The following is a 144,179-nucleotide window of genomic DNA, read 5'->3' as shown; positions in this document are numbered from 1 at the left end:
CCAGGCCTGGAAGGTGTCCAGTCTGAGAAAAACTTACTGAAACATCTCTGAGGGTGAGATTATCTGTATTTAGTTTGATTAGGCATAGATTTGCGCATTTTATTTTATTTTGCTTGGTGACTTACTTTGTTCTGTCTGTTACTACTTTGAACCACTTAAATCCTACTGTCTGTATTTAATAAAATCACTTTTTGTTTAGTAATTTACTCAGAGTATGTATTAATACCTGGGGGAGCAAACAACTGTGCATATCTCTCTATCAGTGTTATAGAGGGCGAACAATTTATGAGTTTGCCCTGCATAAACTTTATGCAGGGTAAAACAGATTTATCTGGGTTTAGACCCCATTGGGAGTTGGGCATCTGAGTGCTAAAGACAAGCACACTACTGCGAGCGTTTTCAGGTAAACTTGCAGCTTTGGGACAGGAGATTCAGACCCTGGATCTGTGTGTGGAGCCAAACAGGAGTGTCTGGCTCAGCAAGACAGGGTGCTGGAGTCCTGAGCTGGCAGGGAAAACAGAAGCAGGGGTAGTCTTTGCACATCGGGTGGCAGCTCCCAAGGGGGTTTCTGTGATCCAACCCGTCACACCTGTATCTGTAATTTTCACTCCATGCATCTGAAGAAGTGGTTTTTTTACCCACAAAAGCTTATGCCCAAATAAATCTGTTAGTCTTTAAGTTGCCACCGGACTCCTTGTTGTTTTTCTGAATCAAGAGAGAGCTAGAGGGAAGGGCACGGGATGTTTTGTAGGGAGAAATGCTAATGAGCCTAGTAAAATGGGAGTTTCCAGGCTAACGTTTGTGTGAGTACAATCTCTCCTTATATCGGGGGTAGCCGTGTTCGTCTGTATCCACAAAACAACAAGGAGACCGGGAGCACCTTAAAGACTAACAGATTTATTTGGGCATAAGCTTTCGTGGGTAAAAAACCCACTTCTTCAGCTGCATAGAGTGAAAATTACCAATCTCTCCTTATGGCCTTTTACTGTACTGTGATGTCAAGGTGCTTCATAAGATCACTCTTCTGTCTGTTATAAGCCCTCTTACATTGCTGTGTTTATTCAAAAGGGTTTACCAAAGTATTCTATAGACAAGTCAGGCATTATATATAGCACTGTACCGAGGAAATATTGTGTCTGCCGGTGCTGTTCATCACATGAAGCTATTTGTGTACAACACATCAATAAGTGTGGAATAAGTGGCTCTAGTGACACTTTAATTGCTTGGAATAGGATTATCCTATATGGTATTTGAGAACTGTTTTAATCTCTCTTATTCTGCTTTTGCTTTACAATATATTTTTACATAGGTAATGTAGAGCATAGAACATTTTGAGAGTTATAATAAAATTCAGAAGCAGTAAACAATATTTATGATGGAAGGACAATCTGATATTGATCAAATTAACATAATAGATCAAAATGTTTCCACTAGCACTGCAAGCTGCCATGGTATATGAACTTTATGTCTCCGTATTATGCCAGTTCTAGTTCCGCAAGAAAGGGCAAAATTCATCTGTGTGGGAGGCAGAACTTTCTCAAGGGCTGGTCTGCAATGGTGGAATTAACTACCACAGGAACTAAGGCCTTCACAAACCTCATCACCGTCTGCTTCAAGTGAAAGCTCACTTCTTTGACCTTCCCTTCTCTGATATAAACACATAACAGTACATACAGTTAAAACAGAAACAGCCCCTGTATACCGCAAGCAACATGCAATCAATCAATGGCACCGTCGCTCTTTACAGAGCATATGTATGTGTATGTGCCAAAGAGTTCTTTGGATAGCAGCTGAGTCCGATGCACGAGTGACAGTCCCATCCGAAGGTAGAGCACACCCACACTCTAACAATGCTCTGAATCCCAACAGCATATTCTTTCCTCCTCTGACGTCGGTCATCACAAAGCTTGGTCCTCACAACACCTCGCTCCATCTACAAAGTGACTCCGCCAATTAGAGCGGCATTCTGCACTCCTTTCCCAATCATTCACATTCCAAAGGATACTAAGTCGTCTTTGCAAGCATTCCAAAATTTGCGCAGTGGTCTGCCTCTCTTTCTAGACTTTTTGTCCTCTTTGTTCCTTTTTTAAAAATAGGTACTATGTTTGCACTTCTCCACTGCTCTGGGATGTTACCTGTCCTCCATGAGTACTTGAAAATAATTGCTAATGATTCCGAGACTGCTTCAGCTACTTGCTTAAGTACTCTATGGTGAATTTTGTCAGGCTCACTAACTTGAACACAGCTAACTTATCTAAATATTGCTTAACTTGTAAATCAAGACAAGATCACAAGTTAACGATACTGCTACCTGATTGCTAATCTGATGACTGCTCTCCAGTCTTTATGAATATATTTTAAATAGAAAGCCAGTGTGATAGACAGTGATGCAAAGTGTTGGATTTTGAGTTCTTTTTTTGTTTTTGTTGGTTAATTACAGGAGAACCTAGAGGCTCCAATCACAGATCAAGGGCTCATTGTGCTAGGAACTGTTCCCACATGTAATAGCAAGACAGTCTCTGCCACAAGAGTTTACAGTCTTAGCATATGATGGACAACAGTTGGATACACCAAAGAGGGGGGGAAGGACAAGGTAACAGTGAAATTATCCTGGTGAAGTATAATAAAAGTTAAGTCACAGCACATTAAACACCTGTCCATTGCTGAGTGTTTTGTAAGAGCCATGGCAGAGGTGAGTTTCAAGAAGGGATCTGAAGGACAATGTAGTGGCTTTATGGATTTTTACCGGGAGTTCTTGCCATGAAGAAAGGTAATAGAGAATCATAGCATAGAATGTAGGTACCAGTTTGACACGACGATTCATTGTACAGCTCCCAGTCACGTCTGTAGGAGTTGCACCTTTTTAACTTATAGCAAATTAACTTTATGGGGTCCATTACTTCATGACAGTAATGGAAGTTGCATCAGGCCCATAAAGTATATAGATGAAAAAATGTGAAGTTCTTTAGTTCATTCTATTGTCAATGCAGGATTATATCTCCAAATAAGTATTTTTTTCTAGATCTTTTTTCCGGTCCAATTTTAAAATCCACCAAGTGATGGCACTTCTACCTCTTCCATTGGAAGATAATTCCAAAGTCACTGCTAGGAATATTCTTCAATAAACCATCAAAATTCATCTATGTTAATTGTATTCCCTTACTCTGTGGTAGTTATACCCCCCTGAACAGTTCCTGCCTAAACAATTCCTCTCACTCTTTGCAGACAGTTATCTCCAACTTTCCCCTTAGCCAAGCTAAAAAGCACAATGCAGTATTATGTGTCTCCTACAGGTGTTCCCCTAATGCCCAGACAGTGTCCCTCCTCTGAAATTGACAATCAGATCAGTGAGGTGCTTCATTTGGTCTTTAAATTCATTGATCAGCTGAGTTCCCATCTCTATAATATGAACATAATCCTGGGTCATCTCCCATTGACATCAGTGGAGCTCCATCAGCTGAGGATCTGGCCCAGTGATTTTAAAAATCAATGAGTTTTTCACATTGAAATTTGTCTTTTATTGTGAAACTACTCTTAGTAAAGAGTGAGACTCAAATTTTCACATGGATGTACACACAAGTGTATGCTCAATTTTGGATTAACCAGTTTAGGTGCACACAGCTCCGTTATCTAAGCACATGCTTAATTTTAAGCACCTGCATAGCCTAATGGAAATTAATGGGGTCATTCCTGCTTAAAATTAAAGCTTAAAGTTCTGCAATCAATGCGACTAACTCTGTATTTAAGTGCTTTACTGGATCAGAGGCAAAGTGCTCATCACCCTGCAAGATGGAGCCCAAATCCCTGGATTTATAAGAACAAGCCAAAGTGGCAGGTTCACAAAGAGCTTTGATTCTGTATGGTACTGAGTAATGCCCTCACTGTGACTGTGAAATGAATGCGATTTTAGGGCAGTTAGGTCCTCTCAGGATTGATCGGATAGGTATAAGTGTGCAAAGCCAAGTTGTATGCACACAGGGGATTTGTGCATGCATATGTTGGACAAGACAAATGTGCACATATGCTTTTGCACATACCCTGTTAAATATTAAAAACTCTTTCCAACTGGCAGCACAAACAGTGAAATGGAAAGTTTCACTAGTTTAACTTATCTTGTAACATTTGTCATCTCTCTTCCAGTTTGTTTATTTTTATACTGAATGTTCTTGCATTCACAAACTGTAGTCTTACCTTGTTATCTCGGACTCAGTGCCATTAGCAGCTGGCACCGATTGAAAGGTTCATTTAAAAAAGGTTATTGTCTAAATTAAGAACACAAAGGAAATCCGTAATGTTCAGTAAGCATTAGGACTGGATGTGAAATTAACACCTATATGTATCTGTGTACATATTTTTACTATATGTTAAATGTGTATTAATTCAGATGAAGATGATCTTGAACCTTGTATATGCCAGTTTTAAATAAGAGACTTATTTATTTTAAATGACAATCATATTGCTTATTTTAAAGATTGTGTCATTGAGCTTAGTGAAATGAAGACATTACCATCTCAATACTCCAAAATCATTATAAATTTCAAATGGCAACTAAATCTGAATAAAGTACGTGAATTTAGCTGAAGTGTATGATAGGCACACAAGCAGGGGATAAAATGCAAATTATGTATCCTTCGATAATCAGCATTCCTTTTTGATCTGATAACTTGTTTATAGTTGTAAAGAAAAAAATAATATGTGAACCGTCTTGTCTAACAACAAACATAAAATTCATACTATATTTATACTACTGGGATTGCTATGACATTCTGATTTATCAGTATCCGAAAATGGCTTATTTTTATTGAGATAGTTGTCATTGGCTGATAAAGCAAGGCAAGAATACTGGCCTTATTTAATGTAGCACTGGTGCTTGAGATCAAATGTATTTTGGTAAACTGAAACATTAAATTAGTAATATCATGTTGTATCATCTTCTCTGGCATTCTGGGCTTTTATGTTCAGATATTTGCTGAACATTGTCATTGGAAGACATATCTAATTCACATAGATGGAAGGATTAGCAGCAGTAACTTGATAAGCAGAATGTTTTTCTGAAGTGTAGATTTTTTCCTCTCTTTTTAAAAAAAGGTCATTATCTTTATTTTGGGTTCATCTGTGCCCCACTTTTCCACCTATTATATTGCTATGGAGACATCTCCAGTGGCAATAAGATAACTTCTTCAGAAATGATTCCCACACATTTCATTCTCAGGTTGAACTAAAAGCCCTTTTTGCATTGAAGAGTCGTGAATATTTTTACGTGACTATTTTTGTTGCAGCAATGTAATTTAACACTCAATCTCTATTTTAGAGACTAACAAATTTATTAGATCATAAGCTTTCGTGGACTACAGCCCACTTCTTCGGATGCATATATATATATGCATATATATGATATATATGCATACGAAGAAGTGGGCTGTAGTCCACGAAAGCTTATGCTCTAATAAATTTGTTAGTCTCTAAGGTGCCACAAGTATTCCTGTTCTTCTTTTTGCGGATACAGACTAACACGGCTGCTACTCTGGAATCTCTATTTTGTATATACTGCTTTAGTCAATAGTAATATGAACTGTAGTCTTGTTTCCATCTCCTGACCTTGCTGCTTTATATGACTACCCTCCTGTCCCTTGAACTCTGACCTGAATGACACTTTATGGGGGCCTCAGTTTTGGATTGGCACATATTTTGCAACAGCGAAATAAAGACACTCTTTTATGATGCTTGTTTTAATAGTTCTTTTATTAATGGCTATTGCATTATCTATGAGCAACAGTATTTTATTTTTGACAATAGTTCACAAATAATCTTAAATTCAGTGGTTTCATTTAAAACATTCAGTTCAAATGGGATTTGACTGAAGTTTATTTTTCCATGTTTGTAACAATTTCTTTATTGGTAATATTGAACTATGTTCACAAAAATCTATACAAAATTATTAGACATAGATCTGACAAGTTAATACTTATTTTATTTCCAAGCTTAACGTAAATGGAACTTTATGTAGCATAGGCCAGAAGGTTTTATATACTCTAAGACCACTAAGCTGATTTCACTTATGATCTAACTGTGCAATCCCTAGAGTACTAATGTAAAGTCTTATAAAGGTTCCATCAGGCTTATTCTTGCTACCTTTCTTTGGAGTTACAGTATATATCAGAATAATCAGACTTTCAATCCTCAAGAGATACTATAGCTATAAACTATTAATTTTTTTCCTTCTCTCTGATTTTATCAAAAAACATCAGTTTCTTTACCAGAATGAAGACTTCTAACCAGTAGACTTGTCCATGCTTTCAAAAGGTTTGAAAGCTAGAAGCCTCTGGTAAGTGGCTGAGCCTTAATCAGTGGGCGGGGCATTCATACAGGCCAGGGCTTTATAAAGCAGCACACAAGCGTCCAGGGGCTGCTAACAGGGAGTTTTTCAGGGGAGTTCTCCAGGTGAAGGAGGAGCAATACAGCACTCTTTTGGGGTGAGTGACTGTCTGTAGTGTGTGTTTGTTTGTGTTTGGGGGTTACTTGCTGTGTGCTGAGCTTGGGTTTGTCAGTCTGTCTGTCTGTTTGTTTGGTTGTTTGAAGGACCATGTGCTGTGGCTGGCAGTTGAAAGCTGTGAGCTTCAAAGGAAGGTTTGAAAGCTAGAAGCCTCTGGTAAGTGGCTGAGCCTTAATCAGTGAGCGGGGCATTCATATAGGCCAGGGCTTTATAAAGCAGCGTACAAGTGACCAGGGAGCTTTTGCGAATAAGGGCTGCTAACAGGGAATTTTGCAAGGGAGTTTGGAAGGGGAGCGGGAAGGGGGCGAGGGTTTTTCCCTTTATTCCCCTTAAAACCTATAAACCAACTACATTCAAAACTTCTTGCTTAAACAACCCTTTCAGCAAACAGGGGGATACAGACAGGGGAGTTTGAGAAGGAGTTTGACAGAGGGAGGCTTATGATGGTTAGGAAGACCCGCAACACCTGTGCCAGCACTGCTTCTGTCTCCTCCACCTGCGCCTGTAGCCAGACAGAGCGCCTGAGCATGGATGCTTCTACCCAGATCCTGATGTGGTTTTGCAGAGACTGTAACTTGCAATTTCCACTTATTGATATCCAGGCTGGGGGGACCATCCAATGTGAAAGGTGCCTGCTAGTGGAATCTCTCAGGCAGCAGGTGGGAGAGCTACAGGAGGAGGTGGCTAGGTTAAGGAGCATCCGAATCCATGAGCAATTCCTGGACAGTGTCCATGTGAAGACAGCTGAGGTAGCTGTCCCAGTACACAGGACTGCTGATACACCACTGGTGGAGGAGGAGATGGCTCAGGGTGGACACTGGCAGCTGGTTACTTCTGGCAGCAGGCAGTGCTCCACCCCTGCTCCGAACTCTCCTGCCGTGGTAATAGGTAACCGTTATGCTCTTCTTGATACAGGAGAGAAGGAATCACCCCCTACAGTAAAGGAGGAGAAGCCTCGTACCCCTAAGGCTGGGAGGTCTGCTGCAATCACTGCAAATAAGAAACGTAGGGTAGTGGTGGTCGGAGACTCTCTGCTGAGGGGGACGGAGGCGCCCATCTGTGATCCTGACATTTCATCTCGGGAGGTATGATGCCTGCCGGGAGCCCGTATCCGAAATGTTACGGAAGCATTGTCGAGGATTATCCAGCCCTCTGACTACTACTCCATGCTACTCATCCATGTGGGCACAAATGATACTGCGAGGTGTGACACTGAGCAGATCAAGAGTGACTACAGGGCTCTGGGAGTACGGGTGAAGGAGTTTGGAGCACAGGAGGTATTCTCTTCGATTCTTCCTGTCAAAGGTAGGGGCCCAGGCAGAGACTGATGCATCATGGAGGTGAATGCCTGGCTGCAAAGATGGTGTTGCCAGGAGGGCTTTGGCTTCCTCGACCACAGGATGCTATTCGAGGAAGGACTGCTAGGCAGAGATGGTGTTCACCTTTCGAGGAGGGGAAAGGCCCTTTTTGGACACAGACTGGCTAACCTAGTGAGGAGGGCTTTAAACTAGGTTTGACAGGAACAGGTGAGCAAAGCCCACAGGTAAGTGGGGAACATGGAGACCTGGGAGATGGGTCGGAAACAAGCAGCAGTGTGGGCAGAGAGAGTGTATTGGCAGAGAGAAAGGAGAGTCAGGACAAAACTGAGAGGCAAGATCAAACCAGTATCTTATATGCCTATATACAAATGCGAGAAGTATGGATAATAAGCAGGAAGAACTGGAAGTGCTAATACATAAACACAACTATGACATTGTTGGCATCACTGAAACTTGGTGGGATAATACACATGATTGGAATGTTGGTGTGAAGGGGTACAGCTTGCTCAGGAAGGATAGACAGGGGAACAAGGGAGGAGGTGTTGCCTTAAATATTAAAAATGTACACACTTGGACTGAGGTGGAGATGGACATAGGAGACGGAAGTGTTGAGAGTCTGTGGGTTAGGCTAAAAGGGGTAAAAAACCAAGGGTGATGTCATGCTAGGAGTCTACTACAGGCCACCTAACCAGGTGGAAGAGGTGGATGAGGCTTTTTTAAACAACTAACAAAATCATCCAAAGCCCAAGATTTGGTGGTGATGGGGGACTTCAACTATCCAAATATATGTTGGGAAAATAACACAGCGGGGCACAGACTATCCAACAAATTCTTGGACTGCATGGCAGACAACTTTTTATTTCAGAAGGTTGAAAAAGCTACTGGAGGGAAGCTGTTCTAGACTTGATTTTAACAAATAGGGAGGAACTTGTTGAGAATTTGAAAGTAGAAGGCAGCTTGGGTGAAAGTGATCAGGAAATCATAGAGTTTGCAATTCTAAGGAAGGGTAGAAGGGAGAACAGCAAAATAGAGACAATGGATTTCAGGAAGGTGGATTTGGGTAAGCTCAGAGAGCTAATAGGTAAGGTCCCATGGGAATCAAGACTGAGGGGAAAAACAACTGAGGAGAGTTGGCAGTTTTTCAAAGGGATGCTATTAAGGACCCAAAACCAAGCTATTCCGCTGGTTAGGAAAGATAGAAAATGTGGCAAAAGACCACTTTGGCTTAATCACGAGATCTTGCATGATCTAAAAAATAAAAAGGACTCATATAAAAAATGGAAACTAGGACAGATTACAAAGGATGAATATAGGCAAACAACACAGGAATGCAGGGGCAAAATTAGAAAGGCAAAGGCACAAAATGAGCTCAAACTAGCTACGGGAATAAAGGGAAACAAGAAGACTTTTTATCAATACATTAGAAGCAAGAGGAAGACCAAGCAAGTGGGTGGGCCCACTGCTCAGTGAGGAGGGAGAAACAGTAACAGGAAACGTGGAAATGGCAGAGATGCTTAATGACTTCTTTGTTTTGGTCTTCACGGAGAAGTCTGAAGGAATGCCTAACATAGTGAATGCTAATGGGAAGGGGGTAGGTTTAGCAGATAAAATAAAAAAAGAAGAAGTTAAAAATCACTTAGAAAAGTTAGATGCCTGCAAGTTACCAGGACCTGATGAAATGCATCCTAGAATACTCAAGGAGCTAATAGAGGAGGTATCTGAGCCTCTAGCTATTATCTTTGGAAAGTCATGGGAGACGGGAGAGATTCCAGAAGACTGGAAAAGGGCAAATATAGTGCCAGTCTATAAAAAGGGAAATAAAAACAACACAGGAAACTACAGACCAGTTAGTTTAACTTCTGTGCCAGGGAAGATAATGGAGCAAGTAATTAAGGAAATCATCTGCAAACACTTGGAAGGTGGTAAGGTGATAGGGAATAGCCAGCATGGATTTGTAAAGAACAAATCATGTCAAACCAATCTGATGCTTTCTTCAATAGGATAATGAGTCTTGTGGATAAGGGAGAAGCTGTGGATGTGGTATACCTAGACTTTAGTAAGGCATTTGACATGGTCTCGCATGATCTTATCAATAAACTAGGCAAATACAATTTAGATGGGGCTACTATAAGGTGGGTGCATAACTGGCTGGATAACCGTACTCAGAGAGTTGTTATTAATGGTTCCCAATCCTGCTGGAAAGGCATAACAAGTGGGGTTCTGCAGGGGTCTGTTTTGGGACCATCTCTGTTCAATATCTTCATTAATGAATTAGATATTGGTATAGAAAGTACGCTTATTAAGTTTGCGGATGATACCAAACTGGGAGAGATTGCAACTGCTTGAAGGACAGAGTCATAATTCAAAATGATCTGGACAAATTGGAGAAATGGTCTGAGGTAAACAGGATGAAGTTTAACAAAGACAAATGCAAAGTGCTCCACTTAGGAAGGAAAAATCAGTTTCACACATACAGAATGGGAAGAGACTGTCTAGGAAGGAGTACGACAGAAACGGATCTAGGGGTTATAGTGGACCACAAGCTAAATATGAGTCAACAGTGTGATGCTGTTGCAAAAAAAAGCAAACATGATTCTGGGATGCATTAACAGGTGTGTTGTGAGCAAGACACGAGAAGTCATTCTTCCGCTCTACTCTGCGCTGGTTAGGCCTCAACTGGAGTATTGTGTCCAGTTCTGGGCACCACATTTCAAGAAAGATGTGGAGAAATTGGAGAGGGTCCAGAGAAGAGCAACAAGAATGATTAAAGGTCTTGAGAACATGACCTTCCTTCATAGGTCATGTTCTCAAGACCTTTAATCATTCTTGTTGCTCTTCTCTGGACCCTCTCCAATTTCTCCACATCTTTCTTGAAATGTGGTGAAAGAATTGGGTTTGTTTAGTTTGGAAAAGAGAAGACTGAGAGAGGACATGATAGCATTTTTCAGGTATCTAAAAGGGTGTCATAAGGAGGAGGGAGAAAACTTGTTCACCTTAGCCTCTAAAGATAGAACAAGAAGCAATGGGCTTAAACTGCAGCAAGGGAGGTTTAGGTTGCACATTAGGAAAGAGTTCCTAACTGTCAGGGTGGTTAAACACTGGAATAAATTGCCTAGAGAGGTTGTGGAATCTCCATCTCTGGAGATATTTAAGAGTAGGTTAGATAAATGTCTATCAGGGATGGTCTAGACAGTATTTGGTCCTGCCATGCAGGTAGGGGACTGGACTCAATGACCTCTCGAGGTCCCTTCCAGTCCTAGAATTTATGAATCTATGATAGAAATAGCTATTTAAAATTTTAAACTAGGGCTGTCAAGCGATTTAAAAAAATTAATTGTGAATAATCATGCTGTTAATAATAGAATACCATTTATTTAAATATTTTTGGACGTTTTCTACATTTTCAAATATATTGATTTCACTTACAATACAGAATACAAAGTGTCCGGTGCTCACTTTGTATTTATTTTTTATTACAAATATTTGCACTCTAAAAAAACAAAAGAAATAGTATTTTTCAATTCACCTAATACAAGTACTGTAGTGCAGTCTCTATCATGAAAGTTGAACTTACAAATGTATAATTATGTACAAAAAATAACTGCATTCAAAAATAAAACTATGTAAAACTTAGAGCCTACCAGTCCACTTAGTTCTACTACTTGTTCAGCCAACTGCTCAGACAACCAAGTTTGTTTACATTTGCAGGAGATAATGCTGCCCGCTTCTTGTTTACAATGTCACCTGAAAGTGAGAACAGGAGTTTGCATGGCACTGTTGTAGCCAGCATCGCAAGATATTTTTGTGCCAGATGTAAAGATTCATATATCAGATGTATATGATGTAAAGATTCATATATCCCTTCTTGCTTCAACCACCATTCTAGAAGACGTGTCCATGCTGATGATGAGTTCTGCTCGGTAACAATCCAAAGAAGTACAGATCAACGCATGTTTGTTTTCATCATCTGGGTGAGATGCTACCAGCAGAAGGTTGATTTTCTTTTTTGGTGGTTCGGGTTCTATAGTTTCCGCATCAGAGTGTTTCTCTTTTAAGACTTCTGAAAGTAGGCTCCAAACCTCATCCCTCTCAGATTTTGGAAGGCACTTCAGATTCTTAAACGTTGGGTCGAGTGCTGTAGCAATCTTTAGAAATCTCACATTGGTACCTTCTTTGAATTTTCTCAAATCCTGCTGTGAAAGTGTTCTTAAAACAAACAACATGTGCTGAATCATCATCTGTGACTGCTATAACATGAAATATATGGCAGAATGCAGGTAAAACAGAGCAAGAGACAGACAATTAAACAAATTTAATTAACACAGTTTTTTAACGAGCATCATCAGCATGGAAGCATGTCCTCTGGAATGGTCGCCAAAGCATAAAGGGGCATATAAATGTTTAGCATATCTGTCATGAAAATACCTTTCAATGCTTGTTTTCACTTTCAGGTGACATTGTAAATAAGAAGCCGGCAGCAATATCTCCCATAAATATAAACAAATGTAGCGATTGGCTGAACAAGAAATAGGACTGAGTGGACTTGAAGGCTCTAAAGTTTTACATTATTTTGTTTTTGAGTGCAGTAATGTAAGTGGCATTTTCATGCTAAAGAGATTTTGCTACAGTACTTGTATGAGGTGAACTGAAAAATACTGTTTCTTTTGATTATCATTTTTGTAGTGCAAATATTTGTAATAAAAATAATAAAAAGTGAGCACTATACACTTTGTATTCTGTGTGGTAATTGAAATCAATATATTTAAAAACATAGAAAAACATCCAAAAATATTTAATACATTTCAGTTGGTATTATATTGATTAACCGTGCGATTAAGATTACAATTACTTTTTTTTAGTTAATCGTGCAAATTAACTGATTAATCAATAGCCTTATTTTAAACTAATTATGTTCATATATCCTTTATGCATTTCACATTCCAATATAAATTACTTTTTCTGAGAACTATCCTTTACAAATATCCTTTTGCTCTGCTGCTTGAAGCACTGAGACTTTACTTAATTTTACGTCTGACGAAGTGGGCATTCACCCACGAAAGCTTATGCTCCAATACATCTGTTAGTCTTAAAGGTGCCACAGGACCCTCTGTTGCTTTTTACAGATCTAGACTAACACGGCTACCCCTCTGATACTTAATTTGACTGTAATTTTATAGCACTCTGTTTTATAGTATATAAACTCCTTTGTAAATGTCCCAAGCAGCCCGTGTAAAATTGATTTTGTGATATTCAGATTGTTCTGAATTATATTAATAGCTTTTATTCATTATTGTTTTTATCTTCATGGTACCGTACATCAGTCAGAGTTTCTAATACTGTATAGGACAGTTTAGTAATTACAGCTAGAGGTCCATAAACAGAACTGGTCAGAACATTTTTGACAAAACTCAGAAATTTTTCACAGACATATTCATTCTGTTTTCAGTCCAGTGCCCACTGGTTACTTCTGACAAAAAAGATACTCTTGTGTGCTCTACCCTTATGGTTAGGGCAGGTGCTGGGAAGGTGGAAGATCCATGTTCAAGTCTGCCTGATTCAGAGCAAAATTTTTAATCTCAGACCTTTCTGAGTCCGGCAGAACAAGGACTTGAACCTGGATGTCCCACATCCCAGTCCAGCAGCTTATAGAATGAGTCTCTGGTCACTTCTGATCAGAAGAGAGCCCAGAAAAACTTGGTGGAATGAGGATAATCAATGAGACACAGTAATACCAGGGTACAAATGATATTGGAAGGACAGAACAGGTTGTGCTGATGGGGGAGTGGCATTATATGTGAAAGAAAGTGTAGAATCAAAAGAAGTAAAAATCTTAAATGAACCAAACTGTACCGTAGAATCTCTATGGATAGTAATTCCATGCTCAAATAATAAGAATATAGCAGTAGGGCTATATTACCGACCACCTGACCAGGATGGTGATAGTGACTGTGAAATGCTCAGGGACATTAGAGAGGCTATAAAAATAAAAAAAAAAGCTCAATAATAATGGGAACAACGAGGAGTCCAGTGGCACCTTAAAGACTAACAGATTTATCTGGACATAAGCTTTTGTGGGTAAAAAACCCACTTCTTTAGATGCATGGTGTGAAAATTACAGATAGAGGCATAAATATATATTGGCACATGAAGAGAAGGGAGTTACCTTACCATTGGAGAACCAATGTTGAAGGCCAATTTAGTCAGGGTGGATGTAGTCCACTCCCAATAATTGATGAAGGGGTGACCCAAGAGAGGGAAAAATGCTTTTGTAGTGAGCCAGTCACTCCCAGTCCCTATTCAAGCCCAATTTGATGGTGTTAAGTTTGCAAATGAATTGTTGCTCAGCAGTTTCTCTTTGAAGTCTGTTTTTGAAGTTTTTTTGTTGAAGAATGGCTACTTTTAAATCTGTTATTGAGTGTCCAGGGAGACTGAAGCGTTCTCCTACAGGCTTTTGAGTGTTACCATTCCTGATGTCTGATTTGTGTCCATTTATCTTTTTACGTAGAGACTGTCTGGTTTGGCCAATGTATATGGCAGAGGGGCATTGCTGGCACATAGGGTGACCAGATGTCCCGATTTTATAGGGACAGTCCCGATTTTTGGGTCTTTTTCTTATATAGGATCCTATTACCCCCACCCCCTGTCCCGATTTTTCACACTTGCTGTCTGGTCACCCTACTGGCACATGATGGTATATATCACATTAGTAGATGTGCAAGTGAATAAGTCTCTAATGTTGGGTCCTATGATGGTGTCACTAGAGTAGATATGGGGACAGAGAAGGCAACAGGATTTGTTACAGGGATTGGTTCCTGGGTTATTGTTTCTGTGGTGTGGTGTGTAGTTGCTGGTGAGTATTTGCTTCAGGTTCAGGGACTGTCTGTAAGGGAGGACTGGCCTGCCTCCCAAGGCCTGTGAGAATGGGGGATTGTTTTCCAGGATAGGTTGTAGATTGTTGATGATGCCCTGGAGAGGTTTTAGCTGGTGGCTGTATGTGATGGCCAGTGGTGTTCTGTTATTTTCCTTGCTGGGCCTGTCCTATAGTTGGTGATTTCTGGGTATCCATCTCGCTCTGTCAATCTGTTTCCTCACTTCCCAGGTGCGTATTGCAGTTTTAAGAATGCTTGATAGAGATCTTGTAGGTGTTTGTCTCTGTCTGAGGGATTGGAGCAAATGCGGTTGTATCTTAGGGCTTGGCTGTAGACAATGGATTGTGTGATGTGTCCTGGATGGAAGCTGGAGGCATGTAGGTAAGTATAGAGGTCAGTAGGTTTCTGGTATACGGTGGTGTTTATGTGACCATCACTTATTTGCACTGTAGTGTCCAGGAAGTGGATCTCTTGTGTGGACTGGTCCAGGCTAAGGTTGATGGTGGGGTGGAAATCGTTGAAATCCAGGTGGAATTCTTCAAGGGCCTCCTTCCTGTGGGTCCCTACGATGAAGATGTCATCAACGTAGTGTAAGTAGAGGAGGGGTGTTAGGGGATGAGAACTGAGGAAACGTTGTGCTAAGTCAGCCATAAAAATGTTGACATACTGTGGGGCCATGCGGGTACCCATAGCAGTGCCGCTGACTTGAAGGTATAAGTTGTCCCGAAATCTGAAAATAGTTGTGGGTGAGGACAAAGTCACAAAGCTCAGCCACCAGGTGTGCCGTGGCCTCATCAGGGATACTGTTCATGACAGCTTGTAGTCTATTCTCATGTGGAATATTGGTGTAAAGAGCTTCTACATCCATGGTGGCCAGGATGGTGTTTTCAGGAAGAACACCAATGCATTAAGAACAGGAGCACTTGTGGCGCCTTAGAGACTAACAAATTTATTAGAGCATAAGCTTTCGTGGACTTCTTCGGATGCATAAGTGGGCTGTAGTCCACGAAAGCTTATGCTCTAATAAATTTGTTAGTCTCTAAGGTGCCACAAGTACTCCTGTATGCGGATACGGCTGCTACTCTGAAACCCACCAATGCATTGTAATTTCCTCAGGAAGTCAGTGGTGTCTCAAAGATAGCTAGGAGTGCTGGTAGCGTAGGGTCTGAGGAGAAAGTCCAAATAGCCAGATAATCCTGCTGTAAGAGTGCCAGTGCTTGAGATGATGGGGTGCCCAGGATTTTCAGGTTTATGGATCTTGGGTAGCAGATAGAATACCCCTGGTCGGGGCTCTAAGGGTGTGTCTGTGTAGATTTGTTCCCGTGCTACAGCAGGGAGTTTCTTGAGCAGATGGTATAGTTTCTTTTGGTACTCCTCAGTGGGATTGGAGGATAGTGGCCCTTTGGTTCTTGAATCCAGCAACCCAAAAATCACCGAGAGTCTCCAAAGTCCAACACCCCCAAAGTCTCTTGGGTCCAGCAACCACCCAAAGTCCCAAAAGTCCAACAGACCCCAAAGTCTCTGTCCCTGGTCAGTGCAGCCCGAGAGTAAAAGGGGGAGGCACGCAGGGTGTTAAGGGGCACCTTACGTGATCCAAGGCCGGCCGGCCGTCTCTCCGTGGGGTTCCGCCACAGCCTTCACCACGAGCCAGTCCACTTCCTGCCATCCCACAAACTGCTCCGCTCTACAAGCTGCTCCGCTGCGCTCACCGACCTGTGAGCCGCTCCAGCCGTCCCTGCAAACAGCTCCGCTCGCCTTTCCTTGGGCCGTTCCAACCGGCCCCGCAAGGATCCGCGCCGCTCGCTGCTCCTCCAGTCGTCCCCACAAATTGCTCCGCCAGCTGCTTAGCAATATAGGTTCAGGCTCCCCCACTAGTTAACACAGCACTCAGTGATCTCAGCTCTTAATAACTTCAGCTCTTTTGGGATTTCAGCTCTTAGCAATTTCAGCTCATAGTAGGGGAGCCCAGTGCTAGTGCACCCTTGGCTCAAAGTGAATTCAGCTCAGCTGCCTGTAACTAGACTCCTAATGGAATCAAAGTTAGCTCTGACATTCAACAGTGGAGAGAGAAGGTAGTGCAATTGGTGTTTCAGACCCTCAGAGGGAGGCCCATACCATCAGATACAAATACCTATCCCCATCCTCTCTCAATTCACTGGGTTTTGTAACCCATGCCCCTTGTCAAGCAAGTGCTACTTAGGTAATGGTGAAGGACTCACTCAGTCCTTCTGTCATACAACAGTTCCACTGGCCTTGATTCACAGAATTAGGGTAACAAAACTTTATTCTTCCTGCCCCAATAACAGAGAAAACTGGGGATCCCACACCAGCCAAAGTAACCACTTTGAGTTGCTGTCATTTCATGCCAGGCGAGTGGGTGTGCCTATGCAAACAAGATCAGCCCCTGGAGTTCTTTTCCACACTCACCATAATTCACCACCAGATGTCAGGGTAGAGCTCATCCTGACTCTGCTTACATGTACATTCACCAGACTGATGGGTTTAGGTCCCACATGCTGGACCTGTGAGCTTTTAAGCTTTCCCTTGGTCAGGGTAGGCTCCATTACTTCTCTCTCTTTGGCCTCTCTGCATGCTTCCTGGGCACAGACTCTGCCTGTTATTCCATCACAGAAGTGGAACCTTGTAGTCACGCTGCCCTAGGCCCCCAGGATGAGTGTGGATCCCCCAAGACACACGACTAGCTTAGGTACACCCTTTCCCAGGGCTCCAGCCTTTTGGGCACTCTGGTTTACAATTTACCTCTCCAGGGTCATATGATAGTTGAAGCACATAACACGCAGATGTTGCAATGGTTTCTAACACAATTACTCTTTTTTCTTTCGGTAGCACAAGAGATGTACACATCTAGACCAAAAAAAAAAATCCCAACAAAAAATAACAAAAAACAAAAAAACCCACTTCTACCTCATCCCTTGCTTCAGTTTCCATACTACTGTTGAGCATTCTTTGGGATTTGGCCAGAGTCCTTTAGGGTGTCCAGGAACCTTGTGCTCCTACACATGGCTTTTCCTCCTTATCATAGAGAGTCTCTCTCTCTCTCTCTCTTTCTCTCTCCTCCCCTCCCCCAAAATGGATGGACAGAAACCTTTTTATAACCTCCAGTCCCCTTTGTCACGTGATCACCTCAATCAGCCTCATCAGGTGATCACTCCCCCACCCTGTGATTGGTTGTTACCAGCCCATCTTGTTCTCGTGGGCAATTCTTTGTTCAATGGAGCTTTCATATGAATAGAGGACCATCAATGTTTAACAAGTTTTCATTAATATCCCTGTATCACTACCCCAGGGAATTTCAGTCGAATATGGAGGTAAAAAGACAGCAGAGAAGGTAGATAGTCCCATATTCAAAATTGACTCTGCATTTTGACACAGATACACATACGGTCCCCAGTATTAAACAGAATTCATTAGGTACACATAGACTTCCCAAATTATCACAAATTCTTATATGCTTATCTGTAGGAAGAACAAGTATCATCTACCACAGGGGTGGGCAAACTTTTTGGGCTGAGGGCCACATCTGGGTGGGGAAATAGTATGGAGAGCCGGGCAGGGGGTTGTTGGAGGGGGTGTGGTGTGCAGGAAGGGGCTCAGGGCAAGGGATTGGGGCAGAGGAGGGGTGCAGGGTGTATGAGTGGGCTCAGGGAAGGGGGTTGGGGTGCAGGAGGAGTGCGGACTGCAGGAGGGAGCTCAGGGAGTTGGGGTGCACAGGGGTGCAGGATGTAGCAGGGAGCTCAGGGCAGGGGGTTGGTGCAGCAGGGGTTTGGGGTGCACGAGGGGGCTCAGGGAAGGGAGTTGGGGTGCAGGAGGGGTGCGAGGTGCAGGCAGGGAGTTGAGGGGTGGGGTACAGGAAGGATTCGGGCTACGGCCCCACTTAACTTGCACCTTAGATCTCACACCAAAGATGCTGCTTGTAGCCAATCCTATAATAAAGTATCTAGAGATTTATTAACTAGGAAAGGTATTTATAAGTAAGCTAAGGCATGTAGCATTTCATAAAGTCTAAACATGAAACCCACTTTTATAACTCTAATACCTATTTTAACAATACTAACACACAGGTGAGCCAGATTGGTTCCAGCTATGTATTTGTCAGTATTCAATTGAGACCTAGGGGACTCAGCATGAGCTGGCACCTGGTCTGCCAGCATCACAAGAGGCATTGTGGTCCCGACTAATTGTGGTTACAGAAAATCTCATGACACTAAGGGCTTGTATATGCTTAAAACACTGCAGTGGCTCCACTGTAGCACTTCAGTGAAGACACTACCTATGTTGATATGAGGTCTCCTCCCATTGGTGTAGGTCAGTGGTTCTCAACCAATGCACTAAAGGCTGTTAGGCTTGCAGGGTCGGGAGTGTGGGCTGCCCCACCGCCTGGCATGGCGGGGTCCAGGGCCCTGGCTGCCCTGCCCAGCATGATGCTATCCGGGCTGCTGGGCTGCCCTACCCCACGCTGCGGGGTCTGGGGCATTCCTGTCCCGCATGGCAGGGTCCGGGTTTGGGGTTGTCCTGCCTCATGCGGCAGGATCCAGGCTCGGAGCTGCTCTGCCCTGCCCTGCTGCAAGGCAGGGTCCGGGGTTGGGGCTGCCCTGCCGTATAACGGGGTCCGGGGTTGGGGCTGCCCTGCTGTGTAGCAGGATCTGGGGTCGGGGGCCCTCTCCTGGCCCAACTCTGTGGAGGGGTCTGTGTAGGGGGGGAGGGTTGGGGTCACTGTACTTCTCAACCTGCAGCCCAGGTAATATATTGTGACCCACGGTGATAAATAGGTTGAGAACCACTGGTGTAGGTACTTCATCTCCCCGAGAGGTGGTAGCTAGGTGGATGGGAGAATTCACCCATTGACCCATCGCTGTCTACTCTGTGGTTTAGGTTGGTTTCACTTCATGTCTCAGGGGTGTGGATTTTTCACACCTCTGAGAGACATAATTATACCAACCTAATTTCCTAGTGTAGACCAGGCCTAAGAGTAATGGTAGGCCTGGTGCTCTGGTCAAATTTCCACATGGCTAACTACTTTCTGCCTACCTCAATCTTTCTTCACTTCCAATTGAATTTGATATTTTTCATGTGCTAACCCCAACATTTGGGTTTTATAACTGTGTTTTGTTAATATTGCCTTTATTTGGCACCAAAGGTGACTGCATTTTAATAGCAGATGAAGTGATGCTTGTGTATAGTTCCTATTTCAGTTTCAAGATCTAATGTTGCAGGATCTTATGCATATGCTTAACTTTACTCACTGTGAGTAATTCCAATGAAATCTCCGCAGGATCAGAGCCTTAATTTGTAAAATGGTCTGGGTTCTTTCAAGATGGAAAGCTCTATATAAATATAATATAATTTCATGATTGTCAGCTGGACACTTCAGCAGGCACATGAAGTATCTGACACACAGAGCTGCTGAGTGTGATGAGTAATATAGAAGAACCTAAGACAGAGAGCTTGAAAAGTATTTCCAGTAACCAGGAGTGGCACCAGTTTTTGGCGCTCTAGGCAGGGGTCCTTCCGTGCTCCCGGTCTTCGGGGCACTTCGGCGGTGGGTCCCGGAGCGAGTGAAGGACCCGCTGCAGAATTGCCGCCGAAGACCCGCAGCGCGGAAGGACCCCCTGCTGCCGAATTGCTGCCCCGCCAAATCCTGGCACCCTAGGCAACCGCCTAGGCACCTAAATGGAAGCACCGGCCCTGCCAGTAACATTGGCAGTAATTTGTTTCTAACTCCGAGAGAAGTGAGATGAAGTCCGTGACACCAGATAAAAAAAAATCATCCTCATTTTCACCTTCTCCGTCCCCCCCCCCAAAAACACGCATACATATATGCCCTGCATTACTTGCTGTGAACTTTATGCACAGGGCCCAGTTCAAAATTTCAGAATGTATTGTTTACTTCCTGGACAGGCAAAACCTGAATGTTGTGATCATCAGAGCGCAACTGTTGCTGATTGTACTTCCCACAACTACCCTAGCAGCCCTTGCTGGCTTAAATAGATGAGAAAAAAACTTCAAAGGGAAGTCTAATAGCTACCCTCGGTGTGAGTGACTCTGGAAAGCACAGAGATGGTTCTCCTAGAGAAATGGTGTTTTGTTCGGTCAAGCAGGAACAGTTCTCAATAGGAATAGGGAAGCAGTTTGTTTGTGGGCCATCACATACCATTGCAAAAGTGCAAAGTACAGGATTTTGCCTTCCCTTTCTGTTTAGACTCTCGGTTCACGTTACTGACAAGATATGTCAGTCTCAAGCCTAGAGAGTCAGGTGGACTTGAGAACCCAAGCTGCAGCCCAAGCTGCACTGTTCACACGGCCAGTTTTCGAGTGCTAGCTCAATCCCCGTTAGTGTGAGTTTGTCTACCCAGGCAGGGAGGCTCACTCCCAGCTGCAGTGTAGATGTACCCTGAGGATCTTGATCTTGCGTAAATAAGGTACAATAAGGAGCCATTTAACAGTTGTATGGAAACCTTGTAGAAAAGAGAGCTTATATTGAAAGGGGAATAAAAGAAACAACAGGTTGTTTGCAGGATGTTTTTGATTGTCAAGGCATCTGGTTTCGGCAGGCTTCTCTGGTTGCATTATCAGCAAATAGCACAGGAGTTATTGTGCAGTGCGCAACACCAGGCAGGTATTTTCAAAGAACCATTTGCAGTGTTGATTGCAGGAATTCACTCATCCGTACATATCTTTCACTTAATGTAAAGAGAAATACAGATCCAACTTTTGTTGTTTTAAATCATAGTCCTGATGCTTTGGTCAGTCAGTGATTTCTTTAGTACTGCACAGCATTGTTATAGTCATATCCTTAATTGACTCCCTCCTTATGTTTAGATGTTCCGAGCCTCTCCTGCTGTATCTTCCTCAGGGAGGGCACACCTCAACCACTGGCTCTTATGGGGCCTCTGGTTGTTTACCACGAGCCCAGACTTCAAGGGGCTTTGTGGTATAGTTTACTGCTTATCTTCAGTTCATAGATGGTCTTCTTGGGCAGCCCTAGAACTTATGTTGACTTAAAAATACCCCCCAAAAACTCATACAGAATAATTTGTAGGTAAATGAAGTGAGCCTGATTTTTTGCTTGAACATATTGTTTTTACACTACTGTAGCTACATTGACTCCAGTGGTGTTATTCCAGTTTAACTAATGCAAGGTCAGAATCAGCGCCAATAATTGTAAATAGTAGTAGTAGTAATAGTAATTGTAACTCTAATTCTGTTACAAATCTTTTGGCCTAAATCTGCATATTTTTACTCACATGAATAGTCCGATTAACTTTGCTTATGAATAACAAGGAAACAGTTGCACAAATAAAGTTGTTTTAGTATTGATTACATTGTAACTTTGCCCTTTGTAATGCAGCAGTATACTATAAAAGCATCAGCTACTGCACTACTATAAATAAAACAAAGTATCGTACACTAATGGCATATTATATCTATATGTTAAACATATAGCTGAGGATGGGGAAAGTTTATGCTCTGTGGCTTAAATATAAAAGGTACTATAATAATTTTCACTTTATTTAAGTAGGCCAATACTTGTATTAGGTTCTTTGTGCCAGTAAACATTGCTTGCTCCTAGAAAGTCAAATTAATAGTGTCCTATGGAAACTGATTTGAAGAGCTTAGAGAGGCTCTGTAAACATTAACATGACAGTTTAGAATGCTGCTATTTTACACTTTAATATTAATATATGAATATGTATTTTTAATTGGGCTAAAGTTTGAATTGGTCTTATAGCACCTTAAAATAAGTCACTCAGGGTAAGTCTATGCACGGATAAAAAAATCCACAACTGCCCTGGATCAGCTGATTTAAGGTCAAGGGACTCAGGTAGGGGGGGCTGAAAAATTCCTGTGTAGACATTTGGGCTCGGGCTGGAGCCCGAGCTCCGGGACCTGTAAGAGCCCAAATTTGGAGCCCAAATGTCTACACAGGAATTTTTCAGTCCCCCCTGCCCGCGTCCCTTGACCCCAAATCAGCTGATCTGGGGCAGCCATGGGTGTGATACAGGGCTTTTATCTCTGTGTAAATGTACTCTCAGGGTCAAATTTTGAACTTATTGCTCATATTAGTGAGCACTTAGTCACCAAAATAATCTCATTGACTCTGTGACTATTTGGGTGAGGAATTGCTTATTAAGTGAGTAAGGGGCTCAGTCTGTTCCTTATTATGTTTCAAAGGCATATGCATCCGGTAAAAGAGGAGAGAGCGCAAAGACTCTTACAGTGAGCAATGTTTTAATTGCTTTTCTACCTACTCATGCGAGTCGCTACATAATAAATCATTAAATAATGTTATATTTTAAAAAAATCCAAAAAACATTTAGGAGCTAATGTTAAGAAGAATGTGTAAGTGCCCACTTCACCCAAAGTGCTATGTTCCCCTTTTTTTGCTGAAGTTGGAAAAGTCAATGGTATATATCAATTACAATCATTGCACTGGTGTAAAGCATCACTTTACACCAGCTGTTGATCTGGCCCATAATATTTTACATTTTTGACCATTAGAAATTAAAGTGTTTTGTGCAGAACTCTTCCAATGAGAGAAAGTATTAGTCTATAGGTGGTGCTCTTGTCACTAAAGAGATACTGGATCTGTGACCAGTTGCAGCATTTATGCTCAATTTTTACTTTTAATATTCTTGCACTGATCAGTTTTGTTGGAAATATTAAATCATGCTGCTGCCCCTCCGTTATGTCTTTCCTATAGGAGGGAGTATGAGGCAATATAGACTTTTTTAGGTCTGAACTATGTTGCTTGGCTGAAGCTTGTTTTTCCTTAGCAAGCATGTGTTACTTTGGGGCCAGAATTAAATATTCAAAAACTTCAAAAAAATATGTTATATGAGATCACAGGCAACTTTGTGCAACATGGATTCCCTAACTTCTGACACTCATACAGCTTCAGGATTACCAGGTTAATTTTAAGGCTTCTAGTAATAAGTGAAGAGTAAAGATCACTGCTGTTCTACATACTTGCAGATTAAAAACAAAGTGCTAGAGATCTAAATAGGATACATCCATTTCACAAGTTGATATTTTATTTATTTTATGCTAGTTAGTCTCACATATTGGACCATTGCATAGCCAAATGAAGGATTATATATTTAATGGGTCTATGGAGACTACAAATATGAGGGAGAAATGCGATCTATGCAGGAGACAGTGCATAATGACACAGTAAAGTGTTAACGCATTTTGTTTATTCTTTTCTACCATTTTTTCTTCCCAGGCTTTTGTAGAGCAGATGGGCTGGAAGGATTTAACGGATATTTATACATGGGTGCTCTTTTGTTGTATTGCATATTTTAATTTATAAATTAGGATCCAGAGCATAGAATGGGTGCCTATAAAATGTTTTATATGTTGGACGGAAAATATTGCAAGTATACTAAATCACATTGGGGACTTTCATTTTCAAGAAGAACTCTGAAAAGCCTAATTTTGTAAATGACATTTAAGAAAATAGAGAAACGGGTTTTGTACTTGCTAGCATCAGTCAATATCGTTTTATTTATCATGAGGTATTATCCATTGAGGGGGAAAGGAGTCCAGGAGAGCTGGCTGTATTTTAAAGAATCCTTATTGAGGTTGTAGGAACAAACCATCTCGATGTGTAGAAAGAATAGTAAATATGGCAGGCGACCAGTTGGCTTAACAGTGAAATCCTTGCTGATCTTAACCACAAAAAGAAGCTTACAAGAAGTGGAAGATTGGACAAATGACCAGGGAGGAATATAAAAATATTGCTCAGGCACGCAGGAGTGAAATCAGGAAGGCCAAATCACACTTGGAGTTGCAGCTAGCAAGGGATGTTAAGAGTTTCTACAGGTATGTTAGCAACAAGAAAGTGGTCAGGGAAAGTGTAGGCCCTTTACTGAAAGGGGGCGGCAACCAAGTGACAGAGGATGTGGAAAAAGCTAATGTATTCAATTCTTTTTTTGCCTCGGTCTTCACGAACAAGGTCAGCTCCCAGACTACTGCATTGGGCAGCACAGCCTGGGGAGGAGGTGCCCAGCCCTCTGTGGAGAAAGAAGTGGTTCAGGACTATTTAGAAAAGCTGGATGAGCACAAGCCCATAGGGCCGGATGCGCTGCATCCGAGGGTGCTAAAGGAGTTGGCGGATGTGATTGCAGACCCATTGGCCATTATCTTTGAAAACTCATGGCGATTGTGGGGGGGGGGAGGGGTCCCAGATGACTGGAAAAAGGCTAATGTAGTGCCCATCTTTAAAAAAGGGAAGGAGGATCCGGGAAACTACAGGCCAGTCAGCCTCACCTCAGTCCCTAGAAAAATCATGGAGTTGGTCCTCAAGGAATCAATTTTGCAACGCTTTGAGGAGAGGAGAGTGATCAGGAACAGTCAGAATAGATTCACCAAGGGTAAGTCATGCCTGACTAACCTAAGTGCCTTCTATGATGAGATAACTGGCTCTGTGGATGAGGGGAAAGCAGTGGACGTGTTATTCCTTGACTTTAGCAAAGGTTTTGATACGGTCTCCCACAGTATTCTTGCCAGCAAGTTAAAGAAGTATGGGCTGGACGAACGGACTATAAGGTGGATAGAAAACTGGCTAGATCATCAGGCTCAACTGGTAGTGATCAATGGCTCCATGTCTATTTGGCAGCTGGTATCAAGCAGAGTGTCCCAAGGGTTGGTCCTGAGGCTGGTTTTGTTCAATATCTTCATTAATGATCTGGAGGATGGCGTGGAATGCACCCTCAGCAAGTTTGCAGATGACACTAAAGTGGGGAGAGTGGTAGATATGCTGGAGGGTAGAGATAGGATACAGAGGGACCTAGACAAATTAGGGGATTAGGCCAAAAGAAATTTGATGAGGTTCAACAAGGACAAGTGCAGAGTCCTTCACTTAGGATGGAAGAATCCCATGCACTGCTACAGACAAGTGGGTAGGCAGCAATTCTGCAGAAAAGGACCTAAGGGTTACAGTGGACGAGAAGCTATATATGAGTCAACAGTGTGCTCTTGTTGCCAAGAAGGCTAGCGGCATTTTGGGCTGTATAAGTAGGAGCATTGCCAGCAGATCGAGGAACGTGATCATTCCCCTCTATTCAGCATTGGTGAGGACTCATCTGGAGTACTGTGTCCAGTTTTGGGCCCCACACTACAAGAAGGATGTGGAAAAATTGGAAAGAATCCAGCAGAGGGCAACAAAAATGACTAGGGGGCTGGAGTACATGATTTACGAGGAGAGGCTGAGGGAACTGGGATTATTTAGTCTGCAGAAGAGAAGAATGAGGGAGGATTTGATAGCTGCTTTCAACTACCTGAAAGGGGGTTCCAAAGAGGATGGCTCTAGACTGTTCTCAGTGGTAGCAGATGACAGAACAAGGAGTAATGGTCTCAAGTTGCAGTGGGGGAGGTTTAGGTTGGATATTAAGAAAAACTTTTTCACTAGGAGGGTGGTGAAGCACTGGAACGGGTTATCTAGGGAGGTGGTGGAATCTCCTTCCTTAGAGGTTTTTAAGGTCACGCTTGATAAAGCCCTGGCTGGGATGATTTACATGGGGATTGGTCCTCCTTTGAGCAGGGGGTTGGACTACATGACCTCCTGAGGTCCCTTCCAACCCTGATATTCTATGATTGGATTGCAACAAATGATAGTATGTATATTTATAGAACATCAATAAATAGGAATATATATTATGTGTATATAATGCTTAGACCCACACAACAGTAGTGAGATGGTTAGTCTTCCCACCAAAATATTGAAAGCTTGCAATATTGCACTTTGTTGCTAGGTACTACAGCATCAGTGTTTCGGCTGTGATACCTGTAAAGGCCCAGAAAAGAAGACAAATCTGTTTCAGAAAAAACAACTACTAAATCTTTCTCTCTCATATCCCACACTTCAGTCAAACACTTTCTATAATGATCTATAGAGCTTAGCATTGAAGATTCTATTTATCAAACTCACAGCAGCCTATGACACCACAACATATCATTTTACTCTATGGTGTCTCAAAATTTGAGCTAGATTGAAGAATGGCATATTCAGTTTCCAGATAAGATGGTGATGGTGACTGTAAAATGCTTACTGATAGCTAGTGATTTCATCCACCAGTTGTACAGTTTTACAGAATGTAGAGAACTGATATCTCGGTGTGATATAAATGAACTTATTTATAGAAGATCTTCTGTGACATATGGATCAATGCACATGTATGCTAATATCTGCTGTTTGACTCATGAAAAGGTTTCTGAGGCATGTACATTTTGATTTAACAGGATACTTTAATTACTGAGCCTTTAAAAAAGAAGGTGGAATTTAAAACCAAGCGCAGGAAAGACTTGGTTTGCATTTCATTCTACAAACCTTCAGGCAGGCAGATAAATGGTCTCTAACCATTTTTAGAATCTGTAGAGATATAGGAGTAAAACTGTCCACACCATGTATGTGCAAAGCTTGATCAGCTGTTACCTTATCCATCGCATCTAGAATATTTTTATCAGAAGGTAACCTCTTGAACTGCCTTGTTGGGGGACTACTTATGCATCTGATCTCCTTATTGTACACAAAGCTGAAGCTTACAACTTTTCTGGAAATTTACAAAAAATAGTTTAGCAAAGCAGGAAATGAGCATGTATTGATAGCAAAGGTGCAGCCAGAAAGAAAATTCACCCCTCTCCTAGCTCTTGAAGCATGATGCAAAGATAATGGGGTAAAATTTTCAGGCACTTGGGAGCCAAACTTGCTGTTAAAGAGGGGACTTAGACTCTTAGGTCATCATTGGGATGCTTTTGAAAATTTTACCCATGATCAAGTATAGACACAAAATTATGGATTTAGAAAAGTGGATATTTTGTTAAAGTTTTATCGAAATTATTGAAATACATATTTTAAAAATAGCTGATAGCTGCCTTCCATAACTCTTTCAGCACTGGCTTGTACACATCACTTAGCTTTCTGATAGACTGTTGACACTTTAGAGAATACTTCTACTTCATAGGAGCTTAAACGAACAAGTGATGCAATTTGAAAAGAGTCATTTTTCTGTATAGACCATTATGTCTTAAAATACTAACATCAAAAGGCCTTCACCGCCAGAGAAAAGGTCCTAGGTCCTTTTGCAGATGATCTGGGAAAGGGTAAGCCAGCCATTTGTCCAACCTATAAACAGGGCACTTGTGGCAATGATAGCCCTGTGCTCTGCCAAGTTTGGATAATTCAGAAAAGCAATGCATCCCAAGTATCCATCCAAAAATTCAGCTAAACAGTGACAGGCATAAATGATAAGCAGTGCTGAATTCTGTAAATGACAATAAGTAATATTCCTTTAAGTAATATAAAACTACCTAAATATGTTTAGGATTCTACTGTACCTGCAGATTGAAACAATGAGTAAATTCTCTATTGCTATCTTCCTCCTTTGTTACAAAGCTTGCACGTAATTGTGTTATTACACTGTAAATATTATTGAACGTGAAATGCAGTGAATATAGGTATGTTTTCTGTGACATGAGAATATGGGGATATGTGTGTGTGTGTGTGTGGGGGGGGAAATGGCTGATCAGCTGAGATGTTTTTTTCCAGAAAAACGTACTATTTAAAACAAACCAACCATAGATATATATTTCCCCCCAGATGTTCAGTGTTGCTGCTTATGTTGAAATATGTATAATGTATTGGTGAGCAGAAAAGCCTGCAGAATTATAAAAATCTGTTTATAAAGTATAACTAGAAAATCATAGCAACAAAAGATATAATGCTGCTTCTGTGCTAAGTGGAACACACAATTGCCATATTGGATCAGATCAGTGATCCGTCCAGTCTAGTATCCTGTATCTGACTGTAACTGTCTGTCAGTAGCCAGTACCAAATGCTTCAGAGGAAGTGCAAGAAATCCCTTAGTGGGCAATTATGGAATATCCTATCCACAGGAGAAATTTCGTTTTTGAAACCCCATCAGCTAATTGGTTGGTATAGGCCTTGAAGCTGTGAGGGTTTATATTTGTTCTAATTAACAACTTTACATTTGTTGCCATTCAATTAACCTGAACATCTCCCATGTTCTTGCATTAAAAATTGAATCTGATTTACCTTCTCTATGGGTAGGACCTTACCAAATTCATGTTCCATTTTGGTCTATTTCATGGTCATAGGATTTTAAAAGTCAAAAATTTAATGATTTCAGCTACTTAAATCTGAAATTTCACGGTGTTGTAATCGCAGGGATCCTGACTCAAAAAGGAGTTGTGGGGTGGTGGGTCGCAAGGTTATTGTAGGAGGTGGTGTGGTAGTGCTACCCTTACTTCTGGACTGCTGGTGCTGCCTTCAGAGATGGGCAGCTGGAGAGAGGCAGCTGCTGGCCAGGAGCCCAGCTCTGAAGGCATAGCTGTCTCCAGCAGTAGCGCAGACGTAAAGATGGCATTGCTACCCTTACTTCTGCGCTGCTGCCTGCAGAACTGGGCCCTTAATCAACAGCCAACATGCTCTGGCCCCCTAGCTCTGAAAGCAGCAGCACAGAAGGAAGGGTGGCATCTACAGTATTGCCATGCTTACTTCTATGCTGCTGCTGCTGGCAGGGTGCTGCCTTCAGAGCTAGGAGCCTGGCCAACAGCCACCGCTCTCCGGCCGTCCAGCTCTGAAGGCAGCGCAGAAGTAAGGGTGACAATACCATGACCTCCCTAAAATAACCTTGCCAACCCACTGCAGTTCCCTTTTGAGTCAGGACCCCCAATTTGAGAAACGCTGGTCTCCCCCATGAAGTCTGTATAGTATAGGGTAAAAGCACACAAAAGACCAGATTTTATGGGAGGGAGACCAGATTTCACAGTCTGTGACGTGTTTTTCAATGGCCATGAATTTGGTAGGGCCCTATCTATGGGGTAGCTATAGTTCTTTTTATCATTTAATTGTGTTATCTATTGTCATGGTTTACATATTAATTACATAGGAAATAACATGAGTTATCAGTGATTAATAGATTTAACTGGTAGGATTATAGGAGTATAAGATTGACAAGTATTTAGGAGTGATGAGTGTGCATTGGGTATATAAGTAAAGTAAAGCTGAAATGCAAGGCCTACAGGCTCCTGCCTGTAAGATTTCATCTTAGTCACATAAGGCCTCAGGTTTAAGGAGGCTTAACATAGGTAGATGACCCAGGAATGACACAATGTCAGTAAGATTACAAAATTACTATAAAGGATGTGCCAGTAGGGGATGTTCCCAGAAAATATGTCACAATGTACACATCTAGATTGCAGTGTACCGATACTGACTGGAAGACACCTGATAGTAACAGTAGGAAAAGTTCTGCTCTGACCACAGGTTACATGGGGAACATTTTAATGTAAATGTTAAGATGTTAATGAGAATAGGGGGAACATATGAAAAATAGGACATCCCAACATTTATGGGTGTGGAAATACAGGTAAGAAAAAGGAGATTGGAACCTTCATGCATGTCCATACAGTAGTAGGCATGATCAGAATCACAAGATAAAAGGGTTCCCTGGTAGGGAGAGGGTGGGAAGACCATGACAGATGACCTCATTGGAAACACCTCAGCAGGAACCACCTCACTATCAATGACTGTCCATAGGCTCTCTAATATCTTTGGGTATGTGAGTATGAATATGGAATTGGCCATTGCTTGGGTTCTCCTAGGTTTTATATATTTGTTTGAGATTGTAACCTTAATCATCTACTTAATAAAACTTATAATAGAAGATTTTTTTACGTGTGTGTGTGTGTGGCCACTGTCTTCATTCTTTGTGTGTTCCTAGAGCCTCCAAATGTAAGGATGATTTGCACCCTATTGATCTTAAAACTGTAGCAATACAGGAGCTGGACTCACTGTAATTTACCAAAGAACTGTCAATCAATTCAATTTAAAATAAAGGCTAAAACGGTATTCATTACTTTTATGTTTCTATTATAGTCCCTTTTATCACCTCCTCTCAAAACTGCAGTTTCAGTCTTTCCTCATATGGAAGCTTTTATGCCCCTCTAATCATTTTTGTTGCCCATCTCTGAATATTTTGAGATGATGTGCCCAGAAGTGGACAAATATTGCAGGTGATGATGTCCCATTGATTCATATAATGGGATTATACAATTCTCAGTGTTTTCTATACTATACCTGATGCATTCTGACACCTTGTCTGCTTTTTTGACTACCAGTGAACATTGAGCAGATCTCTTCATTGAACTTTCCACAGTGACAACCAGGTCTTTTTTTCCTTGAGTTGCTAATGTTAAATTTGAAACTAACAACATAGATATTAAATTAGAAACTAGGAGTAGCTTAAATTACTCTTTGCAATATATATTACCTTGCATTTGTCAGCACTGAATTCCATGTGCTATAGTACTGCTTAATTGCTCTGCATTGTTAGGTCCCTTTGAATTTCCACAGTCTTGCATTGCAACCTAAATAACTTAGTGTCTTAATCAATTTTCCTACCTGCCACTAAATCTATTAAACAAAACCAGACCTGATATGGACACCCAAGTGGTAAACATTTGCCATTCCTACCTTGTTTTTGGTCTCGCCATCTTGTGAACAGATTCATAGAATTTTAGTGTCATGATTTTCCTTTATAAGAGTGGTATAGGTTTGTCACTAACATATTCTGTTCATCTAGATGTTTTATAAATTTATCTTTAATTCTTTTTCTCCCTCTTTTTCTAGTAGAAGTAAAACTTGTTATGCACTGAAAAATTACAAAGCCACCACATGAATCTTCATAACAAATACCAAAATTTCACACCCAAATTGGAGTGAGGGAAATCAGAGGAATGAGAGTAATTCCTCCAGTATCCAGAAATTACCTAGGCAGAGGTTCCAGAGTGGAGTAAATCCCTCAGGCCTGGAGCAGGCTTCTACCTAGAGTGAACTTACAAACTGGAATAAATCTTTTGGGTTGGAAAAGGCTTTATAATTCCTTTGCCAAATAGGTTCTGGCCAATCAGCCTCCTCCACCTGAAAATGCAGTCTTGCAGCTTAAAAAAGGCACAGTGGCCTCAGGAGAACTCAGCTCCAGGAGAACTCTCTAGAAATACATCCCTATGAGGTAAGAGACCTATTGGTTCTAGACACAGATAAGTTAGAAGAGGAAAGGAGAAATACCCTGTAAAGCAAGTCCTAAATTGATTTCTACTTTCCTATTTCTCTTTGTGACTTAGAGGACTTTTTGACTGGATGCCTGGCAACCCTAATCAAAGCCCTAGGCCCTGAATTGAAACCCCAGGCCATATGACAGCTTCTCCTCAGCTTTTTCCAAGTGCCTGTGATTTGAGGTGCTTCTGTTAGTGTTTCAGCCACCTGATTACAATGGCTTCTTTACATTTATCTTGAATGTAAGGTGGTGGCCATACCTGTTCTAAAACAAAAAGTTTTAACTCAATCTATAATGATATAGGATCCATTTAACCCTTCCACTGATCAACCCTGTGAGTCTCCAGGCTCCACTGCAAAAACAAACACACACAAAAAACCCCAACTGACTCAAGCTCATGCTCTGGGGCTAAAAATAGCAATGTAGACATTCCTACTTGGGCTGGAACCTGGGCTTTGAAAGTCAGAGCTGAGTCAGGGCTCCAGCCAAAGCAGAGTTTACACAGCTATATTTACCTCCATAGCTTAAGCCTTGCTAAGCCAAGTCGGTTGACCTGAGACTTGCTGCTGTGAGTATTTTTTTTGCAGGGTAGATGTACCCTGACATATATTACTCCACAATGCTCACCAAAAGAGAGAATTTATACAGCAATGTAGTAAGTAATTCAGTTTTTTTTAAATGGTTTCAGACGTTTGTTTGCCTGCTACTGTGTGCTTGAAGCTGTTTGACATTTCAAGCAGGTCAATGGTGCAGCTTACAGCACATTTTCATATTTCTCTTCATCTTTAGTGTTAATGGATTAGATCTCTGTAAATTTAGGAGCTTTTACAAGTAAACCCAGAAGGGCTTGTTCACCAAATCTCTGACCCAAAAAAAAAAATCTTCCTTCATTAGCTCTAATTTTCATGTACTCCTTTCAAAAGTGTAACAGATTGCAGTCTTTAAGTATTGATTTTCCCTCGTAGGTGCTTGCTAGATGCTCTGTGGAAAAAGCTTTCTTAATTTAAAGCTTCAGTACTGATTGATGAATTTAAAAATCCACTGAAGCATGGGTATAGCTGATTATGCTTCTGGCACTTTAGCTACTACTTGACAACAATTTATGTAATTGGAACAATCAGAGTTTACTAAATAATCTTGGCTAGACCTTTGGCATAAATTTCCTTTTTACCTCCAGCAAAATCTGGAAGAAGAATAGTATAATGGATGATTTAAGGGCTCATTTATGTTTTATGCTTTAAACTAATCAATGGTGGATTTGATTAAACTTGTTTCAGAATAACCTTGATGAAGTTTAGACACCTGAATTATATGACCTGTAACTATCCTACATGAGCTATTGAAAATATTTTGAACTTTGTCAGCTGGAAGAGGGTGTCAATTTCAGAAAAGACTTTTTTGTTTTGGTTTTTTGTTCTGTGACCTTTATTGTGTATAACAATGAAGCAATACACATACACACACACAGTTTTATTGTCAAGGTAGAAAAAGACTTGATCCCGAGAATATTTGACCAGGAACAGTGAACCCCAAAAAATACCATTTTACCAACTTGCACTTAATACGATATTTAATTTTGGGAAAGTGTAAAGTTATTAGGGCATAGAGAAGCTCTACAAACTGTGAGATTAATATCAAAAGATTACAGGTAGTAAAATGTCCTCAGAAGCAAAGTATTTTATGTAGGGGTAATAAAATTGTCCTGAACTTTTAAGTATCTATAAAATAATATATTGGGTATGTATAGTATGAGGGTCTCTATCTTTCAAAGACATGACAAGATTTTTTGTTTTATTGGCAGGGATTTTGACTAGGGCATGTAGTAAGGGTTGTAGTAGGTATAAGAACAATTGGGCTGATCCATTGCCTATGGGAGTCAAAGGAAGGACTCCCACTAACTTCAGAGGACATTGGATGAGGCTCACACTGCATATCAATTTGTTGACTAACCCATGATAAAGTACTACTATCATTTCATCACATTAATGAATAACGTGTGTGATGGGTTGCCCCCCTTTAAGATGCCACCTGATGTGTTGAGATACCACTGAACTCACCTGTTCTGCCGGCCTGGGCACCCTTTTTACCCATCTTGCTGAGACAGGCTATTAAGCCTTCTCCAGCAAACACACAGGCAGGGCCACACCCAACTGCAGAACGACACAGACACTCAGATGGCCACCTCCCTTGGAGTGCAGACCCAAAGGTATATTATGAAGTCTGCCTCCTCCTTCAATGTGGAGGAAGGTTCGCACAGCCTCTTACCCACTCCCCAATTATGAATTGCGCAAACTGGGTTTAATAATGAACAAAACAAATTTTATTAACTACAAAAGATTAATTTTAAGTGGTTAAAGATATAGCAAACAGAACAAAGCAGATTACTAAGCAAAAAACCCCCCACACAAATAAGCTTGTTTCACTAAAGAAATTGGTTACAAATAGTAATTTCTCACCCTAGATATTGTTACAGGCAGATTACAGAAAGTCTTGAAAGACAGCTGCACTGGTCTGCAGCTTGAGACCACAGATATTATTACTCACAAGCTAGACGCCCTTCCAGCTTGGCTCAACTCTTCTCCCCGCAGTTCAGTTCTTGCTTCCAAGTGTTTTTCAGTGTCTCTTTAGGTGGGGAGGCAGAGGAGAACCACAATGATGTGTCTCCCCTGCCTTATATAGCTCTTGTGTATTGCGGGAACCCTTTGTCTCCCAGTGGAAGAACACTGGCATTCCAAGGGGTGGGTCCAGTACCAGGTGACTCAGACCCATGTCTCTGCAGGGCCGTGGCAGCCGTTACTTGTAGAACGTGAAAAGTTGTCTCCAGTGGCAAAAAAAAAAAATAGTTCTTGTTGTTGCCCTTGATTAAATTTGTGAATTCTCCCAAATGTTTATGAAAAAATGGATGTTCAAAACAATGAATACAGGCTCTCTCACCATCCCAGGAAAGAACCAGAGAGACACCCAAGCTTGTTTCAGACCCATGCCTCATGGCCCAATGTATTGGTTAAACACAAACTAGTGATTAACACAAAACACAGTGATTCCCCAGAGGTATTTCCTTGGCCTCTCAGTTCCCCCCAGAAAGAGGACATATCCTTCCCTTAAATTCCCTGTGGGTCATGTGACTCCCAGGTAGCCCTTAACCCCTTTCCAATTGTTTCCCCCTGACCCAAGGTAGTGTCATAAAAATCTTTTGTTTGGACAATGGAAGTTCAAAAGAAATCTACTTATTCCTTAATGCTATGGCTGGGATACATATATATGTTCAGTTCACTCTTTGGTAGTTGGTCTCAGTTAAGCTCCTGTTGATCATTTCTTCTCAACTTTTGCATATAAAATATTGTGTAATAAAATAAGAACTCCCAGAGTAGCACAGCTCATTCCCACCATCAGATTTACTGCTGCAATGGGTCACATATTGGCAAGCTATACTTCCCCCTTGTGCACTACATCGTGAACACCCAAGCGCTTGTTTACTCACTGATGAGAAAGGGAAATATCCTCTGGCTAAATCCCAGTGTATGTTTGTGTTTTTTGCCCCTGAAAAACTGGGGGAGGGCAACAAATATAAACACTGAAAAACTTTATTTGGCAAAAGAGAAGCTTCCTTGGGCCATGTAATAGGTTTTGTTCTTGGTGCCATAGCCCTTTTCATCCCTGGTGAGGGCTTTTGTCAGGGATTCTCACCTCTGGCACCCCCTGCTGGCCACTTCCTCAGCCTGCAATGGCCTGGCCATCTGACCAGGTCACCTCTTAAGCTCAGCCCCCTTCCAGGGTAACAAAAGGTCCATCTATAAGTCCCAATAAATGCAAACTATTAATTCTTTTGCACCTTTCCTGGCTCCACTGAATTTCTCTGCTTCTTGGCCCCTTCAGAGCTTCTCAGATGTTGCTTCCTCCCAGCAGGTTTTCCCTGTAGTGCTTCCCCTGCCTGGTGACTCTGGCAGCTTTTCTTAGGGCCTAAAATGATTGGTGAGATCTCCATCTCAGGGCTCATCCTCATCCTCCTCTTGTCGTGAGAGGGAAAATAAAGTACAGTAACTCCTCACTTAACGTCATACCAGTTAACGTTGTTTCGTTGTTACATCGCTGATCTATTAGAGAACATACTCATTTAAAGTTGCGCAATGTTTGCTTATAATGTTGTTTGGCTGCTCCCTGCTAGCGGGTGGGGGCTTGGAACCAGGATGGGCCGGCAGGCCCCATCAGCTCCCCTCCATCCCCCAGTGCCTCCCACCTCCCGTTGGGCCCCGCAGATCAGCAACTTCCCCCTCCCTCCCCGTGCCTTCTGCCTGCTGTTTCGTGGTGTTCAGGAGGCTGGGGGGGAGGAGCGAGGACGCGGCATGCTCAGGGTGGGCCTGGGGCTGAGCCGAGGGGTTGAGCACCCCCCGGCAGTTTGGAAAGTCGGCGCCTGTGCATGCGCCGCCTGGAGGAGGGAGTGGTGTGCTCCAGTGGGATAGGGTGGGTTCATCATCACATTCAGTTTCTGCAGGGAAGTGTTTGCAGCTGCTGCCCTGCATCTATTGTATCTCCTCCCTCAGTGCTGTCTTGTACAGTGTGAGGCTACATTAACAACAATGTGTTAACCCTTGAGGGCTCTGCCGAGTGCTAGTTCATCATTTAGCAGCAAGGCATTCCCTGGGAAATATCCCACCTGATATCAACATGGTCGCTTTAGGAGACACTCAGGGAGCTCATGAGCAGGACCCCAGACAATCCTCTGATTATAATTTGTTTAAAACTTGTTTAATACTATATATGTATATAATGTCTTTTGTCTGGCAAAAAATTTTCCCTGGAACTTATCCCCCACAATTTACATTAATTCTCATGTGAAACTTGGATTCGCTTAACATCGTTTCGCTTAGTCATATTTTTTCAAGAACATAACTACAACGTTAAGTGAGGAGTTACTGTAATTGAAGGAAATAATGTAAATGAGTTCAAGAGAATATTGTATTTGTTTATGGATAAGGGGTTGAAGAGCCTTAGAGTTTGAGATGAACCTAAATTGGTTGTCCTAGTTTCTTTCCTGTCTTTGTATTGCCTTAGGGTCATGTCTCAATCAGGCCAGTCTGTGACCCTGAGTCATCGCTACTAGTATTCTCATGGGAAAGCCTTCATGGCATGTGTATGTTTAAGGTTGGGCTGAACCTTAGTGAATGCCTGAAGGGGGAAAGGATTTTTCCTGAAATATGGTTTGGTTAATCCTTAATAAGTGAGGGCCCTCAAGGTATATGCTTTATACCTGGAGTAGAATAAGGTGATGGAGAGTCTACACTTATACATGCAAGTGTTAGGGACTCTTGTTCCTTAAACAAAACATATCACTGTATGATCAAGAGGCTTCATGAATAGCTTATGTTTTGTTGCTTTTGTTTACTTGTGCAATGTATCAGTGCGTCCTGGTATGTTAGGCAACGTAAAATACAGATTTTCATCTCAAGAAATGTGCAGAACACCACATTAACATTGGTGTGTGTTTGTATATCCCTGAACCTTGAGTTGGACACACCACTGCATGTAATACATGCGCCATAGGAAAGAGAGTCAGGTCATCAAAGGGTTTAGAATTAAACATTCATATTGTTTAGTACTTCAGACTTCCACATTCTGATTTGCATACCTCTGCAGTAAATATTTTCTTACCATGGTGCTTCCAGCATATCATGAAGGGTTCCCTATAGAAAACATTAAACTGTTAATTCATGCATCTTCTATGTGTTTAATTCCAAGCTCCAGCATCACAAACTTTCAATGCAATATTCTTAATTGCTCAGAATTAATGAGTATTTAGATTCTCATAAGCAATAGAAAATGTTACTAGTAATTAAGATGCAGAAGGTTATCTGATTTGATTTTATTTCAGTTTGTGCTTGATGCCTTGTCTAACGGTAATTGACTCACCTATAATTTGAGTTCCAAGGGTCAAATGCAATAATGCACAGTTAATACCCAGCTTGATGATGATGTTCTGTATGAAACAAAATATTCACCAAATCACGAGGGTTGTAGGAACTAATACCGCTCCTCCCCCCACACATACTATTCAAAAAGAAATTGAAAAGTCATTGCAAAGCAGAACAAAATGCTAGAGAAAAGAAATAACACAAAATAACCCTTTTTGAAATTAACTGCTGAGGTTTGCTAGATAGAACATGTGGCAAAAGACTGCTTTGGCTTAATCATGAGATATTGCATGATCTAAAAAATAAAAAGGACTCATATAAAAAATGGAAACTAGGACAGATTACAAAGGATGAATATAGGCAAACAACACAGGAATGCAGGGGCAAGATTAGAAAGGCAAAGGCACAAAATGAGCTCAAACTAGCTACGGGAATAAAGGGAAACAAGAAGACTTTTTATCAATACATTAGAGGCAAGAGGAAGACCAAGGACAGGGTGGGTCCACTGCTCAGTGAGGAGGGAGAAACAGTAACAGGAAACTTGGAAATGGCAGAGATGCTTAATGACTTCTTTGTTTCGGTCTTCACGGAGAAGTCTGAAGGAATGCCTAACATAGTGAATGCTAATGGGAAGGGGGTAGGTTTAGCAGATAAAAAAGAACAAGTTAAAAATCACTTAGAAAAGTTAGATGCCTGCAAGTCACCAGGGTCTGATTAAATGCATCCTAGAATACTCAAGGAGCTAATAGAGGAGGTATCTGAGCCTCTAGCTATTATCTTTGGAAAATCATAGGAGACAGGAAAGATTCCAGAAGACTGGAAAAGGGCAAATATAGTGCCCATCTATAAAAAGCGAAATAAAAACAACCCAAGAAACTACAGACCAGTTAGTTTAACTTCTGTGCCAGGGAAGATAATGGAGCAAGTAATGAAGGAAATCATCTGCAAACACTTGGAAGGTGGTAAGGTGATAGGGAATAGCCAGCATGGATTTGTAAAGAACAAATCATGTCAAACCAATCTGATAGCTTTCTTTGATAGGATAACGAGTCTTGTGGATAAGGGAGAAGCTGTGGATGTGGTATACCTAGACTTTAGTAAGGCATTTGATACGGTCTCACATGATATTCTTATCAATAATCTAGGCAAATACAACTTAGATGGGGCTACTATAACTGGCTGGATAACCATACTCAGCGAGTAGTTATTAATGGTTCCCAATCCTGCTGGAACGGTATAACAAGTGAGGTTCCGCAGGGGTCTGTTTTGGGACCGGCTGTGTTCAATATCTTCATCAATGACTTACATATTGGCATAGAAAGTACGCTTATTAAGTTTGCAGATGATACCAAACTGGGAGGGATTGCAATTGCTTTGGAGGATAGGGTCTGCCCAGGCTGCCAATGAGGTGGAACGCCAATGAACATCTTAATTCAGAAGTGCAAGATCCATAAAAGATCTCCAAGATCATTATTCAAAATGATCTGGACAAATTGGAGAAATTGTCTGAGGTAAACAGGATGAAGTTTAACAAAGACAAATGCAAAGTGCTCCACTTAGGAAGGAACAATCAGTTTCACATATACAGAATGGGAAGAGACTGTCTAGGAAGGAGTACGGCAGAAAGGGATCTAGGGGTTATAGTGGACCACAAGCTAAATATGAGTCAACAGTGTGATGCTGTTGCAAAATAAGCAAACATGATTCTGGGATGCATTAACAGGTGTGTTGTGAGCAAGACACGAGAAGTCATTCTTCCGCTCTACTCTGCGCTGGTTAGGCCTCAACTGGAGTATTGTGTCCAGTTCTGGGCACCGCATTTCAAGAAAGATGTGGAGAAATTGGAGAGGGTCTAGAGAAGAGCCACAAGAATGATTAAAGGTCTTGAGAACATGACCTATGAAGGAAGGCTGAAAGAATTGGGTTTGTTTAGTTTGGAAAAGAGAAGACTGAGAGGGGACATGATAGCATTTTTCAGGTATCTAAAAGGGTGTCATAAGGAGGAGGGAGAAAACTTGTTCACCTTAGCCTCTAAGGATAGAACAAGAAGCAATGGGCTTAAACTACAGCAAGGGAGGTTTAGGTTGCACATTAGGAAAGTTCCTAACTGTCAGGGTGGTTAAACACTGGAATGAATTGCCTAGGGAGGTTGTGGAATCTCCATCTCTGGAAGATATTTAAAAGTAGGTTAGATAAATGTCTGTCAGGGATGGTCTAGACAATATTTGGTCCTGCCATGAGGGCAGGGGACTGGACTCGATGACCTCTTGAGGCCCCTCTAGTCCTTGAATCTATGAAAGCCTTTCCCCCCCAAAATGGCTACCATGAATGACAACTAGAATTGGGCTAATTTTTTGAGACAAATAGTTTATTCACAGAAAAATGCAGATTTGGGTCAACCTGAAACTATTTATAAATTTGTATTGAGTTTGTCAAAATGCCTGAAAGCTGAAACATTTTTCAAAATGCAAAAGCAAGCATATCAGGAGGTAGTAGTGCTTCTTTCCCTATATGCCAGTGATGGCCAGCCTTACTCACTCTCCGAGCCACATATCTTCAGAAGTTCGAGAGCCATACATGCCTGCCGGGGCTACTGCCCTGCGGTGTAATAGTGGGGCTCGGGGCTTCTACCCTGCGGGATGGGGAGGTCGGGGCTTCTGTCCCATGGGGAGGAGAGTTGGGGTATCTCGGAGCTTCTGGCCTGCAGGAATTGGGGTTCTTGGAGCTTCAGCCTCATGGGGTGTGCCTGCCGGGGGTTCAGGGCTTCTGCCCTATAAGGAAGGGGGTCTTGGGGCTTTAGCCCTCTGGGCTAAATTAAATAGTGATCGGAACAAGGTCTTGAACTTGAGTCTCCCACACCCTAGGTGAGTGCTCTAAAGCACCTGGTTGTAGAGTCGTTCTCGGTCTCTTTCCTTGGCCAAATGACTGTTTATTGCCATTCATATTGGGAATACCCTCTTCCCCATTTTGTGAATTGTTTGCTTGTTTTGGGCAAAATCCGTGCAAATTGAAATATTTCAACATTATTGAGACATTTTGACTTGACATTTTTCATTTTAGTAATGTCAAAATGTTACTTCATTTTGACTCAGTGTTTATTTTTTGTTACCAGGTTTTTGGTGTGAAAAATGTAGTTTTCAGTTTGACCTGAAACTACTTGTTTTCCTATTTATTTTGAAATTGCCAGCTGTGACGTCCTGTCCCTTTAAAATTCAGGGGCGGGGGACGCTGTTCTTTCCCCTGCCCCAGTGAAAAGCTTCAGTTTTGTGTTGTTTTCAGTTTTGCAGCCAGAACAATAAAATGAGCACAGCAGACAGTTCTCTGTCCATCAGCTCCTTCTACGTATCTCTTCTTCTCTGCTGGCTCCAGAAATATAACACCAGCAAGCAGAAAAATCAATTGTTTGCCCAGCTCTAGTAACACAAGAAGGAGAGCAACAAACCAAATTCTCACTCCCCTGTACACAAGGCAACAAAGAGAAAGTGCAGTATTTCTCCTAGAGTCTGGTGTGTTTGACACATAGATACCAGGATAATAGAAATCATAGAAATACCTAAGAAAGCTCCCCAGAAAACACTAAAGGCTATCAGGAATCGGGGCCTCAGCAGAGCAAGTCTCCAGACAGCCTCATCCGAACAGCTGGCCTGCAGCAGGCTGCCTGATCAGCCACACAAACTGATCGACTGCAGAGGCCAGCAGGCTGGCTCTTAGGCCAGCAGCAGAGCAGCTTGCTGGCATCTCAGCGCTCATGCCCACCGCTGTGCCTGCTCCTGCGTTACCTTGTTCCTGCTACTCCTGCCTGGCACCCTGCCTTACCCCTGTCCATACCTGGAACCTCTCCTTGCCTGCTACCCAGATTGCTCCAGTTCCTGAGCTCCGGCTCACCCCTCGGCTCTAGTACCCACTTTCTGTCTTGGCTTTGGCTCCTAACTAACTATGGCTCTGACCCTGGCCATTAGACCTGGTGCCTGCTCTGGCCACTATTCTAGACTGTCCTCATCCTGGTCAGCTGACAGAGGGTTTACCCTGCACAGCACTATGCTCTCCATAGCTTTTAAATTCAGTAGCCGTTTTCTCTTATTACAGTGCTCTCTGCAGTTTCTGTTAGTTTGGTATTTATATTTTCTAGCTTATGCGGAGGAGAAACTGATATAAAGAGACTACCCAGAGTTTTGTTGCTTTGTTCAAATGATTCATGTAAAAAAATCAGTCACTGTGTCTAGAATGTATAATTTAAGCATATTTTTTAAAACCTAACGAGACAATGCATCTCTTGCTGTGCCATTCTGCCATAGCTGTGGTCAGTATGGGGTGACCATAAGAGGCGATAGCATTATCTGCGAGGACTGAGAGAATCTGGAGCTTGCTTCCTCCTCCTCTTCCCCTTTAATCCATAACTGCTTGAATGTGGTGACTTTCCAGGTGTGCTGCAAAAGATACCTGAGGCTGAGTGTATGTATCGTAGATGATGAAGGGGATAGGGAGCATGCCAGCCGGCTTAATTTGTGTGGAACTGAGTGTAATGTTCCTGAAATTTAATTTAATTTAATTATATGAATAATTATGTTGGGTAGGTATCTTTATTGTTTTAAATATTATCTAACTATGTCAGATGTGAAACAATAAATTAATGGTTTGCTGCTGTTAGGTTGTAGTCCAGAAAGTTTCCCTTCCATGTGGTGACTGCTGGTGAATCATTTCAGAGAATGTCAGAATCTTGGCTTGGTTAGCTGATCATATTAAGTTGTTCCACAACAGACATTTCTAAAGGCTTTAATTCAGCACACTGCTGCATATTCTGAGCTGTATATTTCCCACACAGGCAAAATAGAAACTATAGAAAATAGAAATAGAGCTACAACACTACTATGTACATTCATTAACTGTAGCTTTCTTTAGCCTGGGGAAAGAATTCTCCTTAGATACCAAAAGCATCAGAAATATTGTGAAAAATAAAAATGTTATTTTCCAGATGTGCCAATCCAGCCCTGTATCAATCTGTTTTCAGATGAAGAGGTGCTAGGAAATAAACTGCCACCCAACAGTGAGAGTTATGAAATTTAGGAAAGCTTGCTTTATTAGTAATGGATTAACATGTAGCTTTTTAATTTCAGGGATAAACATTATACTTGCAGTATAAATACCAAAGCAGTTAACATATTTTCTTCTGCCATCCGTTTATTTAAGAGATTTTCAAAATAACCCAAACTATACCACCAATCCAACTGCAACTGTTTTCTAACCTCTATTGCAGATTGTTCTAGTGAATAGTAAGTGCCAGCAAATAGAGGTGCTGCAGACCTATTGGGGAAGTCAACAAACAAGAAATTGCAAATAGGTTTACCTGTTGTTCCCCATGGATATCTGTTTGTGCTCTTTCCAATTTTCCCTCTCCTGATAACTTAAGATGCTGCAGTGCTTGGCTGCTGATTTTCCCTTTAGAACTGTTACATGTGGGCTGGAGGGAGAGTGGGTGGTGAATTTGAATTTAATTTAGTCTTGGCACAATACAGAGGAGAACTGGAATATGGATAAAAATTCAGGGCTTGATGCCGGGGTGAATTGGTATGATCTTCTTTGAAATACTACTTTAACAGGGGTAGGAAGCTATAATCCCAAACACAAAGCTTGACCTTTTGCCCTCTATCTTTAGTCTCTTGTGGACTGTAATTGAGCTTTCTTTCATCACTGGTGAGTCTCCTTGAGCTGCACTGTTGCCTTGAGGTGCAGTTACAGGCAGCAGCTTGCCCTTGAGTAGAAGCAGCATGATCATCAGGTGTAGATACAGGCCATTGAGCGGCATGATTAGACCTAGTATAGCAGACACAGAATAACTTGCAAAAGTTGGTTTGTACATGTGTACTCAATTCCTCAGTACCTGTTTCTGATTAAGATGGTGCGTATGTTCTTCGGACTTCCATATATCAGGAAAGAGATTTTGATTTCTGTGCCTGCATGCTACATATGTATTGGTAAATGCAGGGAAGTATTGTGATCTAGTTGCATTGAACTCATAATGCACACTTAGACATGCACGTCAGGAAATCTGCTATTAAATTTACACAGTAGTCCAAAATGATGCATTAGTAAGTTTTAGGCTGCTTGGACTGCAGAGTGACCCCAACACACCTCCAGTCTTAGATTTCCCTCCAGAAATGTATGTCCTGTACTGCCCAGCCCTCTCCAGGACAATACAAATTATATTAAGTCTTTTATTTCTTTTAAAGAATAATATGTCAGCTTATTTCAAAAAGTTATTCAGACACTTCAAATTTAAACACACTGGATTAGATAAAACAGTAAAACAAGTTTATTAACTACAGAGAGAGAGATTTGAAGTGAGTACAAGTAATGAAGCATAAAAGTCAGCAATGGTTACAAGACAAAGATAAAACACCACTGGTGCCTAACTTAACAAGCTATATTAAATTCAAAGTTCTCTCATCACATGCTTTCAGCAGTCTTACCCACCAAACTTCTTAGATCAGGACCCCTTCTGCCAGAGTCTAACAAATGCTTCCTTTGTAACTTCCGGTATAGTGAATGCAATGGGCCAGAACAGAGATAGAGGTGTCTGCCCCTTCTTTTTACAGTCCTGACCCCGCCCTCCCATTGAGAACCATTTCCAGCTGGGAGCAAGATGACAGGCAGTCTGTATAAAAGGGAACTCCATGTTGTTTCTTCATTAAAATGTAGATTTTTTTTTTTTTTTGCCCCTTTCCTGTCAAAGAATGGCCACTTAGCAGGTAATGGTCCATCAGCTTTGTTTACACCTGGCTGAGGTGTCAGTTTGCCCTTTGTCTCTGAGGAACTCATTTGACCACTCCCGCTCTGTTCAACAGATTCATCAATCATGCGTAGAGGTTAAAATGATTTATGTTAAGCCTCTGCATGCGCCTAATGTGATCTAGATATTTCCAGAAGCCTGAGCTCAGTGTTCATGCCCTTAATAGAAGTGCTGTATCTTCTCTCCAATCACCTTGTCTCTCGAGTCCTTATTAAGTTTTAATGTGGAGAGCAGCACATGCCTTGTCCCCTCCGCCCATCTCCACACAAAAATTCAGAGTTCCTTCCACAATGATTATCTTTGAAGAGCTTTCTGTGTTGGGCTACTGCCCAGGCTGCCACTGAGGTGGAACGCCAATGAACATCTTCATGTCAGAAGTGCAAGATCCACAAAAGATCTCCAAGATCATTATTCAAAATGATCTGGACAAATTGGAGAAATGGTCTGAGGTAAACAGGATGAAGTTTAATAAAGACAAATGCAAAGTGCTCAACTTAGGAAGGAACAATCAGTTTCACACATACAGAATGGGAAGAGATTGTCTAGGAAGGAGTACGGCAGAAAGGGATCTAGGGGTTATAGTGGACCACAAGCTAAATATGAGTCAACAGTGTGATGCTGTTGCAAAAAAAGCAAACGTGATTCTGGGATGTATTAACAGGTGTGTTGTGAGCAAGACACGAGAAGTCATTCTTCCGCTCTACTCTGCACTGGTTAGGCCTCAATTGGAATATTGTGTCCAGTTCTGGGCACCGCATTTCAAGAAAGATGTGGAGAAATTGGAGAGGGTCCAGAGAAGAGCAACAAGAATGATTAAAGGTCTAGAGAACATGACTTATGAAGGAAGGCTGAAAGAATTGGGTTTGTTTAGCTTGGAAAAGAGAAGACTGAGAGGAGACATGATAGCATTTTTCAGGTATCTAAAAGGGTGTCATAAGGAGGAGGGAGAAAACATGTTCATCTTAGCCTCTAAGGATAGAACAAGAAGCAATGGGCTTAAACTGCAGCAAGGGAGGTTTAGGTTGCACATCAGGAAAAAGTTCCTAAATATCAGGGTGGTTAAACACTGGAATAAACTGTCTAGGGAGGTTGTGGAATCTCCATCTCTGGCGATATTTAAGAGTAGGTTAGATACACATCTATCAGGGATGGTCTAGACAGTATTTGGTCCTGCCATGAGGGCAGGGGACTGGACTTGATGACCTCTCGAGGTCCCTTCCAGCCCTAGAATCTATGAATCTATGAATCTGCACCACTTCTTATTTTAAAACTCGATACGCTTCTATGATTATTGAAGACTATTGAAGTATTGTCTTTCATAATTAATTCCACAAAAATAATTTGTGATTGTTTTTAACCTTATTGGTAAATACTTAATCCATTTTTTTGTTGTTTCAGTCACAAACGTGACAGGGCTTTTCCATAGACCTTTTTAACAGAATTGCTTATTCTATTTCAGCTGGCTAACAAACAATACACTATTAGAATAACCGTTTTTATTTTCTATAATATTGCAAAGCTGGGGAGAGCCCCTTGATCCTGAAAGATACTCTGAGGGCCTAATTCTGCCACCTTTACTCATGCTTAGTAATCTTGCTGAAAATAATTTCACTACTCAGAATAATGAAGTTTGCAACATGAGCAAGGGTAGCAGAATTGGGCTCGTAGTATTTACATCCTCCATATATACATATACGTTTATCCAGTCTTCTTGTTCCTTAGTTATCACTTAACAGAACATGCATATCTAGTTCACTTAATCTTAGCTGATGCAGTAAACCAATCCCTTTAATCACCTAATCAATTTGTGACTAAACCTTTAGTATATTTCTGAAAGCAACCTATTGATTGCTATGGGGGTATCATTAGACAGCTATAAAGCAACCTCAGAAAGTCATCCAAATATTGTAGACTTTAATTGAACTATATTTTTGTTATATACTCTCTTTACATTTTGAAACAGAAGCTCTTAAAATTTGAAATCACACTTTTCAGAAGTAAACAGTTGACCATAAAATCTGTTAATTGGATGTCTCTATTTTGGCTGGTATTTCTATGCTAGTTCAATTTTTTTTCTTAGACCAAACATTTGATGCTTATGTGTAATGCCTGTTTCTTTTTTAAGCCAAAACAATGAGGACATAGAAGCTCAGGATTATAAATATTATCCTTTTCCTTGACACTGCAACAATAAAAGTGGTCATATTACAGTTTGTCCATTGATAAGGATTCAGGGAGTTAATTAAGGAGAGGTATGCTCTTTTAGTAAGTACCCTCCTTAAATTAATTATCTCATCATTTCATTTTATCTTGATTTCTCCTTTCACCTCCTGGATTCTGCACAATCAGCTCTTTCGCCTCGCACAGGTTTTCCCTTTCCTTTGCAGGCAGCAAAAATGAGTGGTGGAGGGGGTTTGGACACCTTACTGCCATGGAAAATCATTGGGAATTAGGCCTCTCGTGTCATGTGACAGTCTCCACCAAAGATTGTTTTGTACACGTTAATCTACCTAATGTATTCAATCTTATCAAGACATGTAACCAGCATTCATTGCTGTGACTGAATCCATCCTTTCACAATGCCTCCCTGTTGTGAAGCTGAGAGCTGCTGATTAATCCTGATCATCTACCTTTTGAATAAGCCAAAAAATAGATCATGAGTAAATCTGGCAAGCTTGCTTTCCTGTTGTTCAAGAGTTTGTATTATTTATTGTTAATGAATTGAAAACAAAACAACCCCAAAATAACCAGAAGATACTGGCACAGTTTTGCAGTTTGCCCATTGACTTGGATTCAGAGAGGATGAAATAATTTCCCTTGGATAAGCTCTAGTATTTGAAGCCTTTGCCAGCACAAGTAACCCTGTTTTAAAAACAAAACAAAACTCACCTATTGGCTGATCCAAAGCCCATTGAAGTAAAGAGAGAGAATACCATTGTCTTCGATGGGACTTTGAATCAGGTGTATGGAAACGGCAGTCACTAGAAAAAATGCAATTGCTAGACATTTATATGAACTTTGCTTGTATGACCTGCTGCAGAGAACTTAATTTGCACAGCATTTAGTCAACTGTGCTGCAGGGACTATGAAGTCTGAGATAAATTCTTCTCGTATTGCCTGTTCTCCTAAAGTATTTCAGTGGTGCTGTTATATAGTAGATAGAATCTGTCTAATAAGGAACTACTGGTTATGTGACACTAAATGTGTGTGATCTTTAGTATATTGTTAATAGGTTAAAAACTCCAGGTACTTACCAGACTAACAGTTCAATTGTAAATAGCTTGTTCGCTTTTAGTGACTTTTTCAAATTGTTAAAGACTGAAGCTAACAAACTGTTTTTCCCGGCTGTCAATTGAATATAAACAGCTACATCTGTACATTTGCCAATTGAATATAAACAGCTACATCTGTCATTATCCCATATAATATATTGTTTAAAAAAAAAACCCTAAACCAAAACACCTCTCTCTGATTTTAATGATCTATACCTGGAATTTTGGCAAGACCTAGCCTCAAGGCAGAAAAATTAAGCCATTCACAGGGGTCACTGTCACAATTAAAACTTAAGAGGTTTGCATTAAAACTCATGTAGTGAAACCAGTAAGTTCTACATGGCTGTAGTTGTCAAGCATAAATAATAGGACAAGTAGGCAAGGGTTAATGAAAAACAAACAATGGGAAATGGCTTAGTTCTGTATTGTTCCCCAGTCCAGTTCTCTGTCCTTTCACCTGCTTGATATCCATCTAGATCATGGGGAAGGAACCTCTTTTCTTGCCTGTTGGTATGGTTCTTAGCACGTATAAATAATAGAGAATGATAACTTCACAAAGCTTTGTAAAGTACGCTGAGGTACTTGGATGGAAGGTACTAGAGAAGTGCATGAAGTTATTATTCCATATTAACCAATGTGGGTTTATTTAACGTGTCTTATATCTTTTATAATTAAAGCTGGACACTTTTCTTTCCAAAAATTGCTTTTGATGTTATGAAAATCAGGCCAGGAGTGGGAGCATACACTACTGATGTGACTTGATGGGCCCCTCTCTACAATTGAGCTTATTACCCAACCTTGTTCACCTAGCCAGCTCTTCTGGCTAATGCTTACTGGGGGCAGAGTGTCCTTCCTTCCTTCTTCGGGGTGCCATGTGACCCTGGGGAAGTAGCAAGGGAGCAGTCCCTGTGTTCCCTAGAATGAAGTAGCTACAATTTTGCCTGGCACTTATGCAGGCTCTGCAGAGGGATGTTGCATCCTAATTCTCTCCCCACCATAATTGCCAGACATAATCTCTCCCTGTATGTTTTTAAAATGAAACTAAGTACACTGCAGTTATAATGAAATCCAACTCCAATACCTCCCCACTGACACATGAACCACAATTACATGTATGCCCTTCAGATGTGTTTATTCTCAGAAAAGAGGACATTCCATGCAGATTGTTTGTGAACTATTTTAAGGAATTCTAGCTGGTGGCTGCAGCCTTTCCCCCTTTATACTTAAATATAGGGCAGCTAGCGCTATAGGGCTTCTTGCTTCCCTAAAAATCCTTCGTATGAGAAGAGGGCAGTGATTCTTCCTGGTGTGTGCCCCTCATCACTGAAGACACAATAGGAGCAGAGACCTATATGGTATAGCTTCATAGAACAAGATATTTTGAGCATCAGCAAAGGCAAATTTCATCATCCTCTTATTTTCAATGATAATCAGTCTTTAGACTGCTATAGAAGCTGAGTAAAAAAAGTAACTCCTTTTTGCAGTTAGGGACAAATTTATGTACAATGGGCTTTGATTTCCTCTGTAATTGTTAGTCATTTCACTGGCCCAGCTACTTTTTCTGTAAATGATGGGTTTTAATGATCCTGCTAGCAGTCCTATTATGCTTGTCAGACATCATGATTTTTGTCAAACATCCTGCTCTAAGATGGAGTCCCTGACTCTTGTGTGACTAGATGAAACTGTAATAATAATAAAAAAACAGATTTTTTGACCATCTAATGGTGCATGAGGTTTTGTTTAAAGCTTCCCTTAACTCATTCTGCTCCTGCTGTCATCTAAGAGTTTGTGCTAATGTGTGAAAATTCTACCTGGAATAGTAGCTCCAGGATCACTGACGGGCTAGTGGTGCTTCACTGGATGCTAATTTAGTGCAGCAGGCTAATTATTCTACCTCTACATGGGAGGCTAGTAAGTGAAATAGGATGTACAAAGAGAGGCTTTTGAAAACAAGCTGTTCATTTAAAAAGGGAGGTTAAATGGAGGGAAGGAAGCAGAGTGTTCTCCCACATTACCTCAGAAATTGTCTTGCTCTGGTTGTCAGAAAATCTGACCTGCAACCCTAATAGCTTAATCATGGCACAAAGGTCTGCATTTGTTATAGAGGTCTTGTACTTATATTTATGTAACTCATGTACAATCAAGTTATGAAGCTGTTAAAAGCTTTACCCCAGGGCCTAAAATTTCAATGTATTGCTCAGGGTTTTAGCCAAATGACTCTCATTAATGTCAATGAGAGAGATGCTGTTAAAACATCGTACAACACTTAGAAAATGAAGCCCCATTGTGTCATCTTAACATATGGATGTATATTTTTTTTCCAAGCCAGTCTTTTAGAGATTCAGGGCTGTATTCTGAACTTGTGCAAATAGGTGTAGCTTCACTGACTTTTCTGCAGCTATGCTGGTTTACAGCAACTGAGAATCTGACCCTCCGTTTTATAACAAAACAGATTTTGTGTCAGACTCTTTTCTTTTTAAAAAAATATTTATGGTGTAGCACATTAAAAACTTCTTCAAACTTGCAGCTTGGTAAGTTAATTAAGACACAGCAATGTTATAGTACTCCTGGTATTAAAAATAAGGAGTACGTCTGTCCACACTGTAAGAGCAGGTGTGATGCACTAGTTGTGTTGTATTTATGTGAGATCATTTTTTCCTTGTAGAGACTGGCTATGATGACTATACAGCTGGACAGCAGAAGGAGTTTGCTTCTAGCTCAAGTGGTAGAGGCATGTGCTTTTGGTGTTAAAGTTTGATTCCCACTTGTGACTATGCTGCCTGCGTGCACACATCAATATGTTGTTCATGGTTTTTTGTTTTGGATCTATTTTGAGACATACCGAAGATATGCTGATAACTGTGCTCAATTACAAGAGTGATTCATTGTAAATACTGTCCTGTCAAAATCAGAACGTTGAATCTGAACCCCTTTTAATTTAATCTTGGCAGGAAGCATAGGTTTAATTTTAATCCTTCGTTATAAGTTCAACCTTATGGTGTTGGTTCCAGGTCAAGTCCAAAACTGTAAAGTCTATCTTCCTGTTCCAGTTTCTGTGTGGATACTGGAAACTTTGTAAAGTAAAATGATCACATGCAGGGCCGGCTCCAGGATTTTGGCCGCCACAAGCAGCCAAAACAAAACAAAACAAAAAAGCCGCGATTGCGATCTGCGGTGGCAATTCAGCGGGAGGTCCTTCACTCGCAGGCGGAGTGAGGGATCGTCCGCCGAATTGCCGCCGAATACCTGGACCTGCCACCCCTCTCCGGAGCACCCGGTCCAAGCACCTGCTTGAGAAGCTGGTGCCTGGAGCTGGCCCTGATCACATGAAACTTCCACAGTTCAAAATATGCACTGTTGTTGCAGCTTTGTTGGCCCCAGGATATTAGAGAGAAAAGGTGGGTGAGGTAATGTCTTTTGCTGGCTCAACTTCTGCTGGTGAGAGAGAGAAGCTTTTGGGCTTGCACAGAGCTCTTCTTCAGGTCTGGGAAATGTACTCCATGTCCCAGCTAAATACAAGGTGGAGGAGATTGTTTAGTGTAATTAGTTAGCACAATTCAAGATGGCCAGTCAATAAGGCAGAAACCCCCTGCTCCCCCCACCCCCAACTTCTGTGCTTCTTTTAATTATTTAAACAATTATTTACAATATCTATCTATGCTTTCAGATATGTAACCTTTTAATAACACTGCTCTACAGCCAAAATGCTTCTGAAATAAATGTAGTCAAACTTTACTAATTCTGGGTCACTGAGAATGAAAATGATGCTTAAAATTGTTGATTGGCTCTAGTTTTCAAGATATGCTATTGGGTCAGTATATACGAGCCTTGACTTGGGAATGGCGGAGGATAAGTGAGTTATAAAGGGAAGGGATCTCAATTTAAACCAGAAATGACTAAAATACATCTTTGACTGGATCTATGAATAAATCTATGACTGGGTTTGGACAGTACTTGCTTTTTAGGCAAACCAATGAATGATGCAATCTGAAGCTGGAATTGCGTCATACATGATATGAATTGCATCATGTTATTCCTAGAAGTCATGGATGATGCAATCATAACAAAGCTTACATCACTCTGCTGAACAAATTGCCCTATATCAGCTCTAGAAATCATACAGTGTTGTGCTCTCTTATTTGTCAGTGTTTGATTTTGCAAAGGGACACATTTCTGTTTAGCCAAAGTGAGCAGAGATTCCTTGTACTTGTGTGAACAGTGCAGATAACTTCTGCTATGTTTGTGGTGAAGTGACTTTTGCATCACAAAAGCGCAGTATAACCACTATGGTTAAGAAAGCCTATCACCTTTATTTTGGCTGCAAAATTGGAGATCAGGGCAAGAGGTGGGCTCCATACATATGCTGCAACACTTGTGCAACAAATCTTCGCCAGTGGTTGAACAGGAAAAGGAAATCTATGCCTTTTGCAGTGCCCATGATTTGGAGAGAGCCAACAGATCATACCAGCAATTGTTACTTCTGCATGGTGCCTCCAATTGGGAAAGGTGTGTCAAAGAAGAAAAAGTGGACTTTGCATTATCCAAACATTCCATCAGCTATACGCCCAGTACCCCACAGAGAAGGACTGCCGGTTCCTGATGCACCAGAATCATTCTCACTTGAGTCAGACAAGGAAGAGGATGAAACTTCTGGTCCTGAACCATCAATGTCACAGGACCCACATTTTCTCCCATCCTCCTCCTCTGAACCACACCTCATAACACAAGGTGAACTGAATGACTTGTCAGGGATTTGGAACTACCCAAGAGTAAGGCAGAGCTGTTGGGCTCCACACTACAGCAGTGGAATCTCCTGGCAGGTGATGTTAGGGTTTCCATGTTCCGTGACCGTCAAAAGGATCTTGTCCCATTCTTCTTCATGGAAGGTGATCTTGTAGTCTGCAACAACATCGATGGTGTGATGGCAGCCCTCAACATCGTTCACGATCCAGATGAGTGGAGACTGTTCATTGATTCATCGAAGACGAGTCTTAAAGCTGTTTTACTGCATAATGGCAATGTTTTGCCCTCAATTCCAGTTGGTCATGCAGTCCATATGAAGGAAACCTATGACAACGTGAAACAACTTTTGAGATGCATAAACTATGACCAACATCAGTGGCAGCTTTGTGGCGATTTGAAGGTTGTTGCTCTCTTGCTTGGTCTGCAGACTGGATACACAAAGTGCTGCTGTTTTCTCTGCGAATGGGATAGTCGTGCAAGAGATTCTTGATGTAGTGGGAAAGATTGGCCACTCCGACAGTCATTGGAGCCTGGGAGGAAAAGTGTTCAGCATCCACCACTTGTTGAATCAAGGAAGATTTTGTTACCACCCTTACACATCAAGCTGGATCTGATTAAGAACTTTGTCAAGGCCATTGACAAAACACAAGCAGCTTTCAAGTACCTCCGTGGAAAATTTCCAAGGTTAAGTGAAGCTAACATAAAGGAAGGTGTCTTTGTTGGTCCTCAGATTTGTGAACTTCTTCGAGATGATGCATTTGACCATGCACTGCGCAGCAAGGAAAAGACGGCATGGAAAGCCTTCCAGTTAGTGGCAATAAATTTTCTCGGAAACAACAAGGCAGACAACTACAGGTTGTTGGTGGGAAAACCTCCTCAAGGCATACAAAAGCCTTGGTTGCAACATGTCACTAAAGATACATTTTTTGCACTCTCATCTAGATTTTTTTTCCCACCGAACTGTGGAGCAGTGAGCGACGAGCACGGCGAGCGATTTCACCAGGACATTGCAACAATGGAGAAACGCTATCAGGGCAAATGGAGCCCATCAGTGCTTGCAGACTATTGCTGGACTGTGACAAGAAATGCTCCATTTAATGAATACAAGAGACAAGCCAAGAAATGCCGAGTAGACACTGAATAGGGCTAAACTATGTACATAATAGTTTTTTGCCTTTTTGTTTCATAATAAATTTTATTTATATAACCCTTTTGCTGATTTTTAAAGTGTTACATAAACAGGACAGGTGAATTATTATCATGTAAAGCAATCATAAACACAGGAAAAGACCTAGATTTACAATTTATGATTAAAACTCTACTATCTACACAATATACATAGACATAAAATGTAAAAACTTAAATATCTTAGAAACAGTAGCCACTCAGTTGTTTTAATTGTCATATTTGAATTCAGCACATCAAAATACATAATAAATAGCACATTTTATCTCTGAAGCAGACGACTTCTCAAAAATTGTAGACCAGTGTAATTAAAATAACTTGGGGCAAAAAATGAAATAAAGCCTGGGCTGAAAGCTCATGAAAAGGGTCCAGCCGGATTTGGGTACTCAAATCCTGGCTCTAGATTTGATCTTAAACACACACTGTAAACCTCATCCTGATCTGAATAGTGGCTCCTTGGTTCATCTCTATAGAAGATTGTACTTCCCGTCCCATTGATAAACCTGGCAACTTACCCACATAAAATCTTTTAAAAATATTGTACTTCCATCTCCAGCATAGTATTGATAAAGAGGCCAAAAGCGTATTATTGATGAAGTACCACTTTCTCCTCCTTATATCATTTTTCCATAGAAGTGTATAAGAGCAATAAGAAGTCATATTATAGGGAAATGTTGAACAGAGGGAAAAATACAATAATAATGAAGACTTTAATTTTATATTAGACCCAGTCTTTCATCAACCAAGCAAGGACTAACATAAACAATCAAACCTTATCCTGTAAACATGTTAGCATTCAGTAATAAGCACTCAATTTTTTAGCTGATAAAATTTTAATTAAAAATATTGATTCACTTGGCAGTGTGTTGCTGATTTCTTTCCCCTTTGCCTGGTGGAATAATCACAGAAATAAGGCTAAGCTTAAGGTTTTTAGAATTCAAATTCTAAGAAAAAGGCAGTTCTCCATTTTAATATTCTGACTCCATTAATAAACGATAAGCTATTCTGGGAGAGAGCAGTCTAGTTTTTCTCATGGAATTTGTGTATAAGAAGAAGTTTTAATGACAAGGCTGAGGAAGCAAAATTATCTCTAAGCATTTGCAACAAAAATGTTGGCACACTGGGAGAGTGAACTGTACAGGGAGTCCTATAAGAGATTTAAACCCCAACTTGATATAAAAGCACTGTCCCTCAGTTGAATTTGGGTAGCTTTCAAAACAGAAATCCTCTATGGCAGTGTAGGTTTCTCAGTACTGTGCCAATATTATTTTTAGATATTATCTGTAGGTACTTGAAAGCTTAAAGATTATTTGTTTTCATACCTATTTCCTGCCAAGACTGTCAATGAGGATGCTAATCAGTGCTGAGTACGGTAGTTCTGTGCAGGATGAGGGTGGAGGCACCTGCAGTTTGGGAGGAGAGAGTATATTTTTCACCCCCAAAACTTCCAGCTCAGCTGCAATGCATGAGAACATCATTGCCAACCTCTTACCCACTGGGAGCTGCTCTTCTGCATGGCTGAATAATCAAAATGCTAGTGATTGGATCTCTCCCCTGGACCATCCTCACATCCCCTCCACTAGAAATCACCCACCTTAATTGTCTAGCTGCAGAGTGGGCTCATGGATGATGCTTGCTATCTGTGGAGTAAATATGTAGCAGTGGCAGAGGAAGAGTTAAATAGAGTTGATGGGCCCCTGCCTGCTCAGCAGGATCTGTCCCAGCCCCTCCTTGACTTAGCTAGTTGGGACATATGGTGGAACAAGCAGAGGGAATGATCGACAGGATGGACAGGGACTTGGAAGGGGTGTGTTGGCAGGGAGTAGGAGGAGGTTGAAGGAAGGGAGATATTAAAGGGCCCTATGGAAAACAGTAATTTTACCTAGCAGAATAAAACCTGTAGTTGAGAGAATACCTTAGTTACCCTTAAAGTAGAGGGTCAATTCTCCCATCCTACTTTTTTCTCTTACTTTGCTGTTGGTTTGAGTCTAGCTTGGATGATGATCCTATGTTAAATTCTCCTCCTGTTTCCTGTGTGCCCGCCATTGGCCCACTCAGCTTGGAACATGGCTGGAAGTAAAGAAAAAAACCTGGCCACCAAGCATGCTTCAGAGCTTCAATAGAGTCTGAGGGGGGCTCAGCATTCTTGAAAATCTGGCCATTTACTTAGAAGCATAAATATGGGCTGTGAGGTAAAATTTTCAAAAGCATCTAGGTCCCATTTTCAGATGTGACTTAAGCATTTGGGTGCTTGTCTTATTGAAAATCAATGGGATTTCGGCTTCTAAGTCATCTAGGCTCATATTTTTGAAGATATTTAGGTGTCGTTGCATTGTGTGCTGCAATGCCTAACAGATGAAGGAGCCTAAATCTTATTTTCAAAAGGATTATACACATTTAGGAGCCAAAATCCCATTGACAGTTGATGGCATTTAGTCTCCTAAATCACTTTTGAAAATGAAATATTGGCTCCTACATCAGTTTCACATTGCAACTCTCAGCTCAGCAATGCCTAAATACCTTTAAAAATCTGGGTCTTACGTCCTTTTGAAATATTTACCCTAGGAGCCTAACTTGAGGTAATCCCTCCTGCCTTCTTTTTCTCCTGCATCTCCTAATAGGATAGGGTTACCATATTTCCACAATCAAAAAAGAGGACACGGGGGGGGGGGGGGAACCCCCGCCCTGCCCCATCCACTCCCTCCCACTTCCCACCCCCTGACTGCCCCCCCTCAGAATCCCAACCCCCCCTGCTTCTTGTCCCCTGATTGCCCCCTGCTGAGAACCCCCCACCCTAACTGTCCCCCTAGGACCCTACCTGTCCCCTGCCTGCCCCGACCCTTATCCACTCGCATGGGTGGCAGGGTTTTAGAAATTTTGGTGGTGCCCAGAACCAACCCCCCACACCTTCCTAAGGCGCTGGGAGGGGGGTTGGGTGGGGGGAGAAGGTCTGGGGTGCAGGTCCTGGGCTGGGGCAGGGGGTGGGTGTGCAGGCTCTGGGATGGAGTTTGAGGGTGGGTGGCGGTGCAAAGGGAGGGAGTGCAGGCTTTGGGAGGGCGTTTGAGGGCAGGAGGGGGTGTGTGGGAAGGGGGAGGAGGTTTGGGAGGGAGTTTGGGGATAGGAGGGGATGCAGGAGTGAGGGCTGTGGGTCTGAGGATGAGGGGTTCATGATGCAGGAGGGGGCTCAGGGATGGAGCAGAGGATTAGGGTGTGGGGGGAAGAGGGCTCTGGCTGGGGCTGGGGATGAGGGGTTCATGATGCAGGAGGAGGCTCAGGGCTGGGGCAGAGGATTAGGGTGCAGGGGGATGAGGGCTGGGGCTAAGGGGTTTGGGGAGTTGGAGAGGCTCAGGGCTAGGGTGGAAGGGCAGGGTAAGGGCAGCCTGTCTTCCCATTAGTGGATGGGGGACGCTAGAACCTGGGGGCAGCAGACAGCAGTTGCTGCTGGCTCTGGCAGTACAAGAAGGGAAGGGAGAGGCAGGCGGGGAGGACATGAGGGGGGGGACACACGGAGGGGGGGTGGCAGGTGGAGGCCGGGGACCCATCCAACACTCCCCTGCTCCCTGACTGCCCGGACTCCCCTTACCATTCTGGCTCCACATGTAGGCAAAACACGCTGCCCGGTGGGTCGGTTTGTGTGTTACACAGGGCTGCAGACAGAGGGAGGGGGGAGCAGGGGAGGGCTCTGGCTGCTGGAGGCCAATGGTAGTGGCTCAATCGGCCCAGCCGCCCAATCAGCAGCCACACTCTGTATGGAAGGGAGGAAGGGAGGCGAGGGAGAAAAAAATCCTGGACATTTTAACCTTGTTATCAATTCCTCCCGGACGGCTATTTAGAGATGCAAAAGCCAGACATGTCCGGGGAAATATGGACAGATGGTAACCCTATAGTAGGATAATAGGGCTCCATAGCAGCATTGGAGGGCATAATTCCATTTGGAGTGGATAAAGTGGTGAATTTTCATCAAAAAAAACCTTTCAGATTCAAATCCTGTTAGATTTGTTTTATTGTCTGATGTCTGAATATTACAAGGAAAAGGACATGTTGACCATTATTTTATTTCTATAATATCTATGTATTTACTTGTCTTATAAATTATTAACTTGTATAAGGAAAGGTAAGTTGTTAAATGATAAAGATTATCTTGGACATTAATAGCTAGAGTGGAGAAATGCTAGAAATTATGTGGTTGGGAGTAATCTTCCATTAGAAGGAAGATTGACCGTGGGATCTAATTGTTTTTTTCCCCCTAGCTCTAATTTGTATGAAAAAGCTGAAATATTTACAAATTGCAACTAAATATTGTCAGTTGGAAAGTTAGCCATTCAGGGGATCAAACTAGAAAAAGTACAATAGTATATTTGGATTACTCCCTGTGCCATCTCAGTAGTTGCATGTGGGCCCAATCCTGCAAACACTATGATGTATAGTCCCATTGCCTGAGGGTATATCTACACTTTGAGCTGATGGTGTTAATTTCCAGCTTGAGGAGACATACCCACCTTTGCTTTGATTGAGTTAGCACACTTAAAAATAGAAGTGTAGCCCTGATCCCATCCAAGACCCTAGGTATATTCGCAGGTGGCTAGCCTCTCCCACCATTTGTGCCACGGTGGCTAGGCTAGGCTTCTATTTTTAGCATGCTAACTTCATCAGAGCAACGGTGGATGGTCTCCTCAAACTGGAAATTATACTTTCAGTTTAAAGGGTAGACATATCCTTAGTCAGTGGGACTGCTCAGGTAGCATGCATGATGCTTAGTAATAAGTATTTGCTCCTGGAAGTAAAAGTCAGCATGAAGGCCATATATTGTTTAACATAGCCATTTAACGATCCAATCCGTGCATTGCTACTTCATAGTTATTTCTGCCATCTATTTTTTCTCTTTTAACTTTGACTTTTTTATATTGCTAGTAAATGCTTTTGATCAGGTAATATTTCATAATACTAAAAAGAATTTAGACTTAGTAACTTCATGCTTCAGTTTGCTGTATAAAAACTGCAGTAGTGTGTTATAGTCAAAATTAATAGAGCTTAAATAAACAAAGCAAAGCAATTGCCTCACTACGTCAAAATAGTTAGATAAAAGCTAACTAAAGCTAAAAACATAGTGCTAGCATAATTAATGAAAGATTAGTTTTTATAGACAGGTATATCTAATTCAGCAGTTTCCTTTCCAATATGATGAGGATTATGTAAGGGCACATTGTTTTATGCCCATATGAAAGCCAATACTTTGCTAAGTCAAATTATCTCTCAGATTTATGTTCAACATGTTTTTAGTTGTCTTTGGCCCCAGTCACAATCAGATCTAAATAGGCAATACCTTCAGATCCCACAGATCTATTTGCAGATTTTGGACCTTAACATTTTAGGTCCTGCTTTCTGAACTATTTCTGAAATGTACATGACACGTTGAAATTTTCCTCCATTTATCACTAAAGCATTACACTGTCTTAAAATTCAGCCAACAGCTCGTTGCTCCCAAATATGAGTTATATAATTGGACAAACTGTGGTTTAAGCATACTTTGTGTTAGTGACTCAACAGCAGCAAAATATTCTTATTTAATTTCAGCACACAATTTTCTTCAGGCACCCTGGACCTCTGACAATGTCTTCCATAGAGGAGATTACAGTCACATAAAACTGTGTCAGTTGGATTGAGCATACTTGCGTCTCAGATTTATTGCATTAATTTTTTTTTATTAATATAAGTAGGATAAATGCAATCTGTGTACTCATTTTACAAAAGCACTTTTCATTATGTTCTGCCATTTGCTCAGAAAGAATTATTTTCTAGTAAACACAAACATGACATCTAAATACAGTTTAATGTTAAGGGCCAAATGTTGCCTGTGTGGGTGAATATGCACTGTTTTCCTTGACTTAAGTTGGAGCCAGATGTGTATGTCTGGGCAGAGTGGACTTTGGCTAGCTACAGTGACTCATCAAGGATGTGCAAAATGTGTTTTTACAAAAGATCTTGAAACAGATTATGGACTAGAATTTTTGGCCAGACCTGCCTATCTGAGGTTTCACTGTTTCATGGCTTGAATATTCTGACACAGTGTAACTCTTTAGCATTCATGCTGTCTACCTCATGTGCAATAAGTAAACCACTATTGGGCCATTTTAACAACTCCAACTGCTTAACCCAGTAATAGTCTGCACAACTGGGCCCAAGAAACCAAACTCTAAAACCTATATTTATCTGAATGCTTACTAAATTAATCTCTTTTGCATTACTAAAGAGTCTTTGTACATTGACCAGAGGTTTCTCTGCTTCCCCCCTCCCCATTTTTTCCTAAGGCACTCTGAATGAAATTCTACACCAGGGGTCGGCAACGTTTGGCACGCGGCTCCCCAGGGTAAGCACCCTGGTGGGCTGGGCCAGTTTTATTTACCTGCTGACACGGCAGGTTTGGCCGATCGCGGCCCCCACTGGGGCAGTTTGCCGTCCCGGGCCAATGGGGGCGGTGGGAAGCGGCGCAGGTGAGCGATGTGCTGGCCGCGGCTTCCCGCCGCCCCCATTGGCCCGAGACGGCAAACCGCAGCCAGTGGGGGCTGCAATCGGCCGAACCTGCTGCGTCAGCAAGTAAATAAAACTGGCCCGGCCCGCCAGTGTGCTTACCCTGGCGAGCCACGTGCCAAACGTTGCCGACCCTTGTTCTACACAATGCTGGTGTCAAATTCGCTAACCTCTCAGGACTGAGAAAGTATTGCTATTCCACTGAGACCAACCATGTGTAGAGAAAGAGCTTGATGCTACTTCTCTATTAGAAGAAATGTACTGTAACAGTCACTGAATCTTATACACTAAACAAATTCTTTGGTTTATCCTCAGTTCAAACAAACACATCCCTCATCTATGTCATGAAACGTTGTCAGCTAAGAAGCTTTACATTAGGGCTGTGTAAACAGTTTTTCAAACCTGATCCATATTAAAGAAGTTGATGACCCTCTTTAACACTCCAGGTGTATACTAATTGGCTAAATTTCCTCCTCAGCCCTGGTCCCCAGTTAAAATGTTAGCTACTACATTGTATGCACTGTTTCCAGATTTATGCAGGCACATTCTCTAAAATGGCTTACTGTCTCTCACTTTCTGTGTGCCAAACTTCTTGTCCTACAGACAACTGAACTTTTATTTCTCTGTACATTGGATTAATTACTTTCACTATGGATCATGCTTTTTTGATTTCCATAACATCAGTGAGTTCTTGCCAAATTAATTTTCTGTTTGTAGATGGCCCATTAACTACAATATAAAGCCTATGTCCCCTAGGCAAAAATGCTAGCCGCACACTTACTCTATTTTGCTGTGCTGGATCAGGCAAGTAGAGAATAAATACTTCTGCCACCAGGTTGAAACTGGGCTGTTTTCCAGTGTGTGTCTAAATGATCAACAGACTGAAAATGCTTTACTTTGTTTTCTTTTTTTCAGATAATCCATGTGAAACAGGTAACAAGAAACACGTTTTTTGTAGCATGAAATAAAATAACATTATCAATAAACTTTTGGAAAACAAAAGTGTTCCCTGTCAAAACAAACCAACAATACTACCATAGCTTCCTAAAGAACAGCACCTTCCAGGCAATAATCATTAATAATTTCCCTGTTTACATGCATAAGGTGCTAGCCTGGAGCTGTGGGCCATGTTGAGATGTGTTTATGTAAATGAAGGACTGGCTCCCAAGAAATACTGTCCAAACTCAGTGCCATTTGACAAGTAAAGAGTCTGACGATGTAATACCCTTCTAGGCTCTCTTAGCTTCACAGCTAATGTGGCTTGCAGCTGCAAGCATGGCTGACGAGATGTGGGGGACGAGGTGGAAGGAGAGGGACAATTGTATCAGGCCCCGAGCTCAGGGCCACCCCAAAACTGTCTGTAACTGGGATGAAATGGGGGTGAAGCAGGAGGGGGTGGAACGTGATGAAGCCGGCCCCCAGATTTCTTTTGATGGGCCTGGCTTTAAGAGATGTCAAAAGTAGCATTCTGGTAAGTTTTGGTGGTAAGAAAACAAAGCTGTTCTAATGCTCTTTATATGTGATGTCCCAAGGCAAACTGAAGCATGGTCATTAGTCACTGATGTACATTGGGACGGTCTACTTAATACACAGAGTGGGAGTAGGTGAAATGCTGCTTTCTTTAAACATTGAGCTGTGACACTGTGGCCTCATCGTTCTTTCTTGGTATGAACCACACCATTTGACTTCTGCCTTTGCAAAGGAGAATTGTGGACCCATTTCATTCCGAGTGCTATGCAGTGCATACCAATAGCAAGAACGTTAATTGGATGTGTCAAGAATGGATAACTAAGCTGAGATCACATTAAAACAATTCAAAGCTCTGCATGGCATGGCCTGGCCAGACCAGAAAACACAAGTAACTTGAGGAAAAGGGGGGAGAGCATGCCCTTGGGGAACTTAAAGTATGCTTTCCAAGAGGGAGTCTATGCCACAGGAAAGTACTTGAGCAAAACTAAAGTGAGAGTAGAACAGCTCTCAGGTATTTATTTCACATGAGACAATCTGGCTTGGGACTGAGACTAATGTGCATAACTATGTACATGAGACAATCTGGCTTGGGACTGAGACTAATGTGCATAACTATGTACTTTTTCTTCTGTTCAGATATGGCAGGCAGTTTATACCGGTACAGTAAATACTGTGACTTCTCCATAGCCCTAAATCTATCCTACCAGTTCTCATAAAAGTGATTACAACTTCTTTTACTGTTGCCTAGGTACCAGGATTGTATTTGACAACGTCTGCTGCTAGCATGGTTCAGTTCTACAAATATTCTAGTGGGCAGGAAAATGGGTAGCACAATACTGTTTCCCTTCTGCCAAGTGGTTGCAGATGTCAGAGGCCTTACAGGTCAGCAGCTTCCTGTTGGAGAAAAAAATCAGAGATGTGGAGCCTGGGTATATTTTTAGTGCAACTTGTTTATTCTACACTGTATACACTCGCCCTTGTACAGAGTTGATCACAAACAACATACAGACAATTCCCTTTCAGAACTCTCAGCCAAAACAGCAATGCCCACATTCAAGGGAGCAATTCTGCCTCACAAATTGACTCTAGTTAGACAGATTAAGACAGCGGGCAAACTCCATTGCTCCTTGCAACAGCTAGTGGGGGTGTTGAAACACATTATAATATGTATAGCTCCTTTGCAATTTCATGTATTCAGGACTTATAAAAAATGAGTTTTAAATTTTGAAATCGGTTGACTGCATTTTTCAAAGCTGAAAAGGAATTTTTATTAATGTTAAGGTGATGTTGCATAGGGCACACATGTGAAATGAGTTTGTAGCACCTGTCGTCAGATGTTTGACTGTGTGTGTGTGTGTGTGTGTGTTCTTTGTGTGCTGTCCAGCTCTGCGCAGCAGACCTCAATCGAACTGCCCAATGACCACAAGACTTGGTTTAGTAGCAAAGGCGCCCGGCCCGGTTTATTGTCAATGAACCACAGTAATAGCACCTGGCAGACTCTATGAGGATACTAAGCTGTGTATGCCCGTGACAATGGACGCAGCTCAGTAGGTGGTGGGACTTTCCACTGCCCCCTAGGCTGGACAAAGGGTTAAGGCGAGGTATCAGAACATTTATAGCCTGAGACAAACAATCTAGGATAAACAGCTTATGTATCATCTTACTCATTTCATGACATTTGTTACCTCCCCTTGTACTTTCCTCCTGATGTTTCAGACAAAACATTCCTATTTACCACCTGTCTTTGTACTTTCACACCTGATATTTCAGACAAAATATCACTATTCATCACTTTTGTCAAACCATTTTATCGTGTGCTAGGTTGGGGTGATCTTGTCCTGCCCTGCTGGAATGTGTTTACATATTCAGTGTTGAGTTTGTGTACTGGACACTGGCTTGCAGGCAAGCATCTGCTTTTGACAGAGCCTGACTGTTCTCATAGCATAACTTTTGCTGACTTTGGTTCAGCCCCAGGCCTTGCACCAGGCCCATGCTTCAGGCTCTCTCTTTCTACTACAGCACCTATTCAAACTGCAACCTATTTCACAAATGCAGAGAATGGCTATGAATTCTGACCCTGTAGCAGAACACTGAAGCTACTCCATGTATACCTTATAAAAAAGGAGTTGTATGCACAGAACAGAACACATTACACGGTGGAATCTTACAATCCTTATTTAAGAGGGCATCCAAGATTCCCCAGCCTTTTGCAGCTTTGTGGGAGAGGAACTTGAGTCCCTGCCAATCTTTGTAATCCCCACACCTGAATGATTCCATCCACTTCCATGGGGTTCTGTATGACCTTTCTCTCCCATTACCCTCTTTGGAAGGGGGCCACTTAAGGAATCCTAGTGCCCTCCATACAATTAGATCTGGGATAGGTGAACTAGAGGACATCTGGTGCCCGCAGGCAGAAGGATCAGGAAAAAAGTTCTTCTGTTGCTAGGTGTTTCCTAGTGATGCTGCAGATGTGACTAGGAGATAAGAGACACACACCCTTTCCCTCCCTTGCATTCCCTGAACAGGGACCGATGACATTCACTGTCTCTATGGAACCCCATGTGTAGGCCTGCTCATTCCTGGTATGCTGGGGTACCAACCATGTCAAAGGCAGTGGGGACGATCTTTCTAGATTTTAATTAGATTATTTATCATCATAGTAACTGAGCACCTCTGGTATCATGACTCACCCCTCAGCCTCTGCTTTTTCCCTCTATGTGCTATTGATGTTGGCTGGCCACAGAGACGGTGGGGTGTACATCCTGCCATTGCCCAGATCAGATCAGCAGAGCTCTTTACTCAAGGCAGCACCTTAATGACACAACTGAGCCCTTACAGTTTTATCATCTTGAAAACACCCACTGAAAAGCTCTCCCAGCGGGTGTGAGAAATAGGCGTGCCTTAGAAGACATGCATCACTTGGGGAATGAAAAATACCCTCTTTACATTTCCAAACCCAGTCTCTGGGAGTATGTCTATACAGCAATTAGATGCCCACGGCTGGCTCATGCCAGTTGACTCGGGCTTGCGGGGCTCAAGCTAAAGGGTTGTGTAATTGCAGTGTAGGCTTCCAGGCTCAGGCTGGAGCCCTGGCTCTAGGAGTCTGTGTGGTGGGAGGGCCCCAAGGCTTGGGCTGCAGCCTGAGCTCAGAAGTCTACACAGCAATGAAACAGCCGGGAGCCTGAGCTGGCTGATAGGAGCCAGCTGCAGGCTTTTCTTTGAAGTGTAGACATGTCCTGTGCAACTGATTCAGTGACTCCTTTTTATTGTAAGTGGCCTGACCCTACTTCACTTTCCCTACCGCAAGTGCTAAGCTTCTAGTAAATGTTGCTTAAAGGAAATGTCAAAACTTTTCTTGATGCTTACCAACACAATTTGGCTATAAAATCCCAGCCTATTATTTCATTGTTTTCTGTTATTAGAACAGCGACTAACTTCATTGAATTTTAATTGTATTCTCCTACCAGTGCTGGATGGAAATAGTGAAATCTTGGCTTTTTTTTATATGTAAAACTCAAACAAAATCATGTCACTCTCCATTTCCTTTTTTTTATACAGCTTGTTGTTCCCTTCAAAAAGCTCTTAAGTGCTTGTAATCATGCATTGCTTTAAAACACATCAGCCTCTTGCTGCAAAATCCCTATTCTGTCATATTTAATTTTATATATATATATATAATAATTGTATTCCCTTCTGTCAGTTAGTATTTTTCTAGGTTTAATGATTTATAAAGCTCTAAGAGCCAGATTCTCACAGGATCCATCCCCTTTGTGCCATTATGTTGGCACAATAGGGCTGGATATGGATACCTGAGAATTCCACCCCCCATGACAATGTCCCCATTGTAGTGACTCCTGCCCTCCACCCCCTCCTTTCTGGCCTTGGCAGAAGTGGGGTATGCCAGGTAGGGTGACCAGAAAGCAAGTGTGAAAAATTGGGACAGGAGCTGGGGGGTAAAAGCCCCAAATATCGGGACTGTCTCTATAAAATCGGGCTATCTGGTCACTCTAATACCAGGTGCTGAGCAGGAGGGCTGCATAAAAGATTTTACCTGTGCAGGGCCCCAGGCAGGAAGCAGAGAATCAGTGATTTGTAGCCAGGTCCCTGATGATCATCTCACTGTGCAGTGCTGAGCATGTCTTGGCTATAGCAGAGAATATGACCCAATGGTCAAGAGAAAATTGTTCACTTGTTTAAGCTTAGTTATTACAATTATCTATTTGATTATTTCTTTGAAAGTCTTTAGTTCATGATCAGATGAAAGCTTAGTCCCCCACCCCCATACCCCATATTTCAGACTGTATTAGTTAATGATTTTCCTAATATTTTTTCTTTAGGTATAAGGTCATCAGGTTATTTAGTGAGGAGCTGAGAAATGCTGTGCAAAAGCAATCCAGCTAAAGTGCATTGTGGAATTGCAATTTTGATTTATATATTAGAGATATTACTTGGGGAAATTTAGACTACAGCCTTTAGTAAAGATCAACCAATGCACATGGACTAGGACCTAGGAATAGATTGGATGCATCATTTTTATTGATCCCACAATTTGCCAAAAAAAAGTCATAGCAGCAATCGTACAAATATCCATAATTTTATCTTTATTTATGTGTTTCTTAACAAAGAAAAGAAAATTATAAGTCAAATATGAACAAGACTGCAACTTTAATATTTAATATCTTCAAGTTTAAAAATTCATTTTACTATCAAGATGATGTGACTTATTGTAATTGAAATGTATGATAAGAGGATTTAAATTAGATATGTAAATGGTTACAGTTTATTAACGATGATAGCACACAACATTTAAAAAAGGAAAGATGTAGTGTTTTATACATCTCTCTCTATATCATTACAGGGAACTATAAACATAGATGTTTTTTTCCCTTACCTCTTAAAAAGTACAAAATCATATGGACAACAGTAAATAAGACATTGGTGTGTATTCCTGCTAAAATAAACAATGAAAGACAAGCTTATATGTGTGTGTTATATGTGTAGAATGTCTAATGATGCTTTTTGTTTAAATATATTTGTGGAGACCATGAATGAAAACCAAGTCTATGGTTTTCCTTAAAGGAAATAAAGTTTTACTGAGGACACTAAAAACAAGTAGCTTTAATAAGCACAAATCCTTAGTTCAACAAGGCTTAGGTTATCAATAGTGAGTGCTATGTACAGGTTTATTCTGGGGGACTAGCTTCTCAACTTTAGTTTTAAGGGGCCACTGCAAACTTGAGTTTTGTTTTTTGACATTGCCTCATTTTTAAAAAAGTTCAAGTTTGTGTTAGACCACCCTTTAAATAGTATGGTATGTCTTGCATTTTTTTTAGAACTCTGTTTTATAAAGTTTTAGAGGGTTATTTTAATTTTTTAGCAAGGGAGAAGTGGGTGGGCCTGAGATCAATGATGCTAAATATACCCCAATATAACACTGTCCTCAGGAGCCAAAAAATCTTATCGTGTTATAGGTGAAACCGCGTTATATCGAACTTGCTTTGATCCGCCGGAGTGCGCAGCCCCGCCACCGTGGAGCACTGTTTTACCGTGTTATGTTCAAATTCATGTTGTATCCGGTTGCGTTATATCGGGGTAGAGGTGTATTTAGCCACTGACTTCAATGGCTGTGCAGAGGTATAATTGGTTGCAAAGTAGTAATCAGTTGTGTGAATGATACAGAAGATGGAATAGAAACTTTAGCTCTGTTGGCTTGGCAGGGCTAGCAGAAATAAAAAGCAATAAAAACTTTAGTTTATCATTAAAGTCAGCAGATATAAATCAGAATACGTAAAAGGAGCAGAGCTACTATAACAGAGCCATTTTTAGTCACTTCTTTGAGTATGACCATGCCTGGTGGAAGCAAAGGAAACTCTCCACAAGGTGAATCTTCTGGAGTTTCTAGGGGTTTCCCCACTCCAGTGGGTGTCTATGAAGAAGGAATGATTGGGCCTTTACTTTTCTGCCATAGTTATGTTAGTATTGTATTCTGGTCATAGACTATATATTTCGATAGTAATTTGTCTATGGAAAATCCTGATCATATAGTATTTCTGCATTAGCTTGAATGGAAATGAAATTTTGAAATAGATTTACAGAAAGCATCCTGATGAGACCCTTAATTATTTCTTAATATTCTAGGTGGAATACTGTATAATATACTAAAATATTATTTCTTTGAATTAATAAAATATAGGTGTCCATCCCATGATGTGGGCCCCTATTTAATAGGCTAAAGCAGGGGTTGGCAACCTCTGGCATGCGGCTCGCCAGGTAAGCACCCTGGTGGGCCGGGCCAGTTTCTTAACCTGCCACGTCGGCAGGTTCAGCCAATCGCGGCTCCCACTGGCCACGGTTCGCCGTCCCAGGCCAATGGGGGCTGCAGGAAGCATCGTGGGCGAGGGATGTGCTGGCCGTGGCTTCCCGCCGCCCCCATTGGCCTGGGACGGCGAACCGCGGCCAGTGGGAGCCGCGATCGGCCGAACATGCCAACGCGGCAGGTAAGCAAACTGGCCTGGCCCACCAGGGTGCTTACCTGGCGAGCCGCATGTCAGAGGTTGCCGACCCCTGGGCTAAAGTATGAAGTAATGCATTATATGACTACCTCGTCCATCAGCCCTCTCTGTCCACTCTTTACATAAGCTATTGATAAAATGATGCACTTTGTAGTATGCCTTAGAGATGACTAAATCTAGGCTCCCACAGACCCAGGGAGCTCGTTCCAAAGACCAGAGCCTCCCACAGAATGCCATGGCAGCAGGCATTAATCATGTATATCAAGTGCACCATAAGTCACTTGATATTTCAGCTGTGAGGCATGATCACATGAAGAGAGGCAACCATCTTGGGTAACCATTTAGGACTTTATAGGTATAAGATAATGTAATATTAAAATTCCATCTCTCTTTTCTGTTCATTATCTAGTAGCCATTGATGGTGCATCCCCAGTGAGATCGCTTTAAAGCTGAAACCCAAGAAACAAATGTTCCTATTTCTACTAATGAATTTGTAGAATTTAATGATCGTTCTGATCTCCTCATACCACCATAATCTGAGCCCCATCTTTCTTGGGTGCAGTAATTCATAGTACGTAGTGCTCTGTACATAGTTGTCCTGTTGGTGAATGGATGGAAAGAAAGAAACCTTCTGTCATTCCAAAGAGCTAGAATGTCTAATGAAAATCATGATGCTGTCATGGTAAACAAGCCTTTTAAGGCAAGAGACAAGGTCAACCATGCTGGAGTTCTTGTTTGTGGTGTTTACTAGAGGCTACAGACTGTTGAAAGCCAGGTCAAATGACTGGTCATTAAGATTTCAGTACTTTCAATCTGATGCCTTGTTTGGTGCCTTAGTTGAAATGACTTTGTGGTTTCATTCCAAGTCTTGGCAAAGTGTTCATGTCATGTTTGTCAATCTTGTTGGTAGGTTCAGAAGAAGCATGAAAGATTGAATGGATATGAAAAATAATTTATTATAATGATAAGAAATCTTGCACTGCTATGAGCCCTGCTGTACCTGTTCTGAGCCAGATTGTGAACCACTGACACAAGTAAACTAATTGAAATCTATGGGACTTCCCAGATGAGTAAGTGATTACTGATATGATGATCACAGCCTGGCCCTCCTTTAGGGTTGTCAATCCATCTCCTTTTGAGAGAAATAAAACCACTCAGTAAAATGAGAACAAACATTCTGTAACAAAATAAACATAGCAAACACTGATAAACTACAGTTATGAAATTGTCCAAAATTACTGGGGCTGTGATAAACCTGGGGTGCTTTGAATCCTAAAATATGGCTTATGTATGCTTTTGTATGTTATCATTCGGAATACTAAGAAATAATGTAGTTGCAATCTTCCAGGAAGAATTATTTTTATTTAATATCTCTGTGTATGCTGTGAATATAATAAAGGACTCTTAATAATAATAATAATTAATTAATAATAATTAATAAATAAGAGCTTCCCTAAGAAGAGAGGTCAATGACTGGAGTGTGACAGTCTCTGGAGACTAACTGAGATCAGGCTGGGTTCCAATAACTCTTAGGCTTTCCTCTTCAGTTACAAAAGCATACTGGAACCAACTTACATTCTCTTAGGAAGCCCATCTAACTTGTAGTGAAGTGTAAAATTAGATTAGACTAAATGTGTGTGTGTGTGTAGGTTGGAGGTTGGTTTAAAACCTCTTTTATCTAATGCTTTGTTCTAGCTGATAAATTAAAATACTTTGTTTTCAGAAGGCTGTTGGTTAATAGAACTGGTCATAGATTCCCAAAGGGAGGAAATGCAAGTGCCCCAAATCCGGACTGCTCAGTAGAGCAATAACAGTTGGTAATAGATGGGGTAGCCAGGCCCAAGTCCTGATCTAAGACTGGAAGAAACACACGATTCCACCCAGAGACAGTAAGAGCAGGAGGCTCAAGACCTGAGATGGGTGCAGTCAGTGAGACCAGAAAGGGGACAGAAGTGCAGCCTTGCATCCATGACCATCTTAAAAAAAATTTCTTTAAAACATGGGAAAAGTCCATGTATTTCTCTATGTATCAGCACACAATAAAGTCAATCTAAGATCGTGAGGTGCAGAAGTTCCCTGTATTATTTAAGTAAATGTTTTAGATTTTTGAATATATTATTTTCTGCAGATATGTAACAGGGTGGCTTGCCTGTTACATATCTAGTAGAGGTGAGTAGACAGAGGTTTGGGCTTTCAGTCATTTCTTTAGAAGGATTATTTTTAAAAGTTAAGACACCCACCTTTTATTACTTAGGGCTCAATTCAATTGTAAATACTAGAGCAGGGATTCTCAAACTGAGGGTCGCAACCCCTCAGGGGATTGTGAGATTATTATGAAGGGTCACGAGCTGTCAGCCCCTGTGCATGCCGGAGTTCTAGCTGTCAGCCATGCACTATTCCTATTTTGAATTGCCCGGGGGCTGGAGAGCCTGAGGCTAAGTCAATTCTGATTACAAGATGAGCCCTAGCTGAGGGGAATCAGGTAATTCAAATATAAAAGCAGGAAGCTCTAAAGGTGCTGTGGTTGAGAGAATACCAGAGGCAGGAGCCTGGTAGTAAACCAAGGAAGAAATTGTGTTGAACCTGAAACTGATGAAAGATTTTGTTTGGTTTGGGACCATCTTGAGTTTTGTTTTGGACAAGCTCTGTTCCCAGCTTGGTGAAGAATTAATTAAAGGACTTGGGCCTAGAAGGGAACTGGAAATGTTGTTAGTTCTGAAAGGGGAAATAGAAGTGGATGGCAGCGATGGGACTGTAAGATACAATGCAGGTAAGAAGAAATTAACATTTTGATTGAATATTTATAATACAAACCATGCCCTAAGTGTTACCATGCACCATATTAGTCATGCTAGTAGTTAGGGTTTCTATGTGTATTTGATTAATAGTCATGTTCTTTGGCTTACATGCCATTAAACAATGCAAGATAAATGAAACTACTTAGGTGGGAAGCTCTTTCCTTTCGTAGATCAATGTCTCTAGGGTGCAGTTTTCTAGACTTACAGGTGGAAACAGCAGTTCTTGGTAGTGCTAGTAGTATGATGATGCAATTCCTATTTTGAATTGTCTGCTGAGGTTCAGATCCAGTGCACACTGAAATCAGTCAGAATGTTTCCATTGCTGTACTCTGGATCAGGCCCATAGTGCCCAGTGGTGTATTAGGAACTGTATAGACATATAATTAGGTTCCTGCCCCAGCCAGCTTATAGTCCTAAAACCCTGATTCTGCAAAGTGATCTGCATGCATATACCCTTGCCTTTATATGGTGTTCTATTCCAGCTAATATCAACACTTACACATTTTTGTATCGCATTGAGGCTACAATAGACAAAAGGTCATGGTGAAGTTGAAGAGAAAGGGCTCTGAGTTGAGGAGTGTTTGGCGAGGAACTCTGCCTGTGTCTTTTTTCCTCAGCTGCTCTTTTGCTTCAAGGGGAAGATCTGTAAATGGAAAGGGAACCCATGTGACACAAATCCTGGGACTTAGAGCATCAGAGACGACTGGGGGGAAGGGGGACATAAGTCTTCAAGTATGTAAAAGGTTGTTATAAAGGGAAGGGTGATAAATTGTTCTCCTTATCCACTGTCATTAGAGGTTTTTAAGAACAGCTGTCAGGGATGTTCTAGATAATACTTAGTCCTGCCTCAGTGCTGGGGACTGGAATAGTTGGTCTATTGAGGTCCCTTCCAGTCCTCTATTTCTATGATTCTATTAACTGTTTTCTCCGCTCTGCCTCGGCTTCATTGTCTTTAATAGTGAGCTTCTACAATCATGTGTAACATGTTGAATATATCCCTAAGGAATCATGGAGGAGCAGTTCCTTCTTTTATGTATTCCTTTTTTATTTACAGCGCAATATTTTATATCTGGTTTCCAAATTGCAGCCATGGAAGTTCCAACAGGACTGATCTGCTGCATTCTGCATGCTCCTGCATGTGATTCTGATGCTCTAGTACAGTGGTTCTCAAATTTTTTTTGCTGGGACCCCCTCTGAAAATATTTAAGGCTGTGATGACCCCTCCAAAAAAGTGGCAACCCCTCCATACCATGCCACCCTTACTTCTGTGCTGCTGGTGGTGGCACTGCCTTCAGGGCTGGATATCCAGCCAGCAGCCGCTGCTCTCCAGCCGCCCAGCTCTGAAGGCTTAGGTTGTCAGCTCTGTGCATGGCTGACAGCTAGAACTCCGGCAGGCACAGGGGCTGACAGCTCGCGACCCTTCATAATAATCTCACAATCCCCTCAGTGTGAGAATCCCTGCTCTAGTATTTACAATTGAATTGAGCCCTAAGTAATAAAAGGTGGGTGTCTTAACTTTTAAAAATAATCCTTCTAAAGAAATGAGTGAAAGCCCAAACCTCTGTCTACTCACCTCTACTATCTCTCATAAAGCTCAACAAGCAGGTATTTATTTGAAACAATGATGTTCACCACTGTAGCTGAGTCCCAGATGAACCATTTTGGACATTGCCAGTATAAATTAATTTCCCAGTTCCCACATTGCTTCAGAACAAATGGTTCTGGAATCTGACTATATTTTGTCTTCTGTTATACAGCTGCTCTCAAACAGCAGAACTAATTAATTGTCATGACTGTGGAAAGGAATGCCCTGTGCTCATAATGTTAAGCTATCTGATTAGAAAAATATTCCCAGATCTGCACTTTTATTTTGAATTGTCATTCAGAACACATAAACATGGAGACAAATAATTTATAAATTCTCGAAAAATAATCACCTGGGACATATTTCATTTAAAGCTTTTATTATTAGTATTGAAGCTAAATATAATAGCGGAATGAAATATACTCCAAGAAATAACCTGTTTGTGCCTAGCCAGAGGTAAATTATTGGAACTGAACAAATGCAGCAGTTGGATTTAATACAAACATATTCCAGATTTATGATCTGGAAAAAAATTATAACCTTTCATAAAAGCCTTATATTAACATTTTGCCATATTTTACAACATTGTTTTAATATTCATATCCGCTGTATTAATGGCACTAGGTACTTGTACATCAAAAGTGCATACCAATAACTAGATCTGAATTGAGTGTAAAATAAAATCCCTATTTTTTTTTTCTAATTTATGTGCTTTCCAACTTAGTGGAAGCAAATTTGCCATAAATTTTCTCTGAGCATAACTGAAATTATAACTTTCCTAGGTATAAACAGAATTGCTCCCACTTTTTGTGCACAACTCTGAAGAGGAGGGGTAGATCAGATGTTGCTAGCTCTGACAATCACTCCCACTCATACAGTAGTGTGGGAGTGATGGATTACTTACAGTTCTAATAGCTACACCTGAAGTAGCAAGCTAATGAAACAGAAACAGGAAATTCTGGATTCAGTCCAGAAATGGACCAAAGAATGTGATAGTGTGAGGAAGTCTTTGTACCAGTTTTGAATAAACTGGTGTATTGCGGCAGGTTGGAGAGGAGCCAGTGGCTCCTCGAATATGCAGACTTGGTATTCAATTCAACTTCCCTAGCAAGTCAGAAATACTGTCATGTAAACTATAAAAATCAGATTAGACCCTAGTGTAACAGGTGAAAATTCAGCAGTAGCAGACACTTAACAATAAGAGTAGATTTTTGTTTCATAGAAATTAGATGAAAAAGACCTAGTAGGAGACCTAGTTTGTTCCTCTGCCAGCACACGTTTGTTCACTACATTGTTTTCTTTTATTCTAGAACACCAATAATCTGAATATATTAATAGTCTTATATTCTTTAATTTTTGACTGAATATTAAGATGTAATTTGGAGATAATCCACCATTGTAAAGTTTCTCTTGTAATAACAAGCTATTATTTCTTGAACCTGAACCTGGGCCAATATTACAGATACTATCTTGTAGAGTGCTGAATGCTCTGGCCATAATCCTGCAAATCTGTACATTCCATGGATAGTCTCACTGAAGTCAATGGGATTACACACATGTATGAAGTTAAACACATGCTTTAAGGGCCAGAGCACTCAGCATCTTGTAGGATTGAGCCTGTTACCCTGATTTGTTTTGGAGAAATATGAACCTTTGCCAGTGTTGTACATTTACATATATCAAACCATACTTATACGCACGTGCGCACACACACACACAGTCACAATGGGTCAAATCTATCTGTGGTGTTACTCCACATGATCTCAATGGAATGACACCTGGGTTTAATTTGACCCAATAGATTAAATACAACTGATTTCTATTATGGCTAGATTTTAATATTGTCAAACCTTCATGTGCCTGCCTCTAACTCATTTGGTACTTCTGTTATTTTCCCCCCAACGGTCTTCTCCATTTTGCTACATTATTTCTTGTTTTCTCTTAGAATTCTGTATTTAGTTCACTTGCATTTCTTTTCCATTGTGTTGTTAAAGTTTGTTTATATAGTGTGTCTCTACTTCTTCTTACTCAACACACGCTGAGTTTAATCCTTCCTTCATTCTTCCCTCTTTCTCTAAATTCTTCACTTTTTTCTCTCTGCTTTTTTCCCCCTTCTCCTCTGATTTCCTTTTAAATGCCCTTCAACTTGTTTCTTCCCTGCTACACTGTCGATCATTCTCTTCCCCTTCTCTCCAACATTCTATTCTTTTCTTTTCCTGCACTGACTTTCTTTTTATTCACTGCCCTTCATGCAACATACATGGTGTCTCCATGATGTTTAATTTAAGCTATTAGAAGATCTCCCAAGTATAGTTGTTAGCATGGAAGCCATTGGACTTGTGCATTTTTATAGAATAAGTCGGGATAAATTGACTTATCCAAAACCCTTAGCAGCAGTGTTCAAATCCAGTCCATTTTCAGCTGAATTTACAGGAGGTGGGAGATTTTGGTTCATTATGTGGATGCACCATTCACTTACACCCTTATTCAATATATGATAGAATTTTTCAACACCAAAAAATGGTTTTCCTCCTTTACCTAAGTATTTCCTATGGTGTATTTGTAACTGCAAAGCATTTATTTTCTTACAAATTACTTTTTTCTAGCTATTAATTTAGATGTCTACCCAGGTAAACAGGCAATGTCTTTGGTTAAATGTTGCTATCTAATTAATATTTCCTACTTTACTGTGTTCAATTTTGTCCTCTCTAGAATGGGACTTTAGCCTTTATAATGCTGCTCTCAGCATTTTTAAAGGACAGGGAAGAGTTATAAATAACAATTCATAAACCTTTCAACTGTAAGTCTGAACATACATAATAGAGTATGGTGGCCTAGCACTCAGAGAAAGAGATTAAATTGTGTAATCACTGATAAAAATTGCACAGTCAATAAATACATTCCTTAAAGTTCCATTGCAGGGAATACTTACCTCATGGTAATGATAGAGCTCACCACAGAGCAAAGTGACTATGACTCAATATTATTGCTATGTGACAAATATCTGCATATCTTTATCCGTCCTTTAAATACATATTTTTAAGTTGAAACTTGAAACACACAAACATTGTTAACTCTAAAAGCTTAGGAGAAAAATAGACTATCTCATGTACTGTTGTCTGATCAGAAATAAAATACACGTGACATTAATTTTGAGGACCATAGTCAATGAACAAATACGGTCAACACTTAAAGAAACAATAATTTCGAAGAACGGATTGCACTCTTTTAGCCAGACTATTTTTTCCCTGTTTTGGGAAAAAGAAAAGAGTTTAAATGAACGCACATTTGAAGGACATATCTTTTTTTAAAAATGTGGATAAATAACACAGTTTACGTATTGTCACCTCTTAAGTCCATCTTAGGATGCTAACATATCAAATCATTTCTTCTAGTACTCGTTCAGAGCCCATAGAAGTCAGTGAGAAACTTTCATTGGCCTCAGAGAGGCTCTAAATAGGTGGAGCTGGGACATCATCTGATTGGTCTGGTCATGTCCCTCTCCTCAACTGGTCTTTTTCAGGCAGGGTGGAGTTGGGTGGCCATCTCATCTCATTGTACTGGTGCCATGTAGTACAGCTGGTTTCAGTATCAGGTGAAAAGCTGAGGGGGAGAGAAGACAGGAAGAAAATAGTGGGAGATGGAAAAGAATGTACAAGGGATGCAAGGTCAGAGCAGGATCTCAGTGTCTCAGGTTGGATGGGGATGGTAGCAATCAATTCTTGAGCACTTCTGACCTGGGAAAGCCCTAGCATGTGAAATATTTCAATAGAGAAACTGGTTCCAGCTCACTGACAAGAGAGTCAGATCTGAAACTCCCCTAATAGAACTGAGTTAAATAAGGAAGGCAGGAAGGTTGAAGGTGAAGGCAGATGAAATGGTCTTTTTTTGGGTAAGTGGAAGGAAGTGATTGGTTGGGATAGCAAATGAGTCCAGGATTTCAACCCTGAACTTTTCAGATCTTATTCAGAATGAACCTCTCCATTGTTTTAGGTTGGTTGATCATTTAGTTTTTTAAACAAATGACTATATAGAATGTTAAAGAAGAGCAATAACAAACAGAAAATAAAACTAGCAGCTCTAACCTCAGGTAGCATTTTATTATTGACTCTGGGACTGGAGCGCTCTTGGTGTATCACAGGTCAGTTATCCTGCCACTTGTGTGTGTGCAAATATACTCATGAAAATGCAGGACTGCCAGCAAGTGCAGTACAAACTTCCCCACCCATGCAGCACTGTCAATACACCTCAGTTCCAACTTGAACCAGTCCTTTTATTCCAGTCCTGAGCCTCTCTTGAGCAGAGATTGCCAATCATACAGAGTTATTATTCCATATCATGTGCTAGGTTTTGTGATGTGGACAAATATCCCCCTAGAACTAAGATGATAAAATCAAACTAATTTTCTTTGGTCTGATAAAAGGCTGGTGCATTCCTTAACATGCCAAACCACCTCATGGAAACATACAATAAGCATATAAATCAAATACTTGAGAACACTATTAGATTTCTCCGCTCACCCCGAACAGCAGAAATGAACAAAGAAATGAACAGACAGGCTGGAGCGGTTGTCAGACATAAGTGGAACATGATGGAACAATTTTGGCTTGCTAAGTAATGAGATACCATAAGAAAATTAGTAAAGATGGATCACATGGAGTAACAACACAGCTGAATTTAATAGTGGTTTTAGTGCAGAGTAGGAAGAATGGAGTATGTCACCAAACAATGAACAGCATCTAAAGTATACTCATGACCAGATCTGGGCTATCTGGGTCATAACGCTATATAAAATATATACCCGGTATTCTATTGGAGGTAAAGATGCTGGTGTGTGCCAACAAAAATGATCAAGAAATCCTTTTAGCTCCATCACGTTACAGTATTTCACTCTATTCGATTTGTTTAAAAAGGCTAAGTGAATTCACTACCCGAACTGTTACTTGAACTGAATATATTGGAACCATTAGTTGCAGACAGTAAGCTTTTATTTTTGTTGTTCAATGCACCCTATAGTAATCCATCATCTTTAGGGAAAAAAAACATATGCTATCTCTTCAACCTATCACCTTGTTCAGTGTTTTCATCAGCCTTGAGACATATGGCAGAGTGAGATTGTGTAGTGCTGTTCCGTAGAGTATTTGCTGTTCAGAGTAGCATAGGCTTGAGCAGCTGCAGTTCTGAAACTTAAAAAAGAGGGCGGTGTGTTAATTTTTCTTATTTCCTCTTAAAAAGTTTGTTTGCTACAGAAATTTACTTCGAAAGGGGAAGATCCCTGCAAAATGAATTAGTTTGGTACTTATTTTACAATCCTATGGACTGAGCCCCCTTATAGATGTCAGTTACATTGGTTTTTGAGCGGCTATCATTTAATGTCCATAATGCAGCTAAAACATGCTTGTGCTATGACTTCTGCCATCCATGGCTCATATGAATTTCTTTCCCTTCCAATTTTATGGCAACACCAACACTGTTTGACAAAAGCAACAGAGTACTGAGGCTGGCTGTCTCTCAGTTGGTATTTTCCAACTGCAGTGCAGTATTTTAAATGATTTATTCAGGCATAACGGCAGCTGAACAGGCTGGAGCATACAATGCTATTACCTTACACCACGTTTATTTGGCTGGCAAAGTGGAAAAATGATGGCTGCCTAAGGGTTAATATTTGCTGCTTCACTGGAAGAGGATGAGGGTGATGTAATGCCATATGTGCACTATAAAGATGAACAAAATTGCGTGTGCTTTTTCCTAGAGACTCTGCATTATATTATACTTCCGCCTTTGAAATGTATTGCGCTATTTCACTCCGTGCATAAAAAGAACCTGTCATTCAGCTATGTGGAAAGGTGTGCAAATAAAACAGAGCCTGAGCTGAACCCGAAAAGGTACTAAGTTTTTCAGAAAAAAGTATATTCATGAGCATTTTCTAAAAATGGAAGATGCCTCAGCCTTGGGGCTGTATTAACTTATCTGCCAACCATTTACTCACAGAGCTGCTGGAGCATCTACAATACACTGCTATTCATCATGCCTGTGTAATTGCTGCATCACGGTAGCATTCCCCTGTTGACGTCACTAGGCCTCACCCTAGGTAACTTGGGAGGGTGGAAGGCCACTAAGTGTCAATGAAGCCTTCCTGCACTAGGCCTAAGTGAACCAAACTCTGTCCTTCCATGTTTAAACTCTAATCAACCTCAAAAGCCAGGTGCAATTGGAATATGTAAGCAACCAGTTATCTGTGTGCAACCCCCTGCTCAAGCAGTAATAATGAGGCCTGCATGTTTCTGGCTGCAGGGAAAAGGACAAGATAACTGTTTAAAGAAGTTACTAACAAGCTAGGCTTATAGCTGCCAAGAATGACTTAACTATTACCAGGGATGGGAGGGGTAGAGGGAGGAATGGGGGGGAGAAAGGGAGGGCTAGAGGGGAAAGGGGGTGGGGGGTGAGGCTTAACTGCAAAATGTATAAAAGAAGAAAAACTGTTCCTGTTAATGTGCTTGATCTGAGACGTGCCTGTCTCCTTGCACCGCTTTGGGATCCCAAATAAACTTTGTTTGCTTCTCCACCTGGTGTGTTTATTGACGCGAAGCACACCGGGCAACGAACCCGCTGTTGCTTTGCCTCGGGCACTCTGTGCTGGCAACACCCCCAACTTAGAGGCATTGTTTTAATATTGCATATTGGATTAATTGAGTTTTACTAAGGAGAACATGAGTTCTGTTATGGAGAGTCCAAGATTTAATAAAACAGATATGTACCCCGCATGGCACTCAGACAACAAAAGCCAGTAAAACTTGAGTTGGACCCCTGTTGTGAAGGAGGGAAGGTTCTAATTAAGGACAGACTTATCTTATACATTAGCGACAATATCTTTCAGGGGCCTGATCTTGTAGTCCTTAAACAGATTGAAACTAATGGGAGTTTTTCCTGAATAAGCACTGCAGAATTTGACCTTATGATTATAGGCCTCAGGTATTTTTCAGACTGCTGATTCCCATGGACAACAAATTTCGTTCCATAATCCTACCATACAGATGCTTACATTAAATGAAATGCCCGCTCAGGAGAGACGGGCCTGGCTTTTACTGGCCATATTCTGCTTTCAAACCCAGGGAGCCAGTGCTATCTTCTGAAACTGTCAGAACTGTGCACTGGTTCCAAAGTTTTCTTTTATGGGAACACTTATTTTCTTAACCTATGTTTAGTATTGTTTTGATTTATCAGCAAAACACCACTAAGGGAAGAATTATCCATCTGTGAATTCAGGAACTAGAAATATGTGTCTACAGAATATTGACTAATTACTATGGTAATTTGCTTTCATGATATTGCTTACAAGTGCAGTATTAAAGCCTACAATCTAAAAGAGAGTTAGTGCTGTAAACTGTTGTCTTTTGAGCACCAGATATCAGGAGTTTATCTTTTTGGTTCACTGTGTCACATGAAGTATAGCTGCAACATGAACCTTAAAACAGTCAGTACAGTCTCTTCTGTAATGGCGCAAACTCAACCAAATGCTGCCCAAATCCAAGGAGAATTTCCCACACCCTACCCTAATGGGTAACTGATTACCGTGGGCAGAAATATAAAATAAAACTGTGAATGCAGAAAAGAAACACACTTAGCCCTATGTGCTCTTTGTTGCTATGCAGTGGTTAGCAGAGGAGTAAAGTAGCTAAGTGTCCAATCCAAATGCTACTGCAGTCAATGGCATCGGGTCAGGCTGCCCCTAATCCTTATCCTGAAATAACAGTCTTTGCTTCTTTGCAACATATCTGAGCAAGTGTGCAAATCAAATTTTGCTGAGCAGCCTATTCTCTCCCCCTAAAACTTTAGGCAAGCTGAAGGAGAAATCCAAGAGCTAATGTTGCCTGAGACACTATCCATTCCCTCAGTGTGTTATGTGACTTCCCTTTATGGAGTGAGAGAATGCAGTTAGCACGTGTCAGGACAGCCACCAGCCCTACCGCAGCTAAGGGCTGCAGAGGGTGCCCTTTCATGACTGCATCCCATATTCACTGATACTACAGAGCAGGAGGTGGAGAATACTTGCATGGGAGGGGGACAGATTCAGATGAGATCTAAAGTCAGTGAGATCTTTACCACTGGCTTCAATAAGGCTAGGATTTCAGGTCTCCCATCCTGAACCACTATGTGGCACAGAGGCTCCTTAGCAAAGGATCATGTGTTCTTTGCAAACATCTCTTACCTCAGACCTGACAAACTCTCTACACCAAACACATGTCTGACAGGATATTTATCCATAAAGAGTAATATGTAAGGAGCTGGAGAATGCTTGAAACTTGTCAAGTTTTATAATCATTGTGAGATATATGGATGGGTACTATGTAAGGAATAATGTATTTATATTGAAAGTAAGATTTATGGACTTGAGTAAAAATTAGTCACCAGTGGACAATCTCTCTTGGTGATGGCCCATTCAGGCAGGAGGGAGTTGTCACCCTACCCTGTTTAGCCGGTGATGCAATGCAAGGCTCGATGGTTTAGCCTTGCGCAGTGCTAAGACTTTAAATGAAAAAACCATCAGAGGCAACTGCAAATAATGGAGACCACATAAAGGTAAAGGAAAATTACCACAAGACTGGGATTGGTCCTTCCTATGAAATAGGAACAAAAGACTGTTTCAGTGTAACACAAAGGCGGAAGAAGCACTTTGTCCACTCACCAAGGAAATCCCTTGTGGATAGGGGTTTTTCAGAACATTTGGAACTTGGTTCTTCTAAAACCAAAATAAGGGGGAGAGGGGGAACCTACTTTATTAGATAAGGATGGTAACCATTAATAATCATTGACCCAGGTTTGTGTTTTATGATTTTGTTTTGTGTTGTAACCATTCATTTCATCATTTTCTCTCGTTTCTATTTAAATCTTTACCCTTTCTTAAATCAACCTGCTTTTGTTTTACTATAAGTGCTTCCAAATGCTATGTGGTTTACAGGAGTGATTTAAGGTAAAGCTGGTCAACGGGGGTACACTGCACTTTTGGGGCAGAGGGTCTGGAATTTCTGTGAGTAGTCCATGTCAGTGACAGGATATCACAGGGGAACAATTCAAAGAGACTGGGGTGCACCTATTGTTAACCTGCAAGGTGAAAAGAGGGCTGGCATAGCCCAGAGGAGAGAACTTGAGTGGCTGAAAGGCTGGTGATGTCAGGGAGCTGATACAGTCAGGCACTGGCAAGATCCCCTCACACCGGAGGCAGGGCTAACAGGGTGACCCTCAGTACCAGGTGCCCCCAGAACTGTGTCACACTCCTTCCTCCTTTAAAAAAAAAAGTATTGTAGCTTTTTGGCTTAGTCTGGAAATTAAGAAGCAGAAGAGGAGAAATAGGTAACCTCACTACAAGCAAACAAAGAACTTAATCAACACCAATGATAGAGGAAAGATACATTGTTAAAAGATCATTTTAGCTGGAAAAAGGAGCAGTGGTAATGGGACTTGATTAAATTGGTACAGTAAGAATTGAAAGAGTGAATTGTCTTCAAACAATTCAACTCTGACTCTAAAAGATGTATATTAGATTTTTGTAAATAGGGCTTTTTCTTTTACTCAATAGTTTTTTATTTTTAAATGGGAAGTGGTTGTAAGCTCATTAATAAATTCAGACTCCTACTAACCAATAACACAAAACAGGGGTTTTGACATTTGTCAGTGGCTTAATGAGTAAGAAACAGTTGTTTCTATATCATTGTTGAGATTAGAAATTATTAAACAGCTATTTGAAGTGAAATGCTACATAAATATTACAGACAGTTATGATTAGTCAATATGCTGCTGCTAGGGAACATGGAACAATGGATTCTTGCATCACCACTACTGAAGAGCATTCCTCTTCCTTGTCACTATGAATAATTGATTACACTTGTAAAGGATACCGCCAAACTATTATTTTTTTAATTTTTGTTTTTGTTCCCTACTGTTTGCGATATGCCCTCATCTGCTATAAAATATATTTTTTCTCGTATGATGCCCTTTTCCATTTAACAAACTGATATTTCCCCCCCATTCTTCTAATGGAGATGGGGAGTGGGGAGAAAAAAACTAATAACAAGAACTTCAATTTACTTAGCACCTTATTGAACTAAATCATCTCTTTGTACAACAAAACAGCCAGTCAAACACAAATGAACTAAACTTCCAGATTGGTTTATTTGAGTTTGGGGGTAAATCCAGTTTAAATTATTTTCACCTATTCCATAATCTGTAAAGTATGTCACATTTTAATCTAATAATTTGAAGACCACTTTACACTGAATTGTAATGTAGTATTAGATTATGGGAGTAAATAAATTTTTATCCACATCCAGCAATGGGCCACACAGTACCACAGGGAAAAACTGACTTTAGATGTGTTGTCTTTTGTACAGACAACATGTGGATGCATTTTTACACTTGGGACATCAGAAAAATAGATGGGATTCGATACACAGGAGTTGTGGCAAGAAACTGAACTTTTTTGATCAGTGACATGACCTGGGTCAAGGCTTCAAAGCCAAATATCCGTGTCACGTGACAATGGTCCTGATCCAATGACTTCAGTAGTTACTATTACAAGAAACACTCATTTTTAAAAATCCTTAAATATAACAAGTTGTGCAATTGTACTATTATGTAGAAGAACACAAATTATATTAGTGAGTTAATACTTTTATAGGAAACTTTCCACAGACAAGTTAAAAGTAAAGGCTTTAAGCAGAAATCCTTACTATGTGTGAACTGATTTATAAACCAGATAAGATATCTAGGTGTAAGGGAACATTGGCCCATCTTTTGGGTCAGAAGAAAAGAACCTTTCAAAGTGTAATAAACAGTTGAAATAGCTTCCTCTGTTATAAGCCTAGCTGGGTTGGCACAGTCTAAGTGATGGGGGAGACGAGGGGCAGTTTGTTCAACATGCGGAGCAGATAGGTCAGACTTACCTTGAGGTCACCCTTCTGAGAGACAGCCCTAATGCAAAAGGGCTTCTTAGTTTTTATTTGGAACAAGTTTTGATGTCCAGACGTCAAAGATGATAAGAATTATGGTTTAGTTAGAGTTCTGAATTCTCTTTCTAATATCTCACAAAATGTGGCAAGAAGGCCATTTTACCTCACTGAATAAAATAGATCCCCTACATTTTTTTTGAGAAATCATATATGATCCCCGATGAATCATGTTATATTGTGTCACCATGGTTATAATTATACAATTAAAGTATATTAATTTTGTAAAAAATTTAATTATTCTTCCCCCAGATGACTAAATCTAGAGTAAAACAAACCACAACCACAGGGACACTTGCTATCCATCCAGATAGTAGTGATTTGAAGAGATTAAGTGTATTAAAGTAGCTCTGCACAGGCTGGTATTGAGATCAAAGAATCTGCCAACACTTTCATAACTCCCTATCTTAAACTGGTTTAAAAATAGGATGAAAAATTACACAAAGAATTACATTCATAACTGACAGAAATAATCTCAACTCCACTGAAGCCAATGGAGATGCATCTGCTTTTGCTACTCATGAATTTGGCCCAAAATAGCACCTTGAGTAGCTTTGTTTAGTAACATTAGTTATAGAATATGACAAAATTGAAGAGAATGTGTAAATAAATAAAAAATCTAAGATCTATTACATTGGTTTTAAATGTTTGCAAGTAAATAGCCCATATTATAATTACAACACTCTGTGACACATTCTCATTAAGTTAAAGCCATTCAGGGGTTGCAATGAAAACTCCTTCTGACTGATATCAAGACTACAGGACAGAGAAAGACATTGAAGGGGGGAAAATTCAATGCTCTCCTGTTCATTCTTTGAAATTAAATCCTTAACTGTAAATGTCTTTCTTTTGGGAAACTTGTAGCAGGTTTCTAATGTTGTTTTAATCCTGTTTTTTTGGTTGTCTGACTTGTTATTAATTCAATATATTTCTCTATATTTGATTAGATATTTACCTGTTTCCATTTTTCATTAGATATTAAAAACTCAAATAGCATGCAGACTCTCTAGAAAGTATCGCCAAGGCATGAAGGGAGCCATAAATAGCTTGTTTATTTGCTTTTAAACGTGTAGACATTTGTATGAATAAGAATATCTTCAGTTTACACAGTCTAGGATAAAATGACAAGGGCATTAATCATCGTACTGATGTGCACACGTGGATCACTTGCCTGGAGTTCCCTGTATTTTATGTTACATAATTAGGCACATGAAGGCTGTTCAGTGACCTAATGTGTAATGAGTTAGCAGCCTTGGTATGTTCTTGGCGGAGAAATATCCGCATCACAGAAATCACCACATATTGCCATTAAATGGCACACTTAGCTGCCAATATTTCAAATAGTTTATAAAGAGGGCGCTCTGCCATTACGCATCACTTCACTCTGAGCCTTTGTTTCCCCATGTGTAAAATGGAACCCAGATTTGTACAGTTCTTTTAGTTTCTTGAATTAAACATGCTATATAAATAGTATTGCCACTGTCTTCCATGAGGGCCCCTCTATAGATCAGGTTTTCGGCATGTTTGTGGGGTAATATGGTGAAACTTGCCATGTCATATGGGTTCTGTAGTAGGATTTCTGTTTTAAGGGACATCAGTCAAGTAGCATTCATGAGCACTCAATTCATCTTAATTCTTCTCAAGTTAAAAAGGAATGGTGGGGCTGGAGAAGGTATTTTGAGTAAAATAAAAGAATTGACTCAAATTCAGAACTTGACCTACATCCTCAAGCCTTTTGAGCTTTGAAAAATTTGTTTTAGTTTTTCTCTTTTGCACTCACTCTCAATCTCCTGTGCGTCTCTTCTTCCTGGTTTCAGCCCAGACTGCACATAGCAGCACTGAAAAAGTGTAAGAGAGGTTTACTTGTACTATTTCCATGACAACTGGAAATACATCTTTCCACTTCTCCCACAACAGAAGCCTGGTTATTTTTTAATCAGGATTCCCAATCTCATTCTAGACCCAAGTGGTTCAGATAAATATGTCTAAGCATTAGTGGGTAAGAGACTTAAGCGAAGATTCAGCTCTATGACTTGCTTTTCACTAAAATTAGAATAGCAGTTTTTAGAATATTGCCACCGTTATAGAAATAACAGGGCAGATTTTTGAAGGAGGGCGTACTGTATGAACCATCAGAACAATGTACATACAAATGGGCACATAGGCAATTAATTATCAATTGTGGGTGTAATTCACCCCAGTGCAGAGAGTCAGCACAAAGCCTGTATGCTGCTTACATCCTCAAAACCAGTGCATAAGCCTATATGATGTTTAGGTCCTGTGGTTTGTCTCTGCAGAGTGGTGAATTTCATTCTTTTTGTATAAATGCCTGTTTGTACCCTAGAAGCTCTTGTGGACACTTGCATTTCTTGCTGGTGAACCTTTCGGGCTGCTCTTTAAAAATTTTGACCACTATATCTAGAACCTCTGGTTGGTGATCAAAGGAATTATGTAGCTCTCTCTGTCTCCCTATATCTAAAAAAAAAAAACTCCAACCAAATCCATTTGGTTGAACTTGTCTAGTAACTGCATGTCCCTCAGCTAAAGACTACAGTGACAAAATATTAAGGTTATTCAGAGTACCCAGTGATGTCTTGTGATGTTTCTTTGGTGTAATAAATGAATTAGTTGCTGTATTTTTTCTCATGTTATCTGGAACAGGGAAATTAAATACTTGTATGTATTAGGATCATGTGGCCATGAGTGCTTATAAAAGGAATTCTGGATAGTTATCCACTGAAAAGGTACTCTCAAGGAATTGTAATGACTTTTTTGTTAAGATTTTATCTTTGACCTTTGATATGACTGCTCAGAACAGTTTGTTTTTATAGGTGAGACGTAATACAGTTTTCACATTATGTCCTTAGCTTTTTTGGAGACAACCACAATTTTGTACATTGCTCTGTGTGGCTAGCAACAACTATTTGCAGCAAATTGAACTGTATAATCTTTATTTTGCTTGGAACCTCAGCTGAGATACAGAATACTATACATAAAATGAAAGGCCATTGGTTTTGTCGGTTCCCTAGTATGTGGTTTTACTCACTTTGTAGGTGAACTAACATCCTTTAAAGTGCTCAAAGTTGTCCAAGAGACATTACTCCTTCTCCTAGAGTACATACAGACAAATGATGCTGCCGCTACTAATCATTAGCAGGCAGATGGTAGGTGATCAAGATTTCATTATCAAACACCAATTTTCTTCTTAAGGTGAAAAGATGACCATCTGTTCTCTAACATTGTACCTAGGGGAGCTAACAACTCTGGTTTAGTTAGTTAAAAAATATAATAAGAAACTTCCCTTAATTAATTTACTTGTTACATTCAAACTGAATTATTCAAATTCTGTTAGCATTTCAAAAGAAATAGAGTTGCAATTAATTGGAATAATGCAACTGACACTTCCTATATTATAAGCTACAAGCTTTATTCCATTTATTCTCTGTTCCTTATAGAAGGAACCATCTCCAATGATATAAAAAAGGCAACAAACATAAAGAGAGGATTATATTAGTTTAGTATATCATACCAGAAGTGTCATTTAATATAACTGTGATAGTTTATAAAGGAGCTGAATTCTGGATCTTATTTTTCCAGCATATTACTGACACCAATCTGCAGAAATTATTTTTAGAAACAAGTTTTTTGTTACAGTTTTCAGTGGTGAATGATGTGATCAATTAATCATTTAAGCCCTGGTTTTCAAATGTTCATAACAGATTGAAAAAAACTCCTTTTAGGCTGAAATCTGTCATGTTTGATCTCAGCTCAAAGGTGACTGTTTTGGAAAATTGAAAAAAATATTTTTTCTGTGTTTGAGTTATGCAGCAAAAAAAATTGTGTGTTGTATGTTTTCCATGTTGAAAACTAGAAGACTTCTTTTGTATACAGATAACTCAGGAGTTGCTAAACTTTAAAACGTTAGGGATTATTGGATGGTCTTAGACCTCAACCTATCTGTGGGCCAGATTCTGTTATCCTGGCTCACCTGGAATAGAACATCACTTCTGGAATAGTCCAGTTGATATCAAATACTGAATGTCAGTGAAATGACAAATTTGGTCTAGATTCAAGAGAAACTAGTCCTTTTGGACCATTGTAAGTGTGAGTAACTCAAGGCGAGTAAGAATTTGTTCAATGTAAGTTTGAACAAAGAAATGTCTAATTTGTGTGATGTTACAAACAAATGCATTTTATAGCACAATAAAGTGGGTTTTTCATAAACTCAGTAACTTACAAAAACAGGATTCAAGTTGCCATTGCACTACTGAATTGCTCAAGCCCTTGTGCAAAGGGAGTGCAGAATCCTTCTGCTGTGAGAAATATCCCATGTGAGGAACACGTGGATATTTGTTGTCAAATTCTTGGCTACATGCAATTTTTGTGTATGCTGCTGAGGTTGTTATAAATGTCATATTTGTTTGCACATGATATGAAGTTTAGAAAAAATGGGGTTAATGATTTATACCTATAAGCCATCCACTTTTCAGGATATGTCCATCTATGGCAGGGGTAGGCAACCTATGGCACACGTGCCAAAGGCGGCACGCGAGCTGATTTTCAGTGGCACTCACACTGCCCAGGTCCTGGCCACCGGTCTGGGGGAATCTGCATTTTAATTTAATTTTAAATGAATCTTCTTAAATATTTTTAAAACCTTATTTACTTTACATACGACAATAGTTTAGTTATATATTATAGACTTCTAAAAATGTTAAAATGTATTACTGGCACGCGAAACCTTAAATTAGAGTGAATAAATGAAGACTAGGCACACCACTTCTGAAAGGTTGCTGACCCCTGATCTATGGGGTGCCAGAGTAATGAACAAAAATGCCTTGAATAAATACAATAAAGAGGCAATAATTACACAGAAGCAATAGTTAGTTACTTGCAGAGGTGCTGGAACAATTGTTATAGTGGGGATGCTGAGAGCCATTGAACCAAACTGTAAACCCTGCATATAATAGAAACCACTTCAAGCCAGGGGGTACAGCATCACCCCTCACTCCCTTAGTTCCAGCACCTGGGAACCTGGAAGTGCAGCCACGTTCCCACAGGTTATGTTACTGATCCACTTCATGCTTGTAAGTAAATGTAGGGTATTTGGTATCCACAAGAATTCATAGCTGAATGACGATTGAAACCAATATTGTTGCACCAGAATTCAGCATGGCTACCATTATGAAGAAATTTAGAGGATACGTAGGAAAGAAAGGGTCAAGACACCATTCGCAGTGTTGAATAGTTTATCTCAAATTGACAGCCAGGACTAATATGCTGCTCTTGAAGAGGCATTCTTTTGTGGGCCAGGACTCAAGATAGGCTTGTGGCAAAACCATTTCTTTGTCTTGTAGTAGATGCAACTCTGCTCTGATGGGGACCCCTGCAACATGGATCAATGCAATAAGAGCAGATAAGCTTAGTCATGTTTGGTTAGTGAGTCTGTGAATGTGTGACTCCAGAAAATGGCTGTGACCGTTAATTTTTCTATTGTGATTTTTCCAGTTTTTGATGTCCAAAGTAAGCTTTGTTACAGACCAGTTGCCTGAGGCAGTGCCTTCGGAGATGATACTGAGATACAGAAAACACATGCCAGACTAGTTTTGCCTCTTTACTCTGGTTCTCTTGGTGTGTGATACATGTAAAACAACTAAGTACAGACTAGGATTCAGTACAACAATTAGAATCTAAATACAATGAGTGTCCAACAAAGATAAAAGTTATTAAATGTACAGGTGAATAGGAACAACCTGCAACAGTAAAATCTTAGTATATAATTTCTGATGACTTTTTTCTCTTCTAAAAAACCAAAGATGGATGAACTGGTTCAGCTAAAATACGAATTGACCTGAATTGTCACCCCCAAATCAAATCAAACATTTTTATGCAATCAAAAATGTTTAACTGAGGTCAATTTCAGATTACAGGAATCTGTTAAGAAGCATGGTTGGTTAAAGTACGAGTTTTACATTTAGATACTGTGAGTACATAACAATACACCCATATTCCCTGAAGATACCTTTATTTTGTTTCATAGTATTATTCTCTTTACAACAGTTTTCATCCCATAATATTTCAGTAAATACACAATAAAACCAAGCGACAGAACTTGCTTAGCTCAGCAAAGAGGGTGGAAAAGGGAATACTTGTCTTATCAAATTTGCAATTTTAATGTTTCCCCGTGGAAACAATGTAAAGGATTATCCAGGATACAATCTGGACTGTTGAACAACTGTGTCTTCGCAATACCTTTTACACTGCTTCAGTGTGAGAGCAACCACTCCTGGTCTGCTCACATGCAGCCTCCAGCATGTAAATTATTCCCAGCTGTACTGTATGAGTTCTGTGGCCAGTCACTCTTGAATTACACTGCAGAACAACACCAGAAAATTTCCAGTCCAGACTTCCCCCTAGAAATGTGTCTTGTACTACCCATTCCTCTCGTGGACAACACAAGCTCATATAAAGTCCATCATTTTATTAATAGAAAATGATGTGCACAAATCCTGTTATCTCAGATGGAGTTTCCCAAACACTTCAATCTAAGCATACTGGTTTAGATAAAATAAAAAAGTTTATTAACTACAGAAAGATTTTAAGTGATTACAAGTAATGAGGCATTACTCGGGATCTAAGGTTTTTACAAAACTCTAGACATTGTGAGATGTGATAAAATAAGAACATAACAGCCATATTGGGTCAGACCAAAGTTCATCTAGCCCAGTATCCTATCTTCCAACAGTGGCCAATGCCAGGTGCTTCAGAGGGAATGAACAGAACATATAATCATAAAGTGATCTATCCCCTGCCACCAATCCCCAGCTTATGGCAAACAGAGGCTAGGGACACTATCCCTGCCCATCCTGGCTAATAGCCATTGATGGACCTGTCCTCCATGAATTTATCCAGTTCTTTTTTGAACCCTGTTAGTGGTTTGGCCTTCACAAAATCCTCTGGCAAAGAGTTCCACAGGCTGACTGTGCATTGTGTGAAGAAATACTTATTTTTGTTTGTTTTTAAACTTGCTGCCTCTTAATTTCATTTGGTGACCCCTAGTTCTTATGTTATGAGAAGGAGTAAATAACACTTTCTTATTTACTTTCTCCACACCAGTCATGATGTTATAGACCTCTATCATATCCTCCCCTTAGTCATCTTTTTTCCATGCTGAAAAGTCCCAGTCTTATTTATCTCTCCTCATATGGAAGCTATTCCATACCCCTAATAATTTTTGTTGCCCTTTTCTGTACCTTTTCCAATTTCAATATAACTTTTTTGAGATGGGGCGACAAGATCTGCACGAAGTATTCAAGGTGTGGGAATACCATGGATTTATGTAGAGATAATATGATACTTTCTGTCGTATTATCTATCCCTTTCTTAATGATTCCCAGCATTCTGGTTTCTTTTTTGACTGCCGCTGCACATTGAGTGAATATTTTCAGAGAACTATCCACAATGACTCCAAGATCTTTTTCTTGAGTGGTAACAACTAATTTATATCCCATCATTTTATATGGATAGCTGAGATTGTTTTCCAATGTGCATTACTTTGCATTCATCAACACTGAATTTCATCTGCAATTTTGTTTCCCAGTCACCCAGTTTTGTGAGATCCCTTTGTAACTCTTCACAGTCTGCTTTGGACTTAACTAGCTTGATAAAATTTGCAGATGATACAAAACTAGCCACTTCACTGTTTACTCCCTTTGACAGATCATTTAATATGAGCTGGCAACTTTGTGTAATGGCTTGTTATTATGGAACTTTGAAAAATCACACTAGCACAGTCATACTAAGGAGAATGTGTTACATGCTGAAAACTTTGCTTTGACAACTTGGCTTTAAAATCAGACTACTTCTGATTAGGTCTCAGAACATATCAGCAAAGTTACTGATCTCTCATAGATCCCATTGGACAGGAATCACACATCATTTTTGTAGTACATTTAAAAAGAAAAGTGGTAAACTAAAGTCCATTAGTTAAACTGTGATAAATGTAAAATGATAACACAATTTTTTTTCCATCCAATGTATTGTGAGGTTCAAAACAGCTTGATTTATCTGCAAAAAGAACAGGAGTACTTGTGGCACCTTAGAGACTAACAAATTTATTAGAGCATAAGCTTTCGTGGACTACAGCCCACTTCTTCGGATGCATAACATATCCGAAGAAGTGGGCTGTAGTCCACGAAAGCTTATGCTCTAATAAATTTGTTAGTCTCTAAGGCCTTGGATACACTTACCCGCTAGTTCGGCGGCTGGCAATCGAACTTCTGGGTTCGACTTATCGCGTCCAGACTAGACACGATAAGTCGAACCCGGAAGTGCTCGCCGTCGACTGTGGTACTCCAGCTCGGCGAGAGGAGTACCGCGGAGTCGACAGGGGAGCCTGCCTGCCGAGTGTGGACCAAGTTAAGTTCGAACTAAGGTACTTCGAACTTCAGCTATGTTATTCACGTAGCTGAAGTTCCGTACCTTAGTTCGAATTAGGGGGTTAGTGTAGACCTGGCCTAATGTGCCACAAGTACTCCTGTTCTTTTTGCGGATACAGACTAACACGGCTGCTACTCTGAAAACTTGATTTATCTGTTTTATTTTGGTATCTTTCTGTATTTCCTGAGGCCAGTGAAGATCTGACAGGCAAATTTCAGGAAAAACATAGGAAGACAGCATGGCTTAATGCATGTATTGACCCTATGGAAGATTAATGACACAAAAAAATGTCTAACTGGCTATATATTAAGCCATCACTAGATGTCAGTATCGCAAGTAGTTATACACTATTGTAGCAGGTAGGAAGTGCTGAAGTATAACAACAAAGGCTATTACCATATTACATATGCCTGAGCAGAAGCAGGTTGAACTGCAAATCTCTCAGGCTTTCTAGATCAAAAAGACATTTGGATAAACTCAGATAATTTCTAGATGCTTATCTGAATCAAACATTCAGACCTTAGAACAGGGGTGGGCAAAATTTTTGGCCCGAGGGCCACATCTGGGTATGGAAATTGTATGATGGGCCATGAATGCTCATTAAATTGGGGGTTGGGGTGCGGGAGGGGGTGGGCCCAGGGATGAGGTGTTAAGGGTACAGGAGGGTGCTCCGGGCTGGGACCGAGGGGTTTGGAGGGCAGGAGGGGGATCAGGGCTGGGGCAGGGGGTTAGGGCGCAGGAAGGGGTCAGGGGTGCAAGCTCCGGGTGGCGCTTACCTCAAGCACTCCTGGAAGCAGCAGCATGTCACCCCTTCAGCTCCTACACGGAAGCGTGGCCAAGTGACTTTGCGCACTGTCCCGCCTGCAGGTGCTACCCCTGTAGCTCCCTTGGCTGCAGTTGCTGGCCAATGGAAGCTGCAGGGGCAATGTGCGAAGCCCCCTGGCTGCCCCTATGAGTAGAAGGCAAAGGGGGGACATGCTGCTGCTTCCAGGAGCCGCACAGCATCCTGGCACGTCCCCCAATCCCGCTCCCCGGCTGGAGCGGGGCAAGCCCCAGACCCTATTCCCCGGAGCTCGAGGGCTGAATTAAAATGTCTGAAGGGCCGGATATGGCCCCCGGGCCGTAGTTTGCCCACTCCTGCCTTAGAGGATCCCCATCATAGCTAAATACTCTGGACCAGATTCATTTACACTGAGATCTCTTTACACCCCTCAAGAAGTTTTGAAGGGGGCCTGAAGGTGGGAGTAAATGAAACATGTTGTGGCCTACTCACTGCTCCTCAGTTATTCCTAAAGTGGCTGGTACATCACAATTATCAACAAAACTCATTCAGGCAGATGTGCTTTCTATCCTCAAAGTTTTGTTTCTGCTACCGCTCCATCTATTAGTAGTAAATGTTTCTGTCTTCCAACTTCTGGACTTTAAAAGGATAGACACTTTGGGGAAAGTCATTAAGCTTATGGAGAATGGAAGAAATCTGGACCTGGTCCAGAAAAGTGTGTGAATAAACTAATTTTCTACATGGTTCAAAAATGATGAAATACAGGATGTCAGTTTGAGGGCAACATGATTATATGAACTTCGGAGCAGTTCTGATGCATCATTCATCAGGGCAGTGGCTCTGAACCTTTCCACACTACTGTTCCCCTTTCAGGAGTCTGATTTGTCTTGCATACTCCAAGTTTCACCTCACTTAAAAACTACTTGCTTACAAAATCAGACGTAAAAATACAAAAGTGTCACCGCACACTATTACTGAAAAAATGCTTACTTTCTCATTTTTTACTATATCATATAAAATAAATCAATTGCCATATAAATATTGTACTTACATTTCAGTGTGTAGTGTATAGAGCAGTATAACAGGTCATTGTCACTATGAAATTTTAGTTTGTACTGACTGCTAGTGTTTTTTATGTAGCCTGTTGTAAAACTCGGCAAACATCTAGATGAGCTGATGTACCCCCTGGAAGACCTCTGCGTACCCCTAGGGGCATGCATAGCCATGGTTATGCATTATGGGACACAAAACACATGCACCCCACCAACCAATAGCATAGTGCATTGTGTTGGATAATCAGTCAAAGACACCAACAAGTCAAATCTATCTGTAACCTTAGTAAAAGTGAGCTTTTACACAACCTAAAGCTAATAGAGATGTTTCCCATGCATTTAATTAAACAAACACACATATCTAATCCCAATGGAAGCACTTAAAATTTCATTCTGAAGTGTTAAAGCCAAACATCACTGCCTTGTGCTAAAGCATGAAAATCAGTCAGCCTTAATCAAATCTAACCAGAAACTGACTACAATTAAAGGAAAATTGACTAGTCTGATTTCATTGTTTACTTTTTGCATTTCTTTCAGTATAAATAGTGGGAAAATGAATTAGATTTAAAATTATCACAGCTGATATAATTCAATTTGTATATAATTTGTTCTTAGATTATGAAACAAAAAGCCCATTTATTTATTTAAAGTATTGGGGGACCATTTTGAAATTTAGCTGCACAAACGAGAATTGGATCCATGGATGAATAAAAAGCTACATGGCTGCTAAGGACTTGAATCTCACATTGGGATTGTTCACAGTATTCCGTAATTAAACTAATCCCCAGCACTACTGCATAGACAAGAATTAAGAGCTAATACTCTCTGCCATAACTGCTCAAAGAAATAGGAGAGTTAACACTTTTGGAGCTGTCCAAGAATCTAAACACTGTGGAATAACATTCTAGAGATAATTAATAAGATCATAAAATTGATTATAACACATCAGATGTATCCAGTCAGGCTGGATTATTATCAGACATGCCATATACAAAGGGCAAATGGGTTTTACTGAGTTTAATGGTGGCAATAAAACTTGTAGTATCTAACAAGACCAACAGGGAAGGACTGAATCTCACTTCTAACAAGTTACTTCTTCTGAAAGAGTTTGTTGGAATGGAAAATAAACGGACAGATTTCTATGAAATTTAAATATTTTTCAATTATTTCTTTCGGTAGGGTCTGTGGGAGGCAAACTCTCAGCCAGTCCAGGGCTGCTCACTCAGCTACTTACCCACCCCTCCTACAGTGACTCATCCCTCAGGCATGCTGCAGCAAGGGAGCCCAGGGCAGGGCTCTGGTTAGCTGACCCCAGGCACAGAGATATCACTCTCACTTCCAGAGCCACAATCAATCTATGCAACAACACCACTCCGCTAGAAACACTCCTGCTGCCTCCCAAACAACACAGGAATCTGACTAGGGGAAACAGTGAAACTGACTATAAATAATATGATGTAAGGGCTGGTCCACACTAACCCACCAGTTCCAGCTAAGATACGCAACTTCAGCTACATGAATAACGTAGCTGAAGTCGAAGTACCTTAGTTCGAACTACAAGGTACTTACCGCGGGTCCACATGCAGCAGGCAGGCTCCCCTGTCGACTCCACGTACTCCTCTCGCGGAGCAGGAGTACCGGTGTCGACGGTGAGCACTTCCAGGATCAATTTATCGCATCTAGACACGACGCGATAAATCGATCCCAGAAGATCGATTGCTTACCGCCGAACCCGGAGGTAAGTATAGACGTACCCTTAGAGGCAGGGGGCATGGGTTCCAAAGTCCAGTTTGTGGAGAGAGGGTGGGAACAGGTACTGTACCTGGAGGTGTGGGCTCTGCTTAAGGGTCTTAGACACCATTTGACCCTTCCTCTTTCCACTGTGTAACAACAGAGCTAATTTAGATTCAATGGAGAGTCTTGTTACACACCGCATAGCTGAAATTGCTGATACTTAGGTGTAAGTGTTAGACCTGCTTTGGGACAGTCTCTCTGATGCAAGAGACTGGCCAGGGTGCACCAGCAGTGAGGCTCCCCCACTAACAGCTGAAATCACTGAGGGCTGAAATCACTGAGAGCTGTGTTAAGTGGTGTGACCTGAAAATGTCCCGGGGGATCAGTGATCAGATGGCAGGGTCGCCGGTGGAGAGTTGTGGCAATCGGCCGGCAAGGCAGCTGGCGAAGAGGACCAGAGCAGAGCCCCGCAGAGAGATGTGGTGATCAGCCGGCAGGGTGGCTGGCAGAGAGGCGCAGTGATTGGCCAGCAGGATGGCCGGTGAAGAGGAATGGCGGAGCGAGTAAGGTGCCTTCTTACCCTCTATCCTCCACCCAGGGTGGGAGGTGAACTCTGCAGATGCACCTCTGAACCTGGGTCTGCACTGAGGTGCCTAGGGTGTGGTGTGTCGTTGTCCCAGGTCACTGGATGGGAGCTCCAGCCAGTGTTTTGTTGTATTGTTGGAAAGGAACCCCTAGATACTGAACCTGCCTCTTGTTGCTGCCAACTCTGACTGGCAGAAGGGTTACACTTGTAACAATAGCAGGGTTTTTTCAGTGTGACATTTAAGTTAAATCTTAAGGGTAAAAAGGGGTAAAAGGTTTCTGTGAATCTGATCAAAGTATGTGCATATGTGTGGAGTATTGGATTGTGTGTTAAGATTTAGCTTTTTTTAAATGAGATTTCTGATCACTGCAACTTTTTTTTTTCTTCCTTGTGTTTTCTGTGGCTTCTGTCTTTAATGGCTTTTGATAAAATTTCCTTATTACAAACTACATTGCCTCCATGCTGTTGAAGAAAAATTGCTATAGGTAGGCGTGCTTTTTTATTGTCCTCTAGGACTTTGAAAGCACAAGTAGAGACGGCTTTGAAACAGGGTATGAACAGAATATGATATTTTTAAAAAGAGGTATAAAATTGTGATGTAGTCGCTTCCCCCATTGGAACAACATGCCATGATCATCTTCAATAGAGTTACATGTAGATATTTTACTAGAAACAGGAGAACTCTTAAAACCCCACTTTGCATGCAACAATCATCTGATGTGTCCACAGTGGCAAAATGAGAACAGACACGTGCATAGAATTAAGCATCAGGCCTCAACTTTTATTAAAATTTAACACAGGGGAGGGACGCTATCTCTCCATCACCCACACTCTCCTATACCAGATATTTAATTGGATCCAGGGCTCCTTACCCTATAACCCTTAATATGGGGTGGCTTTCCTTAGCCTGCCATTCAGGACTCAGCTCTCTGTGAGTCCTACCACCCTCCCCCTCCCCATAAGGGAGACAGAGGATGCAGCAGGGTGGGGACTTTAGGCCACAAGGTTTCACCCTATCACATGAGCCCAAATCCCATCACCAAAATCCCAGGTCTTTTACCACTGGGAACTGTTCATTTTATTCTCTTCACCAGACTGGAAACCAGCCACAAGTTGTAATGAACACCACTACCCCATTTAGGTATTAAGTGTGTTCCTACTAATCCACTGTGACTTGAAGGTGCTGTGAGATAGGCAAAAAAACTCTCTGGCCCTCTGCCAATTGGCATGGGAGAAAAAAAATTACGTCCTGATCCTCTAAACTGGCAATTGGCTAGACCCGCAGCACCTGTTAGGGCTGGTTCCTATGCTTAGTTCGGATGGGTCAGGGTGGGCTGCTGGAATGGAGCCGAAAGAGGCTCCACATGGCCTTGCAATGGGCTAAATCCCTTGAGCTGGGGGATGCTGACCAATCAGTTCCCCTCTCTGCCTGCTGGCCAATGATTACCAGAGACTCCCAGTGGGAGGAGCTACCTATTGTCCCTTGCTGAGTGTCTCCTTCCCTTACAACTGGGACTGTCCCTGTTTCATCACTGGCCCCATTAATTCCCCCACCCATTGAGGTGAGTGGGTGGCATTTATAAGAAGTCTTTCAAAGCCAAGGAAATGTTAATTCAATGGAAGTGAGAAGAAGTTAAATGGAGTCTGTGCATGTGTTGGATAGAGGGGTGAACAAAATAGTATGTTTGTCTTCAATATTAATAGCTCTGTTCCCAGTTACATTTAAGAATCCTTTATGTTATTCTGGCAACATATAGAGGCCTTAAATGGGGAAGAAACAAGCTCCTGAGAATACTCCCTGGGCAGGGGGCTTCTCCTGCTGATATAAGGTTGGCATAACTGGCAGAGACTGGGAATAGCTATTCTTTGCTTCTCGGGACCATGGGAAGCAGAACAAATTAGAGCAGCCCTGAGGCCAAGGTTCTGGGCTTTGGATGCTCCAGAATATGCCACCTTTCCCACCCTCCATTCCTACACCAACCACAGGACAGATTAACTGAGAATTGGAGCCTAGGTATCTGAACCTAAAACAAAAGACATATCACTAAAAGAACTTAAAAGTACCTTAGCAGAGACTCAAAGTTCCTGACAATATAATATTTTCAAAATTCTTTTGTTTTATAATGAAATAACAAGGCCTGATCCCGGAGCCACTGAAATCAATGGCAAAAACTCTGACTGTGCAGAATAGGAGCAAGATCCAGGCAGTAGTTATTGTTTGTTTGTATTTCTAGAGACTGCTTAACCTGCAGTACACACACTCTCATTCTAGCCCTTTTTATCTTAAATTTCTACTGTCGCGTAGCTCCCACAATGAGATGCCATTCAGAACCTAGCGATTTTGAGCATTACCTGATCTTTTCACTTGTCATTCTACAAGCAGCACAGCAAATGCTCGGCCAATTCCATGTTGTCCTTCAGAAGTGTGACAAGAAAAACAATTGTTTTAAAAAGCTGTGAATGTCACATTAGCTTTCTGGTGGCAGGCAATGTTTTACCTTCACTGCAGTATATTGTCTCTCTTACCTTTTAGCATCTGAATTGGGCTTTTCCTTTTCTTTTATGATCTTTTCCTTTCAAAGCACTCTCTGCTAATACTTTAAAACACTCTCTAAGAATGAAAGTCTGATGCTTTATTAAACTAATTTACGCACAATATCAGTTTCCATATATATTATTTAATGATACATTGGGCCTTGTTATATTTAAGTGCTATCGCTAGTTGCCTTATGTAGTGCCTGAGAGTGTACTGCTTTTGGAGTCAGAGATCTCTAGAGACATGTATTGAAATTTCACTTTCCCTTCTTAACATTTCAATGGAATGAAATACTATATTGAGTGAATTCTTACTGTGTACAATCAAGGGTAAATGTTGAGATTTTTGCAGTAAAAACCCCATTGAAGTCAATGGAAGTGTTGTAGCAAAGATCCTGCTTGATGCTTTGAAAATTGCCCATCATTCAACATGAAAAGCAGTGTTCAGAGATATATCACTTTAAATTAAGGCTTTGTCATGTGGTCTAGTCCTTAATTATGGACTAACAGATAATGTGGTGAAATTAGGGCTGTCAAATTATTTAAAAAATTAATCACGATTAATTGCGAGATTAAAAAAATTAATGGCGATTAATTGCAGTTTTAATTGCACTGTTAAACAATAATGGAATACTACTATACAGGGGCTTTGGTTAATGGGACTACATAGATTGCAGGTCTACTTCCACCCTTCCTGGTCTGCTTTTGTGACCTCTCTATGGATGTTCTTCTATAATAGTTCCATTACATTTTGGACCTTCGTGTGCCCTTGGAGAGGGCAGTGGAACGTCTAGAGACTCAGTCTGGCAGAGATGCATCTGAGGGTTATGGAAAAGTGATGCCGATTCTTTTTAGCGAGGCTTCTGACAGCATAGCACTCTGATGGTTACTCCTGAGCCGACGGCATGATATAAGCTGAAGACAGTGGGCACTGTAGGTTGATGTGCAGTAAGAACACTGTGCCCAATATACACCATTAGGAATATGAAGCCATGGCATGGTGAGAGATACTGTTTTGTGGGATCTATAAGAAGTATTTTCACTTTCTTTTAGCTATTCTGCATATTTAAATAAAGAAGTGCTCCACTGTGGCAGGAAGAGGTGCCCTGAAATTGAGAACATGCCTGGTACATATTGCGGTATTGACATATGCCAGATCGTACTGAAAGGTGACCAGTAATGTCAAAACATGTTTATGCCTATTTTTGCTTCTTCATGATATATGAAGGGAGAACCTCAAAAACTTTTAATTTTTCTTTCACATCTCTCCCCCTTTCTTTTTAGTCTTTTTTGGTTGTCTAGAGGACTTACTGGAGGTCTCACATTGATTGCTTGTTTTCTTGGACCTTAATTAAAGAGGTGGAACATTGGCTCTTCAGCAAAGACATTGTATTGAGAGCTGCTGAGGACTGAGCAGAGAAACACCAGATTCCGTGCCCCAGATTTTGGTGTTGCTGCACTCAGCATTGCAGTGACTATTTTATTTAGAAGCCTGAGGCCAATTTTCCAAAGGACTTTAAATCCCATTTACTCATGGATGCTTAGACTCTTAAGTGCCTAAATCCCTTTCAAAATGAAACGTAGACATTGCAACTCTGAGGGTACGTCCAGACTACCCGCCGAATTGGTGGGTAGTAATTGATCCCCAAATGCACTCCCGTCGACTCCAGAACTCCACCAGGGCGAGCGTCGATGTGGGAGCCGCGGCCATCGATTCCGCGACGTGAGGATCCGAGGTAAGTCGAAATAAGATACGTTGACTTCAGCTACGCTATTCCCGTAGCTGAAGTTGTGTATCTTACATCGACCCCCCACCCCAGTGTAGACCAGCTCTGAGTGCAGCAATGCGTAAATACCTTTATAAAGCAGGGCCTATGTGCTTAAGCAGAGAACTAGAATGCCCTCCTACCCTGAAGCCCCTTACAACATATCCTGGTCCATTCTGGTCACTGGAGGACAAGGACTCTATAAATTCAGACTTTTTTTCTCTCAGGTGTTTCTGAGGCACCTTGAGTTAAACAGTTAATTAGCAAAAACAAACACAAGCTGCCGCTGTAAACAATCTGAATAAAAGTTACATCGCTTCTCAATTACTCAGGTTTCACTTGAATTCTATTTCACATGTAAGAATACTACTGGTTCTCCAGTTATCCATAGAGTTTTCCAGGATTATTAGGGAAGTGAAGACCTGAAGTTTTTATGTAAGAAGCAAAGAGGAAAAAGAAAAGTTGGTTGTGGTGGTAGAAATCTTTCAAGCATTATGTATCATAAGGAAGTAGGAAAGTAACCTTCTACCTGATTTCCCCCCCCCCCTTCATATCATTTCTAAATGCCTTTATCCTGACTGTACTGTTTCCTACACCGCACCTGTGGTATTGGGGACTGTGCCTTTAAGGGCTGAGCTTCCCAGATAGAATCTGGGTGGAATGCTGTGATAGTGACTCTCTTGTTGTTATGCACAGAACCAACTGATCCTCCCCAGGAATAATACACATTTTTTTTCAATGAGGACTTAGTCTGTTCTCACTCCTGAACACTGTATGCTTTTCTCAATACTATGCAGAAGCCTCCAGGTGCAGATGTTAAGAAAATGCTGAGTGCTCAGAATTAGCACTTTGCCTCCCTGCTCTTCTTTCATCAGTTTCCAGCCGGCGGGATCAAGCCCAGGAAGAAGGTTTCACTCTATTTTTCACCCAGAAACAGTTTAAAAAGTGTCAGTGATGATAAATAAAATATTAACAATGTTCTCTTATCCTTATGTGCAAATTCCACTTTGTTGAAATATTTATGGTGAATCTTACTGTTACTGAACTGCAATGAAAATTTAATTAGCTTTGTGTAACCGAGGTAACTCTCAACTAATATAGCAAATCAGAATATTGCTATTTTATTGTCATATAATCAGCATCATTATAGTGATGCATTTCTCATCCTAAACATTGTATTAATTATTAACTTGTGCATATGAAGCTTGCTCAGATGACAACACTGATGCAGGATGATTAGAAGTTACCAATAAACACTAATACTACTAATGCTTTATAACTGCTTAATAAAAATACATCTAAAGTAGTTTTGCAAATTATAATTCAGTTTTCTTGACATCCTTGCACATTGTATTTTCGGGGTTTTTTTACATCTGTGAATTGTTTATTATTGTGTGTAAAACAGGTGTGAGTTTGTAGAATTAATTCTAAATATGGCACTGAAAATGTGTAAAGAAGACTGCATGGTGTCTGTGTAATATCTGGAAAGTAATGCTGACTGAACTTCCGGTTCTGATTTTGTTAATAATTTACAAATGTGACTGTTAGGTCAATATGAACTTATTAAACTGTATGTATCTAATCATGTGAAGTGCAAAAAAACCTTTCTTTTCCCCCGATGCTGGGGCTGAAACCGGCCCAGATGTAGCTTAGAGTAGCCCTTAGACTGCTCTAAGTTACAGCAGCTGGAGTGGTCTCATAAGGCCTATTCTTGCCAACTAAGGTTCAGTGTCATCCTTGACATGCTCTCATCATGTGGAAAGGGAGGGAGTGGGTTTTATAGAGGCAGCTAGACTGACTTGCTGCCACTTCAGGATTCCTCTACATCAAATTCCTTGTTTCCCTTTTAGGAAAGTGTGAAATACCAGGGTACAATCCAGACTAATGATCAGCTGTGTCACCTTTGCCCTGCAGCCTTTGGTGCCTTAAAATGCCTTGCTGAAGCAGCTCCCACCTGGGCTGCTCACAGGCAGCCTTCCAGCATGCAAGTCACTGTGTGTGTGTGTGTGTGTGTGTGTGTGTGTGTGTGTGTGTGTGTGTGTGTGTGTGTGTGTGTGTGTGTGTGTGTGTGTGTAAAACTGCCATCCGCACGTGGGTAACACTCCAGCTCTCACCAGCCTTGGTTACACAGCAGGATGACTCCAATACACCCCCAGTCTTAGATTCCCCCCAGAAATGCATGTCTTGTTCTGCCTCGCCCTCTCATAGACAGTACAAGGATAATACACACATAACTTGTCACCCTGTCCAGACACTTCAATTTAAACACACTCGATTAGATAAAACAAAACAAGTTTATTAACTACAAAGAGAGAGATTTGAAGTGAGTAAAGTAATGAGGCATAAAAGTCAGAAATAGTTACAACAAAAATAAAGATCAGACATTTACTAATCCCTAACTTAACAAACTATATCAGATTCAAGCAAAGTTTCTCACCACATGCTTTCAGCAGCCTTATTGACCAAACCCTGTAGGTCAGGACCCCTTCCTCAGGGTCCAACAACTGCTTCCCTTGTCGCTTCAGGTGCGGTGAAGGTGATGTGCAGGATGGGTGTCCCTCTTTTTTATAGTTTCCGTCCCTCTCTTGAAAAACATTTCCAGCTGGGCACTGGAGACAGAGTCAACGGTAAAGGATGTTCCCTGCTGGCTTTTTCTCCCCTATTTGAGCTTTCCTTGATGCATCTCTTTATTGCTTAAATGAAAATATAGAAGAGCACACATTCCTTTGGCAAACAGGTCTGCCCTAAACAACCTCAGTTAAGGTAGGGCTGTGGGGTTTGGAACATCTGTTACTAATATCATACATGGAAATGTTATAACTTTACATGCAATGTTCCCACACATTTTATTGGGACAATACTAACCAGTAAATAATGAGTTTTCAAATGATACCTTACAAGACATGCCTTGTACAAAAACTATTACAATAGTGTGTAGGTGTGAACACAGGGATACATTTTGTCAGAGAAGCATGGCTGAAGATCTGGCCTAATGAGAGCGTGGAAACAACAGAGAGGTAAAAGGAGGAGAAGTGGTGAGAGGAAGGGAGAGAGTACAAGAAAGGACTAGGAGGATGAAGCTGGAATGCACCATGAAAGTAATTAGTGATGTGAAGACAGGTAAGTACATCAAAACAAAGGGCAACAAAGTCAGTTGGTGGTGGGAGTCTGGAGTCCTGAGTTGTCAACTGATGGAATGGTTGAGCCATTTACATGAGGGAAGCTGGAGCAGCACAGAATATTGTAATGTGCTTCTGTGGTAGTGGGAGTCTTGATACAGACAGAGAAGGTGGCTGGAGGGGCCTCCAGGTGGTAGTGGGTGCCACTGAGACCCAGTGGGGTGTCTTATGGGTCAGTGAGGGAGGATGGGAAAGGTTATGGTAGCCCCTGCTGCCCATTGCAACTCTGCTGTTGCTCTGAATGTGTTAAATTTAAATAATGAATACAGTGTTGGGAACTGTAATTAGTGTATGCATATTCCTCAAGCAGAAAAAGAGGATAACTTTATTGAATAAATTATTTGATCCAAATTATTCAGTCAGTTGTTCTGACCATGCAGTGGTATCTGACGTATCACAGGGTTTCTGTAAGCGTACTGTAAGAAATAAGGCCCAATTCATCAAGATACTTAAATATATAGGTAACTTTAAGACCCGGAATAATCTCCATTAGAATCAATGGGGATGCTCACATGAGTAAAGTTGGGCACATGCTTAACTATCTTGCTGAGTCGGTGCCTAATTGGATACCTCCTTATATACCACTATCTGGTCATTTCTTTTTAGTGGTGACCACAGTCATATAGTATTTTATGACTTCATGCTCTAGAAGAAGAATATGCTGAAAGAATTAGTTACCATAATTTCTAATGGTGCTAGTGTTAATGTTTTATTACTGCAAACAATGCATTGTGTTTCAGGCCAACAGTAAATAATTTGTGTCGTTGTAAAGGGAGAAATATGCCCACTTTATGAATATTTGCAGACACATAATTCCTTCTGATTTCTCTAGCGTTTGTAAAATGTCAGCTAATTAATATTTTAACTTAAGAATTCAAAGATAATCCACTTAAATTTAAAATTCTTATTGGAATGCTAATTTACCATTTACTATATATGAACAAATAATGATTCCTTATATTAAGAATGTTTTATGAGGAAATACCAAGGGATTCAGGCAAGAGGAGGAAAAAAATGTACTGAGGCTTCATTGCAAAGAGACTTTAGTTGTGTTCTAAGTTCCTCTGTTAGAACAGCAATTTTATAGTTTTGTATCCAACTAGTTCCTATTATGTAACAATGATCAAAAACTCTTTTTAATAACTCTGGAATCCAAAGTAGCATGGGGTCATTAAACACCACCATTGGCGTCAGTCCTGTGATGAGCTCTATATAGGCTTATTAGCAGAACTGAGGCCTAGATGCCTGATCCTACAAGGTGCTCTGAGTTTCTCCTAGTCGAGAATCTTCAACCTTCATTCTTTTCTAGTGGAGTTATAAACACTCAGTGCCTCCTAGGATCTGGCCTTCAGTCCATTATGCTACACTGCTGCTTTTGGACTGAGCAGGAGGAGGGGTTCCCTATAACTCTCCCTACTAGCATTAGCAAGTACTCACTGGTGGATGGGGTAGGGCAGGCTGGAGTGTTGATGGCTCAATTGTACCTAGTCCTGTTGCATGTACTCTGTCTCCGAGAGAATTAGAAGAAAACTTAAGATGTTCAAATTTTGATCTTTAAAAAAAACCAATTTGCTATGCAAGTGCAGAACGATATCTTTTGGGATGAAATTTTTAAAAGATGTTTCAAAACTTTTGCATGTAATACAAGAATTCAATTCTGGAAATAAAAATCTGTATTGCATTTTTAACATATTTTAGAATGAAGTTTGAATTTTCTGTTCTAAGATTATTACTTTCCACTTGTAGCAATTTATCTGGTATTTTCCAAGTGCATTCTCATTCCTTTTATCATTATACTGTCCTTCATCATCTTCATTTTCTGAGTTTGACCTTTAAAAAATTATAAACCTATTTAGCAGATATAATGCAAAGTATCTTAATAAAGACATAATTGTTGAGAAGAATAGTAAAATAATATATCCTTTGGAGCATATTTCATTAATTTCTGTGTATGTGTCAGTACACTGTACTTATCACTATGCTGAATTCTTGAGATCAAAATTGTGATGTTGGCTTTTTTCAGATCTGATCCTGAAATTCTTGCTCATGAGTAGCCCCATCGAAGGAAATGAAGGAGTAAAGATTAGTTACAGTGAAAGCTGCAGGATCAGGTTATGAAATAATTGAGGTTAAGTCATTAATCTTCCTACTTTAATTTTCCAGTCTTTATATGGTCTGGTAGGAGCAGCAAAAATCCTGTGTTATAATTTGATCATTTATTATTCATTGTGAATAATATTATGATGGAATGTATTTGTACAGCCTCTTCTTTAAGTTTATGATAAAAGGAATATTAAAGTTAACCAAGGTGCCCATGGTGTTCCTTGCTTTAAGTTTTTATAGTAGTGTTTTAATTTAAGATAGGATTTCATGTTGTCACACTGTAGCCTAGTTGATGCCATTATAACAACAAAACAAAACAAAAAACCTTTAAAGTTTTAAATAAAATAGAAATGGAAGTAGAGTGGTAGCGGCTCCAGAGGACTGGTGATGAGGGACCTCTGTTTTCCTGCCAAGAGTCACCATCACCGATGGGAAGAAGGAGAAAAAGCCACAGGAGATGCACAAGGACCAGTCATAAGGGTTCTTAAACACTTCCTGTCAGGACTGTCAGTTGAAGGCTGATTAATGATCTTATCTGGGTTTTGCAGTAGGATCTCCTGATTGGCTGGCCTGCCTGATTGGCTGAAGGGAGCCTGCAGGCTCAGCAGAAGCACCTGGTTGTGGGCTGCTCAACCTTTCTGCCTGCAGTTGTGAGCACTCTTTTTCCTTTGCATTGCTCCTGTCCTGCTCCAGCCCTCTTCCTGTCTTGTTTCTGCCTTGTTCTTGTCTTGCTCCAGCCTGACTCTACTCTTGTGCCTGCATTGTTCCTGACCTGCTCCAGCCCTGAAGTCCCTTCCTGTTTCCTGTCTCCAGCTCTGATCCCTGCCTCTGGTTCCTGACTCCAGATCTGACCCTGGGCCTCAGCCCAGTTCTAACGACTGAGCTGGACTAACAGTACCTGGCCCTGACACTTTCTATCCTCCAACATTATTAGATTGTTTGTTTTTGTTTTCTCTCCCCATGCTGTGCCTGACTTTATAGTAGGGCAGTTAAAGTGAAGGAGGACAGTTTGGAGCAACAATGGGGGAAGCAGACTGACTGGGAAGAATGGTTTGGACACCCCATTGTGCTAGGAGTGCCATGAACACTTAGTAAGGGACAGTCCTTGCCTTGAAGAGCTTAAAATCTAAGCAGACAAGATACATGAAGGAACAGAGGCGCATTAAGGTTTCCTGGGGTCCTGGGCCAGAGCAAGCAGGGGGGTACTCTCCCAACCCCTTCTGCCCGCGGTCCGGACCCCATTGTACTCCTTCCACCTGTAGTCCCGCCCAAAGCCCCACCCCCTTCTGCCCCTTCTCTGGGGCGTGCCCCTGTTCCACCCAAGGTTCCCCCTATTCTACCCCCCAACACACTGCAGCCCTGCAACCGCTTTTACTCCTTTCTACCCTCCTCCCCCATGACCCCAAGTCAGGAGAAGCTTTGTCCCTGCGTCACGGCCCTGGGGTGCAGCAGGGAGTGAGAGCTCCTCCAGTCCCAGGGTTGCAGCGGGGGTCTAGGTGCTGGGGCTTCCCCCGCCAGGGTCAGGGCGCTGGGGCTTCTCCCACCCTGCTTATCTGGCGCTTCTGCCGGAGAGCGGGGTCAGGTGTGGGGACACCAGCCCCATTCCACAGCTTGTGGTGGGGCTTCCCCCATCCTGTGGCTTCTTCTGCAGATGGGGTTGGGCGGGGGACACGGGGGGGGGGGGATTCCCCCACCCTCCTGGCCTGGCTCTGCTGCTGTGGAGCGGGGTTGGGGTGCAAGGGCTTCCCCCTCACCAGTGGCTGGGACTCTGGGCTTCCACCGCCCAGCAGCAGATCTTTTCCAGGGGCCTCCCCGTTGGCCGGGGAATGGGCCTAGTGGCTAATGCGCCATTGTGAAGGAAGTAACATGATCACTGATTTAGAGATGCAGAGAGGTTAAAGAATTTACCCAGGGTCACACAGAAAGTCTGTGGCAGAACTAGAAATGAAACCCAGATCTCCTGAGTCCCAGTCCTGTGCCTCAACCCAACGCAGGGGTTGCTTAAGCTCATGGGTTCAATTGCGGCCACTGAAATCATGAAACCAAAGATGCCAAAACACTCGTGTGTGTGTCTGTGTGTCTGTGTGTGTGTGTGTGTGTGTGTGTGTGTGTGCACGTGTGCAGAACTGCATTCACTTGTGTACAAGAAACTGCATATGTCTCCATAGCTTGGGCCCCATGTCCTGGTGGCACCGCTCCTGGCCATATCACTGCGTGATGATGTCAGAGTTGTATGCTGCTATGGAAGTCTGAAGGGCAAAATCTGCCAGAGGGAGCACTGGGAGATGGATGGATGGATGGAGGAGGAAGAGGACTGGGGCAATGTCTCCTTGTTTCCCGGTCTCCAGGCAGCAGGGATGCTAAAATAGGGAAAGAACAAGTTAAAAATTACTTAGCCAAGTTAGATGTATTCAAGTCACCAGGGCCTGATGAAATATATCCTAGAATACTCAAGGGGCTGACTGAGGAGATATCTGAGCCATTAGTAATTATCTTCGAAACATCATGGATGATGGGAGAGATTCCAGAGGACTGGAAAAGGGTAAATATAGTTCACATCTATAAAAAGGGAAATAAGGACAACCGAGGAAATTACAAACCAGTGAGCTTAACTTCAGTACCCCAGAAAGATTTGTAAACACCTAGAAGATAATAAGGTGATAAGTAAGGCCTTGGCTACACTTACCCGCAAGTTCGACGGCTGGAAATCGAACTTCTGGGTTCGACTTATCGCGTCTAGTCTGGACGCGATAAGTCGAACGCGGAAGTGCTCGCCGTCGACTGCGGTACTCCAGCTCGCCGAGAGGAGTACCGCGGAGTCGACGGGGGAGCCTGCCTGCCGAGTGTGGACCAAGGTAAGTTTGAACTAATTCGAACTAAGGTACTTCGAACTTCAGCTACGTTATTCACGTAGCTGAAGTTGCGTACCTTAGTTCGAATTAGGGGGGGTAGTGTAGACCAAGCCTAAGAGTTGGCATGCATTTGTCAAGAACAAATTGCATCATACCAACCTAATAGCTTTCTTTGACAGGCTAACAAGCCTTGTGGATGTGGGGTGGGGAGTGTAATTTGGTATATCTTGACTTTAGTAAGGCTTTGGATACTATCTTCCATTATCTTCTCATAAACAAACTAGGGAAATACAACCTAGATGGAGTTATTATAAGGTGGGTGCATAGCTGATTGGAAAACCATTCCGAGAGAAGTTATCAATGGTTCACAGTCAAGCTGGAAGGACATAAAGAGTGGTGTCCTTCAGGGATTAGTTCTGGGTCTGGTTCTGTTCAATATCTTCATCAACGATTTAGATAATGGCATAGAGAGAAAGGAACAATCAGTCGTACACATACAAAATGGGAAATGACTGCCTAGGAAGGAGTACTGTGGAAAGGGATCTGGGGATTATAGTGGATCACAAGCTAAATATGAGTCAACAGTGCAACACCGTTGGAAAAAAAAGCATCATTCTGGGATGTATTAGCAGTAGTGTTGTAAGCAAGACATGAGAAGTAATTCTTCCACTCTCCTCCATGCAGCTTAGGCCTCAACTGGAGTATTGTGTCCAGTTCTGGGCACCGCATTTCAAGAAAGATGGGGAGAAATTGGAGAGAGTACAGAGAAGAGCAACAAGAATGATTAAAGGTCTAAAAAACATGACCTATGAGGGAAGATTGAAAAAAATGTGTTTGTTTAGTCTGGACAAGAGAAGACTGAGAGGGGACATAACAGTTTTCAAGTACATAAAAGGTTGTTACAAGGAGGAGGGAGAAAAATTGTCTTTCTTAATCTCTGAGGATAGAACAAGAAGCAATGAGCTTAAATTGCAGCAAAGGAGGTTTAGGTTGGACATTAGGAAAAACTTTCTGTCAGGGTGGTTAAGCACTGGAATAAATTGCCTCGGGAGGTTGTGGAGATTTTTAAGAGCAGGTTAGACAAACACCTGTCAGGGATGGTCTAGATCAGTGTTTCCCAAACTTGGAACGCTGCTTGTGTAGGGAAAGGCCCTGGCGGGCCGGGCCGGTTTGTTTATCTGCCGCGTCCGCAGGTTCTGCCAATCGCGGGTCCCACTGGCCGTGGTTCGCTGCTCCAGGCCAGTGGGAGCTGCTGGAAGTGGTGTGGGCTGAGGGACGTATTGGCCACCGCTTCCAGCAGCTCCCATTGGCCTGGAGCAGAGAACCGCAGCCAGTGGGAGCCACGATCGGCCGAACCTGCTGATGCAGCAGGTAAACAAACCGGCCCGGTCCGCCAGAGGCTTACCCTACACAAGCGGTGTCCCAAGTTTGGGAAACACTGGTCTAGATAATACTTAGTCCTGCCATGAGTGCAGGGGACTGGACTAGATGACCCAGAGGTCCCCTCCTGTCCTAGAATTCTATGATTCCATGCAGGGGTTGGAGCACTGGGCGCAGGGTGGGGCAGTGGGATCTGGATGCTGGGCAGAGCTGCCTGCTGCACCACATCCTGGTTGCGGTCTTTCTCGCTGCCCTGAATAACTGGGACCACTTCTGGAACTGGGACCACTGGGACCCTGCTGCACAGAGCCCAGGCCCACACCATCTGTCTTCACCATTACTCCTTGTCTATTTAGACTATAAACATTTTATGGCAGGGACCGTGTGTTTCCAGAACCCCTCACAATGATTCCCATTCCTGAGTGGGCCTTAGGGAACTACCACAATATAAAATAATTCATAATAAACATGGTAGTGAAGACCTAAAGCAGCACAGCATGTGGACATATCTTCTATTAATTTTAATGGAAAGTGTGTGGCTAGATCTCTTCCGCTTGCTTTGCTCTCAACCAATAACTCATCTCTATAGGTTTTGGTCTCTAATATGCGTTAAAAGTTTATAGCATTTCATATACTTGAAAATGAAAATTTTGCCTCAGGAAAATAGATGCCAAATCATACATACATATAATTTTATTTTTTAAATCCTGTTTAAACAATTTATTTTGTCTTTTAAATAGATCAAGTGTACTGTATAATTGTATTAGGCACTTCAGAGCACATGTCTTTGCAGCATATTATCATGCCTTGGTTATTTGAAGGCTTGTCCTAAAAATGAAGTGCTTTAGGTTTTTTTTTATTAAATTATAGACTAAATACTAAAATACAACTTCTAGAACGACAGAATTTTGCCATAAAACAAATACAGAGCATTGTAAATACCTACTGCAGCAGCCAAAGAGAATTACAGTTACAAAAGTAGCCTTGTCTGACAGATTTATGGCTGGGGTGATCTATATACAACTAATAGGCCATGGAGCACACTGGTGTAAATCAAGGATAACTCTTCTGAAGTCATGGAATTATACTAGCGTAAGTAAGATAGACATCCCATCTATTGTTTTTGTCTGAATATCTAAAATTCATGTCTTTGAATTCATGTCAACATTGTTGTTTTATTCATATTTAGAATTATTTCCAAGGTCTTGTCTTAACATTAATTCAAATCAACCTTAAATGTCATGTTAATATTTGAATACTTGGCTAAGCAAGACAATGAGGGTCAGAAGAATTCTCAGGAAAGCTGTTTCAACGCAGCTTATATGATTTTAGGGTTGTCAGCCTGATTTTGGGGAAGTGTCATAATTTAGAGTCATGTATCATTATGACTTGCAGTCAATGCTCTGTGCCACCTTTATCCCACCCTCATTCTGGGCTGGCTGTGCGGGCTCTTCATGCAAAATAGAACAGATATAGGGCTGCTGTCATTAGAAGCTGCTAGAGTGGTCACTGTCATGCCCCACAGGGTTTATACCATGCTGGCGAAATCACCATCAGCTGTTTAGGGCTGTTTTAGGGCCTCATTTCACTGCTCTGGTGGCATGAAAGGCCCTTAGAAGAAGGTTTATAATTGCCTAACAAGTATTCTTCCATTCATGTTATACTTAGGGTCAGAGATGCTGGAACTAGAGGTGCGGGGGGTGCTTCTGCATCCCCTGGCTTGAAGTGGTTTCCATTATATACAGTCTTTACAGTTTGGTTCAATGGCTCTCAGCACCCCCACTATAAAAAATGGATCCAGCACTGGGGCTTAGGGTGGCCAATTTTGGCTGGATATATTCCGAGAGGTTTCATCACGTGACACAAGATTTAATTAAAGATTAATCTTTAATTCCTGGAGACTCCAGGACAATCCTGGAGAGGCAACAAGGATTCTCAATTGTTGCAATATTTTGGGTCTTCTAATATAGTCTTCTCTTTTGTTCCTCCCTCCTTAGTGTCATCACGTTAGCATTCTTCTCTTAAAAGGCAACTAATTAAATGTATAACTCATCATAAATAGCTTGCTCAAAAGTTTTCTGGAACCAGTTGTGTCACCAAGCAAAATTGTGTAACAACAGTGCAGTGTGCTTAGTAGGACCTTGCAGGTTTTGTAGTTTAGGCTAGGTCTACACTACCCGCCTGAATCGGCGGGTAGAAATCGACCTCTTGGGGATCGATTTATCGCGTCCCGTTGGGACGCGACAATCGATCCCCGAATCGGCGCTCTTACTCCACCAGTGGAGGTGGGAGTAAGCGCCGCCGACAGAAAGCCGCAGAAGTCGATTTTGCCGCCGTCCTCACAGCGGGGTAAGTCGGCTGCGATACGTCGAATTCAGCTACGCTATTCACGTAGCTGAATTTGCGTATCTTAAATCGACTCCCCCCTGTAGTGTAGATGTACCCTTAGATAATTCACTGTCAAATAATTTCCGTTGTGTTTTCTGTAACTGCGCTGGGGGGGTGTCATGCTGCATTATATCTTTATTGGAGAGGGGAAAAACAAGTGAAGTCATCAGTCATGGTTTAAGGGGATGCCCTTGGTAAGTCTTGATTTGATCTCCTCTTCCCAAGTGTTATATTTGTCAACAGAAAGATGAGAAGATAAGGAATTGGTGAAAGGTGCTGATTTTCTTGGCAAAAACACAGTATTTGTCCTATGTCTGACTGACTTAAAAGACTCACTAGAAGGATGCAGACATCCTAATTGGAGCCTTGGTATGAATTGGTGATGGTTATGTTTACCTTATTGGCATTACCAACAACTGAACTATACGTGTAGTGATGAGGTTATCTATTCCTATTGATTTCTTTGAGTTCAGGGTTGCAAAAGATATAGGGCAACATTTTAAATAAATTCTTAATTTTGTGCCTCCAGAGTAATGGAATGGAGGATCAGTCCCCATATAGCAAGACCTGTGCACAAGGAGACTAACTCCTAGAATTTCCTGATTATGAGAACTTGGTTTCTCAAATGCAACAATGCAGTAATCATAGTTATGTGCATGGAATGTATACTTCTTACAGAGAAAATTAGAATTTAGGAGCTCCAGCACTCAGTTTTTTGCTATGATTGGTTGCAAGTTGTTGTTACCATACAAAACTCCAGTAAAGAAAATATAAATCCCAAAAGAAAGGAATCTCTATTATTTATTTATTTTTGTCTTTCTAGATCTCTTTTTTCCACCTGATTTTTATTCTTTCTTGAGGAATAATACAAAAAGAGACATCTTGTTTATGGATCTATAACCGTTTTAACTTACTATGAATAAATATATGCCTCCTCTGAAACTGCGTTTTTGTCCTAAAGAGGCTCAAACTATAAATAGTCAACAATAATGAGTGACTGCACCTAAGCAATTTTAATTTACATACTGCTAAGCAGGAGTGTGTGTGTTGTTTTTCCCCCTTTCTTTACAAGATAACTGTTGTAGAATGCAGTGCAGCATTGTAATGTGTACCTGTTATCAGTGTGTCCCTTCAGTACCTTGTTTTCTCTCATATTCTAGAGGGATCCAAGCATTATGCATTTCTTCTTCTGCTAATTTGCAGTGTAGAACAGCTTCCACTAATCTCAATAACTAGCTGAGTCACAAATTTCTTTTAAACACTCGGATGGACTTCTAATTGGATATTCAAAGAAAATAAAAATGTGCTGCTAAGCAAAAAATGCAAAGTAGCAATGAAAAATTGAAAAATGATTTCAGGTATCTTGTTTTTTTCCTTTAAAAAGCCTGACATCAATATCTCCAAAATTCACCACTCTGCAAAGTGCCACTATGTGGCCTTTACTCCACTTAAATCCCCTTTAAATGTTGACAAAGCACACCACAGAATTTTTAATGTGCTCTAGTAATGTCCACGTGAGATGTCTATGTAGTGAATCTGTAGACTCACACCCTGGCTTGCCCCACAGTAATGTCACTTGCGGGCAAGCCCTTAGTATCATCTATACATTTCATTTACTTGTTCATTCCTTTTTCTAGATCCTCCATATAACTAAGTACTTTGCCACTTGTCCCAAATCCAGTTTTCAGTCTGTGTGACAGCATTCATGTTTAAGGGAATTTGAATTATTTTTTAGAATAAGATATTTCTGAGACACAGTATCAGATGCTTTAATAAAACCCGGATGTAGTATATCTAGTACATTTTCATGATTCACAAATTTTGCAATTCTATCAAAAAAGAAAAAAAATACTGCTCTATAAAAGATATGTTCTATAAAAACAAGCTTCATATTTCTTCTGGTTTCATTATTCTGTAGATGTTTAATGATTGCTATTAATACTTATTCCATTATTTCCTAGAAATAGAGTTAAACTCATAGAGTAATAACTGCTAGGATTACTCTTCAGAAAAAGAAAGATAATAGTACATTTGCTTTTCTTCCATGTTCATACTCTCCAGTTTTTATTGAGTTTTTAAAAATAGCCAGTGACATCCTGTTTACTAATTCTCTTGATAAAAGTTGCTTATCACTCAGATCATCTAACCTCTATATGCTAATAATTTCCAAGTGTTCCCTTACCTATAAACTACTATAAATTACAGCTGTCTAAAGCTGTTTGTATAAGATCTTTTCCACTTTCTAACTGGTTAAACATCTTTTCTGTGTTCTTTCTGTTGAAGACCGATTTTAAAACAGAGATCAGCAACAGCTACTTCTGAGTCCTCAGTTTCACCTTCTTCATTATTTTGCTCGCCTTACTTACAACTATTTTACATGTAGTCCCACTGAAGTCAGTAGGAGTATCTATGGAGTAAGGTACAGCTGAAGGAAAATAAGTATGGCTGCATCTGGTTATGAGAAGTCGAACTGCTAGCTCTCTAGTTCTGCTTTCCTTCTGATAGTTATAAAAGCCCTTCTTATTTTCTTAAACTTCTTTACCTCTCATTGACTCACTTCTCTTTTCCACTACCCTTACATTTTCCTGGCAAGTTTTAAGTGTTTCTATATATTCTTTTTTGAACCTAGTGCAGGTTTTCTTTTAACCTTAAGTCATTGAGCAATCCCTTGTGAAACCTCATTGTCTGAGTTTTTTCCTTGTGTTCTAATGGAAAGCTGACTTACGTTTCCTTCTGATGCTTTTCATGGTTTTCATAATTTTCCTTTGATTTAGTAGATTCTGTTTTATTAAATTGCCAGATTAGTACTTTGTTCTCTTAATTTGGTTTTTTGCTCTCCATTTTCTGTCTCTCTCAACTGATCCTGTGTCTCAAGGGATATTAATCTTGTAACAAGTCACTACTGAATGGTCTACCACTGCTGACTTCCTACTGAGTAACTCAATTTCTGTTTTTACTAGAGATTGGCCTGAACCAGACATATTTATCAAAGTCCCCCTTCTTTCCTAAATTGGAGTCTTAGAAATCTAGTCTATATTCCTCTAAGCCTGTTTGACACAAGATTGTGGAAGGCTTCTTTGAGATAATTTGTTCTGCACTCAGGCACCAAAACAAAGTTGAGGTATAGTATTTATAGGGCAGGATGTGGATATTTTCTGTCTGACTACATGGAAGGCCATATCAAACCAGAGGGACTTATTGCCTTTGTGTGTTTTCTGTAAATCTTCTTTCATCATGGATGTTACCTCTAATTGTTTTGATTTCTTTGCGTTCACCTGAAACCTAGATACCCACAGGCGATCTTGCTTCTCCAGCAGCTCTGAGCTCTTGTACTCTGACTTTCTCCAACACCCTAGGCCATTTGTGTACTGGTGGATGGATCCTATGACTTTTTCTTCTTCTGGGCAAATTTCTGTACTACACATTTGACTTTTCTTGTTAGGTCTTTGCATATTGTGTTGTCTCCATTTCCCTGTCTATGAATCTGTGTTACAGTACTTTATTCACCTATCCATTGGGCTTCCTTCCTTCCTTCCTTTTTTTTGGTAGTACTAGTCAGTGGAGCTAGGTTTTTACTTAATGTTTTTTTTTCCCCACATTTGACAGGAATTCAATATTATTCAGCCAGTGGAATTCCCCACCAAGACAGAAAATCTCCTTAACTACAGGAAAACATTTCAAGTGTGATTAAGTATCCTCTCTGATTTTTGCATTCTCCTTTGTTTGCTATTTGGTCTCTCCTTTTTTTCTTTCTTTCTTTTTTTTAATCATTCTCAGGCAGCTCATTCTGTTGGTCACCGTTTAGTCCTCGTTTTCTCTTATGACTATTCTGCCTCTGTTTATACTTCATCTCCCCCATTTCATCAAAGTTCCGTCGTCTCTCATGTTCCCTTGCTACTTGTCTGAGAATTCTTCACTTGTGTTCTTCCTGAGACTTTTGCCTCTACTGCCCTGTTTCCCTGAACTCCATGTGCACTCTCCCTTTCAAACCCTCTCAGACTAGCTGCTCTTCTTATTTCACATTTCCTACCTGATACTTCTGAATCCTGGCTCACTGCTGACCTTTGGTGCTTGCTTTTTTACCTTTGGTAAGAAAAAGTAGTTGAGGCTTCCTTCTAAATCTTACACTTCAAATTCCTCTTGTCATGTTTCACTTCTTATTTCTTATAAGCTGGTCTAATATACCACCTTCATTAACACCAATAGCTTATATAATCACAAACCTTTCCTCTGTCTTGCCTCGGTTTGCTCTGGTCTTTTCCCTTTGTTATTCACGCAAGCTCTGGTCTCCCCTGTTTTAAAAAGAAAATCACTTAGCCCCATGCTCCAAGTCTATATTACTTCTTTCAGAAAGGCCTTTAAATAACTCAGTGGAAAGTAGGCTGTTTATAGGAAATATCATAGGCATAAGTTCTAAAATCTCTTCCAAATACAACTTTGAATTCCATTAGAATGAATGTAGGGCACCTTTATGAATGATAAAACGGTAGAAAAATTAAAATAAAGGTTTATGTGCCTGATGGTTCCCTAAAATCACAAACACTGACACAGTGGATTTCTTTCATGATTTATAAGCTTTGAAACACATGGACTTGAAAACAACTTTTTTATAAAGTGGAAGTGACTGGAAAATAACGCCTTTGCCCTGCAGCTACCCAACGTAATCACCATTGTTGTTGAACTACAGAGGATGCAGGAAATCTGCATTTATATATATTTCTGTCAACAGGCATGTTCCTGATTTGAACTTGTAATAGAGAAATAAAGAGGAAATAACTCGTTCATCCACCAAAAATCACTATTGCTTATTACTCCTCTGAGTGCACTTAAATTGCTTTGCTCAATCTGCTTCTAAAATAAAATCCCCTTAATAAAATTACTGGGTATAAAAAGACATGAAAATACACATTAGCTTTCAGGCAAACAGAATATTTAGCTTTGTTTGCAAAGAACATAAAGAAAATGATTTTAGCTTTCAGATGATGGAGAGCTGTGTAAAACCATTGAGAATCACTTTACATGAGATCTGCTCCCAGAGGGATAGGAGAATGCAATAGAGATATCTGTTTGCATGGCTTTTCCACCCTGTTTAGAATTCCTTTGCTCTCTCTTGTAACATGCAGAAGAAAACACTTGGTGCAGTCTCCTTTAGCTCAAGTGGTACCAGGGCTGGCTCCAGCATTTCTGCCGCCCCAAGCAAAAAAAAACCAAAAAAAAAAAAGCCGCAATCATGATCAGCGGTGGCAATTGGGGGAAAAAAAAGAAGCCACGATCGGCAGCGGCAGTTCAGCAGCAGGTCCTTCGCTCCTAGAGGGAGTGAGGGACCTGCCACCCCCGAATTGCCGCAAGTGCCGCCCCTCTCCCTTGGGCGCCCCAAGCACCTGCTTGTTAAGCTGGTGCCTGGAGCCGACCCTGAGTGGTAGAGAAAGGATGCTTCAACTCTTTGATTCACTCAGTTCAGCTGTGTTGCCTTCCTAACTAGGAGAGGGTATTTGCTAAGGGGGCGGGGGGAGGGAGTGCCTTTCTCTCTATTTGCCCAGGTAGTGTAGGGATTCTGATAGGGTAGACTTAGGAATTAAGCTTTTCACAGTGTGTACCCTGCTTTCATTTGAGTAGTCATCCAAGGGTCACAGGGCAGTGCATTTGACTTTGACCTACTTTGTTTTGTGATATTTAAAAGCAGTAAATGAGGGCCTTCTCAGAAGATGGTTTTCTTTAGTTTGCTGCAGATGACCATCTGGTGGTGTGTGATGGGTGATTAGAACTGGGGCTTGGCATGTGTGGTTTATTTTTTTATTTTTTTTTTTTACCACCAGGAAGTTGGAGCACAAACAGGTGTTGGAAGCAAAGGGAGTGATTCCATATACCATGGAAAGGAAAATATTTAGCTTATGCAAATACATCTTAGGTTACCTGCCTTAAGACAACTTTGAAGTTAACATTTTTACTGCATATTTTACTGCATCTAACAATATGATGGCAATTCAAGTTGTTTATAAGAAAAGAATTTGAGACTAACTAGCAAAAGACACAAAAATAAACAGCATTTTTTAAAGTATATCAGAAGCAGGAAGCCTGCCAAACAATCAGTGGAGCCATTGGATGATCGAGGCACTAAAGGAGCACTGGAGGATGACACGGCCATGTAGAGAAACTGAATTAATTCTTTGCATCGGTCTTCACTACAGACAATATGAGGGAGATTCCCAAACCTGAATCATTCTTTTTAGTTGACAAATCTGAGAAAGTGTCCTGGATTAAGGTGTTAGTAGAGCTGGTTTTGGAACAAATTGATAAATTAAATAGTAATAAGTCACTAGGACCAGATGGTATTCACCCAACAGTTCTGAAGGAACTCAAATATGAAATTGCAGAATAACTAACTGTGGTATGTAAACTATCACTTAAATCAGCTTCTGTACCAGGTAACTGGAGGATAGATAGTGCAATGCCAATTTTTTAAAAAATGGCTTTTGCTGCAATCCTGCCAGTTACATGCTTGTAAGCTTAACTTCAGTACCAGGCAAATTGATTGAAACTATAGGGGAAAAAACAAAATTATCAGACACATAAATGAACACAGTATGTTGAGGAAGAGTCAACATGCCTTTTGTAAAGGGAAATCATGCCTCACTAATCTATTAGAATTTGTTGAAGGGTCAACAACATGTGGACAAGGGTGATCCAGTGGATATACTGGGATATTTGGACTTTCAGGAAGCTTTTGACAAGGTCCCTCACCAAAGGCTCTTAAGCAAAGTAAGCAGTCATAAGCTAAGAGGGAAGGTCCTCTCATGGATCAGTAACTAGTTAAAATATAGGAAACAAAGGCTAGGAATAAATGGTAAGTTTTCATCGTGGAGAGAGGTTAAGTAGCAGGGTCTCCCAAGGATCTCTACTGGAATCTCTGATGTTCAACATATTCATAAATGATCTTCAAAAAGAGATAAACAGTAAGGAGGAAAGTTTACAGACAATACAAAATTACTCAAGATAATAAACTCCAAAGCTTACTGAGAAGAGTTACAAAGGGATCTCACAAAACTGGGTGACTGTGCAATAAAATGGAAGATGAAATTCAGTGTTGATAAATGCAAAGTAATGAACATTGGAAAACATAATCCCAACTCTATATACAATGATGGGGTCTAAATTAGCGGTTACTACTCAAAAAAAGATCTTGGAGTTGTCATGGATAGTTCTTTGACAACATCTGTTCAACGTGCAGCAGCAGTAAAAAAAAATCAAACTGAGAATATTAGGAACCATTAAGAAAGGAATAGATAATAAGACTAATAATGAGTCAGCAGTGTGCCCTTGTTGCCAAGAAGGCCAACGGCATATTGGGCTGTATTAGTAGGAGCATTGCCAGCAGATTGAGAGAAGAGATTATTCGCCTCTATTTGGCACTGGTGAGGCCACACCAGGAATATTGTTTCTAGTTTTGGTCCCCCCACATACAGAAGGGATGTGGACAAATTGGAGTGAGTCCAGCAGAGGGCAACGGAAATGATTAGGGGGCTGAGGCACATAACTTACAAGGAGAGGCTGAGGGAACTGGGGTTATTTAGTCTTCAGAAGAGAAGAGTGGGGGGGATTTGATAGTGGGGGTTCCAAAGAGGATGGAGCTCGGCTGTTCTCAGTGGTGGCAGATGACAGAACAAGAAGCCATGGTCTCAAGTTGCAGTGTGGGAGGTCTAGGTTGGATATCAGGAAACACTATTTCTCTGGGAGGGTGGTGAAGCACTGGAATAGGTTACCTAGGGAGATGGTGGAATCTCCATCCTTAGAGGTTTTTAAGGCCCAGCTTGACCAAACCCTGGCTGGGATGATTTAGTTGGTGTTGGTCTTGCTTTGAGCAGGGGATTGGACTAGATGACCTCCTGAGGTCTCTTCAAGCCCTAATATTCTATGATTCTAAAACAGATAATATCATAATGCCTATAAATCCATGGTATGCTCACACCTTTAATACTGCATGCAGTTCTGGTCTTCCCCTTTCAGAAAAGCTATATTAGAATTGGAAAAAGCACACAGAAAGGCAATGAAAATGATTAGGTGTATGGAACAGCTTCCATATGAAGAGAGATTATAAAATTGGTATTGTTCAGTGTAGCGGAGAGATGACTAAGGGTTATTAAAGAGGTCTATACAATCATAAATGGTGAGGAGAAAGTGAAAAGGGAAGTGTTATTTACTCCTTAGCATAAAAACAAGAGCTAGGAGGTCACCCAATGAAATTAATAGGCAACAGATTTAAAACAAAAGAAAGTACTTCTTCACCCAATACATAGTCAACCTGCGGAACTCATTGCCAGGGATGTGGTGAAGGCCAAAAGTATAACTGTTCAAAAAAGAATTAGATGAGTTCATGGAGAATAGGTCCATCAATGGCTATTAGCCAAGATGGTCAGGGATGCAACCCCATGCTCTGGGTGCCCCATAACCTCTGATTGCCAGAAGCTGGGACTGGATGACAGGGGATGCATCACTCAATAATTGCCCTGTTCTGTTCATTCCCTGTGAAGCATCTGGCATTGGTCAATGTCAGAAGACAGGATAGTGTGCTAGAAGGACCAAGTATGACCATTATTATGATCTTAAAAGTGGAAGCTGGTTTTAAAACCAGCTTCCACTTATAAGATCATAATAATGATCTTATCTTGTCCATATAATGATCTTATCTTGTCCTCTTTACATTTGCTATAAATTGTCAAATACAGTAATGGTCTCTGTAGATTGGATAAATTTAGGCTGGGCACCCCCGCAGAACACTTTTTTATATTTAGGTTTTGGATCAGATGATGACTATTTTCACTGAATACTGTCCACTTCTGAGACTGCCAGGCAAGTATATGCTGAAGAAGTGGCAAGCATACACAAATGCTCGAGTGTAATCCATGAAAGCATGGTGTTGGTTAAGAACTGGATCCAAAGCCCACTGAATTGGAGCTCCATTCATACAGCTATACATAAACACCATATCTTTACCGCTAATAAAAGTGTTCTGTATATATCACCATTAAGAGAAATGATTTTAAACAATGTTTTAGATCTCTACAAGATCCATTGATGCTGCTTTTCATATTCATTTGTCTGTAAAGCCAGGTGTCTTGCTAACAATCAGTCTAAACACAGAGGGCATAAAGGGAGCTGTAAACCTCTAAAAATGACCTAAACAAGGGTTTTTTAGATATAAAAGTATCACAACTTTAAATTCTATTATCTCTGAAGTTTTCACAGCTTCCAACTCTATAATACTCCTATTTCTAGTCCTGCAGGGCTATAAAATATGAAACTTAAAATTCATGCTATTTTTATGATCTTATGCATTTTTATATTTTAAGTTTCCTATGTGAGACAGGGGCCACTTCTGGGGAGGACGGTTCACATTTGAAGAAGAAAAGCAGAAAAAACATTTTGTGTCTGGCGCTCTCTCTCTCTCTGTAATAGTAGATTAAGTCCCATGGGAGATGAAAAAGAATGCAGAAAGAGGTGAGGTAGTTAGAGGTGCACAATATATTTATAAAAAAGCTCTGAAACTTATCACCTCCATGTGTGTAAAATAAAATTTAAATAACTATATCTATTTCTATTCATGTATGATATATCGAGCCAGATTCTCTCCTGTGCTAGAACTCTGCTCGGCGCAGGACAGAGTGGAGAACATCAAGGAGCCAAATCCATCTCCCTTATTCTGAGGGCCATTACTAGTTCAGATGCCAGTTACAGATGATGATGGGCAGATACTAGGTTGTGCTGCTGATATAGGATCCTTAATGGACCCTATGCCAATGGAGGATTGTCATAGCAGAGCAGAGTTCTGACATGCCCCCTATTCTAGGGCGAGAAAGAGGGAGGTGGGAGGAGACCAGTGTGGAAACTGAGTGGTAACAGAATTACATCATGCAGAATTCTGTGGAACGGTTACTCCCAATTATGTCAGGGAAATTCTCTACTGGGAACATATGGCCAAATTACAGTACCCAAGACTGCGACCTGAGAAGCGGAAAGGGGCTAGTCTATCTTATCTTCAAAGCATTAAAAGGGATTTCAAAAAAAAAAGAAAAGAAACTATACCTTGTTAAAAGCATGACATTGATATCTCTAAAATGTATTGTATAAAAATACTATACCAAGGTGTGTTAGACTTCTACTTGCAAATCCAACATGCCCAGAAATACATCTAGGATTTAAGCAATTGGCAATATATGTCTGGACACTGAAGAAGATATTGCTCAACTATGTGAAAAACAGAAAAAGAGACTCTAGTCTGGTGGATTGAATAACAAAGAGATCAAAGCTGTATTGCAGAATGTAGACTTGAGGGAAACACCATGGCAAGAAGTTTTAATTGCCTCCGGATCCATCAGATTCAGACTGATTGATGTTATTGGATAGGTAAGAAATAGCTTCTAAGATCTGGAATTGATGTCTTCTAAATAGTCAGAATTCAGAAATGAGTAAGGAGGCAGAGCAGCCAGGACTTGAAAGCAAGGACATAGGTGCCTAACAGCTGCAGCTTTACCAGGTGAGCTAAAGCAGAGCTTAACAAACCCATACACGACATGTGTCTTTTTTATAGCTAACTACTGTTATTTGTAGAAATGATGGAATATTCCACTGTAGGAACACTCAGAGACCGAAGTAATTTCATGTGCTTGAACACTATTATAGAGATTTTGGCTGCTGTTGGACTATATAAAAATGGAAAGAAGCTGTAAAAACTTTAAGAAGTCATACTTAGAATAGTCATCTCTTTTTAAGAAAACTCCGTGTCTTGTAACATTGAACACACAAGTACATGACATTACTTTAACCTGGAAACTCTCTGGAAATACACTAAGATGTTTGTGGACAATTTGCTGAAGGAAATTAAAGAGATTAATGACTTCAAATAAAATTAAAAATTGCCTCAACCTTCAACTAAAATTTGAACTAAACTTTCTTTGATATTTTGAAAATGTGGATGGCGTGTGGTTGTAGTTAACCTTTGTTTTATATTTGCATGCCTTAGCATCTTCTGGCTTCAGCCAGCCAGGCAAGAACAGAAAGTGCTGTGCAATTGCCTGTTCTGGTGATATTCCTCTTCTGATCTTTACACATATTCCCTGCCTGAGAGTGGAACCACAACAGGATCTCCTGAGGCTTACTGATGGCAAATTAAAATGCCATTGACAATCACTGCATTCAAGCAAAGGCTGCAAAAGGTAAACTAGACAGAAACACTATAATATAGAAAAAAGTCAGAAAAATAAAACTTAAGAAATACCAGAGTATTTATGTAAGCTACTCAAATACTTTGTTATCTGAAAATGTAGTATAGCATGAAGAGTAGACATGATAAATGTTCTCTCTTTATTTAAGAAATGGTTATTTTGTGATATTTGGACAGCTGCTTGATTATTCATGAAGTTTTTTGCAAACCTCAAAAAAGTATGATATTTAGCTTGTTTGGGGAGTTGTCTCAAAATACATACCTGAATATTTTCTGTTTATGGTAACACACTTACTGTAGGCCCAAATATCCAGATATCGTGCGTGTCCAACATAGATGCACCTGTTTGAACGTGTGAGGTTTGATACTACAGCATGGCTTCTCCTATGCTTTTCACCACTACAGTAGATAGCTTTATATAAAATTCCACCTGGCATTCCAACAGTTTGAAAATAGTTATATTTGCCTGCAAAACAGTGGATATTTAAATGTGATAACTAGAGCGAGTCAAATTACTTGTTTCAAACATTTGATTAATTTAGCTCCTTGTCTGTTCACAAGATGATGCCAACTCATACAAATGTATTTGTGGTTTATAATAACTGGCAAATAGTTTATTACAATAATTGCAGTCAATGGGTTTTTCATGAATTTTATCTTTTATGATCTGTATATTCCCATTAGTGGATTATGGATGCCCACTAAATAAAATTGTCTTGAATTGTGTCTTCAGCTGTACATGGTGTTTGGTCACATAAGTCACAAGTTATTGTTTCTGCTGCTCACTTGGATGATAAATAGCAAACAACATTTAGAGTTTTGGATTTTGGATATTTATTGTTGAAGCTTATTTTATCTTTTTTGGTCTGTAAACTAGGCTGGAAATTTTACAAGATCAGGTTTTTCTCACATGATTTCCAGTTCTTCCTGGTTGGAAATGACAGGAGATCAACACTTGGCTATATTTCAGCACTGAAACCAAGAAATGCATAACTTAAAAAACCAAAAACAACAACCCATCTATAAAAATCCCATTCTTATTTGAACCTCAAAAGCTCCTTTAGCTTCAAATGGAGTCTTATATGTTCCAAATCAATGCATTAGTCCCTAACAGCAATCTGGTTTGATGGAGTTCAAGTTAGGTACTGTGTATGAATCTAGAAGTAAAAATGAGTATGGATATTTGCTATCCTGATTGTTAATTAAAGTATTTTCTTTTTACTTGTATAAGTGTCTTTATCTCTTCAGGGACTCCTCTAACAATCAGGTTTAAATAAAAGCAAATTTTACTTTCTCTGGGCTATTTTTAAACGTTATAAAGCAGTGCAGGGGACCCCCCTGGACCCCCAAGCTCTAGTGAGTCTAGTAAGAAGCATATGGTAAAATGTAGGTTCCCTCTTCCATCAGGGGAAATGAGGAGTACTTAACTATACTTCCCCCAATTCTCCCTCCTCTCCAGGGCCGGCTCTAGGTTTTTTGCCGCCCCAAGCAAAAAAAATTTTGGCTGCCCCCCGTCCCAGCCCAGGGCTCCTTGCCGGAGCCCCCTGCTGCCCCAGCCCTGGGCTCTTCCCCTCCACCCACACCCTCTGCCACCCCAGCTCTGGGCTCCCTCATTCCACCCCACCATTGCCCCACACACACACCTTCTGCCGCCCCAGCCCTGGGCTCTCCCCCCCCCCCCCCCCGGCACCCTCCTTCTGCCGCAGCCCTGGGTCACTGGTAACTCACTCCCACGGCAGGTCATTCAGCAGGAATTTTAGATGTGCACAGAACACAGACAGGATTGGTTCCCATATGGTTACAGAACTGCAGTAAAGTGGAACAATTTTCAGCTTGTGTGATTGGAGGATATCTGGATGCATATAAGACTGTCCAACATAAATGAAGAAAAGTTGAGGTGCCTTTATTATTCTTTTGTTCCTCTCTTTCTTTCTATGGGGAATTTGCCAATGCAATATCACTGTCTTCTTTTTAAGCAAACAAAAAAAAAAAGGCAATGGCTGTTGAAAATACCAATTCCAGTCCTAATAAACACTGGGAAGCATTTCTTGCTCAATTTATTCTACTTTTTCTACAGCAAGTTACAGTGGATCAGTATATTTGATTTGGGAAAAATGAAGTAACAGCTGCCCAAACTGAGCTTGAGCACGCCTGAATTTTGAGGTGTTCAAATCTGGAAGGCAGGTGGTGGTGGGGGGAAGGGGCTGTGGCTCCGCGGGGGGAGCACGGCAGCATATATGCAGCAGTGTGTCTGGTGCTGAGTGGAGCCAGACACGCTGGTCTGAGTGGCACGGTAAGGGGGCTGGAGGGTTGGATGGGGCGGAGGTTCAGGGGGGGCAGTCAGGGGGAGGGAGAAGGGGGGGTTAGATGGGTCAGGGGTTGGGGGGGGCAGTCAGGGGACAGGCAGCTGTTGGATAGGCATGGGAGTCCCGGGAGTTTGTCAGGGGACAGGTAGGGGGTGGAGTCCTGGGGGGAAGTTAGGGGGGGGGTCTCAGGAGGGGGCAGTTGGGGACAAGGAGAAGGGAGGCTTAGATAGGGGGTTGGATCCTGGGGGGCAGTTAGGGGCAGGGGTCCCGGAGGGGTGATCAGGGGACAGGGAGCAGGAGGATTGGATAGGTTGGGGTTTCTGTGGGGGGGGCAGTCGGAGGGAGTGGATGGTGGCAGGGTGGGGCTACCCTCCCTCCCCATGGAGTGTCCTATTTTTTGAATGTTAATATATGGAATCCCTACTCACAGTGCAGCTCTCCATTCACTGCAGCATGAGGTCTCAGCTACCTCACTCCCTCCCCCTCTTTCCTGTTGGTAGTGGCCAAGGGAATGCTGGGAAATGTAGTTCTTTCCCTGCTCCAGGGTTGGCTCTATAGGCAGGGAGCTAACCAAGGAACTACAACTCCCAAGGCCCCCTGTTGGTTCTCAGCTCTCATGCTGGATCCCTGCCGCCCCTGCAAATGGGCTGTCCCAAGCACGTGCTTGCTTTGCTGGTGCCTAGAGCTGCCCCTGCTCCTCTCCAAAATATTTCATAGGTTTAAGGAGAATTGTTGTTGATATTGTTTTTTGCTTCAACTAGTTTCTTCATTCCCAGTAATATATATACTCTGCAAATTGTTGGTGTGTCAACAGATCAAGAGTGATAGGTGTGTTCATTGTAAAATACAGGACTGATAATGAGCCATAAATATGCTCAGCACATTCTTTAAGAGGCATAAGTGTAACCAAAGCACTTTCTGAAGATATTGACACCTTGTTTTTTTTTTTTAGGGATAATCCTTTAAATTTTCAGAAAGTGAGAAGAAAACACATTTCAGTTGTTTCATTAGAAACCTGGGATAAAGACCAACATAGTCTGGCTCTGAAAGCTACTAGGTACATTCCATTTGTAAATATTTTGCCATATTTGAGAATTTAGCAAATAGCAAAATGTAAAGCTGCTTCAGTTAGTCATAGCAATGACTCACAGCTTCCATTAAGAATGGTAACATCTAACAGTCCTAGTGCCTGTTCCATGTACTTGATAACAGAGTTAGCTGTTCAAACATTGGTTCTTTAACTACCCAGTAAAAGTGTCAGCTTCCCAAAGGAAAAATACATTATGGTAGAAATAGTCTGACTGAAGGATTTTACATATCCACTGATGGTGTATGATTTTACTTCAAGTATTCATTCAGGCTATGTAATGTTCAGTATTTTGGGCACAGATCTTAGTTATAACATCAAGGTGAAAGTTTTTAAAAATAGTTGCCAAAATTAAACTCCTAAATAAATTAATCTGACTTTCTTTCAAAAAGTGCTGAGCATCCAGTCGCTCCCATTGAATTCATTGGTGCCAAAGTGGCTCTACTGTTTCCCTCATCCAGTGATCTTGGATTAACTCCAGAAAGGAAAATTTCTGATCAGTATCAGAATAAAAATCTCACTGTCAGTGAGATCTTTTAGGGCCTTAGCCAAAGCTTAGTTTATCACTAAGGTCTATATAAATTTTTAAATGAAGTTGATAAAAGTCTCTCCTTAACAGCCTTTAGGAAACAGAAAATAATTAAGTATAAATGGAAATTAAAGAGGGAAAAATGCAGCATTTAACATTATCTTTCCCACTCTCTGACAGAAACACTATCAAAAAATCTAAAATAAGAATTACAAAGAGATTTCAGTGCTCCTGGGGTTGTTTACCCCCAATTTTACTGCATCTTAATAGCCTGCATTCTGCCGCTGTCCTTACTCCATTCTGCTTTGTACCTGAAATCAAGCAAGTACGAAAGAAAAATGAACAAAGTAAGAGGATTATTTGAATGCCGTTGCATTTCTGAGCATAATAGTTGATCTAAATAGAAACTTACGCAAAGGTGTAAATTAAATTGTGGATTCAAAACAGTACAGGACAAAGAGAAAGTCATACCAATTGAAACAGGTTTTGTTCTCAAGGATAGACATAAACACACAGAACGAGAAAAAGATGGAAAAGAAAAAATACGTAGCTAAAGAAACAAAGGAAAAATGTCTTTATAACCTTAGTTGTCACTTGAATTTTTACCTGGGAATTAATCAGTTTTTTTAAAGTATGACTTTTTTGAGTGCCCTGAAATGTGCTCGGCACTTCAAAACAAACAAAACACTCAGGTATGGTCCCTGCCCAGAAGAGTATGTGGAATCACACCGCAATGTTGTAGATACTTACAGGCATGGGTAACTTTATGCATGTGAGTTGTCCCTGAAGACTGAGGTAAGGCTTTTTCCTCTCCTGCCAGATGAAGCATTTGTTCCTCTTTAGCACTGGTTATAAATTAGTCTTTCCCATTCAAAGTTAAGTGAGAATCTGACAGGAATGTCTAGAAGATTCTAGAAGTAAGGGCAAAACTGTTTCAGAGATATTGGATCACAAATAGAAGTAACAGTGAATGTCTGTCTGGTTTATACTGTGAGAGACAGAGTGACTTTCATTTTCCAAAAAAAATTATCATGATATCTGAGAAAAAATGCTTTGCCCGTTAGTTTTGTTAGTTGTAGCTGACTAACATTTTCAAAATGACTAAAGCTGTTTGGCCTGATATGTTATTGCCCTATAATAGAGACTGTTTACAAATGAATATAACAGCTGTATAACTTGGTTGTATTCCCTTTTCCTTGTGCTCTGAATCTGGTGAGCTTTGCAACAATTTCATCAAACTGTTTTCTTTCACTGAGCATCAGTGAGATTTGAGACTTAAAAACAGACACCAAGAGATCCTAACATACTGTTCCATCATACTTCCACTGTTATCAGAGATGAAAGAGCGTTGATAGTATTAGTCTGCTTCTTTGTTTGTTCAACATTCTTTCTGATTAGTTTTAAGTTCTTACTCACTCCTCCAGGGCTGGACTTTGTATCACTTTGTTCAGTCAATTCTCCTGGAGAGGTTATATTTTCAAACCTTTTAGCCTGTGACTTGGGCCTCCAGACCTTCCAAGTGCAGTTAGCTGTGTTTGGATACGAAGAAAGGTGTCCAGCTGCCTGTAAACTGGCTGGGATATATGAAGCTTTTACTTTACAGAATAAGGTCATTTGTCATTAGACTGCTTGTCATGTTTATGCTTTGAAATGTTTCAGTATCCTTGTGGGGTCAGACTTTGTGTGTTGTTGTTATAGTATTTAGAAGAATTTATGTCCAAGCTGAAAAAGAAATGCCAAATTTTACTTCTCCCTTTATAGCTTAGTCATCTGCAGATTATATATATTTTTTGTAGGGCTGTTAATTTTTCTTCTTTAAACTTCAGTTGTATTCCCAATCCCATGTAAATTCTGAGTATTCTGCTCGTCCACATATTCACAGAGAATCATCTGGAATATTTTAATCAGAGATGCTTCGTTACTATGGTGATGGGGCTGGCCTGAGAACTTGGAGGGCAACGGAGCAAAATTGCTCTGGAAAAAAATATATAGCTATTATTTTTAGAATTGTTTTTCTGTCCCTGAGACACTGCTTTTTGGATAGAAGTTCTTTTATCATACTGAAAACATTCTTTTAAAGAAGGATTTTCTAACACCTTTCATGAACGTTTAGAAATATTTCATTTTTTGTTTACAATATTTCATTTTACATATTAGCAATGGGGATGCAACCATGTGCAACAGTTTTGGGTATATTTACATAGCAGTACCAGATTAGTTATTGCAGTAGTTTTGGCAAAACATGTTATATACCCAAAATCTACCCTTTTAATCACATAGGTCTAGAAACAGAAGCCTTGCTAACAATGGCACGGATCCTGCAAACACCTGTATATATGATTAGCTTTAAGCATGCGAGTAGTCCCGGTGACTTTAAAAAAATAGTTTTGGTAAATAATATTTTGTCTGTAAAATCACAGTATTTTCTGAGTGGTATCACAGATTAAAAGCAGCATTGGTTTTATACCTTAGTCACATATTGTAGTTTCTGTTCCTTAACTTGACTGGTATAACTCTTGGAATAAGGTTACATTTGTGAATATTTGGGTCTCAATCCTGCAAATACACACACACATGCATAATTTTATTGACTATTGACTTCACTGGGACTGCTTGTGCATGAAGTGAAGCATGTGTGTAAGTGTCTGGTGGATTGGGGCCTTGTTTTCCTAAATTCATCATCTGTTCTCTCTGAGTATTTCATAATTGCATCAAACTTGTTAGAAAGAAGACAAATTCATTTAAAAATCCAACCAAATATATTTTGCAGTATTTTCCCAAGGTTAACTATGAACTAATTGACTTTTTCCTTCCAGTGAGAATAAATCTAACTCTTTTCCTGACAAAGTAACTTAGGGTATGTCTACACTACAATAAGAACCCACAGCACCGAGTATTAGAGCCCCGGTCAATTGATTCGAGCTTGCTGGGCTAAGCTGCGGCACTAAAAATTACAGGGTAGATTCAGGCTAGGCTAGAACCTGTGAGCTCTGAGACCCTTCCCCCTCATGGGATTTCAGGCTCCAGCCCAAGCCCGAAAGTCTACACTGTAATTTTTAACCCCACAGCCTGACCCAGCTGTCCCAGGCCAGTTGTAGCCGTGCCCCGGGTCTTTTATTGCAGTGTAGACATAATATCAGATATTTTAGTAGCATTCCAGCTTTGTACTTCCCTTAGTCAGTAAAATCTTCCTATGGTCTGTTGTCCAGTATTGCAGTCAGTATTCTGAATGGGGGTCTAACAAGTGCCCTGTACCATACTTGTATATTACTTTATATTTCATTTTCTATTTTATTATTCTGACAATACAATTTAGTACCCTATTTGCCTTTTTTACTGCTGCTCTGTACTATGCTGATAGTTTCAATATTTTCACATTTACTCCAATATCCATTTTCTGATCAGTGTGCTTAATTTGAAACGATGATTATAAGCCTCTTTCATCTCAGATGTTTTTCCCCCTTTAGTTCTCCCTCTCCCCCATTAAAAGCTGTATTTATCCAATTTCTGCTGTGATGTAGGCAATTTAAAACCATTTACGATAATACAAAAAGGACTTGGAAAACATTTCACATTATTAAATTCAAATGGCTTGGAGATAGGATGGCAAGAATTAATTCAGCAGGGAAACAGTAAACGGTAAACAGTAGTAGTGCAGTAGTAGGGCAAGGTTGAAGGTTAGTACAGATGAATGGCTAATAAGATCAGAAAAGAATCAGGAAAACTAGGAGATGAGTAGAAAGTGAGAGAATGTCCTTGATTCACAATGCAGGCAAGGCTGGGTGGGCAAAGGAAGTCTGGAAGAGAGGGAAACCAGGAACAGAAGACTATCTTATCTAGAATCAGAGATATGGAAAGTGATCTTGAAGTTGATTACAGTGGTCTAAGAATAGCAGGAACAGAAGATATCTTTTTGGAGACGGGATGAGTATTTTTACTCTGCATACTAAAATTTCACTTCTGTTCTGATCTGGTGTTTCCAAGCCTACACACATCTCATTGTTAATCTGGGTTTACAATTGCTGGACCTGGGTCTCGCAACCATGCTAATGTGTCCACATTGCCCTATTCCAACCTTTTGACTTGGATCTGTGGCTTGAGCTGCATCCACACTGCAAAATGATAGGGCTTGGACCTAAGGGACTCAGGCTACAACCCACCTCACTAGCAGGATCCTAGGATCCAGGTCCCTACTGCTTGCAACCTGAGCCAGATTGATTTGTGTATGGATGGAACAGAGCTTGGGTTTAAACATGCATCAGAGCCTGGGCTCAGTGTGCAGTGTAAACATACAGACATAAAGCTTTCAACCCCACAAAAAATACCCATTTATCCTGCCTGCCAATGGTAATTCCTGAAGTCCAAACCCTGACAGGTTAATCCAGCCAGCCAGCTATGGGTGAATCCTAGCTCCATTGAATTTTGCCATATTTTGCCAATTTTGCCATATTTCACCCAATGTATATTTTCTTTGTTGCCATTTTTCCAGGTCCAGGTTTCCCTAGTCTGTCTCTATGGAAAAAAAAATCTTTCCTGTTTCCACAGTAGCGGAAAGCTCAGGATATTTTCTGCAGATTCTTTATGCTTGGATAACCATTTTTCTGCAAGCCAGAGGCACTGGCTTTATTTCCTGATAGGCCAAACCAACATTCCTTCAGTAGAATAATCTCTTATGGGAGGTAACATTAAAAATGTTTTTTTAAACATCTATGTTTAAAAACATCTTAGGGAGCCTGACCTATGCAAGAATAATACAGGCAAGACTAACACACTGTCATAAATCACGTTGTTAAGGAAATGTCTTTGGAATGATTTGTGCACAAGTGCTGTACAGTAACATTAGCCCTCATACTCCATTTCTTGATTTTTAGCTGTAGCCAGCTAAATCAATTACACTGTTTAAATGTAAGCATCTATTAATATTTGGCATTTCACTTAAAAGGAGCAATGTGTGCAAGTTTTAAAATATACAGTATTGATCTGGGGAAGAGAATGGGTTCTGGCCAAAAAAGGGTTATATTGGTATTTAAGAATTTTGAAAAAAATTATATCTCCAAGAACTACTCCAATATTAAAAAGATAAGCATTTGGAGTTATGCATGCAAGCTGTGAGCATGCTAATCCATACATTTGAAAATTTGGCTTTGTAGCTACTGTGCTACTTAGGAAAATCAAGTTTCACCCTCCTCCTCTCCCCCAAATTGACAGGCTAAACCAGCTTGGAAAAAATGCATGGCCTTAGGAATGGGGTTTTTTGCCCCTGAGCCTCACAAAGTTGTTATTTATAGATTTTCTGCTTTTCATTTTCTGCTTGAATCAGCCTTTAAAGAAATTAGCGTACACAGAGACTTCTCTGTGGCTGGGAAGCTATTATCTGTCTTTCTACTTGCTATCACTTCAGATTGTAGGTAAGCAGATACTAAGTTTTTGTTTATAAAAATGGAATTGCTTAAATTAGCTCATTTTATTTCTGTTCTGTTGCTTGTTGACAAAGATGTAGACAAGACAGACACAAGATCATTTCTTTCTTATGTTTCTCAGTTTGTTTCACACATTCCATTCAGACATGACATATGTTTCTTCCATACAGCTCATCTATTTTCTTTGTATTTTTAGCCTTTACCCAACAGTTTCTTAAAAACTTCACGATTTTCTGGAATATGTCTTTCCAAGAGTATCACCAGTTACTTACGCTTTATTATTTCTATATTGCTGAGATGGGAAGCTTGACACACCTAAACTTATAGCTGTCTGCCCTGTGTTTTTATTTCTCAAGCATTTATCTTTTGAGCCAACATCTCATTCTTGCCTTGTGATTTTTCATCATGGCTTCTAATTTTTGCTGGTTTGAGACACCAGTGTGAAATGCTGGAAGAGTGGCATTTAATAAGATACTAGATAGTTCAGCAACAAACAAGTTCTTCTGTATTGTTCTGAGAAAGAAAGAGGATAAGGATAAATGATACTTTTCTGTGTGGATAGAAAACAAAAAGCAAGGAACAGTTTGACAGCTCAGGCTGAAATATACCATATGTCCTCTGGTATCCAGGACCAATGGAACAGGACATTTAAATATTTTCTTAATGCTACCTGTTGAGCCTGGGCTTTTGTAGACATATTGGGAGAGATCCTCAGATGGTGTACATTGTCATAGCTCTATTGACTTCAAATGAGCTTTGACAATTTATACAAGTTGAGTATCTGGCTCACTGTGTGTTTGTGCCTTAATTTTGCATTTCCTCTCTCTACTATTTTCTGTCAAATGCAAAGTGGGTCAGTAAATAAATATTTTTTTGTATGAGCATACATAAAGGGGAAGTCTTATGTGTGAAAAATCTCAGCAGTGTTAGTTCCCAGTGCATCATGAATAAATGTAGAGTATTTTAATGCCCACATTAAATAACAATATGCATATGAAATAACTGCTAAAGGTAATTTTTACACTTACATTACAGTTTGAGAGGATGGTGATAAAAATAACCACATGACTAAATGTATGATGTGCTTTTTAAAATGTTTTACAATTTTCCTTCCTTTATTCAAGGCCTTCCTCTTTTTATTTAATAATTTATGAATCAATAACATAAATTAACACAGATATGCATCCAGAATAACCACAAACACCCAATAACTGAGATCACTAAATAATTCCATAATTCTATGATGGCATTCATATAACTTGTAGTATAAAAATCCAACTATATGAAATATAAATCTCATTTATAATGTACTTGAATTTTCAGAAAGCCTTTGACAAGGTCCCTCATAAAGGGCTCTTAAGCAAAGCAAGCAGAAATGGGACAAGAGGAAAGTCCTTTCATGGATCAATAACTGGTTAAAAGATAGGAATAAATGGTTAGTTTTCACAGTGGAGAGAGGTAAATAGCAGGCTCCCCCAAGACTCTGTACTGGGATCAGTGCTGTTCAACATATTTATAAGTGATCTGGAAAAGGGGGTAAATAGTGACATGGCAAAGTTTCCAGATAACACAAAATTATTCAAGATAGTCAACTCCAAAGCTCACTGAGAAGAGTTACAAAGGAATCGCACAAAACTGGATGACAAAATGGCAGATGAAATTCAGTTTTGATAAGTACAAAGTAATGCACGTTGGGGAAAAATAATCCCAATTATACATACAAAATGAGGCTCTAAATTAGCAGTTGCCATTCAAGAAAGAGCTCTTGGAGTCATTGTGGATTGTTTTCTGTAAAGATCTTCTCAGTGTGCAGTGGCAGTCAAACAAGCTAACAGAATGTTAGGAAAGGGATGGATAGTAAGGCAGAAAATGTCATAATGCCACTATATAAGTCCATGGTATGCTCACACCTGGAATACTGCCTGCAGTTCGGGTTGCCCCATGTCCACAAAGATGTATTAGAATTCGAAAAAGTACAGAGAAGGTCTACAAAAACGAGTAGGGATATGGAGCAGCTTCCATATGAGGAGAGAATGGAAAAAGACTGGGACTGCTCAGTTTAGAATAGAGATGGCTAAGTGGGAGTATGATAGAGGTTTATAAAATCATGAATGGTGTGGAGAACGTGAATAGGGAAGTGTTATTTATCTCTTCATATAACACAAGAACCAGAGGTCACTGAATGAAATTAATAGGCAGCAGGTTTAAAATAAACAAAAGGACGCACTACTTCACACAACACACATCGATCTGTGGAACTTGTTGCTAGGGTATATTGCGAAGGACAAAAATATAAGGGATCAAAAAAGAATAAGAAGTTCATGGAGGATAGGCCAATCAATGGCTGTTAGCCAAGATTGTCAAAGACGCAACCCCGTGCTCTGCATGTCTTAAACCTCTGACTACCAGAGGCGGGGATTGGGTAAAAGGGGATGGAACACTCAATAACTGCCCTGTTCAGTTCATTCCCTCTGAAGCATGTAGCACAGGCCACTGTCGGAAGACAAGATATTGGGCTAGATGGACCATTGGTCTGATGTGCTGAGTAGCACAATTAGGTTTAGCTGTCTTAACTGAATTGATAGTTAGTGCCACAGAACACAGAGTAAAAGAATAATAAAGAGAACAAAATCAGAATACACAACAAATAAATGTACATAATAGAAGGAAGTTAAAAAATAAAAATGAACAGACAATAAATAGGTAAAGTGACTGTAAAGCATCCTTCCACTCCACTGGGCAAGTCCTAAGTCAGTAATTTGATCTAATATCATGAAAAATAAGCATGGTATGTGAGAAGAGGCTACAGACAAATAATTATTTATCATCCACACAATACATTCAAATACATAATTGAAATAATTTGCTCCAAACATCTCTATTTACAAAATGTCATTCTTTCTGTGCACCAGTATCAGTTCTTCAAAATAGGCAGTATCTCTTATATACAAAATTTGTTCTTTTAGTGTGGCAGGCAATGAATATATCCACCTACAAAGCAAAATGCACTTTTCTTACAATACTGATATTGCTCTCTCTTTTGTGTTGCTTGATAAATGTTGACTACTAAAATCATGCAGCAAATAATTTAGAAGGTTTTTGAAGATCTCTGGTAGATCATTACCTGCTGCATTTTCTAGTACTTTGATGTTGTTCAGTTGGACAAGACCAAGCTATATGCTCATTATAAAAAAATTAAATGTGATCCCTCGGGCAGCTGTGATCATTTTCGATTCTAGCTGGTGACCAATGTATACCTTGTAGAACCTTGTATGATATGAGTTTTTATTTAGCTTCTCTAGCAAATTCATGAAGAGACTTTAGTGTACACCTTCACTGCTTTTCTAAAAAGGTCATGTGTAAGTCCTATTCCCATTTCAATTTTAAGTTATCGATACTGGGAATTGGACATGCTTGCTGTAATATAGCACTATAGGATCTAGATACTAAATGTTAACTATAAGTAATTTTGAAAAGAGAAGAGGTTAGAAATGGCAGAATTGCATAATTCAGCAAATGTTGATTCATCTTGTTTTATTTACTCTTATGAGAGTTAGGTAAACAATATACATTTTACACAAAATAATGGAGTAAAGGTCAAAAAGTTACAATTTTGCAACTGATTTTCTATGTGGAGTGTTTCTAATGCTTTTCAAGGACATTTAATGGCCACTTTTGAAAACGTTGCCCTAGAACTAAGCAACTTGAGAGCCTAAGTCCTATTTTCAAGCAAATTAGAGGGACAAATGCATGTACACTTCTGAAAATATCATTCATAATAAATAATATTCTGAAACCCTGAATGTGGATCCTGATTGAAAGCCTCCAAGTAGTCAGTATTTTCATGTTTTATCCATCTCCCCCTAAATATAATAAATGCAAACTTTTACATGCTCCCTGAAAAATCTCACTTTGTTCTTCAAAGTTGTTTTACTTTTTACCTTCTCAATTTATTTCTAATTAATAAAAGAATATCTAATAATCTATAGAAATAATACAAATATAGAGGTTCTAAGTTGTTAGTTTGATCTTTGTTGTTAGAACAGTCAAAGTAAGAATTTACCTATATTTATAACAAAAGTTAGCCTTGCTGCGATATTTAACAAATCGGCAGTCATGTTTTTCCACTACTCTTTTTCAGGTATTTGATGCAAGCAGATCATGTGGTACTCAAATCACTCCACTGTCCCAGTATCATCTAGATTACTTTTCCCATCTGAATACTTTCATCCAGTTCAAGCCAAGGTTGCCATAATAGTGCTATTTTTCTTCTTTGCCAGGAAAAAGAATCACAAATCTCCCCATATGGACATCCTTTGCTTTTAAAAAAATATTGTTATTATTGATTTACATATACAATAAACATAATTTGGAGAATCAATAAATGAGTCTTATAATTTCAGAATATGTGCTGGGTCTTGTTTCTATTAGTTTAATCATTTGGGGCTTTCTCAAAACAAATTTAGAAGATCTCCAGTATTTCAAACCGAACAAAGAAAAACATTGACAATTTGGAAGTTGCTGGTCGGGGGGTAGGGGGAGGAAGGTAGGCAATCTTTTGGACATACTATATCAACTTGTGCCAGATTCTCAGCAGGTGGAAATCAATATAGTTCTATTGACTTCAATGACTTCAAACCGATTTATACCTGTTGAGATGTGGGTTGCCAACCCTCCAGGATTGTCCTGGAATCCCCAGGAATTAAAGTTTAATCTTTAATTTAAAATTATGTCACGTGATGAAACCTCCAGGAATAGGTCCAATCAAAGTTGGCAAGCATAACTGAGGATCTATACTTTGTATTCTTTTTCCATAGTTACCCAATGTAGCCTCTAGTCAAAAATCAGTAAATGAGAATCATCACTTTAAAGTTATGTTTCTTAGAGATTAGAATTAAATTGCTACATTGTACATGGTTGATAAACATAGATACCTTATTTGTCGTCCACTAATTGGTATCTTTATAATGTTGCAAAATGTTAACAATACCTTCTGTAGTCTGCAACATTAAACATTTATCAGATTCCAAGTGATAAGGAAATAGCTGCAGATCCAACCTTCCGAGTGGATATAAATAGCAAACAACTAGTGCTGGTTAATTACCTTATGAAGTTTACACAATTTTTAAATGCTATAAAGAAAGGCAAATCACCTTTAAAGCTAACAAGATCATTGCCTTATTAAAAAATCATTCATTACTGAATTCTAATAGAAGCATTTGTCATGAGAAAATTTCCATTCCTGGTGAGCAATCATGAATTATACTATTAATATGAATAATGTCTATTCAACTTCCTCTTAAATATTTAAAAAGTTCTACCATTAAATTGTTATAATAGTTTCTTTATCTTATTTTTCTGCAATGTACAGGTCTGATATTGTAGCAGTGGAAGTGAAAAATCAATGGATAAAGTCAAATATTAAAAGAGTTCTGAATAACACAGGCCCAAAGTTCAAAATCCATTGTAATTCTGTTTGGCATTAGATTAAAAAAGAACATCTTTGTGTTTTCTTAGTCTATATAAGAACTGATGATCCTTCCCCAAAAGAAGTACATTTTAAATGTACAGTGAGTAGTGGGGCTGTATTACGAAAGCACCTTTCATGCCCCTATAGTTAAGAGATGTATCAGCGCTTCCTTGATGATTTCTATTTCTCATGGGATTGTAACTCAGCTATAAAAAGTCACTCCAGGATGAAACCTGGAACATTGGAACAGAGGCCTGTGCCTCTGAGTAATTTCTCCCCCCCCACCCTCCCCCCCGCAATATCTGAAAAGGATAGTGGGGGAGGGAGGAAGCCTTCGTCATTTTTGTGTGGAAATAGTCAGGGGCTTATGGTCCCCTCAGATATATGTTGTGTATTTCTGAAATTTGTGTTTATTTTTGTTGATGGAATGACTGCTTCTGCAGAAGATTTTGCACAGGTCTGTTAGGCTCAAAGTGGTGAGTAATGACACTAATGAAGTGATGAGAAAAAGGCCTTTGATTATCCAGTGTGAATCTATTGTGGGGCAGTGAATATGTAAACTGCATGCCAGGACAAAGACTCACTTACATGACTACTCCCATGAAATTGGACTTCAGAGAGGTCAGCCAATGATCATAGATCAGCTAGAAATTCTTTCAAGGCAGGAAATATCACACCCTGTTAAAACATTGTGTAGATGTATGGAGCTATAAACTTGATTACTAATTACTGTAATCTTCTTGTAATCTACTGTTAGAAGGCAATCATGAGATCTCATTAACTTGTCTATGCACATGGTATAATGAATTTTAAAGTAACCTATCAAGAGGGTAAGTCTGGGGTTCACACAGTCTAATCTTAATCCTCTGAGAAGAAAAGGCCTATGACGTTGAACTGAGAACAAAGGGGCATAGGGAGTTGACCATCTTTATTCCCATAAAGTCATTCTCTGGCAGCCGTTCAATCATATTTTATATTAAAGGCAGAAGCTCCTGAACAGAGGTTAAATGAAGATCACTTAGAATGACTATCCATTTTTTTATGTTTACAATATATTTTTCTCACTCTTTCTCTACAAAACTGTCTCATAGGTTGAACATACTAGATTTAGTAATGTGCTTTCTGTATATTCGTATTTGCCTCATTTTCTCTATGCTGTATGCTATGTCTGGTAAATTAATAAATATTATTTAATTATATTTCCCTTTGAGCCCTATTTTGTGTAATTCTCACAGCATCTCTTTGAGGCCTGTTACCTAACAGAAAATATATATGGTAGAGAGGGAGCTTTTCAGACAACTTTAACTGAGCAGAGAGGAGAATTTTGGAAACAGAACCCAGAGCATAGTTGAAGAGAAGCCAGGCAGAGTCTAACAAAGTAGAGTTGTGCTTCTGGGATAAAATCCTGGCCCCACTGGAGTCAATGGCAAAACATCGAAGATTTCAATAGGGCTGTGATTTTACCCCAGGAGTTTGTTATAAATTCAAGCTGCATCACACAGATGATATGAATAAGACCCATCATTGAGGTTTAGGATATATACTGCAAATTTGTTGTGGTGTGGCCTCTTATCTGTATTATGCTTCATGCTAGAAGTAGTGTGACAACATGTAGATGACTATTGCAACCAAAACACACCATTTTGAGATTCTTCTTGTGCATGCCATAGGAATGCTATTTACACATTTCACAAAATGCAGTAAACTCTGTCGCATAATGTTCCATTGTGTAACTGGAGGATTGTATAGATGGGCTAACTTAGTGTTTAAAAGCATCCTAATTTATCTGGACTCTTGGCCAGTACATGAGACATTCTCTGCAAGTTTTTTCTAGAACATTACACAACAATTTTCTGCCACAGGTATATTTGGTAATGACTAGTATCTAAGGTCACTGAGTGGGCCAATTTAACATGCTGCAGGACTGAACCTAGGATTCTTGACTTCAACTTCCCTGTCCTCACCAGTATATGTACTATCTCCTATTTACTAGCAGAGGTTTTCTAAGGTCACTTTATCAGTGCTGTCGCTTGTGAATCAGTCTCTTAATTTTGAAAGGAGAGGAAAATATCATCTACTACGAACTAACTATATTTTATGAAACCTTGAAATTATTAGTTTATTGGAATCATCCAGGATTCAGATTTTCAATATTTCTCTTGATGTTATACATAAAGAACTATATCATCAAGATTATTTATTTTTATGGACTAGGGAAATGTGAAATTGCTTTTTCTGATATTGATAATCCTGGTGTTCAGTGACTGAACAGGTCTTATTTCAGTAAAATCGAGTCTTTTAACCTGTGTTTGATATGGACAATTTCCATCAAAAAAGTACTGCTTCCGTGAGGTATGCAACATTCCCTGGGTAAAATATTCTCCTTCGCTACTACCCTCTCTCCTCCAACCCTCATCTACCACAATTCATCATATTCTCATTTCTACTTATCACTCAGAATATTGCTTATGTGTTCTTTCCTGACATCTCACATCTGTTAATCCTTCCGCACATCAGATCAGTACCTCTTGACCATATTGCTTTCTCCTTCTTAGTATCTTACTTGAGGCTTTTGAAAGTAGCCCCCAGGCCATTCTGCAGACTGTTACTCAGAGTAACAGCAGCCATGTCAAGTGGGTTGACCTGCAGATTGTGACTGAGGTGGTTGATTAGGTAGGAGCAGGTGCCTTCTAGTGGTGGGCTAAGTGATCAGTTTGAAAATGGCTTCCCGTAGTTCTTGAGGTGGAAAAGTGTCTCTTGGCTACAGGAGGTCTCCCTTAGGTATTGTGAGGGATTGAGGACCAGATCTTGCCCAGGATGATGGGGATAGGGATTCAAGGTGAAGGAAGGGGGAGTGAGACTCCAGCTTCTGTTTATCAATTGAAGACAATATTCTGGCTCTAAAAGTAGATAACATCAGCTGCTTCAAAGGCAGGAATAACCCCATTGTAAAGGCTGAACCATTGTCTCTCAGCAGTATCCTCAATAAAGTAAGTGATGCTTTTCATAATGAACTGAAATTTATTACTGTTATAAATAGAGTAATAAATATGATATATTACGAACATTTCATTCAGATGTAACCCTTTATTTGATTCATGACTTGTTTATGACCCAATAAGAATATATGTGAATATGCTGAATATTTTTAAAAAAATGAATTAACATGTAAGCCAATTCCAGCCTATGGATTGTTTATGGAAAATATTATTTCACTTTTTAATATTCGGAATTTGCTATGTGATTTTTTTCTGTTCCTGATTGCTTGAGGTGAGTGGATTACTTCTGTCTCAGCTGAAATGAATTGAATTCGAACTTAAAATGTAGACTGTTTCTTTAATAACTCTTACACTGAGTCCATATTTTCATCATCTGCATACATTTTGTCTGAACAAAGTTGCCCTCCTATGAATGTGCATGGAAAATGAATAAAAAAGGGTGAGAATGTGGTGGAATCCAGATGTGATTTAGAATTCATTAGAATGTTCATGAATGCTTTTCCCTGATATTCTCCCACTTCTAATCAGAACATAACCATTTTGTATAGAATGTCTTTATTGCAATTAGAATATTCTCCGATCTTTTCATATTAGAGCATAGCATTTTCTCATTCACTTTTTGACCCCAGTGCTCAATGAGCAGACATCTTTGTTGAGATATTCACGATAATGTCTAGCTATTTCACCATAGTGATTAAAACTACTTCAAAACCTGTCAGTATGAATGAGTTATTTAAATTGTTTCATCCAGTGTGCATTATGTATACCCCATGTGTGTCAAAAACTGCAGATTTTGCTTAATTTGTGGTGCTTTTGTGGTATCTAAATGTCTATAAGTAACTAGAGTTTCACTTATGCCATTCTAATAATTTTCACTGCTGTCATTATGCTCTCACTTTGCTTTTGAAACTTCACTTCACTTATGCCATTATGTTTTATCATGTTTTACCACATAGTAACTTGCTGTTTAGTGGTTAAGAGATTAATGCTAGCAGATGATCTTTAATCTACAGAACGTAACTGTCAAGACACAAAACTGATGATATGAAACACTGCTCTCTTATGTTAAGACAGTGCATGTTTGAATGTACCTGGACAAGATGAGTTAGAAACTCAAGCTCTGTTAAATCTATGATTGTTTCCTGTGGGGACATGGAAATTGCCATACTAGATCAGACTAGTGACCAATCTAGCCTCAAATCTCGATTCTTCAGATAAAAGTATAAAATTTCATAATGGGAAAAAAATGAATTATTTTTCCATGTGGAAAGTTTCTTCCTAACCAGAAGCAGTTAGTATCTAGCCTATGTCCTGAAGCATGATGGTTTATATCCCTTAGAATTCTGTACCTAATCTCATCTATCTATGGATGTTTTAACAGTATTATGCATATCATAGAAGATTAGGGTTGGAAGAGACCTCAGGAGGTCATCCAATCTAACTCCCTGCTCAAAGCAGGACCAACACCAGCTAAATCATCCCAGCCAGAGCTTTGTCAAGCCGGCCCTTAAAAACCTCTACAGATGGAGATTCCACCACCTCCCTAGGTAACCCATTCCGGTGCTTCACCACCCTCCTAGTGAAATAGTTTTTCCTAATATCCAACCTAGATCTTCCCCACTGCAACTTGAGACCATTGCTTCTTGTTCTGTCATCTGCCACCCCTGAGAACAGCCTAGCTCCATCCTCTCTGGAACCCCTCTTCAGGTAGTTGAAGGCTGCTATCAAATCCTCCCTCACTCTTCTCTTCTACAGACTAAATAACCCCAGTTCCCTCATAAGTCTCAGCCTCTCCTCATAAGTCATGTGCACCAGCCCCCTGATCATTTTCGTTGCCCTCCGCTGGACTCTCTCCAATTTATCCACATCCTTTCTGTAATAGAGAGGCCCAAAATTGGATGCAATACTCCAGATGTGGCCTCACCGGTGCTGAATAGAGGGGAATAATCACTTTCCTCGATCTGCTGACAATGCTCCTACTAATGCAGCCCAATATGCCATTAGCCTTCTTGGCAACAACAACACACTGTTGACTCATATCCAGCTTCTCATCCACTGTAATACTCAGGTCCTTTTCTTGAGAACTGCTGCTTAGCCAATTGGTCCCCAGCCTGTAGCAGTACATGGGATTCTTTCTTCCTAAGTGCAGGACTCTGCACTTGTCCTTGTTGAACCTCATCAGATTTCTTTTCGCCCAATCCTTCCATTTGTCTAGGTCACTCTGGACCCTATCCTTACCCTCCAGGGTATCTACCTCTCCCCGCAGCTTAGTGTCATCCACGAACTTGCTGAGGGTATGATCCATCCCATCATCCAGAACATTAATGAAGATGTTGAACAAAACCGGCCCCAGGACCGACCCCTGGGGCACTCCGCTTGATACCGGTTGCCAACTAGACATCGAGCTGTTGATCACTACCTGTTGAGCCCAACTATCTGGCCAGCTTTCTATCCACCTTATAGTCCATTCATCCAATCCATACTTCTTTAACTTGCTTGCAAGTATACTGTGGGAGCATCCAAAGCGTTGCTAAAGTCAAGGTATATCACGTCCACTGTTTCCCCATATCCACAGAGCAGTTACTCATCAGAGAAGGCAATCAGGTTGCTTAGGTGAATCCATGTTGACTGTTCCTAATCACCTTCCTATCCTCCAAGTGCTTCAAAATGTATTCCTGCATAATTTTTCCAGGGACTGAGGTGAGGCTGACCGGTCTGTAGTTCCCCAGATTCCCTTCACTTTTTTATGTGTGTCATCATTTTTTAAAAATTCTACTAAACAC

At 40.5% G+C, this 144,179-nt stretch overlaps 1 long non-coding RNA gene across 2 annotated transcripts; it reads left to right on the top strand.

Moving 5' to 3' along the window:
* The first annotated feature begins 31,361 nt into the window (after positions 1–31,361).
* Positions 31,362–137,296, top strand: LOC135974267 (uncharacterized). 2 transcript variants are annotated; one of them, XR_010591485.1, is made up of 4 exons: positions 31,362–31,735; positions 123,385–123,577; positions 126,844–126,948; positions 137,069–137,296. It is a non-coding gene; the product is annotated as an uncharacterized LOC135974267 (long non-coding RNA). The 2 variants fall into 2 exon arrangements; XR_010591486.1 differs by lacking the exon at positions 126,844–126,948 and having other exon boundaries at positions 31,365–31,735.
* The last annotated feature ends 6,883 nt before the right edge of the window (positions 137,297–144,179 follow it).

The sequence above is a fragment of the Chrysemys picta genome, chromosome 11 (genome assembly GCF_011386835.1).
Source record: "Chrysemys picta bellii isolate R12L10 chromosome 11, ASM1138683v2, whole genome shotgun sequence".
NCBI classification, from domain to species: Eukaryota; Metazoa; Chordata; order Testudines; family Emydidae; genus Chrysemys; species Chrysemys picta.
The sequence above is the reverse complement of the archived record's forward strand: the minus strand, read 5'-3'. Positions and strand labels throughout refer to the sequence as shown.